This window comes from Myotis yumanensis, unplaced genomic scaffold (genome assembly GCF_028538775.1).
Source record: "Myotis yumanensis isolate MYYU_CA2020_CCGP unplaced genomic scaffold, mMyoYum1.0.hap1 SCAF_1, whole genome shotgun sequence".
NCBI classification, from domain to species: Eukaryota; Metazoa; Chordata; class Mammalia; order Chiroptera; family Vespertilionidae; genus Myotis; species Myotis yumanensis.
In genome coordinates, this window is record NW_027223752.1 from 237,647,294 (window position 1) to 237,785,457 (window position 138,164).

The 138,164-nt window shown below is 55.6% G+C and overlaps 5 protein-coding genes across 8 annotated transcripts in view; 3 read left to right on the forward strand and 2 right to left on the reverse strand.

The window, feature by feature from the left end:
• Window positions 1–5,597: 5,597 nt before the first annotated feature.
• On the forward strand, window positions 5,598–78,275 carry TBC1D14 (TBC1 domain family member 14). 3 transcript variants are annotated; one of them, XM_070399752.1, is made up of 15 exons: window positions 6,093–6,191; window positions 14,255–14,990; window positions 39,685–39,805; window positions 58,990–59,108; window positions 60,847–60,929; window positions 62,605–62,722; window positions 64,497–64,603; window positions 65,684–65,764; window positions 66,974–67,068; window positions 68,311–68,352; window positions 69,459–69,530; window positions 70,556–70,684; window positions 73,409–73,518; window positions 76,247–76,505; window positions 78,083–78,275. In XM_070399752.1, the coding sequence occupies exons 2-15, from the start codon at window positions 14,272–14,274 to the stop codon at window positions 78,146–78,148; spliced, it is 2,121 nt and encodes a 706-aa protein (XP_070255853.1). In that variant the 5' UTR covers window positions 6,093–6,191; window positions 14,255–14,271; the 3' UTR covers window positions 78,149–78,275. The 3 variants fall into 3 exon arrangements, with proteins under 3 accessions (XP_070255844.1, XP_070255853.1, XP_070255859.1); XM_070399743.1 differs by lacking the exons at window positions 6,093–6,191; window positions 68,311–68,352 and adding an exon at window positions 5,598–5,634; XM_070399758.1 differs by lacking the exons at window positions 6,093–6,191; window positions 14,255–14,990; window positions 68,311–68,352 and adding an exon at window positions 35,136–35,314.
• A 5,072-nt stretch (window positions 78,276–83,347) lies between these two features.
• On the reverse strand, window positions 83,348–87,434 carry CFAP184 (cilia and flagella associated protein 184). Its single transcript, XM_070399768.1, has one exon. It carries the CDS (start codon window positions 87,389–87,391, stop codon window positions 85,724–85,726), a length of 1,668 nt encoding a protein of 555 aa, XP_070255869.1. The 5' UTR covers window positions 87,392–87,434; the 3' UTR covers window positions 83,348–85,723.
• Window positions 87,435–87,988: 554 nt separating this feature from the next.
• TADA2B (transcriptional adaptor 2B) lies at window positions 87,989–102,760 on the forward strand. 2 transcript variants are annotated; one of them, XM_070399778.1, is made up of 2 exons: window positions 87,989–88,261; window positions 99,629–102,760. In XM_070399778.1, exons 1-2 carry the CDS (start codon window positions 87,992–87,994, stop codon window positions 100,619–100,621), a joined length of 1,263 nt encoding a protein of 420 aa, XP_070255879.1. In that variant the 5' UTR covers window positions 87,989–87,991; the 3' UTR covers window positions 100,622–102,760. The 2 variants fall into 2 exon arrangements, with proteins under 2 accessions (XP_070255879.1, XP_070255889.1); XM_070399788.1 differs by lacking the exon at window positions 87,989–88,261 and adding an exon at window positions 89,101–89,570.
• Window positions 102,761–103,938: 1,178 nt separating this feature from the next.
• On the reverse strand, window positions 103,939–109,707 carry GRPEL1 (GrpE like 1, mitochondrial). Its single transcript, XM_070399801.1, has 4 exons — window positions 109,628–109,707; window positions 107,366–107,525; window positions 106,139–106,220; window positions 103,939–105,079 (listed from the first exon to the last, which is right to left on the reverse strand). Exons 1-4 carry the CDS (start codon window positions 109,687–109,689, stop codon window positions 104,733–104,735), a joined length of 651 nt encoding a protein of 216 aa, XP_070255902.1. The 5' UTR covers window positions 109,690–109,707; the 3' UTR covers window positions 103,939–104,732.
• Window positions 109,708–127,204: 17,497 nt separating this feature from the next.
• SORCS2 (sortilin related VPS10 domain containing receptor 2) overlaps window positions 127,205–138,164 on the forward strand; it is a 216,281-nt gene continuing 205,321 nt past the window's right edge. The window contains 2 exon segments of the mRNA XM_070399733.1: window positions 127,205–127,328; window positions 127,330–127,719. Of these exon segments, the coding sequence (XP_070255834.1) occupies window positions 127,236–127,328; window positions 127,330–127,719 (483 nt within the window). The 5' untranslated portion in view covers window positions 127,205–127,235.

A 138,164-nucleotide genomic window follows, 5' to 3' on the forward strand; every position in this document is an offset into this window, starting at 1 on the left:
GGGTGCAGGCACCGAGCTGGCCCAGCCCTCCTCCCAGCAGGAGCAGAACAGTGTGGGGGGAAGCCTGAACCACTTGCCATGAACCCCAGGCTTATGGGGGCCTCTAGCAAGTCCTGGTCCCCTTCATCCAGGGGGGGACTTGACTCAGCTGCTCTCCTCCAGCACAGGCCTGAGCACTGGCTGTGTCTCTGCTCAGGACAGTTCCTGCTGGTCAGTGTCAGACATGACCATGCGCCCTGCAAACTACGAGCTGGGAGCCAGCGATAACGGAGCTGCCCCCTCAGCGGCTCAGGCCCGGCCTCCTGGCGTGGGGGTGGGGTTGGGGGAGCCTGTGCACAGCCCTGGGAGCTGCTCATAGAGGTCAGGAACCCCCTTGGTGCCGCTCATAGTGGCAAACCCTGGCTCTTAGCTCTAGCTCTGCACTGTGCTGGTCTTGGCCCCGCATACCTGCCCTAGTCACTCCCACACACAAAGCAGCCTGTGCCGTCTCAGTGCCCCATCCCTGGGAGCCTGCAGTCTGGCCTATTGGCAGCACCCACCTCCCCCAAAGCTGCACCAGGGATGCCCACCGAGCCAGCCTCCACGTGGTCAGGTGATCCTCTGGGCCAGTGGTCCGTGAGGTCCGAAAGGTTGGCGACTGCTGGTTTAAGGGAATCTTTGGAGCAGTGGTTGCCATCCTGGGGTCCACGGTTGGGCTCCTCACTTCCCCGCCTCCTACTTCCCAGACCAAGCCCCACCGGTGCCTCCCCTTCCCAGGCTGGGGAGGAAGAGGGAGACTTGGGCCTCTGGGTGACTTTCTCACACTGAACTGACGTCACCGCCCCTTCTCCCCCGCCCCCCCAATGCTTCTCCCAGACTTGGTGTTGCACCTGGCAGGTTGGGGGTCTTTTGAGGCTCCGGGATTCTTCATGTTGGCATTAAACTGCTAGTTAGGAGGAAAAGGGGCCGTGGTTGCAAACAGAGTTTGTCAACATTCATTTATTCATTCAGCAAACACGTGTCGAGAGCCTGCTATGTGCTGGGTCCTAAACCTGGTCCTGGAAATCTTTACTTTTCTAAACCAGTAAACCTTCCCGGCCCTGGTTTTCAGGTAAGACAGACATCGTAGTCCCCTCGTAGATAAGCTTTGGGGGCTCCCCGAGCCGAGCCTGCGGGAGCTGCGACCATCTCAGGACTTTGAAGGGAAGGCGTGAGGCCCCTGTGGCCCCTTCATTGGAAGGCTCTGCCTTGTCTTGCCCCAAATGTCCCTGCCTGGCAGCCCCTCAGCCCCTCCCACTCTGGGACCCTGGGGGTCGGCAGGCTGTGGTGCAGGGTGCAGCCTTCGGGGTGCGGCTCTGCCCTGACCAGGGCCCGCAGGGGGCAGAAGGAGGTGGATCACACACACTCGAAGTGGGTCGCCCTCCGGCAGCATGAGCCGCACCCTTCCTGGGAAGAGGCCGGGGTCCCAACCAGCCCCTGGCTCCAAGGCGTTTCCTCCTCCACAGCGGCAGGTCACAGCGACCGGGGATGGGGAGGCCGCCACCTCCCTTGCAGGGCCTCCAGCTCCCAGCCTGTGAGGAGGCACCTCAACTGTCCGGAGTATCCCGTGTGCCATTGTCAAGCTCACAGTCTCAGAGGCAGATAATCTTAGAGGCTGCTGACCCAGACCCAAGGAGGCTATGTCCAGGGGGGTGAGGTGGGGTGGGGAGGGGAGAGACGCTATGGGATAAAACCAGGCTGACTTGCCCTAGCTGGTGTGGCTCAGTGGATAGAACGTCAGCCTGTGGACTGAAGGATCCCGGGTTTGATTCCAGTCAAGGGCACACGCCTGGGTTGCAGGCTCCATCCCCGGTAGGGGGCGTGCAGGAGGCAGCCAATCAGTGATTCTCTCTCATCATTGATGTTTCCCTCTCCCTCTCCCTTCCTCTCTGACACAACAACAACAAAAGCAGCCTGGCTCAAATCCTGCCTGTGGACTCGGAAGCTGTGGGGCTGTGGGTGGGAAGGTTCCCCTATGGGAGCCTCAGTTTCCCCCGCCACGAGAGCAGGGATGTAGGGAGCACACACATGCAGGGCTGGGAGGCTCTGCTGTCATCCCTCCTGTGTGGGCCCGGGCTGCCTGCTACGGACCTGGGGGCCTCACAGAGACCCGATGAGACAATAGGTGGCCGGAGCCCAGTGGCAGCCTGGGGGTGGGGATGTGGGTAAGAATGAGGAGGATGTTCTGGGGTAATATTTTGAGCCACCACGGAGGGAACTAGGAATTAGAGGAGGAAGGGGGAGCCAGGTAGAGGCAGAGCAGGTGCGGTGACGGGGATGTGGGAGTTCAGGGTGCTCTGGGCGCAGCAGGGAGTTCTGTGGGGCCGGAGACACCTCAGGCCCAGTGACAGAGCCTCACGCACGGACAGGTTCAGTGGGTAGTGGGTCATGCGGTGTTGGAGCTGCGTACCCCTGCTCACTCCACCCTCCGCACCCTCTGTCCTCTGCCCCCACCTCCCAGGACTTCCTCGTGAAACCTGATTCCTGTTCTGATGGTGGCAGCAGCAGGCAGCTGGGAGATGCCTTAAAAAAAATGCTATTGGGAAAATTCCACTGTGGTGCGCTGTTCACGGGAGCCCCACCCCAAGAGCTTTCTGTTCCTTTATACCTAGAGCCGTGAGGCCTCCAGCACTGGGCACCTCTTAGCAATCAGTGAGCCACGGGCCACAGGAGTCCCCGCCCTCCCCATGCCCTGGGCTCGAATCTGTCCGTTTCCGTGTAACTTACTTCTTCCAGTCAGTGGCTTGGATGCTCTGGGAATGAGTGACCCTTGGCTTTGGGCCAGACCCACCTGGATCCCAGCGTTCCCAGTAAAATGGGGCAACGATGCAGCACATGGGGTCCCTGGGGCAGTCAGAGGCGCTGTTAGTCTCAGGGCTCTGCGGTCAGCACTCCTGTAACAGCAGGTGTTAGGCCCTGCGTTGGTTACCTAACCTCTTGGAGCTTGCGTTTCCCCATTCGCCAAGTGGGAACAGCTCTAGGCTCATCTCGGGGCTCTGGTGAGAAGGGCCAGGGACTCGGAGCCCTCATCCCCTCCTACCTGGGCATAAGCAACCTGACAAACGACATCTCTGCTGGTTACGCAAACGACCATCCTATACTGTATTTGGGTGCATTGTACTCATTTTTATCCCGATTACCGAGCGTTTAAGGGGATAAAGTAACCCGTTTCACCCTCCCTCATCTAAATTTCACTGGTGTCTCTGCAAGTAGGCCTTACTCGTGGCAAGTTTAACGAACTCCGTCCTGCAGAAGAGACCCTTGTCGGCAGCTCTCCCTGCCCCCCCCCCCCCCCCCCCCCCCCCCCGCCCCAACCTGCAGGCCCAGCACAGCTTGGGTCAGGGAGAGGAATTCCACACTCTTTGGCTTTATACTTCATTTAAAAGTCAGTATCACTCTTATAACTTAAGCATTTCCTCTGTGCTACTAGTATACGATAAACTCTAAAGTTTTTTAAAATGGCTCCATTCCGTTAACCTTCCCTCACGGTTGAACTACATTCTGTCCATTTCACTGTTGTCAATAACCCCGTGGTAATGTCCTCCCTTACACGCAGTCTCCCGGGATGTGGGTGGTGATAGGAGCGCTTGGACCACAGGGATTCTGAGTGCTATAGTTTTCTCTTCTGCTTCCTTCTTTGCTGGGGCCACGCCTTCTCCCTGTCATGAATGTGCTACTTCAGGAGTCCCGCCTCCCCGAGTTCACTGATTTAACCTAGTGCAGGTGGGAGACAGTAGCTGTGCCTGTTCAAACTGAGAATACAAGTTGATGGCCCTGGTGTGAGGGTCTGTGCTGCTTCTTGCAACCAAGTGCGGAGGCTCCCTCCTGGCGGCTGCTCCCTCCTGGAGGCTCCTTCCTGGCGGCTGCTCCCTCCTGGTGGCTGCTCTGGCTGTTGGGACACTTTTCTGTCTGTGTCCCCGTCTGTGTCTCCGGCTCTCTCCCAGGCTGGCCACCCTGATAGCTGTCTCCCTATCAGAGAGGGGGCCGGAGGGCGCTGAGGCTCTGAGAAGTGGTGAGTGCGGGTGTGCACGACCACACAGCTGAACCTGTTCACTGTGTTTTTAATTTTGTGACAAGGATGTACCTAGAACACTTCTGGGTGCTGGTGACAAATCACACGCTGAGGGCTCCAGGGAGGACTCCGGGCCCAGTGAAGCCGGGACAGGACGGGTGGGGCAGCAGGGTGGGGAGAGGGTGAGAAAAAGGCAGAGGGCGCCAAATGCAAATCTGGGGACCACAAGTTGTTTTTTGTGTGTGGTTTTTTTTTTGGTTCTGGATTCAGGACAATGGTTCCTTGTCATTGTGGGGTTTTAAAACCCTAAGACTCAGAATGAGGGCCGGGAGGGATTTGTGGAGTCACAAGGAACACGGCAAAAGCAGATTTATTCATCGGATGCACTGCATTGCTAGCGAAGTCAGGCCAGGAGCAAGCCTGTACTTTCCTGTATTTCCTTAAACCCTGGTTTTATTTTCACTTAAAACCGCTGAGAAATAGGAGCATTTACAAAGCTTCTATTATGCACCAAGCCCCGTCAGGGTGTTAATGGATTCGCTTGCCTTTTGCAAGTTCTCACCCCTCCTGCCATCTTAATAGGTGCCAAGCGTTCCTAGAGCCCTGACAGCCCATCCGGCATGACCGTGGCCGTGGCGTGGCCGACAAGGTAATCTCCTGCGGCAGCTTCCGGATGGTCTGTGGTGGGGGTTCTCTTCCGGTCCCCCCTGCACTCCGCGTGGTAGCTGAGGTTTCCTCCCGGGTAATTCTGCCGGTGGCAGCGCTCGGGGCTCCTGATTGGTGCGACCCGAGGCGGTCGGGCTCCGAGCACTGGGGGTTTTCCTCCATCCCTGACGCCCCCAGAGTACGATGATAATTTAACAAGCAGTTAAGTGCCTGCCATTTGCCGGATGCAGGGGACGTAACAGTGAACAAGACGAGCCGGGTGGGCCTCAGGAAGCCTCCATTCTAGGACAGGGCGGGCCAGGTCCCACCCGACAGAAGCCTTCTCTCCGGGCCGGGCACGGCTTTGGCAGGCGGTCTGGGCGGGGCACCGGGCTCGACCCCTCGCGGCTCCTGGCGGGTCCTGGGACCTGGGCCAGCGGCTCTCCCGTGTGCACGCGGCTTTGACCGCACTGTCCACTTGTTTCCGCGATGCTGAGCGGAGTAATGCTCGGGCTCCAGGCCAGCGGTTCCCAAATTGTCTGCACTTTATGCAACTTCCAAAGCGGTATCTCGCTTCCAGATCCACTGGCCCGGGCAGTGGCCTCGGCTTTGGCATCAAAGACCCCCAGGCGCTGGCCCTGGGCTCACGGGCTCAATGAAGGGCCACCGCCCGAAAAGCGTTTTACAGATGGAGAGACTAAGGCCGGCCAGGGAGGACCCCACAGCGACGTTCCGAGGCCGCGGGTCCCGGGCCGAAGTCGGGCGCGGGGTTCGCCCACAGAGGCCCCGCCTCCAGCCAGGTGGGGGCGGGGCCTCTCCCCGCACACCTGCCCGGGGGCGGGGGCGCCCATCGATGCGCTCCGCCGCTCGGCTCCCCACGCCTGGTCCCCGCCGCTCGAGCCCCTTCCCCCTCCCGGCCGCTTCCCACTTCCAAGATGGCCGCGGGTGGAGCCGACCAGGTGAGGAGGCCCCAGGCGGGTGTCCCCGGTGGCCCCGCGGCCACGAAGATGCTCTCAGACACCCCTCGCGGCTCCGCCCGGCCCTCGGGAGGGACAGGGGCCGGAGACGCCGGTCGGGCCCTAGGCGGACGGGCGAGCGGGCCTGAGGAAGGGCTGCGGAGCGAGCGCCCATCTCCAGGAGCAGCGGCGGCAGCTTGGGCGGAAGAGCGGCCGAAGCCGGCAGGGGGCGGGGCGAGGGCGCGCGGGGAGGGGCGAGGCGCGGGGGCGGGGCTAGGGTGCGCGGGGCGAGGCGCGGGGGCGGGGCGAGGGCGCGCGGGGCGGGGCGAGGCGCGGGGGCGGGGCTAGGGTGCGCGGGGCGAGGCGAGGGGGCGGGGTGAGGGCGCGCGGGGCGGGGCGAGGGCGCGCTCCGCTGTTCCCCCCGGGCGGCTCGCGCGCACCTGCTCTCGGGCCGCCGCCTGCCGGCTCCTGGCGTCCTCGCCGCGCAAGTTGCGGGTCCCACGGGACTAGGGGTGCCGGCTCCCCGGCCCCGGGATGGCGTCGCGGCCGAGCTAATTCGGGTACTGAGGGCTGTGGCGGGGGCGGGGCTGGAGGGAGAGGGAGGGACCCGGCGCGCGGGGCGCTGCCACCTGCTGCCGCGCGGGCCGGAGCGGCAGGCGGCCTGAGGCGGACGCGAGGGCAGCGCGGGGCCGGGTCCTGCCCGGGCGCCCCCTCCGGCGCCGGGGAGCGCGAGGGGCCCCGGGGACATCGCGGCGCCCGGCGGCGCTTGGCGGTGAGACGCGCCCCGACACGCTGCTTTCCCGGAACTTGACGAAAAGTTTCCCCCTCAGATGCGCGGGGCTCGCGGGCCCGGAGCGGACCCGGCTGGGCGCGCGGACCCGCCCCTCCCGCCGCCGCGACCTGTCCTCCTCGGGGCCCCCGGGACCCTCCCACCCTCCGCCGTGGAGCCCCCGACCCCCTTCCTTCCTGGAACCCCTGCCCCTCGCGCGACCCCCTCCTCCTCGGATGCCTTCCCTCGGCCCGGGAGCCCCTGCGCCTCGGGGACCCAGCCCAGAGGCCCCTCGGTGTGTGTCCGGGCGCTGCCGGCCGGCCCGCGGGGCCGGGAGCTGCGGGGGGAGGGACTGGACGGCCGGCAGCCGTGGGCGCGAGGCCGGGTCGAGGAGGCTCCTCGGGAAGCGGAGCTCGGCCCTGCGCACCCGCACCTGGCGTTTCGGGGCAGGCCCCGGGCCGGGCCTCGGGAAGCCATTTCTGCCTCCAAACTGCCCGGGCACCGTCTCCACCCGCGGCGTCGGCGTCGGCGTCGGCGTCGGAAGCGTTGCTCTGGAAGGTGTCTGTGCGGAGGCTCCGCCCGGACCGCAGCCCGCTGGCGCCTCACCCCTGCCTGAGCGGCCCCGGGGGTCCGAGCGCTGCGGGTGCTGCTCCCCGTGGGCGCTGCTCCCCGCGGGCGCGCGTGGCCCTCCTCCCAGCAGTGGACACTTCCTCTTGTCCTGCTCAGCGGCGGCGGTCAGCCCGCTCTCAAGTCTGGACGTGGCGTCTTCCCACCCTCTCACCTGCCCAGGGGCTGACCCTCCCTCCCCTCCGGGCCGAGCTGCCATAGTGTCCTGTGTGCTTGACCCCTGGAGACCCTGGCTCCACTGGGCCCCCCGCCCTGATGAGAACCTCGGGGGACAGTAGGAGGTGCAGAGGCACCAGCCGGAAAGGCAGAGGGGGGGCCCAGCAGGTGGGGAGGTGGCGGCCGGCAGGTCCCACTCAGCGCTTCGCTCTGCACTGAGCTGGGTTTGTGGACAGTGTTCCCAGTGGGGCCCAGCCTCCTGGCGGCGCTGCTGATGGCCCGCAGTTCTCTCCTTAGGGCCCTCCAGCCTCCACCCCTGCACCCACTGCCCCACTCCCCTGCCCAGTGGGCGAATGACTGTCCCTCACGCCCCCACTTCCTCTTGCGGGTGCTCTGCGGAAGGCCTAACGGTGAGCACCCAGCTTATCAGAGCAACTGGCCTGGAGTCTGTCTCTCCCCTGTTGGTCAGCACATCTGACCTTCCTGTCCCAGCCTCAGCCCAGGGGATGCCTGCCCAGCGCGTTGTGCTTGCGGGTGGACCTTGGAGACCTCGGAGAAGATGTGTCATCAAAACAGACATTCACTCGCGTAAAAGGGTTTTAGGGAAATGGTTGTGTTGTTAAGGTTTGTTTCAGGGCGGGCACGAACTGTCTAGGGCCCGGCTGTTTAGAATTCTAGGTTGTCAAGCTGAAGGACCCCAGGTAGACCTCATTTTACAGATGGGGAAGTGGAGGCCCAGGTCAGGGGTGCTGCCGAGCAAGTGTGAGGAGCAGGAGCGGTGAGTGGCAGGAAGGAGCTGCACCGGGAGGCAGTGCGGACGGGTGGCTTGCTGATGCAAATGAGTTGCTAAAATAGTGGGCTGAGCTGGCTGGCCCTCCCCGGCTCCCAGGAAAGAACACAGCCGCTCTTCTGAGGCTTAACTCGAGCCTGGCACAGTTCTGAAGGCTTCCGTGGATTTCTCCCCTAATCCCGTCAGCTGCCGGAGGAGATAGGGTCTATTGTTGGCCCCATTTCACTACATAGAAAGTGAGGCGTAGGAAAATTAAGAAACGAGTTTAAGGTCATACAAAATGGAGGAGCTGGGATTTCAACCCAATCTATCTTCAGACCCTGCTGCGCCCACCCCCTCCCTTCTTTTATTTTATTTTTAAAACTTTTCTGTTGAAGCTAACATACATACAGAAGAAATTATTAACCATTTAGCTTACTGATTGTCACAAAATTTAGGGCCTGTGTTCTTAAGCACTGCAGCAAGCCATATATGTGGGCCTTGATGTCAGGCCTGGTTTGTGAACTTGGGTGAGCTCCTTAGCCTCTCTGAATCTCAGTTCTTCACTGTGCTTGTCAGGCGTGTGATGCTTGGAGCATGGGATCGTAGCTAGCATGCTTGCTCATGGTAAATGTTTGGTAAATGATTTATCTTTTAAAAAATATGTATTTTTATTGATTTCAGAGAGGAAGGGAGAGGGGGAGAGAGCTAGAAATATCAATGATGAGAGAGAATCATGGATCAGCTGCCTCCTGCACACCCCACACTGGGGATCGAGCCTGCAACCCAGGCATGTGCCCTGACTGTGAATCGAACCGTGACCTCCTGGTTCATAGGTTGATGCTCAACCACAGAGCCACGCAGGCTGGGCTAAATGATTTCTCTTATAAATAATTGAGGTTACACGTTATGTTGGCTTTGTTCTGTGGTCTGAATGTCTTCCTAACCCAGCCGTGGGCAAACTACGGCCCGCGGGCCAGTTCCGTCCCGTTTGAAATGAATAAAACTAAAAAAAAAAAAAATGACCGTACCCTTTTATGTAATGATGTTTACTTTGAATTTATATTAGTTCACACAAACACTCCATCCATGCTTTTGTTCCGGCCCTCCGGTCCAGTTTAAGAACCCATTGTGGCCCTTGAGTCAAAAAGTTTGCCCACCCCTGTCCTAACCTGTCAGTTGCCTCTTAATCACATGGGTACTTGTATAATGGCTGGTTTTGGTAAATCACTAAATGTAGCTGAAACATTTTGGGACGTGCAGAATCCCCCATGCATTGAGAGTCCTTGATTTAAAACGTCCCCACCTGTGCCTTTTAAACGTAACCACCTTTGGGCAGTATAGCTTCAATGTCTGCTCCCTAGGGTTGTAAAGGAGCCTTTGGGGCCCTCAGCAGTTTAACCCCAGTTTCTCCCTGGTTTGTGATGGACCAGAACTTATTTACACATTGTGTTAAGTGTCAGATTCCTAAAAGTTGCCATTCACCCTCCAGAGGAATATATTGAGCTTCTAAGAAATTATTTATTTTAGTATTTTTTTAAAAATCCTAAAGAATAACACACTTAAAAACACATTTACAAAGTCAGCTATAAAAGTTGACTTTTATAGTTGACTTTTCCATTCTACGTATGATTCCAGCACAGCCACTTTATTACATATTACATATGCCTTCCACGCCTCTGTCTTGTCTGTAGATGGTAATGACAGGGTTGTTGTGGGGATTATGCCGATGGCGGGTGTGAACACGGAACACGGCCCAACGTGTAACGCACACTTACTGAGCAGAGGCAGCTGCTCTTGTTAATTGTTAATGCCGAGGCACCTGAGACCTAGAACACCCTGTGCCTTTCTTCCCAGGAACCTTCCTGCCTGAGCCAGGACCTGGATGAACAGGAGGGAGATGGTGGCTGGTGCTTGTGCAGCCCTCTGGGAAGCAGGCTCTCCCACGCGGGAGATGCCACACAGATAGCGGTGCGCTTGATCTGAAGAGTAAAGTAGGGAGCCGGTGGCAGAGCTGGGTTGATGGGAGGCTTGGCAGCGAAGGTGAGTGCACACAACCTCCTTGGAGGGCAGCAGTGTCCCCGTGCTGAGCAGGTGGCTGTCCTCTGCAGGACCCAGAGAGGAGCCTGGACAAGGAGGGCTGCGTCGTGGACAGGGAGGAGCCAGAGGACGTCTGGGTGGACGGGCAGCATCGCTTCTCCCCAAAGCCACCAACAAGGCACCCCCTGCCGAGGGCATAACTAAGTCATTTGGTTTTAGCTTCCTAAGCTCTTTCTTTTGTTTCTGAAGAGCTGGCCGAGACTTAGACCTGCTCTTTAAGGAGGAGACAATGGAACTGTGGCTTCAAGATGGAACTGCTTTCGAAAGCCTTGCTCGAAATCGCTGGCAGAGCCACTGCCCGCTTTCTGACTTGTATTAAACCTGAGACGCAGCCCCCACGGTGTGCAGGGTGTTCCAGTCTCTCAGGGCACTGATTTTATTTGCAACCTGTGGAACTCAGTTTGTGGCAGGCGGATAAAATTCAGATGGTCTTGCTGCCTGAATTTAATCCTCCTCTTACCCTTGACATCTTGGTGTTTCCTCTTGTCCGGGAGGTGAGGGCTAGTCATTATTGTCTCCAGCATTTCCCTGGCTGGTGCCGGCTGTGCCAAAACACACCGAGAGCCTGGGGGTGCGCACCCGCTGTGGTGGCCCCTGCTGCCGGGCTTGTGTGCTCGGCCATAGCGGCTTGGACTTGGGGAAACCCCTGTGGAGGGAGGAATTGTGCTTTACTTTCCAACACCATGGACTGCTGACAGGGTTCCTCGCCGGCTAGTCTGGCAGCAGCCGTGATGCTCAGGGTGGTCCCCGCTTCCTTGCTGTGTCTGTCGTCCGCTCACATGCCAAGAGCTCCAGGGGACGGATTTTCTTCCTCTTGTTACCTCCACTGCTTACCTTGTTTTTGGGACATAACCCAGCTCTCAGCAGATGTTTCTTGGATGGACTGTTCCTGAAACCTGCCCACTAAGAACATAGCTGTTAGTCCTAATTAATTCAGCAGATAGATTTTTGAATCCTTAATCCATGCCAGGCCTTTGGCCAGGCCGCGTGTCCAGAGGCTGTGAGTGCTGTGCCTGCCTGACGCTTAGAAGCCTGTGCGGCGAGACGTGGGGACAGCTGTAGATACAGTTGTTTCAGGAGGGGTGCAGCCAAAGGGGCCTGGGAGGGAGGAGGGCCTGCGGCTTCCAGGCAGAGTGAGGAAGCCTTCTCAGAGGAGGTGGCCTTGGAATGTTCCGGGTGTGTCTCCTGGTGGCACCTGTTACCAGCTCCCCGGGCGCTGAAGGCAGAGAGGACCTCGGGCACGGCGCAGCGGTCCTGGGTGTTGAGAGAACTGAGAGTGGCAGTGCGAGGCTGGGGAGGCTGGCAGGGACGGATCGGGAGGGCCCTGTGCCAGCTCAGGGAATTCAGGCTTATTCTGTCTTCAGAGAACCTGTGACTTGGAGGCAGGCCATCGGCAGCTGGCCTCCTGGCGGCTCCCACAGTTCCCCCTGCAGCCTGTCTTGGAAGCACGCACTCTGCAGCCACCCCTTCATGGTGCCCTCGAAAGGCAGGTGCTCTGGAGGGCGGCGCCAGCTTTCTGGCACTGGTGGCACCAGGTGGCAGGGTGTGAGGACAGGCGGCCTGGGCCCTTGCAGATTTGGGTTTTAGAGTGTGTTGCAAGCGGAAGTACTTCTTTCCTTTTAGGTTTATTTCCCCGAAGGCTAACACCCTGTTCCTGAGGTTTAAGGAACTTACTAGTAAACTGGACTTGGAACCAGCGGAGGCCTCAAAGGTGGCTCGGCGTCTCCCTTAGAAGAGGCCCTCTGGCTGCTGTCCGAGCCCACGGTGGCCGAGGGGAGAACGGAGCACGAGGCGTTCCTGCCATTCTGGTGTCAACATTTCAGTTCATGTTGTGGCCGGGACTGGAGCTTTTAATGTGGCTGAAGTAGAGGAAACCCACGTTTACTGGGCACCTACTGTGTGTCGGGTGCAGGGTGTGGTGTGCTGGCGCTTTCACCAAACCCAGGCCTACCTGGGGTTTCTGTGGTACGGCCCCGTTTTCCTGCTGGGGAGGAGGGAAGTTGAGGCTCAGAAAGGTTGAGCATCTCCCCCGAGGTCAGCCTCTGCTCCCCTGAGGACTTCCTCTTGACTGTTGGAGTGTTGATGTTCTGATAACCCTAATTACCTTTGACATTGCCAGAGATGCGCTCTTAACGACGTGCTGACGATGTTCCTCACCCTATTTCCCTTTTAATTAGAAAAACCCAGTAGCACTTTCAGGTTTGTGTGCGTTGGACTCTCCCTGCGTCTTCGTGGCGTGAACGCCGCTCTTGTTTCAGGGTTTCCCCAGAGCAGCGTCTCAGAGATGGTTTGCTGTGGCCTCCCCTGGAGGGGCTCCAGCCCAGGAAGTCCAGGCCGTGTGAGCCGCAGCGCCTTTAGAATGTGCTCCCAGGTGGGGCGGAGTGCTCTCACCCTTGCGGAGGACGCACTGAGTTTTTGCTCTGTGGGTTGGAGGACACTTTATTTTGTGCCACATCTTTATAATTTCATTTTTGTATTAAACTCTAATTTTGTCTGTAGCACAGTGTGGTTCTGCCTTCCAAGAGAAGTTGATACCCAGTTGGTATAACATCATGGTTAGACATTCCTTCCTTCCTCGCTGGGTCACAGTTCTGGCTTTTATGTGCAGTGTAGTCTATATCTGAATTCTGCATTTCGATTTATTCCTTCATATTTCTACTTTTTGTTCCAGTGCTGTACTGACTGGTTCCTTCATTCTCTGGGAGGGAGAGTAATCTCTCCTCCCTTTTCTGCTCCAAATGACTTTGCTTTTGCTGTGTTGACATTGAGGGGAGGGCCAGGCTTCTGGAAGGAGAGCAGGAAGGCTCGACACCCGAAAGAGAGTGGTTACCTTGTTACTGCCAGCTCCAGAACCTTCAGCTACTCGCTGTTTGCTGATGGCAGCTGCCAACAGAGTGCCTGCTGGGGGCCGGGGCCTAGTGAATGCTTTTCTCCGGGTGCTTTATTTCATTCTCCCAAGGCAGGATGGTAGAGCCGGGAGTAGAACCCAGGCAAAGTCCCGTTCTCTGTGGTGTTCTGCTCCATAGGTCAGATTTATTTTTATTAAAAATATATTGATTTCAGAGAGAAAGAGAGAGAGAAACATGAACGATGAGAGAATCATTGATCGGCTGCCTCCTGCATGCCCCCTACTGGGGATCAATCCCACAACCCAGGCATGTGCCCTTGACCAGGAATCAAACTGTGACCTCCTGGTTCATAGCTCAACGCTCAACCACACCAGCCGAGCCATAGGTCAGATTAAAATGCAGCACCAGGTCTCTTTAGTTTTGAAATTTTAAAGGACAGTACATAACATATGCCAGGTCCTCAGTCCTCTGGGGACTGTGCTGTCCAGGCTGGTGCATCTCTCACCCCCTCTTCCCACCCCCATCTTAAGCAGAGAACTGTCGGCAGGGCCCTGGGTGTGTGTGTCAGTGGCGGCTTTGACTCTTCCCACTCAGGGTTATCATAGGGTTATGGTATTTATTTTTCCTTTACTGTTTATCCATCTTCACTGAGCCAGCCTTCTGACCTGGGTTTTTATAACTGCAAACTAAGCCATTCATCCAGTAGGAATGGCCTACTTGGGGGTTAGTCCCATAGATCCCAGCCCTGCTGTTAAGTAACAGTGTGATCTTGGGCCTGTTTCTTAACCTCTCTGAGCCTCAGTTTTCACATGCCCTACCGCGAAGTCCTGAGTGAGCTGGCTGAGACTTGGTGGAGGGCATGCTAAAGTGGGGGTGGTTGGGGTAATCTCACTGCACGTGGCATATACAGCTTACCCTCTTCAGAACAAGTAGAACCTTGACCTATATGTGGGTTATGAATTCACACACTTCCAACAGAGGCAGCCTGTTCATCGAGAAATACACACGAAAAAACAGAAACCTGCCCTTGCCTGGCACAGTCCTCATGCTGCCGCCCGGGTTCTCCTGGGGCTGGCAGTGTGGCTGGTGGGTGGTGATGAGGATGGCAGAGATGATATTTTACATATTTTACCCTACGCAGATCCTTTGTCTGTGTATCTTCCTGTTATTTTACATCACGATAGTTTATGTTAAAACTAGCATGTGGCCCTGAATGGAAAGGTGTGTCTGTAGGACTTCTTCCAAGGGTCTCTACTTTAAAGGGTGTCAGGACATTCGTGCTGTGCAGAGGAGGAGTGGCGTCTTTGGCTTTTACAGCCACTGCCTAAATTTCCATGTTGATGTTTTTTCTAGTTTCTCCTTGGACCAAGATGACTGATGGAAACCTTTCCAGCTCTACAAATGGCGTGGCCTTGATGGGCATCCTGGATGGTCGGCCAGGAAACCACATTCAGAACCTGCAACACTTGAATCTCAAGGCGCCCAGATCCCTCTTGCTGCCGGAGTATGGGTCCAAGCTGAAACACGGGGCTCTAGACCAGCACAGCCTGCAGTCCGTGGACTCAGGCATTCCTACCCTAGAGATCGGCAACCCGGAGCCTGTCCCCTGCAGCGTGGTCCATGTGAAGAGGAAACAGTCTGAGTCGGAGATAGTCCCTGAGCGGGCCTGCCAGAGCGCATGCCCGCTGCCGTCCTACGCACCACCAGCTCCCACCAGCGCCGAGCGGGAGCAGAGTGTGCGCAAGTCCTCCACTTTCCCCAGGACGGGCTATGACTCGGTGAAGCTCTACAGCCCCACCTCCAAAGCCCTGAACCGCAGTGATGACGTCTCCGTCTGCAGCGTGTCCAGTCTCGGCACAGAGCTGTCCACCACCCTGTCCGTCAGTAATGAGGACATCCTGGATCTCATGGTCACGAGCAGCTCCAGTGCCATCGTGACCCTGGAGAATGACGATGACCCACAGTTTACTGATGTCACCTTGAGCTCCATCAAGGAAACCCATGACCTACACCAGCAGGACTGTGTTGATGAAATTGCAGAGGGAAGTAAATTGAAAAAATTGGGACCATTTAGTAACTTCTTTACAAGGTAATGCCATCTTTGTTTCTCCAGAGGATCGGGGTTGTTGCATTCAGACCAGTTGAACTGTTCTTGTCTGAAACGTGTGCGCGTTAGGACACCCTGTTGAGCAGGCCCTGTGTCAGGCAGGTGATCAGGCCTTTCCCCAGTAGCCCAGAGTCCTGTGGGGAGTTGTTAGGACTGGTCTGTGGTGGTGCTGCTTTTTGATTCCTCACTGCTAGCTGTCACTTCTGTGTCCCTGGCTCTCACACAGTCTGTTGTCACTTCCCGCCCCTGACCTGCTATGGCTGAGGGTGACCCACAAGTGGTCCAGAGTTACCAAATCAGCAGCCTTTGTCAGCCTGATTCTCTGAAGGGCCCTTTATGCTAATACCTTGCGTCTCCTGGGCCAACCACAGGGTGCTGATGTGGCTGATGTCAGAGTCAGTAACTCACATTTCTCACTCCAGCCCCCATTTGCATAACCCAGGCCTGGTATTTCTGGGTGTCTGTCACTGCTGAGATGTGTGCTGTCACCTGTGTTGGGACTAGGCCAGTGATGGCGAACCTTTTGAGCTCAGCGTGTCAGCATTTTGAAAAACCCTAACTTAACTCTGGTGCCGTGTCACATATAGAAATTTTTTGATATTTGCAACCATAGTAAAACAAAGACTTATATTTTTGATATTTATTTTATATATTTAAATGCCATTTAACAAAGAAAAATCAACCAAAAAAATGAGTTCGCGTGTCACCTCTGACACGCGTGTCATAGGTTCGCCATCACTGGACTAGGCCATGCACCCCACACCCCATGGTGCCCTGTCACCCAGGAGCCAAACCAGGGCTGGCTGCTGGGGTCCCTGTGTCTCACCGCAAGCCCCGTGGGGACAGCTCCTACTGCTTTGGCCTATTCTCTGTGCTTTCCTGTTTTCATTCAACACTGTTTGTGTCCCAGGCTCTGCTCTTGGCAGGTAATACAGGAGAATTGTGGTGGTAGGAATAGTAATAAGGAATGACTGTCGATGGGCTTACAGGCGGTGGAAGCAGGCACAACAGTCAATCTCACAAGCAAATGGGAGCTCCTAAACCGTGGCGTGCTGTGAGGAGGGCACAGGCTGTGGAGAGGGTGTGTGCAGAGAGGCTATTTGCTCTTAGCTGCTCTTCAGAGGGCCCTGGCCCAGGGCTTGGCAGGTGGGAGCATTCCTGCGTCGACCCTGGCTGCCCCATGTGTGTGCTCCCAGCAAAACCCATGCTGGGCACTGCACACAGGGTGTTCCTTCAGATGGTGTGATGCGCTGGCATCAGGCATCTGTGACTGGGCACGCACACTAACCTGCCGCTGCCTCAGTTGCTTCATCAGCTGAATGTGGGGGTCCTCGCAGATGTGTCCCAGACCTGTCCTGAGTGAGCCCTCTGACCAGGGCTGTGTCTTGTCGGCACCTTTTCTCTGATGTGCTGGCAAACAGGTATGGGGCTCCCAGGAGTAGCGTGCCTGGTCTCAGAGTGCATCACTCAACCATGGCCCTCATTGCGGGGAGGACCCGGGAAGTTTAGGGGAGACTCACTTTCCCTGCCAAGGCCATGGCCTAAGGTCGTGTAGTGGCAGTTCAGGTTTGTGTGACTGCACTGACCCCTTTACGCAGGTCAGTGTTTCAGCGTTTCCTGTTTATGGTACCACCTGGGTGCCTGTTCAGGCTCCTCAGGATCCATCCCTGAGCTCCAGAATCAGGATCTCAGCGAAGGACCCAGGGAATAGGCTTTCAGAATCCCTGGGGGTTCTTGGCCAATTTGGGAAACCTTGCTCATGAGGGTGGCTGGGAGCTACATAGAGGAAAGAGCTTAGCTTTGGAATTCAAGAGACCTGTACCCATGTCCTAGCTGTGTGACCTTGCAGAAGTTACTTCACCTCTCTGAACTAGTTTTCTCATCTCTAAAATAACATTAGTAAGTGCCTAGCAGGTGGTGCTGCTTTGTTCACGTACAGTGTGCTCTTACCTTTGTCGTCCTTGACACCCTTGTGCTTTCTGTCTCGGCTTCCTCATCTGCAAAATGAGGGTTCTACCCCTTGTAGTCCATGGGGCAGAAGTGGTTCACACATGTGAAGCAGTACAGACCCAGACAAGTGTGAACAGTACAGAACCAGGCAAGTGTGAGCAGTACACACCCAGACAAGTGTGAACAGTACAGACCCAGACAAGTGTGAGCAGTACACACCCAGACAAGTGTGAACAGCACAGACCCAGATAAGTGTGAGCAGTACACACCCAAAATGTGAACAGTACAGACCCAGACAAAGTGTGAACAGTACACACCCAGACAAGTGTGAGCAGTACACACCCAGACAAAATGTGAACAGTACAGACCCAGACAGGTGTGAACAGTACAGACCCAGACAAAGTGTGAACAGTACACACCCAGACAAGTGTGAACAGTACAGACTCAGACGAGTGTGAACAGTACACACCCAGACAAGTGTGAGCAGTACACACCCAGACAAGTGTGAAGTAGTGCAGACGGAGCAAGCCTTGAAGTCTCAGTTGCTTGTTGCGATTCTCCTGACTGCCTTGTCTCTCTCTGTTTCGGAGCCTCTTCTGTGAGATCATTTCTAAAGCTGCTGGTGCTTGAAAATCCTTTTCAGCTGTTTGCCACAGAAATCAGATGTCTCCTCTTTGCTTTACTCCTTGGTTCTTGTCTCCTTATCCTTGTTCTGATGGCTGAACCATTATTGTGAGCCATCATTAAGTACCTTTGGGAAGCTAGTGGAATATTAATGACAAATGAATCAAATATGATATCATGGGCCACGTCTAGTGAGTTTTGTCCTAGAATCTTCAAGTCTTAGAGGAGAGTGCCAATCTAGATTTCCTTTGAAGGGGGAAGTGCTCTGGGCCCAAAATGTTTGGAACCTACTAAACATTTTACAGGTGAGTAAATTTACAGGGGACTTACAGCGAGGGCCTGGCACACAGTAGGTACTCAGAGGACTGCAGGCTGTGTGAGTTTCTGTTGAGGGCAGGTCCTTTGGGGTTCTCAGCCCAGGCTTCTGAGTCATCCTGTTTCTTCACTTGATCCCCTGTGCCCAAGCGACTCTCTTTACCCTAGTGCCTGTCTGTTCTCCTTATCCTCACTGAGTCAAGTTCTAGGTTGTAGAAGGAAGTGTAGGCAGGACTGTGGGAGGCTAGTCTAGGACAAAGGGGCTTGGGGGGAGGAAGGGGTGGAGATGGTTGGGAACCTGTGGCCTGAGAAGCAGGCCTGTCGGTGACTCCGGCTGCTTGAGGAAGGTGGCCTGGAGGAGAGGGAGCTGACGAGTAGCAGGAAGGCTGGCTTGGGCCTGGCCACTGCCAAGTGGAAGCTGCAGGCCCAGCTCTTGCTCTTATTTTTTCTTTCATCCAGGCTGTGATAAGCACCCCTGTGGCAGACTCCACTCTGAGCTTAGAGATAGTCCCTGCCCTCAGGAGCTTACTGCTGAGGGGAAGACAGACCAGACCTTGTGGGGCAGCGGGAGGTCCAGCGGTCCAGAGCACGGGCTCAGGAGTCAGGCGGGCTGGCTTCCATGTGCGCTCTCCTACTTACTAGCTGTGTGACCTTTGGCAAGTTACTTCACCTCTCTGAGCCTTAAATGGAGCATAAAACTACGGCACAAGGTTAGAGATCAAATAGGTAAAGCATCCAGCACCCTTCTTGACAATATCTAAGTAGTAGCCACCTATGATTCCAATAGAAATCATGATCATTTCTAAAAAACGTGTCCTAAAGCCTTTTCTGGTTCTTGTCCCAACATTGTGCTTCTCCAGTCAGTCACTAGTGAAAGAGTTGCCTCAAGGTTTCTCCACTTTGGCACTGTTGACATTTGGGATGGATGAATTTTTGTGCACTAAAGGCCGTTGGGCAGCCTCCCTGGTCTCTACCCACTAGATGCCTGTCACAGCCCCAGTTTTGACAGTGAAAAATGCCCTTAGGCATTGCTAAATGTCCCAGGAGGGTGGGGTGTGGGGGGGCGGGGTCAGAATCACCCAGCCTTTGAGAACCACTGCGTTAGCAGGTTGTAAAATGTTGGGATTCCATTGCTTCCTTGAAGGAAATTTACTGCTGTCATGCAGTTCGAGCAGGGCCCTCACCTTGTATGGAGGGACCTGTAAGCCCAGTGCAGTTGTCGGTATTTCTGCGGAAGCCCCGGCAGTGGCTGTGAGAGGAACTCAGTAGCACGCTTGTATTGCACAGGAGACGGCTGTTTCTGAGAAGCCCAGGGTTTGGGCTGCTAATCTGCACTGGTCTGGAGGGTAGTGATTAGCTCTGACAACTTACGTCTTCTTTTGTGTAACCGTTTATTAAGCTCTCAGAAGAGATGCTCCAAGTGTCCTTTGCTGATGAGAGACAGCAAGATGCAAAGGAGAAGCTTGCCAGGGGAAGACAGGCAGAGGGAACAGCTTGCGGAGGCTGAGCCGGGTGCACCTGGCTGTGTTTAAAGAGCTGTAATGATGCGTTTTTCTGGTCTGCTTCCTGGCTGGCTGAGGGCCCCTGTGGGGCACGGTCTATGTCTGGTTCACCCTGGCATCGAACTGTAATCCAAAGATAGAGACGAGGCGTGTGGTGGTCGAGAGCCGATGCTGCTCAGACCCAGGTTTGAACCCCAGTTCTGCTATTTTTGACCTGTGACATCAAGAAACTCACTTAACCCCTGTGATCCCCAGGGGTACAGGATGACATGGGTTAAATGTACCTCTTGGAACGAGTTGGTGTGAGGGTCAAACGAGATAATACAGTGAAGCTTTGGGCACAGACCAGGAATGCAGGTTGGATTTCTGGCCCGACGTTCTGCCTTTGTTGGTTGGGGTTCCACATAAGAGTTCACTTTTTAAAAAGGTCCTGCTATATGAGAAAGTTAGAAACCACTGGCTTAAAAGTAAGTCTCGGGCTTTTAGAGCCCTTGCTGTGAAAGCGCTCAAGCAGAATCTCAGTTCCTGTGCTGACCTGGGCTGTGGGGTGTGATTATTTGGGAGGTGACATGAGTGGTGCTAAGGGAGAAATGTGCTCGGTGCTTTCTTTGGCCCGGGGGGAGGGGGGGTGAGTTAGCTTATGAGCAGGTGGGTGCCCTTCAGAGGTGTGCGGCAGCCAGAGCCACCGGGTGCTCGCCAGGTGCCGTTCTCAGACCTCCATGTGGTCGCCTTGTCCCACTGCCAGCAGCATGTGAGAGAGTGTGTGGCCGATCTGTGGGCTGGCTTCTTCGTGCTCCGGACCACTTTCCTCCGGGGTGCCTCCTGCACTCTGCAAGCCGGAGCCTTCAACACGTACATTTCCCAACGTCTCTTGCCGTGGGGTTCTGGGTGTGAATTGGGTGCCTTGTGTGAGAGATTTGAAGTTTGGTGGAGACCACTTTCCTTCCCCTTCAGGCTGGTTCCTGCTATCTAGTGATGCCATGGAGGCGTGAGGCTCTCCTGCAGCAGCATCCTGTGTGACGCTGGGGTGGGTGAGGTGGCTGCAAGCTGTGGTGGCTTCCTGACCTGCTGCACCCTGGAGGGCCTTAGTCCAGGGGCAGCTCAGATGCGGCAGCTCCCCGCTGCGCGAGTTCTCTACCCAGGGAGCCATTCCTGGGCGTCCCATTTAGAGCTGATGACTTCAGCCCTTACAGTGATTTCCAAGTCATCTAACTCCTTGAGTTCAGTCCCTTCCTGCTTGAAGTTACCGGAGTGACTCTGTATCTGCACTGAGAGCTGGTGGGTTCAGGTAGGCACTGCAGTTAATTCTCATTTAGGTGAGAAAACCGAGGCAGGGGTGGCCAAGTAGCTTGCAAGGGATACAAAGATGATACAGGGTTTGGCTCTTTGAGCTTGTTTCTTACCTAGAAAATAGAAATAAGTTCATTTTCAAAGTGTTGTTGGAATTAAACAGGGAGGAAATGTACATGGATGTAAAAAGCACTGGGCATATGACAGGCATTTAATATTTTTTCTATTATTGTTATTAGTTATTATTCTGCCTGACTAGTTTTCTGCTACTTTGACCATTTTAGAATTGTCACTGCATTGAGGTGTAACATTGTAACTGTGACTTTTCTACAAAATCTGCTTGCTGATGTTCTTGGTGACTTTGACCTGGCATCAGGGATATTCAGAAAACCTGCTGAATATCTGAGCTGCTGGGTGGTGTGTGTGCACGTGTGTACGCACCACTGTGCACCTGGGAAGGAGCACGGGCTGCTATTCTCTCGACCTAGCGTTTCCTGGCGTGTGGTCTTGGGTGAGGCAGGCACTCAGCTCGCTGGGAAGTGTCCTCATCTGCAAAATGAGCTGAGGATACCCCCTCACAGAGCCGTGAAAATGGAAGGAGATTGAGCTCCACGTGCACAAGATGAAGGTCTGCGCAGGAGCTGAGGAACTGTCTCGAGGAGAGGGGGTTTAAACCTCGCTGCTGCAGGGGCTCCGAGCTGCCTCTGAGCAGCTCCCCCCGAGGAGGCAGCAGCCACCTGTTGGAGCCGGCCCTGCACCTTCTCCCCCTGGAGCACTCACAGTGCTTCCGTAGAAATTGTCTCTGCGCTGGAGATAGCTGAGCGGCCAGCTGCATGGGCTCCAGATGGCCGAGCGGTGACTGGAACATGCACTTGTCCAGCTCCAAATCCCTGCCCTTACAGAAGCCTCTCCACCGCCTCTTGTAAGTTGTGCCAGGAGCAGCCTTGGGGAACAGGGGCTGGAGAGCAGGGGGAGAGGAGCTGCAGCCGGCGCAGTGCAGGTCTGCAGGCCAGTGTCGGAGCTAAGGGGCCTCTGCACCGGTGGGCGGAGATGTCTCACCTTTCCTCCCTCGGCCTGGGTGACCCCTTTCTGGAATAGGTTCCATTTCTGCCCCTCACTGCCATGCACACTTTAAATGGGGAGAGCCCACCCAAGATCCCAGCATGCGTGGAGGGCTCTCCTCCTGTGGTTCCCTGGCTCCCCGCCTGTGCCCTAGTGCAGTGTCATCTGTGGGTCCCCCAGCCTGGTGCCCCTTGCGGGACCGCGTCTCACTCATCCCATGCTGGCACCTAGCCAGAACTCAGTAATGCTTCTCAAATACTGAATTCATTTCCTCCGTGGTACGTACCCAGGACCTGGTGCAGCAGCCAGCGAGCCCCTTCCCCCAAATAAAAGCACCGGATGGCACTGGGATCTGCTGCAGGCACACAGCTATAAGAGAGGCCCCCTGTCAGGCTCTGAGTGCTGGAGGAGTAAAAAGTAGGGTACCTGGGGAGGGAAGAGTGAGGGTGGGAGGTGCATTTTAAGTAGGGTGGTCAGGGAGAGTGTCACTGAGCAAGTGACATTTGAGCAGAGATGTGAACGAGATGGGGGAAAAGAGTGTTCTGGTCGAAGGAGCCGGCAGGAACGGAGGCTGTGGGGCTGGCAGAGGCTTGCTTTGTGTTTCACATGTCTGTCCTGTGGCCTCCACCCTCCTGTACCCATGTCCCTGGTCCCACAGCAGGTCATGCAGGCTTCAGCAGCCACCCTGTTTGGTCATTTCGGGTCTTAGGTTGGGGCAAGTTGGTGCTTATGCTAGAGTCTACTGTGCTGTCCAGTGTGTTAGCCACTAGGCACATGTAGCTGTTTAAATCTACACCAGTGGTTCTCAACCTTCCTAATGCTGCGACCCTTTAATACAGTTCCTCATGTTGTGGTGACCCCCAATTTCATTGTTACAAATTGAACATAATTAAAGCATAGTGATTAATCACAAAAACAATATGTAATTATACATGTGTTTTCCGATGGTCTTAGGTGACCCCTGTGAAAGGGTCGTTCGGCCCCCAAAGGGTCGAGACCCATAGGTTGAGAACCGCTGATCTACACTAATAATAGACAAATATGTAAATTGACTATATCTCCATGACGCCTCCAGCCAATCAGGAGGGAATATGCAAATTAGTGGGACAAAGATGGCAGTGGCCATGGAGCCTGCTGGAGCAGGCAGGAGGCTTGGGTCGGGTGGGAGGCTTGGGTCGCCCCGGCGACAGAGGAAGCCAAGCTTCCTGCCTGCCCTGGCTGGCTGCTGAAGGAAGGGCCTGTGGGCATTGGCCATGGAGCCGGTCTGAACGCGCGGGAGGCTTGGGTCGCCTGGGCCGGCCACCGAGGGAAGAGCCTGCAAACGGTCCTCAGCCCCTCACCCAGGCTGGCCACGCCCCCATGGGGTGAGGGTCCCCGCTGGGGGGCGTGGGCAGCCTGCAAACAGCCATCAGCCCCTCACCCAGGCTGGCCAGGCACCCCAGCAGGGACCCCCACCCTGAAGGGGGTGTGGCCAGCCTGAAAACAGTCCTCAACCCCTCACCCAGGCTGACCTGCAAACTGCCCCAGCTCCTCACCCAGGCCGGTACTGTCCCCAGTGGGGACTCCCACCTCAATGGGGGCGTGGCTGGTCTGTAAACCACCATAGGCCCCTTGCCCAGGCCGCCCCGCCCCCCCAAGAGAACCCCCACCCTGATCCGGGACACCGTTCAGGCAAACCAGCTGGCCCCCACCCATGCACCAGGCCTCTGTCTATATTAATAAAAGGGTAATATGCTAATTAGATTGGGAGACCTCCCAGGAGACCTTCCAGACATTCTTCTGGACAAAGCCATGGTGGCGGGGCTGAGGAAGAGGCAGGTAGGGGCCAAGAGGGGTGGGCAGTTGTGGGTGATCAGGCCAGGATGGGACGGCAGTTGTGTGTGATCAGGCCGGTGGGGGGGGGCGGGGGGGTTGGGGGTGAGCAGGCCATCAGGGGGCGCCAGTTGGGGGCATGCAGGCCATCAGTGGAGGTCAGTTGGCGGTGATCAGGCCGGTGGCGGGGGCAGTTGGGGGCAAGCAGGCCGTCAATGGAGGTCACTAGTGGGCGAGCAGGCCGGCGGGGAGGGCAGTTGAGGGCGATCCGGCTGGCGGAGGGTGGGGGGCAGTTGGGGGTGAGAAGGCCGGCAGGCAGAGTAGTTAGGGGCAGTCAGGCAGGCAGGCAGGTGAGCGGTTAGGAGCCAACAATCCTGGATTGCGAGAGGGATGTCTGCTAAACCGGCAGTCGGACATTCTCTGAAGGGTCCCAGATTGGAGAGGGTGCAGGTTGAGCTGAGGGACACCCCCCCGCCTTGCACAAATTTCATGCACCAGGCCACTAGTTTCATATAAATGAAAAACTCGGTTCCTCAGTCACACTGACCACATCCCAGTGCTCAGCAGCCACACGTGGCCACTGCCTGCCTCGTAGCACAGCACGGGTTTGTACTTTCCCATCACTGTGGGGAGCTCTGCTGCTCAGCGCTCATCTGCTTAGTTTAGGTGACAATCTGTGACTTTATTTTTAACCTTTGTTCTCGTTGATGTAACAAAGCTGCACAGGGTGGTTGAGAAGCAACCAAATCACTATGAGGCACGTGAAGCCAAGGGAAGCTGCAGAGGGAACTGTCCACAGGCCTGGGGGAGGGGGCGGAGGAGCCAAGGTGGCCTTTAGTAAGGCCGGTGTGGTGGACAGGCTGACCCGCTTCCTCCTGGGGCTGGGGCATTGGCTGCCTGGCATGAGTCCTGTGTGACATGCTTGTGCACTCCAGCGCGTGTTTAAATGTTCTGGATGTTTAATGTGGTGGAGGCGGAGGGGCCTGCCCCTCTCAGAGCTGGGTTCTGGAGGAGTCTGCTGTGCCTCCAGCGTGGGGCCAGAGGACTTGGTGGGCATTCAGAGAGTGTGCCTGTAGCACCAGGAGGTGACTGCTCTGCCCTTCTGGCTGAAGGCTGCTTAAGCTGCCTCATTTTCTTGAACCTTGGTCTCCTTATCTCCGAATGGGCGGTACCAGGGCGATGCATGTCCAGTGTTGGGCACAGAGGCTGGTGCTGCTCGCTCACTGGAATCTGTTAGGATCGCTTCCCTGCTTGCTGCTGTAAAGAATGAGTGAGTGAGTGAATGAATGAATGAATGAATGCTAGTAAATGCCAGCGCAGTCAAGATGAGCAGCAGAAAAGGGCAAACAGAAACAAGGGACTTAACCCGTCCTAAGGGCGAACACCAGCAGTTTCTCTTGTGTTCTAATGCCTTGATTAAAAGCAGGCCCCGCTTGGTTTTCCTGTGATCCAGCCAGTTCTCCAGCAGGAGTTGAACTTAAGGGAACAGGAATAGTTCTGTCTCCCAGCTGGGCTTGATCTGTTTCCTTCCCTTGGGTGGAAGGAAAGTTCTTTGATCAGAGCAAAGAAACCTTTTAAGTTCAGCCGCCCTGCCCGTTGGGGGCTGACATTGAGATTCCTGTTCACCTCGGGTGGGGAGCAGCGACTCTCACTGTGGAGGCAGGAGCCTGCAGGAGTGGCGGGAACTGAACCAAGAAAGAACCGCGTGTCTATGTACTATGTAGCGTATGCCCTGCTCACCAGCCAGACGGTGCTCCGGTAACCTGAGGCCTCACGGAGTTCTCTGCCGCGCCTCTGTCCCTGTCCTTAGAGATGTTACAGCTGTGAAAAAGGTCATCTTGGGGAGGGGGGGAGAGGGAGAATGTGTGCTCTTCGTAGGATTCACGTGGCCTCCTGAGTTTTGGAGCACCCCCGTGTGCAGGGGCTGTCGGGAAATCACACTGACTTTATAGGGACTCCCAGGCATCTGTGCTCAGGTGCCTTGCCAGCCTGCCTTGGTTCTGCCCTTGGGAGAGGGGTTCAGGGTGACGTGCAGGTGCTGTGTGGCACACAGGAGTTGGTGGGGTCTTGAGAAACCCACAGGCAACCCCATTCCTGCCAAGCAGCTCTTCAGCCACCAGCTACTTCCTACTAGTAAATTAACTTCTCTTGGTGCAAGTGGGTATTAAATCTGTTTTACTGAAAAAAATGTTGGTGGAATAACACAGTTTAAACTCTTACCCCGTTTTCTGCCTTGAATAGTGCCTGTTCTAAGCTGCTTGCCTGTTCTGTTTGTAGAACACTGAATCTCTGAGGTAGCTGACGTTACATTCTTCATGGCCCGTATTGTTCATGTGCACACACATCTGACTGGATTGCCACACAGCTAGTTCCTGTTGATGCTCAGTGAGCTGGGTGTGTAATGAGAGTTGGTTTCTCAGTTCCAGTTTGCTGATGCTTTGTTGTGAATAGTTGTGGTTTGTCACAGGGTTTCTGTCAGGTTCTGTATGTGGAGGGGTGAGTCATCCAGGTTTGCCTAGTCGCCGCTTTGGGCCCATAACAGTCCCGCTTTCCTGTTAATTCCCCTTTGCTTCCAGCCAGAGGCTTTCCAGTCCCAGGCTCCGTGTACAGGGTGTTTCAGGGAAGAGTAATCAGGATTGAAGTCCTAATAGCCTCTAGGCTTCAGATTTGGGTGTTAGACACATTTCCTACCAGAAGGGGGGATACAGGGAAAGCGGTTAAGAGGGCGTGGGCTCAGTCCCCCAGTCTACGTCCTACAGGTTGGGAGGGAGCCCCACAGGAGGAAGAAGAAAAGGGTGAGGGGCCAGTTAGACGGGGAAAAACACCTCGTGGATCAGCTTGGCCTTAGCACCTGACTGCTCACTCACTTTAAGCGTATACCCTGGAATGAGCAGAGTTCATTCCTTTAAAATTCCTTTGAGAGCAGTGATTTTTAAAGCAGAAGAAATCTTGGGTCACACAGCTGTGCAGGTTTCAGTCTGATTGCACGTGTGGTGTCCACACCTGTGGTGGTCAGTTTGTGGGGAAAACACATGAATATGTATTTCCGTGGGTGAGCACTAGCTGCGGTAACAAACTTGAATTGGCTAATGGCTGAGACACAAAGGACATTTACTAGTATTTCCAGCTCATGCTCTCCCACGTTCTCCCCACCTCCTGGCTCCGGCGATTCCAACAGGAGGCCTCTGGGCGGCTCTGTGCCAAGCCAAGAAAGGGAAAGGGCCGAAGGTAACCAGTGCATCTGCAGTTCACCCGCTGGGACTTAGTCATGTGGCCTCGCCCACCTGGAAGGCAGGCTGGGAAACTGGACTAGTGAGTGTCCGGACTAGTGAGGGAATGGGTTTGGAGAATATTTGGGAGCATTGGCCATTTTGGGGGGTCATTTTTCTCCATCCCCCTTCCCTGTTCAGCTTCATGAGAATTGAATGCCTAGAGTCGATGAGTTGAATACTTTGTCATTCTGTTGCCTAAATGATAGTTCTCATCACCTGCAGAATACTCTCCAAACTCCCTGGCGTGGTGTCAGGAGCATTCTGGATCCACCTGCCCACCTCAGGACTCCGGCTCCCGTTCTGTGCTGCGGCCACAAAAGCCAAGCTCGTCACTTAGGGTTCTCTGAACCAGCCGTCTCACATAGTCACTTTGCCCCTTCTGCTCCTCTGCCTGGCAAGCTCCTGTGGTCCTTCAGGAGTCCTTGTTTGGATCCACATTCCTAGACTACTTTTCAAACAGCGCGGCACCGTCCCCACCACTGTGGACCGTGAGCTTCCTGGGGCAGGGGTTGCATCTTAATCCAGTATTTGTTTTCCTAGCCAGTGCAGGCACTTAGTAGATGTTCAGTAAACAGTCTTAAGTGAATGAGGGATAGACTGTAAACCTGAAAAAGTAATAAAGAGATGTTACCTTAACTGTTAAAATCTAAATATTTCCCCTTTTGATTATGTTGTTATTCTGTGTATTGAGAGGAGACTTTCCCTAGCGATCTGGGTCACACAGCTGTGCAGGTTTTTGTTTGATTGCACATGTGGCATCCATACCTGTGCTGTCTATGACTTTTTTTTTAAAGGAACCTATTTTTACATGTTTTCTTAAGGGTTCTTTTTGTTTAAACTATCATTCTATTTTTGCCCTTTCCACTTTTACACCTACTACCAATTTTTCCTTTTTACTGTATTTTCTTACACTTTTTTGAATTTAAAACATAAAGTTGCATAATGTTTCTACAGTTCGGTATCCTACTATTTTACTTATAGAAAACATTTTCCCACAAAATTAAAAATTTATACACTTACGAATGTCTTTGTGGTATTCCGCCCTGTGAATCATTTACTTGTCTAACAGTAAGGAAGTGGCTTTCCTTCTGCTTTTTGATGATAAAATGACCTGTGGGCGCATGTACTGGTGCGTGGTGTACATTTCAGGATTTCCTGGGGCCAAATCCCAGAAGTGCTGCCTGCTTGGTGACCACAGTCCTGACCCTGGTCAGCTGACCTGCCCTCTCCCAAGAGGGTGTCTGTGAGCCCCCAGGAGCCCATTGTCCTTGGTGCAAGTTTACTGGCAGTGAAAGTCCAATCTCTGCTTTATGAATGAGGACACGCTCCACGGGGGCCGGTGGACTGTCGAAATCTGTCACAGCTCTGGCCCCACATGACTGTAGCTTGAGGTCTGGCAGGACTGGTCCTCCTGCTCCTGCAGACCCAGAATGCAGAGATGCCTTTGGTTTGCTTCTCTCCCTCTCCTGGGCCCTGGCTTCGGCTCAGAGGACTGAGGCACGCTTTCCTGCCTTTGCCTGAGATGCTCCCTTCTCTCGCCTGCATGCCTCTGTCCGATGTCTGCGCATCTTTAAGGCCCAGCTCAGCTCCTCCGGGACGCCCACCTGGCTCCCAGGGCAGAGGCGGCCTCCTCCAAGCATGCTGCTCTCTGTGCCTGTTCTCACGTTAGTCCAGTTTTGTTTTGTATGTCTTGTTCTTAGAATGAGGCCTTCAAGTCAGAGCCTGGATCTTAGTCATCCCTGACCCCCAGCGAATGCCTGGCGAATATTCTTGGTTGGCCCTGGGACATGAACAGAACGTGGCTTGGCCCTGCCCGCTTGCACAGTGTAGACCCTTGCTCGTGGAGCCGCATGCAAGAGTGGTTCCTTCTCATGCACAGGGGCAGGCCACTTTGTGCCACGCTCTGGGCTGGGCGTTTTCCGTACCAGAGAAGACAGGGACCTGCTGGATTCCGGGGGTGCAGCCCAGTGGAGGGAGAGGGCACACAGATGAGCTCTAGAAGCCACCTGGGTTAGGAATCAGCACACCATCTGGATCAATGGAAACCAGAGATTGGAAGATACTAGAAAAGGTTACATTATCAGGCAGTTGTTCCCAGTTTTATTTTGCTTTTGTTCGTAGAATTTTTAGAGTAGTTTAAAGCAAAATCTAAAAGAGTGTATTCACTGTTCATGGAAACTGCTGGCACAGAGCTAATCTTCAATTCATATAGATTAAAGCATCAATTAAAGAAACGAGAGAACACGTTACAGGAAGCATTTATTAGTTCAGGACAAAGTTCTCAGCTCTAGTTGCACAGAATTCTCTGGGAAACTAAAAAAATCAGTTGATGTGTAGGCCCCACCTTCAGCAATCAGTATTCGTTGGTTTGGGGTGAGGCCATGGCGTTAGGATTATTAAAAAGTTCTCTAGTGGATTCTCGCTGCAGCCAGGATTGAGAACCACCCGTGGGAGGTATGAACTTAAATCCAAATCCAAGCCCTTCAGTTGACTGTGTGTCCTTGGGCAAGGTTATATCTCTGAGTTTCCTCATCTGTCAGAGGGAGAATCATACATACATAGACACCTTGAGGGTGGGGGCCTGTGTCTCTGGGGGCCTCTGCCTCTGGCTGGCATGTTGGCACAGCGCCTATGTAGGACACAGTCGGAGCGCAGTACAGTGGGGCCTTGACTTACGAGTTTAATTTGTTCCAAGACCGAGCTCGTTAAGGAGCTCGTTAACTCAAATTACTCTATCAACTCAATGCAAAAAATTGGCCGAGAGACAGCTGGTATCTCAAAATACTCGTTAGTCGGGACACTCGTAAGTCAAGGCCTCACTGTATTCTGCTTGTTGAATGAAAGCAGTAACGGGTGAATAGCGTTAGGATGAGATGAGATGAGCTGCTTGGCCTGTCATGCATAAGCCGCCCTCAGTGTTACTGATGAGCACAGGTAAGTCACCCATCTGGTGGCTGAGGCTGGTACCGCTATTGCAGAGGAGAAAACTGAGGTTTGTTTCTCACACAGAGTCAGGCAGCTGGTCCTGAAGCTGGGATATGAGCCCCGACCTGCCTGACGCTGAGTCCCACGAGGAGTCTTTGCGCCACAGCCAGATCTCATCCCTTCAGGTCTAAGTCCTGCATCCCTCCTCAGTGTGGTCGTGAGCCCAGACCCCTCACCATGTGTGATGCTTATAGCCTATGAGCTCGCAACTCCTTTTTTCCTCCTCTCAGGATTCAGTTGGAGATTAAGAATAAATTTGTGTTTTTCCCCAGTAAAGTAACGTTCAATACTAAACCACATGGGCGCTTTCGCCCTGCCTCCTTTCTCCTTGTGAAAACCTCTGCAGATGTTAGGGAATCCTCCCTGTTTAACTTCTCCTTCCTGTGTTTACATGTTGGGAAGGGTTGAAGGGGAGGGACTTCAAGGAGGCTGTGACCCGGCCACTGGGGCCTGTTTTGGACTCTGACTTATCAGTCGAGATATACAGGCCTGAGTGGGTTTCAGGGTTAGTTAATGAATGACCCGTGAGTGCAGGCTCTACAGCAGGTTTCCTGCCAGCCCTCGGGGATCCAGAGAGCAAGTAGGGCACCCTCCCTCCCCCATGTAGTTAAGGAGATGCGGAAATAGCTAAAATACAAGTCCCAGCTCTTGGTCAATGATGCGTGTAAGGTGCTCTGGGAGGACAGCAGAGCCACTGGGTACAGAGGGGTGTTCATCCTGGAAGACTCCAGAGAGCGTGGGAGCTGAGCTAGCACTTCCTGAAGTGTAGCATATACTGTCATGTACACAGTGAGCCCTGCACGTGGGCCCTTGGAGTGTCACTGAGCCCTGAAGTCTCTGTCCTATCCCTTCCCTGTCAGGACCTTGCTCCCCCAGGGCAGTTGCTGTTTTGCTTGTTTTGGAGTTTCGGATAAATGGATTCATACAGCATATACTTCAGTGTCTGGCTTTCTTTGCTCAGCTTTGCCTGAGGTTCACCCAGGATGTTACTGAATGGCGGCCGTATTCGTTTTCTCTTGCTCTGTATAGTTTTCAGTCGCACAAACATACTTCTGTGTGTTGCCCGTGCATGGAGGCTTGATTCTTAAGTCTGTGACACTTACTAATTAGGGGGTGCTCATCGTAATAGTCTCACGCATGTCTTTAGGCGCGCGCATGCTGGGGCAGCCCTGCCGAGTGTGCTTGGTAGACATGCTAAGCGCTTTTCCTAGGCGCTTGCTCACACTCTGCTCGGTAGGCATGCTAAGTGCTTTTCCTAGGTCAGTGGTCAGCAAACTGTGGCTCGCGAGCCACATGCGGCTCTTTGGCCTCTTGAGTGTGGCCACGAAGTTTCAATTGCACTGTACGTGCGCGCCCGCACGTGGTATTTTGTGGAAGAGCCACATTCAAGGGGCCGCAGTTTGCCGACCACTGTCCTCGGTGCTTGCTCATACTGCTGCAGCAGCGCAAGCACTCGGGTGCTCTGCGCCCTCTCGGAATGCCGCACTGTCACTTGTTGGCCTCTATGTTTGTTCTTTTCCGCCACCCTGGTGACGGGTGAGGGGATTTGGGTTTACTTTGCCTACCTTTCCATATTTTATTGGCCTCTGTTCTGAGGTGCCTGTGTGGGCCTGTCTCACTGATCTGTAGGCCCACTTTTAGATTCAGGGTGAGAGCCTTTGTGGAATGTAGATCTCCTCTGCACGGTGGTTACCTTCTCATTCTCTGCAGATTTTTTGTTTTGTGTTCTTAATGAACAGAACTTCTTTTTAAAAAATATATATTTTATTGATTTTTTACAGAGAGGAAGGGAGAGGGATAGAGAGTTAGAAACATCGATGAGAGAGAAACATCGATTCAGCTGCCTCCTGCACACCCCCTACTGGGGTTGTGCCCGCCACCAAGGTACATGCCCTTGACCGGAATCGAACCTGGGACCCTTGAGTCCGCAGGCCGACGCTCTATCCATTGAGTCAAACCGGTTAGGGCCAGAACTTCTTAACCATAATGAATTCTACTTTATAGAATCTTCTTTTTTATGGTTAGTGCCTTTTTTGTTCTATTTAAGAAATTCTGTTATCTTCTAGAATCTTTGTTTTGACATTACCTGCTAGATCCATGATCCATCAGAATTAACTTTCAGTATGATGTGAGGCAGTGGTTAATGTTCCTTAGCTATAGAGATCACCCTTCCCGTGAATCTTGAAATACATCAGGTGACCTATAGCTGCTGTCATCTATTTGTCCTTTTACTATCATTAATTTCAATACTTTTTAAATTACTGTAGCTACTATATAATGGGTCTTGATATTTGATAGAGTAAACCCTCCTACTTTGTTCTTTAAGATTATTTTGACTATTCTAGGTTCTTTTTCATTTCCATATAAATTTTAAAATCAGTTTGGCAATTACCACAATAAATCTGTGGTTTTGTTTGGGATTGCATTGAATTTATTGATCTTTATTGATCATTTTTTACTATATGAAGACTTTTGGTGTCTGAGTATGGTGTGTCTTTCTATTTATTTAGTTTTTCTTTAAATTTTTCACAGTATTTTATAGGTGTTTCTTGTTTTTTTAAATGTAAAGGTCTTGTGTTTCTTTCATTAAATTTATTCCAGGATATTTGTTATTTTTGGATGGTTTTACAGATGGCATTTTAGAAATGTTTATTGGAAATGCCGCTCATTTCTGTGTGTAGTCCTTGCATCCTGTGATCTTGTTAAATTCGGTTCTCGCTGTTGATGTGTGGATTCTTTTGTGTTTTCTGTGTAGAAAGCCCCCTGTCTGTGAGTGGGTTGTTTCCAGACCTCGCCCCTCTCCCGCAGTGTTCTGGCCTCACGGAAGGCCTAGAGCTCCATGCGTGTGGAAGTGGCCTGGCCTCTGAAAGCTTCCCTGCTTCCCCACTCAGTGTGACGCTTGCCGGCGGGTGTCTTTTCACCAGGTACCTCATGCTTTATTAAATACCTTTTATCCGATTCAGGAAGTTCTCTTTTATTCCTAGTTTTATAATTTTAAAAGATCACACATGTTACGTTTTGTCAAATGCCTTTTTTCCTGCATTTCTCGGTTGTATGTGTTTTCTCCTTTATGTGCTTATGTGGCAAATAACATTGCACTTTTCTAATGTTAAGTAAGCTAACTGCATTTGCATTCTCAGGATAATCCCAAATTATTCATGATACACCATCCTTTATGTTCCATGATTGGATTGGATTTGCTAATATTTTGGTTATGACTTTCTGTCTGTAATTTGTCCGTTCTTATACTGCCCCTGACAGGTTTTGGTGTCAAGGTTATGCTGGCCTTATAGAATGGGCTCAGAAGTATTCTGCTTCGTGTGTTCTCAGTGAGATTTTTCTCTGGTGGTTAAATGAACCTACCATGTGTTAAAACTTATAGAAAGTCAGTTTTATTGCACATGAATTTTAAAAAAGCCTACACACACACTCCGTGTCAAATGATTCTCGAAAGGGTACCAAACAGTCCTGGCTGAATAGTTTTTTCTTGGGGAATAATGCCCATAAACGTGCTCATTGAATGACTTCTGAATTCCTTCTGGGGTGGAGAGAGGGTAGGAGTGAAAGCTTTGGCCTCTGAAAGGCTTTGTGTATTTCTTCCTTAAATGCTTGGAAGAGTTCACCAGTGAGGCCCCCTGGGCCTGAGTTTTCTTTGTGAGTTTCTCATGGTAGATATTTTTGGAGATTGTTTTGCTGAGGTATAATTATGACACATGACTGTTGCAGGTTAAGAGAGGATTTGGAGAAGTGTGGGAACATGGGGGTGTAGATTTGTAGGGAGGGAGGACACAGGGTCCTGAGAGAGACTTCGGGTGTGGCGCTTCCTGAGTGATGCCTGTGCCAGACCAGGTGTGGATTTGACTCCTGGGGGTGAGGGGTTTGACAAGTTCAAGTAAGATCGCAGGTTTGTAAGTGTGTCAGTAGTCAGAACAGTGCTCCTTAAACTGGAGCGAGCGAGCGAGCGAACATCAGAGCTTCTCAACTAGAGGGAGGCTCATACAAACAGATTGCTCTCCCCCCTCCCCCCCCGCCCAGGTTCTGATTACGGAGGTCTGGGTGGGGGGCACAGGATTTTGTGTTTCCAGCTAGTTCCCAGGGGGCTGCCTCCAGTCCAGACACCAAACTTTGGAATGCAAGGAATTAGCATCCTCGCTAGTCACCCCCCCACGCCCCCCCACCCCCACCCCCAACACACACAATTCAGCTGCACTGGGCCTGGGATTTTGAGGGTGGTCTTTTTTAAAATACATTTTTATTTATTTCAGAAAGGAAGGGGGAGAGAGAGAGAGAACATCAAGAATGAGAGAGAATCATGGATCGGCTGCCTCCTGCACGCCCCCTATTGGGGATCGAGCCTGCAACCAGGCATGTGCCCTTGACCAGGAATCGAACCTGGGACCTTCCAGTCTGCAGGCGGACACTCTATCCACTGAGCCAAACCGGCTAGGGCTGTGGGTGTTGTTCTTTAGTCTTGGCCTGGCACAGACCAGGTGCTCAGTATCACTCCTGTGCCCTGTTGTCTCCCACACTTGACTTATTTTTTGTACTTGCAAGAAGGAATACATGCTGATTTAGTTCGTGTTTTATAGCAGTATGGAAATTTGTAAAGTAAAATTAAAATTTCCATCTTCATCCCTGCCACCTGGTACTGACTCTCCATTCGCAGGTGGTCTCCTTTATTTAAGGGGCGTGGACTGGATATTAGAGGGCCCTTGCCGGGGTGCAGCGTCGCCTCCCCATGGGCTCATTGCAGACCCAGGAGTGAGCAGTGCCTGTGGGAAGGGCGGCAAGCCAGCCTAGACTAACTTCTTGTGGGTTTAGAGTGGCTCAGGTTTGTTGACCTCGAAGTGGTTAGTTAGGTCTGGTCCTTGAAAAGGTTTTAATGGTGTTTCAAATCAGGAACAGGGAGAATCCCTTGGTGATGGTTCTGAGGCAGGGATTGGGTCAGGACTTTCCATGACCCTTTCTGTGACTCACCTGCATACCTGTTCTCTTTTTCACAAAGCTCAGTGTCTGACACACAGGACATGCTCTAAGTCGTTGCAAATGTGACTTCACCTTGCTTCCCAGAAAGGAGTGCCCTGGGTTTCGTGGCTCGTTGGCCTCTCTGGCGCTGTGTGTGGCTCTGGGTCTCTGCATGGTGCCGAGATGTGGAGTGGAGCTGTGCTGAGTCCCCGGAACCGGTCACTCATGCCCAGACTGCCCGCCCTCCTCCCTCCTCCCTCCTCCCTCCTCCCTCCCTGTGACTAGTTAGGAGTCAGAGCCCTGCCTGCCCCGCCCCCGCCTTTCCAGAGGCTGCTCTGTCCTGGTGCCTTAACCTTCCAGACTGTGGAGCTGGGCTCCGAAGGCGTCCATGGTGCTTTCCCGGGACTCTGGCTCCAGCTGCCAGGAATGCGGCGAGGGGAGAGTCCGCCCGTCTGCGGCTGGCCTTGCAGAGCCGTGTGGCCACAGTAGACGCGATGTCCGTCTCCTCTGCGCTCCTGCTCATGGACAGGTTTGTGGTCCCAGTGCTGCCTTTCTTGTTTTTAAACTGGAGACGTAACTGGAGCTGGGTTATTTCCCTGTGTGGAGGTGTAGGCCCCCGCTGCCCATTGGGCAGAGTTGCCTCCTTGCGTGTTTCTTAGATGAAGTGGGTGTGTCCTGTAGCTCCAGCAGGGTCTGCTGTGCGCCAGGAGCTCTCGGCAGGTGCTCACTACCCTCCCTTGAGTTGACTGCTACCTCTGTTTTTAGGGATCCACTCTTTAGCCTCAGATACTACTGGGGTCACATTTTCTAAAGGAGGAGAGGCTCCAAGTGTTTCTAGCTCTGAGCGCTTTTAGTTGTGGAACTAGGAGTTTGGGGCACAGTGACTGGTCTTTCCCCGGGGCAGCGAGAATTCTGTCACACGGGAGGCTTGCTCTGCAGAGTGTGTTTTGTTTTTCACCTGAGATGGCTGAAGTGGCTGGCCCCTCCCTCTTCCCTGTCCAGAGCAGAGTGAGGGCCAGTGTGGGGTCTGAGGGAGGGAAGCCTGCCGCTGCTGCGGGGTGGAGAGCGGGAAAAGCACACAAGCTATGCAAGGGCTTTGGAAGCATCACTCAGGATTTCTGTCTTCTCTACCCCAGGGGGTGCCAGGGTGTGTATATCCCGTCAGGAGTGAAGTCCTTAACCTCCCCACGCCTGTTTCCTGTCTGTACCATGGCGACTCTGTGCCTTCCTGGTGGGGCTGTTTCACACATGTGGTCCCTGATAGGTGATCTGTGAAGGAAATGGTAGAGGAGATAGCCATCGGGGCGCGTGGGACCGAACGCTGGGTGTTCCTGGTTACCCCTGGCTAACTTGTTACAGCTCCTGTTAGTGAGCTGAACGAGGGAGAGAGCACGAGGCCCAGACAGTCACTGAATTGCAGCAGAGTTCGCTTGCACAGTGTTGAAGGAGGAGGACTTTGGAGTTTTATTTCTCAAGACTGAGAGGTTTTGAGAAATCCCTGCTGAGAGTTGGTGGCTTGTGGAACCTGCTCCGCAGGGTGGGGAGGATTGCTTCATGCACCCTGGGACGGCGCTGACTCCAGATTTCCAGGTAGCAGCTCGGACACGTCCCCCTGCCTCGGCCCTGTGCCCATTAGCTGTCTCTCTGCCAGGACTCCCCGAGTTGTTCGGATCCTAGCTTCCTCTACTTTAAATGGGCAGGAACCATTCTTGTGTCATGTTTGTGAAGAGGCCCTGAAAAGCATGCATGGAATAATTTTGAATGCTTTCCTACATGCCAGGAACTGTTCTAGACTGGAGTCACCACAGTGAATAGGAGGCAGTATATAATACATCCTCATTTAACGTGTCGATAGGTTCTGTGACTTTCAGTGAAATGACCCATAACAAAAACTATTTATTTTATTTATTATTATTTTAATAGGTTTTTACTGATTTTAGAGAGAGGGGAAGGGAGAAGGATAGAGAGATAGAAACATCAATGAGGGAGGAACATTGATCAGCTGCCTCCTGCACGCCCCCTAATGGAGATCTGGCCTACAACCCAGGCCTGTGCCCTGACCAGGAATCAAACTGGTGACCTCTTGGTTTGTGGGTCAATGCTCAACCACTGAGTCACCCCAGCTGGGCAAAAACCAATTTTATAACATCTGCAAGAGTTAAGTTTCTACAGCACCTCATCAACGGTGTAACAAACTGACGTCATGATTTGAGGACCTGCTATATCCACCCTCAAGGACTTAGATTCTGGTGATGAAAACCGAAAAACAAGTGGATAAATCTAGGCTGAGAAGAGGAAAGCTTCGTGGGGACAGGATTCTAATGGTCCATGTTGTCCCCGTGAGATGTGTCACTGACCCATCTTGCTCCTAACTGTGATGACACTGTTTCCTTGTGACATGCACTCCCAGTGTGCCCGTGAGCTGCTGGCTTCCCGGGGCCGGCAGGCAGAAACCAGCACTATTTTTACATGACTCTGTCATTGGTGTCAACATAAGGACGTTCAGACCTGTAGAGAATTTTTACGAGTTTACTTGAACCAAACTGACTACATGCTGGGGAGCAAGAGCTCAGATGCCCTGTAGAATGACAGTTTTGCAGCTTTTTTATACTTTTGGAATTAAGGAAGGAATGGAAGGAAGAGTACTTAGAGGTGGGAGAAACCAAGGTGCGGGGTATTTAAGGGTTTGTGCTCTGCTCCCTGAGGTGGTCATGCGCCCGGGAATCTGAAAAAGGCATTTCAAAGGTCTTCACCTCGAGGCACAGAACCAAGGGCATCTCCTATCTTTTCCTCTGCATTGTGACCTAGTGAGATGAAAATAATTATTTTGCAAGCCCTGGGATACACGCAGGGGTGAAACCCTGACTCCTTTTTCCTGCCCAAGTTCCCTGCCTCCCTCAGTCTGTTAGTTGGCAGTGGCTTAACCGCCTCTTCAGCATTATTATCCAGGGAATCGGGATAGGCATTGTCAACAGATGGGGGGGCGGGGTCCAGCACCTTTCTTGTAAACCCAGCTGGTCCCTCGGTCCCTCGGATCTCTCTGTCACCGCCCTCCCTCCTGCAGAGCAGAGTGCTGGCCCAGCTGGGGGCTCGAGCTTGAGGCAGAAGCTCCTGCTCCTCCTGTGCTCTGCTCCCTAGTGGAGGAATGCCCCGGGGTGACGGCTGCTGCTGGCCAGTGGCTGAGTATGTGTGACAGGCTCGAGGTGGGCCTGGAAGGGTCCTTGGTGCATTGGGTAGCTGCCAACAACATGGCGGTGTGTGCTGTCGCTCCTGACGTTAGCGATGCCAGCTGTGATCACTTCCTCAAGGAAGTTTCTCCACTGGAGAGAGAACTGGTTTTGCCTTTGTGATCACCCTGGTATGAAGACCCTGGTCCTCATCCAGCTTTCACCTGCAAGGGTTAGCACCCAGTGGCCCGTTCTAACTCCACCCACCTTTCTGTACTTGCTAGGTGGCGTCCTGTAGCTCTCTTTCCTCCTCCGTGCATTAATGTTTGTTTATTTGTACCCATGTAGGCTTGTGCCTTTCTGTCTTATTCAGTGGATTATAATCCCTGTTCTCATTATTTATGTTGATGATTAAATTGTTAGCCAATGGGAGCCCTTTCAAACTGGCAGCTGTTTCCGTTAGCTGCGTCCCCTTCTTCCTTTGACACTTGCCTACCTGCTGGCACACAAGACGCTGCACATCGGATACTTTGCTGTGGGCCTGGAAGCCACCTGTTTGTAGTGAGTACACCAAAGCGGTGCATCCCAAACAGAGCTTACTTTGCACCACCATTTGGGATTTGTTTTGTTACTTGGGTCTTGCGTTTATGTGTCGTTGGGAGAGGAGACCTCATGACAGACTCCTGGGTGGCTTTCTTTCTGTGAAATGTGGAGACTCTGTGAATAGGTATATAGGTTTACCTGATAGATAACTTAAACTAAACTAAAGGTTAAGTACTAAAGCAGCTGTTCTTTTTTTTAAAATCCTCACCTGAGAATTTTTCCATTGATTTTTTTTTTTTTTAGAGAAAGTGTAAGGGAAAGGGGGAGAGAGAGAAAGAAAGAAATATCCATGTAAAAGAGACACATCGATTGGTTGTTTCCTGCTCACACTCCAACCGAGGCCAGGGTTCGAACTGTCAATCCACGTACGTGCCCTTGACTAGAAATTGAACCTGTGACCCTTTAGTCCGAGGGTTGATGCTCTAACCACTGACCAACACTGGCCAGGGCTAAAGCAGCTGTTCTTTGAGCACTGATTGTGTAGCTGTAACTTTTAAAAAAAGATATATTTTTATTGATTTCAGAGAGGAAGGGAGAGAGGAAGAGAGATAGAAACATCAGTGATGAGAGAGAATGATTGATCAGCTGCCTCCTGCACACTCCCCACTGGGGATTGAGCCTGCAACCCGGGCACGATACCTGACTGGGAATCGAACCTCCTGTCATAGGTCAACCCTCAACCACTGAGCCATACCAGCTGGGCTATAGCTATCATTTTAATTCCTACAAAGACCCATGTTGAACAAGGGAACTGAGGCTCAGACAGGTTAACATACAGGCCAGAGTCACACAGCGAGTGAATGGCTGAGCCAGAGTTTTCGTTCCCTTTGGTCTGACTTCAAAGTTCATTTTTTCTGATATCCTGTGTCATGATGTAATACATTCCTTACTCTAAATTATAGAATTTGTACACCTAACAATGAATGACAAAAATCTTACTTGAGGTTCAAGGTCTTTCACCTACTGCATAATTTCATGTCTGTTTGGAAATCAAGTCTGAAAACCTGGAGTGAGTGGCTCACCACATTGACCTGTCACAGGAAGTCTGCTGGTTTTCTTTAGAGTGACTCGGCTGTCCTGATGTTCTAACCACCGAGGAATTCCCTAACCTTTTATTCTCTCCCTATAGGAACTTGCTTACTAGAAAACAAAATGCAAGACTTGACAAACAAAATGACTTGGGATGGAAGTTATTTGGAAAAATACCACTCCGAGAGAATGCTCAGAAAGAGTCAAAGAAAGTACAAAAGGTATACAAGATACACGCAACGTGTGCTGTGCAGCATATACTTATGAACCTTGCAAAAGTGACTATTTTGGAGGTTTGGGGACGGGGAAACTTTGTATTAATTTGCATGCCAAGTTCCTAACACTCCAGCCTGTCTTCAGCATGTCAGTGACTGTACTTTATCATTTCTGACAGTTTGTAACAGGCACATCAGAGTGTTCAGGTGAGAGAGCTGGGCTTTAGATATTTATAACTTGATTTAATGTAGTCACTTTTTCCTGGTAATAGTTGCAAATGTGTTTGTGGTTGATTTGTATTGACTGTGTTTGCTAGTAAAGCGCCCTCTCTGATCCCCTGGGCTTCCTGGGACTGAATCCTTCCGGTGCTGCGTTGTTCACCCGGCTGTAGTGACCCTCCCTTGCTGGCCTTGGAGCTGCCCACATGTCTGCCGGGCTTCGGGGTCAGGCCCGTCGGGGGCAGCTGGAGGCACATGCTCACCTTTCACAGAGGGGCTCCTGCAGGGACAGCAGGCCGGGGGGCTGACCCACCACCTGCATCTTCTAGGCTGTGAGCCCAGAGCTGCGACACTGCCCCCAGCAGCCGCACCCCTCCCGCCTGCTTTGTGTTCATTGATGATTGTTGTGAACACTCGAGGGTCTACTGGTACAGGCCCTCGCTCTGCACTGGGGTTGGGGAAACAGCACACACCTGTGCTCAGGAGAGGCCTCCGGAGGAAGTGCTTGCAGCGCAGGGGTTGGAAGAGCAGCACAGGTGCATGGGGAGGGCGGCAGGGCCTGCGGGCCAGGCCGTCCAGGGGGTTGAGTGTAAAGGTGTGATGGAGAAGTCCTAATAATGGGGATGGATCATGTACTGAGTGGTTACTTCTGCTAACTTTAAGTGAGTCATCGCTTAGATTTCTAGTTCATTTAAAACTCGCAACAACCTTATGAAGAAGATACTATTATTGTCCCCATTGTACCAAAGAAGCATCTAGACCAGCTGTGGGCAAACTACGGCCCGTTTGAAATGAATAAAACTAAAAAAAAAAAAGACCGTACCCTTTTATGTAATGATGTTTACTTTGAATTTATATTAGTTCACACAAATACTCCATCCATGCTTTTGTTCCGGCCCTCCGGTCCAGTTTAAGAACCCGTTGTGGCCCTCGAGTCAAAAAGTTTGCCCACCCCTGATCTAGACACAGGCAGAGGAGCAGCGGGGCTGACTGTTGGGAAGGGGCAGCGTGAGCAGGAGGTGGGGGCGCTGTCCAGGGGGCCTCTGTGATGTGATGTGATGTGATGGCGATGTAATGTGGCATGATGACCCTGGTCCCTGGCTCTGGCCTGCAGGCTCAGAATGATGTGGTCACCCTGGCAAGAGTGTGGCTCTTAGGCTAGTCCAGGTGAGAGAAAGGGGTGTCTGGCTCAGGGCTGTGGCAGTAGTGGTGGCCGAGGTTGGCCCCTCTGAGCATGAAACATGGTGGATACGGGCAGGCGGTGTGTGAGGGAGGCAGTGTGCACACATTGGGGTCTGGCCGGGGCCACAAGGTGGATGTGCGCCTATTTTATGCCTTATCAAATTAAGTTTGTTCTGAATGTGGCCTAACATTCCCCAGAGCTGGTGTCTGGAGCCAGGAGATTCACAAAATAAGTCAGTGTTGGAGTTTGTATTTTAAATTTGGATCACTTCTTGTATAGGCTTATTAAAATAGCATAAAATTAAAATATGAGTTTGTTTGTAAAACTCAGCAAAATATTTCTTAGAAGACTAAGTAGCCAAGCAGTTAAAATATTTTAAAAGAAATCCACACTTTCAAAAAAGTAGCTATCGTACTAAATAGATTTATTCTTAATATACTTGCATCGTGCTTAAGTGTCTCTGCCATCTTGGTCATTCGTTTTCTGAAGGTGAGTGTGGGCATGTTCTTTGACCTAAAGGGTGTTTGTGAGCTGAAATGAACAGGTCAGCTAACTGTGTGGTGACATAACACTGCCGAGAAGAGCGCCGTCTGGCTGCAGCCATCAATAACAAAGGATGTGCTTGCACCTGCGCGAGCCATGCAGTCCTGCCGTGTTGTTTGCTGGTGCTTTGTGTCTCTCGCCCTCTCATCTCTCATCCCTCCCGTCCCCACTCTCACCCCCACCCCACCCCCAAGCTGCACGGCCTGAGAGGGATCCAGAGCCAGGGACCTGCCCCCGTGGGGAGGCTCCTGGGCACCCGGCTCTCGCTGGCTGTTGTCGCAGACGTCAGCTCACACACTCACAGAGCCCCGTGCTGGGCCTGCGTGCTAACTGTGGTCCTGGGTGGTGATGATGCTCCATCAGAGCCAAAGCCCGGCAGGTGTTGGGGAGACGAACTCCTTGCCCTTCTTTCGCAGCTTGTAGTACTTAGAGCATCACATGGTGACTTAATGCGGGTGGGGGCCAGGCACCAGCGCTGTGTCCCAGCCCTGCCACAGCCTGGCTGCGTGGCTTTGGGCACGTTACCTCACCTTGTTGCACCCCATCTTCCTCCTCTCTGGAACTTGGAGAACAGGAGTCCCTGCCTCTGAGGTGCAGGTTAAAAGAGTGAATATTCACCATGTGCTCCGAGCAGCGCTGAATGTCTCTAGTGCTGGGGGTGTTTGCTGTTCTGGTTTCTGTCCTGTGACAAGTCTGCCCTGGACAACAGGAAGTGAAACTGCATGTGAGAATGAACCTGGCCCTGCCTCTCCCTTCATTTGCTTCAACACATACTGCCGTGCTGGGGCCAGGCCGTGCTGGCTCTGAGTGCTTCTCTGTCTGTGGTCACCCTCTGGGAGCTCTCAGCTGGACTCGAGGCTTCGCATGTCCCCCTCCGCTGACAGCCCCCACGTATGTCTCCAGCCGGGACTGCATCTCTGATCCAATGTGGGCCTGCAGCTGCCTACTGGACAGCTTCACGTGGACGTGTATAGGCATTTCCTGTTTAACAAGTAGAGGCCTAAACTTTATTTACTTTCTTTCCACCCTTTTGAACCTGTTCCCTTGCATCTTTCCTCATTTTGGTAAATGACAGACTTGACCCTTTTATTCAGGTCTAAAACATGTATTGAATTGAAATACTTTTTAAAAAATATATTTTTATTGTATTTTCTTGTTTAGTTCAGTATGCATCATTTTATTTTATTTTTAAAATCTTTATTGTGAAAGTATTACATATGTCCTCTCTTTTCCCCCATCGGCCCCTCCAGCCCCACCCCAGGCCCTCACCACCCCACTGTCTGTGTCCATGGGTCATGCATATATGCACACAAGGTCTTTGGTTGATTACCTCCCACCCACCCACCCTCCCCCACCTTCCTTCCGAGATTCTGCACTCTGTGCCAAGCTTTCAGGTCTAAAACTTTATAATTGTTCTTCTCTTCTCACATGCCCGTCCCGCTGAACAGGTGTGTTGTTTATACTTAAGCTCTGCAGGTGAATCCGATGTGCAGTCTTGTTTGAGAAGCAGTGGCTGGGAAATTGGATGTTCCGGTGAAGTTGTGTAGGTGAAGCCATGTTATCGAGTCCTACTGCTGTAGCCTGGCATGAGATGGCCACGGCTTAATGGTCCCCCAATTGCTCAAGTTTTGGGATATGGGGAGTGGATTTCTTAAAGATAAATTAGCAATACATACTTCCTCATTATATTAACTTGTAGAAGATGTATAAGATGCTAGCAAATTAAGAAATTTGGAGTCTTGCTACCCCAAATAACTACTGTTTGCATTTTGGTACTTTTCCTTTCAGTAATTTTTCCATGCATGTTCTTTTAATTTTTTTAAAAGAAAAGACCACTAAAGGTGGATATCAGAAAGGCACGTGGCTGCAAACATTTAGGACAGAGGTTTTTTGTTGGTGTTGGTTTATGTTGTTTTTTTTGTTAATCCTCACTCGAGGATATTTTTCCCATTGATTTTTAGAGAGAGTAGAAGGGAAGGAGGGAGGAAGGGAGAGACAGACAGACAGATATTGATTGGTTGCCTCCAGCACGTGCCCCAACCCGGGCTGGGGATTGAACCTGTGCCCTTGACTGGGAATCTAACCCTTGACCCTTTGGTGCTCAGGCCAATGTTCTAACCACCTTGCTACACCAGCTGGGGCAAGGACAGAGTTTGTGAGTCTTTTAAACATAACATGTTGTACACAAACTTGAGGAATTGGCACTATTGTCAGGAAACGAGGTTGAGCAGATAGTTTGGGTCCTGGGTGGGCTCTGAGGCAGCGGCTGAGGGTGGCCAGCAGAGCAGCAGGAAAGGACAGGCTTGTGGAGGGCAGTGTCCTAGGAAAAACGCTGCCAGTGAGCAAAGGTGAGCGCCGGTGTTTGGCTTTTTATAACCTGGAATGTCTTGGACGGCCTTCTGAAATCTCAAGTCAGCGGTGAGATGTTAAAGAGAGAATCCCGAAGAGGGCAAAACCAGGACCTCTCAGAGTAACAGTCATTCTTCTCACCTCTGGGTTCTGAGAAGTCTGGGTGCTTGGGAAACCATCCATCATCACACATTGCAGGAGGGATAAGCCTTGTGGTCAGTGCAGGTAACGGGGGTGGGCCTGTGGGTAGATTCTAAAACAGAAAACTTCCTTCATTGCCATCATCCCGTGTATCCTTGGAGAATGGGTTTAACCAGTTCACAAGAAGAGCAGCCCCATTCTGGGCAAGTACACTCGGCTCCATCTCTCCCAGTGGATGCAGCTGTACAACTTGCACATCGCGCATGGCATAGGGTTAGGGGCCCGGAAAAGTAATAGTCGGGGAGGAAAACCAGAACTTGAAGTACCACTGAATTGACTGAGTTTACCATTTCCCCCGTCTGGTATTTCACAGCCAGAATTCAAGGTAGCCCCAACCCATGGGGGGTGTTAACATGGACAGACAGTGCTTGGAGACACTCTCTGGTTCTGGGTGAGAAAGGGGTCTCCTAGCACTCAGAGAGAATGCACAGGCCCCACACTTGATTGTTGCCTTTTCTCTGTTCTCGCGCACCCAGCCCCCAAGCAGTCTCCTGGCAGCAGAGCAAGGGCTGGCAGGAGCCTAAAACTGATTACAGGAGCTTCGTTCCCAAGGTGGGACAAACGCCTGATGCTGTATTCTCTCTTCCCACCATTTGGCCCCAAGACAGACATAGTTGTGGGAAGAGTGGCTAGAGAACCAGAAAAAGGGAGACTGAGGAACCAGCAAGTACTGGGGGCCGTGTCGGGAGGAAGAGCTCAGGAAAGTGACTGTTTAAGGTTGTATGAACAGCAGGGCTTACTCCCAAGTTGTGGATACATGGATCCGACCCAAATAGCACACATAGACTTCGAGAACTGACCTTGGGGATAGGCCACCACACAAATCCCAGACACCTGGGTGGGGCGCACGTGGGATAGATTCACCAAGTACTGCAAAGCCTTTGAAATCTCAACTGATTTTGGAACCACAACTCACAGAAACCTGATTAGAACTTGGATCTGGGATCCAGCCAGATCAATTGCCTGCTGAAACAAAAGTATCAACATTCTCCAAGGGGTTTTGATAAGACCCAGAGTCTCGTGACAATATTCAAAATATCTAGAATGCAATTAAAAATCACTTGGCATATGAAAAACTAAGAAAATCTCAACTCACAAGGGAAAGACAACAGACACCAGTGCCAAGATAACACAGTTGTCAGCATTAACTAGTAAAGCAGACGTTACAAAAATGTTCCAACAAGTAAGGGCAAACACTCTTGAAGTGGAAGATAGATTGTGTCAGTACGGATACAGAAAATACAAAGAAGAATTACATAGTAATTTTATAACTGAGAAATACAGTAACTGAAATAAAAACTGGACAGGCTCAGTGTAGGATGGAGATGACAGAGGAAAGAGAGAGTGAACTTTTAGATCAATAGGAATGATCCTATCTGAATAATACAGAGAAAAAAAGATTGGGGGAAATGAGCAGAGCCTTGGGGACATGTGGGACAACATTAAAAAGTCTAACACTTGCCCTAACCGGTTTGGCTCAGTGGATAGAGCATTGGCCTATGGACTGAAAGGTCCCGGGTTCGATTCTGGTCAAGGGGCATGTACCTTGGTTGTGGGCACATCCCCAGTAGGAGGTGTGCAGGAGGCAGCTGATCGATGTTTCTCTCTCATCGATGTTTCTAACTCTCTATCCCTCTCCCTTCCTCTCTGTAAAAAATCAATTTAAAAAAAAAAAAGTCTAACACTTTGTTACTGGAGTTCCAGTAGGAGAGTAGAAAAATGTGATGCAGAAAACAATGTTGGAATAAATGAATGTGTTTTAAGTCTGGGAAAAGACATAAATCTACAGACTTGGGAGAGGGGCCTCCATGAACTCCAAACAGGATAAAGACTAAGAAGCCCATGCCCAGACACATCATAACCAAATTGCTGAAAATAAAGACAAAAATTTTACAAGCAGCCAGAAAACAACAATTTGAATGACTGATTTTTGTCATCAGAAACTATGGAGGCCAGAAGGAAATGAAAGAAAGGAGCTACCAACCCAAAATTCTGTATCTAGCAAAAATGCCTAGAAATGACAGTGAAATGAAGGTATTCTCAGATGAAGGAAAGCGAAGAGAATGTGTGGCCAGCAGTTCTAAAAGAATTGCCAAAGGAAGCTGTTCAGACAGCAGGGACACTGTCAGAAGGAAGCCTGAAACTTAGGCAGGAAGAGGAGCAGAAATGGTACATGCTAGATAAATACAGTAGACCGTTGTTCTCTTAATGAGTTCTTTAAAATATATTTGGTTGGGAGAAAAAAGTCACGCCTGGGGTTTCGGTGTGTGTAGATGTAATATAGAAGACGGAGAGAAGGTACAGGGGAGGTACTCACCTGGCAGGGGAGATGCTGTGCTCCTGAAGGTGGTTTTCTCCAGCAGGGCTTACCCTCGGCGCTCCGGGTGTGCGGGCCCTGCGACTTCCCCAGTTGTGGGAGACTCGACTGCATCATTTGTGGTGATGGGGGATTAGAAAGTTAAAGTTTAAATAAAATACAGGGGGAGGTGATATGATGGTAAAGTTTGTACATTCCACAATGAAGTGGTAAAATATTGGTTCTAAATAGATTGTGAAACATTAAATATATTTTAGTCCCTAGATCAACTACTAAAGAGAGACAAAAAGCCAATAAATTAAAATGGAATTCTAAAATAACTTAAACACACAAAACCAAGGCAGGAAAGAAGAGTTAGAGGAAGGAAAAACAGAAAACAAACAATTACAATCCATGTAGATGGTTTGAACATACCAGCAGTGTCTGGATACCCCACAGAATGGGTTAAAAAAAATGGCCCAGATCTATGCTTTCTAAAAGAAACTTACTCTAAATATATAAAATGTGTGGATTAAAATGAGAGGATGGGTAAGATTTACCATGAAAATACTGAGCAAGAGGAAGATGGAGCAGATATACTAACATATAAAAGGATTGCAGAGCAGTGGAAACTCCCAGAAGGTGGGACACTTGCTAATGGAGACAGACTGGTTCTCAGTGTGTGTGCACCTGGTACCAGCTGCAGAGCACAGGGCACACTGACAGGTGTGAGACAAGCGGGCAAGTCCAGCTATAGCTGGAGGGCCAGCTCTCCTCTCTGGATAGCACCTGGTAGACCTGTGGACAGAATCAGCCAGGACAGAAGGCTGACTGTCAGCCGCTGGATGGTCTGCCGCCTAGAGAGCACGCCACCCTCTAGCAAGCGTACAACACATTCTTTCCAAGGACGCTCAGGTAGACCTCAGGTGACCGGCATTGCAACAGAAACTATGAACTTGAAAGGTTAAAATTATGCAAACCAGGTTCTCTAACCACAGGAGAGTCACACTAGAGTGCAGTGACAGAGGACAAGAGCATCTCCCCAACGTGGGCATTAAACAAGTAACCCCCTTCTGAATAAATCATGGGGCCACGTGGAAGCCACAGGAAAACTAGAAAATGTTTGGACCAGAATAAAAATACAAGCTATCAAAATTTATGGGATGCGGTGCTGAGAGGGACATTTAGAGTAAAAAGTTCTCAAATCAATCATCATGTTTTCTATCTTAAGAAACTGTATAAGGGCCCTCACTAGTTTGGCTCAGTGGCTAGAGTGTTGGCCTGCAGACTACAGGGTCCCAGGTTCGATTCCAGTCAAGGGCACATGGCTGGGTTGTGGGCTAGGTCCAACGTGCAGAAGGCAGCCAATCAATGATTCCCTCTCATCTTTGATGTTTCTCTCTCTCTCTCTTCCTCTCCCTTCTTCTCTGAAATCAATAAAAATATATTTCGCCGAAACAGGTTTGGCTCAATGGATGGAGCGTCGGCCTGCGGACTGAAAGGTCCCAGGTTCGATTCCGGTCAAGGGCATGTACCTTGGTTGCGGGCACATCCCCAGTGGGAGATGTGCAGGAGGCAGCTGATCGATGTTTCTCTATCATCGATGTTTCTAACTCTCTATCTCTCTCTCTTCCTCTGTAAAAAATCAATAAAATATATATAAAAATAAAAAATAAATAAATAAATAAATATTTTAAAAAGAAACTGTATAAGGAGCAAATAAAGTAACAAACCTCTATCATTAAATAAATATTATAATATACGGATTAGCCAGTTGGCACCCTTCATTCTTGCCATGGTGACAGGGCTCTGCATCGGCACCACTGCTGTTGCTCACCTCACCACAGGCATCTTAGATGCATGTTTCTGGAAAGACTCCGACTTAGGGATCCGAGGCCTTGAGTCCGTGTCTGGTTCTGTCATTCGCAGTTGGTTGTGTGGCCTGAGGCCAGCACTTTGCTTCTCTGAACACTGGTCTCTTCTGAGAGGCAATGCCCATCCTGCCCCTGCTTGTGAGATGTGAGTGAGGAAAGTGGGAGCAGCGGGCGGTGTCCAGTGGGAGCTCATGAGGGTCAGTGGTCTCTCTCGCTCCGCCCCCTTCATGGCTACACCTTCCCTCTCAGGGGCGGATGAAATTTAAAAAATGAGAAACTGCTGCCGGCATGGTCAGAGTGGTTTGGAAATGGCGGTTGGCATAATCAGTGTTGGATTCCATCTGAAATGGCTTAAAAATTGTGTTGTTGTTTTTTTCAAATGATAAAAACAGTGCATGAACACATACCTGTGAAATACCCATATGATAGAGGTAAGCAGGTACCAGGAAAGCCCTCTGCACCTGGAGGCCGCACAGCCCCTTCCTGGCTGGAGTCTCCCAGGCCCGTCTCATACAGACACACTCCCTCCCTCAGTATCTGGGATATGTGCTGATGAGACTTGTATTAGTTTCTTGTTGCTGCTCTAACAAATTACCACAAACTTGGTGGTGGCTTAAAACAATACAGATTTATTCTCCTGTAGTTTTCAAGGTCAGAAGTCCAAAATGGGTCTTCCAGATGAAGATGAAGGTGTTGGCTGGGCTTTGCAGAAGCTCCAGAGAGAATCTGTCTTTCTCCAGCTTTCAGAAGCTGCTGGCATTCCTTGGCTTGTGGCTGCATCATGCGTCTCTGTTTCCATTGACACGTTGCTTTCCCTCTCTGTAGGCACATCTCCATCTGCTTCCCTCTTTTAAGGACAGCTGTGGTATTTTGGGCCGACCCAGATAATCCAGGATACTCTCCCTGGTTCAGGCCCATTATGTTCATCACATCTGTGAAGTCCTTTCTGCCACGTACGGTGACAGTCACACCCCGGGGATTACTACATGGCATATTGGGGTCCATCATTCACTTTCAGTAAAAGTTACACTGTCATCACATGGTATCATGTAGAGTTAAAACTTGGTAAATGGTGCTCAATTCTGAAATACATGGCAGTAGCTTGCAGGTGACAGCCTGCCAGAAGAGATGAGCAGTGTGCTTGGTAAGTGTACCTTAATGCACATTCAGCATGTGCTTGACACATCTCGTATTTAAGTTGAGTGAGCCTGTGGGCTCAGGTAGGTGAGGTCTAAAGTGTGTGTGGCACTAGTGGTGGGAGGAGGCTTGGAAGGCCGAGAACCCTTGCCTCTCTGTGAGCTTCACATGTTAGCCCTCTTCCCCCACAGGGACTGTCTCCTAAAAGTCACCAGTAACCCCAGCCTGGGTCAGCCACCTCCTGGGCCCCTTGGAAGCCTCAGGGGTTTTCCTTGGTCCCAGGATGGAGCACCTGTGCAGGCCAGTAATTTGAGTGTTGGCCTGTGAGTGACTCAGGGCAGTGACCTTGTTCATCGTTATCCTAGGGCCAAGCACCATAAGTGCAGGAAGGAACCATGGGAGGGAGGGGAAGGGAGGGAAGGAGGGGACATTATTGAGTCCACAAGTCCTAAGTGGCTGCAGGGTACCGTGTTCTTAACAAAGCCTTTAGTTGTGAAAATGCCACTGAAGCCCCCGCTCTCAGAGGTTTTAGGGTCTCTTGAGGGAAAGAACTATTAATCAGATAGCCGTGTAATTTCAAGTCGTAAGTGCTCTGAGAGCACACCCTAATGCCTGGTCAGAAGCACAGGGCCCTGCTTCGCTGGGCAGGGGTTCCTGTGGGGGTGGTATTTGAGATGAGATCCAAAGGCTAGCCACCTTCCAGCTTCTCCTTGCGAAGAAAAACCTCAAACCCACAGAAGGGTTCAAAAATGACTTACTGGACACCACAGAGGTGCCACTCATCAGATTGTTGACATTTTGCCTTATTCATTTCATTGCGCCTCTTTCTACTTAAAAAAAAATGGAACCATTGGAAAGTGAATTGCAGATACCATGACATCTTACCCCTAAATATGGCAGCATACAGCTCTTCAAAGTAAGGACGTTCCCCTACATAACCATGAAGCTGTTAACGCACCTGAGAAAATGCTCAGTGAGTCCACAGTAGCCTCTGACCGTGACATGTTCAGACCACTTTCCCAGTTGCCCTTAGTTACTTGTCCCTTTAGTCTCTTAATAGAAAACAGTTATTTTACCATTTTTAAACTGACATTTACCTTTTTTGAAAAATTACCACAGGTCAAGGATTCATTTCACACATCCAGGAGAAGAGTACGATGGTAACAGTGAGAAAGTAGGTGTTTATAGGCATAAAGACAAAGAAGAATTGGAATAAGATCGCTAGGCTAGATTTAAATCAACAAACACACCAGTGGGGATAAGAAAACATGATCTTTGGAGTTTTCTGTGGGGCATAAACCCACAAGTAACAGGCCACTTCACAGTTCCTGGCGCACATTCTCCTGGAGGATTAAGTGAGCTGTAGGCAGGATGTTAAGCATGCCCAGGTATGAGCTGAAAGGTCTCTACCCTCCCGCTCTCCTTTTGTCTTATTTCCAAATTGTGAATAATTTTTCTTCACGAGGTTTTCTTTAATCTTTCCAGCCAGAATCAACCTCTCCACTTGCATCCCATTACTTTTTTTTTTCATCCCATTACTTTTTAAAAAGGGCTTTATTGAAGGATTACTGCACCAGAGAATCCATTCACTGTATGTGTTCAGTGATTTTTCATGTGTTGATGCAGTTACGCCAACGTCTGCAGGCCAGTTTTAGAATACTTTCATCTCAAAAATGTTCCCTCATGGCTGTCTGCAGTGGCTCTCCGCTCCCACCTCCAGCTTCAGGCAACACTAATGTGCTGTATCGCTAGAGATCTGCCTTGTTAAGAAATTCCGTTGTCTGTGCCTGGCATCTCTGACTGAGCGTGTCTGTGGCCCCCCAGCCAGCGGTGTGAGGCGTAGCGCTCCATCCTCTCATGTCAGTGCCACTTACCCCTTCTCCTGGCGGCGCTGGATTGCTCTGGTGGTGGCCTGTTATGGATAGTGCTTCTGTGGTTACTTGCACGCTAGCCTGTCTGTGGATGCGTATCTTACTTCTCTCGGGTAGGAGGGAGTGTGGCAGGTTCATACTGAATATACAAGGAAATGCCAGCCTTTTCCAAAATGGCTCCAACTGCCAGTGATGTGGGACAATTCGTTTCTCCGCGTAGGTGCCACCACCGGTCATTGTCTGTCTCTTAGAGCCTGGTGCACATCGCAGGCTTCATCTGGCTGAAGAGGTTCCTGGTGGTGGTTTGGTGATGCTACTTATCCAGAAACCAGCTGGGGTGGCCTGGCGCCATGGTCCCAGCTGGTCATTTCCATCCCAGGAGGGTCTCGTGTCTCTAGGACCCAGTGTGTCCAGTTCTGGGACAGTGGACCCACAGGCGGACCAGAAATAACTTTGAGCCTACGCAGATTTTAAACAGTTTAAATATATATATATATATATATATATATATGTATGTATATATATTTATATATTGATGTCAGAGAGGAAGGGAGAGGGAGAGAGATAGAAACATCAATGATGAGAGAGAATCATTGATCGGCTGCTTCCCCGCACGCCCCCTACGGGGGGTGGAGCCCTCAACCCAGGCATATGACCTAAAATCCTAAATCAGACCTGTGACCCTTCAGTCCACAGACCGACGCTCTATCCACTGAGCCAAGCTGGCTAGGGCAAGTTTTTTTTAATCGAGGTATAATTGACAAACAGTGGGAAGCTCTGGTCTGAAGTGTACTGTTTAATTAGTGTTGACGAGCAATCACGGGCCATGTTTCTATCAGTATGTGTTTTTGTGTTTTGTCCCTGGCGTTTTGAACTAATCTTACTGTGGAAAACATGAACCACGGAACAAAAATTGCTCAGAATCACCGCACTACGCAGTGGGTCCAGTGTTAATATTTTCTGTGCAGTTCCCCTTGGTTATATACAGTCCTCATTTTAAAAAGTCCTACGAGACAGGGCTGCGCTGTGTGGGGTTGGGTGCTGGCTGGTTCTCCTTGACAACGTACATTCTCCTGCGATGTCTCTGCTGAGGGTGCAGCTGAAGGCGCGGATGTGAGCAGCGAGGCCGGGTCGGACGGGCTGAGCGTGCCCTGCATCCGCATGCCGGGTGCCCTGAGGGCTCCGTGCCACCTTCCCCAGCTGGCGGGACCTGGGGGAACCCGGGGTCTACCCGTCTGCGCGCCGCCCCCCAGCGCCCAGGGTCCCCACCAGCCAGGCCTGACGCGCCGAAACGGAGCGCGCGGATCAGCTGCGCCGCATCTGCGTGCGATTGATCGGCCTGCCGCCCCCGCCCGCTGCGCCGGAGCCGCCGCCCGAGGTCCCGCCCGAGCCCCGCTCGCTCTCGGGCATGGAGCCGCCGGCCGCGCGCCTCTGAGCCCCGCGGCGTTCATGGTGAGTGGGGCCGGGCGCCCGCGCCCCTCCGAGGCCTGCCCGCCTGTCCTCGGCCGGAGGCTCCGACGTGGGTGCGCCGTGTGCATGTGTCACATTCATCTGTCCCACCCATGAAGCCTGCATGGGCCGGCGCTGCGCCTCCCTCCTCCCTCCATGCTTTGTGTCTGTGCTTCCATATGATTTCCGAGCAGGGCTCGGCTTCCGTGGGTGTAGTGAGAGGCTCCAAGAGAGAGAACCGTGATGTGTCCTAATTCTTGCCACCCCAAATGGGATTGCGTCCTGCTCTCAGATTCAGGTCAATCACGGCCAGGCATCTCTTAGAGGCCAGGACGGCCTTGCCTGCCATCCTGGGGAGGCCTTTGTGTGGCCATCAGCCTGCGCCCTGTGTGCTCTGGGTCCGAGTAAGGTGGTCACATCGCAACAGCAGCCAGGCTTGTGAAAGCCCACAGATCAGGTTGAGTACATGCTCTCCACTAGCCCACAGTCACTTTGTGTTCTAGATGTTTTGTAAGGAAATGACAGTTTACAAAGGTCTCCTGTGATTTCCCAAATGCCAGCATTCCCAGTAACTTAGAGAATGCTTTCTGGGAAAATAGTGCGTGGTAAGTAGATAAAAGAATTAAAGTATGAGGAAGCCTTGGGTTCCTTCTTAGTGCGAGATCAAGCCTCGGTGGTCACCAGGTCTGCCTTGGAAAGCTAAGCATTTGTAAGACTGCACAAGCCACTCTTCCCCACCCAAAATGGCAAAACAAAACAGGTCTCATGTCAGATTCTAAAACAGTGCACCCCTCCCCCCTCCCCACCCCCAATTGCTTGTTACAAATGGCAGTGAGATCAGCTGCTGTGTTCCGGGACTTCACCACAATCTGTTAAGTATCTTAATGGGAATACTGTGAAAAGTAATTTTGGCCCAGCAGGTGTGGATCAGTGGTTGGGCGTCAACCTATGAACCAGGAGGTCACAGTTCGATTCCCCATCGGGGCACATGCCCAGGTTGCAGGCTCGATCCCCAGTAGGGGGTATGCAGGAAGCAGCCGATTAATGATTCTCTCTCGTCATTGATGTTTCTGCCTTTCTCTCCCTCTCCTTTCCTCTCTGAAATTAATATATGTATATTTATAAATAATTTTGTAGTAATGCAGTGACAGTAATACTCCTGTCATTGTACATCTGCTGTGGCTATGTGTCTATGTAACTCATTCTCATTTAATCTTCTCATTTAATAAATGAGGAAACAGGGTGAAGGGATGTGCTCAAGGTCAGGCTGCTGGTGGCGCTGATCCCACCCAGGCCTGCTGCTCCTCCACCCACCCACCCACCCAAGCTTCCCCTGCAGGCTGCCTGGGCCCTCGGCCTGTGCAGAGGTGGTGCTGTGCTGTCCCTGGCGTCGGTTCATGTCAGTCTTTTAATAGGTACTGCATGGGGCAACCCGCCATACTTTATTCCAACATACCTCCAGAACCCTCATCATTATACTGGCTACAGTGAGTCAAAGACATAAACACAGGTTTTGACTGATGAGCCTTTCTGCCTCTGGCTAAGGTAGCTTTCCCAGAAGCCAGAGCGCTACTGGCCAGGAGTGTAGCATAAGTGGCCATCTTTACAGCACTCCACAGCTCAGTGAGTAGCACTGACGACCCTCTAGTCATCCTGCCAGGAACACGTTACCTTCATCGTTTGAGAATCTTGATCCTTTGTTCTCTTAAAACAAATGTTGGCTGAGGTAGGCTTTGTGTCTTGTCTTTTTTAACTGGCAAAGTATACACTTCATGCAGGAGCCCAGTGCCCTTGTCCTGCCTTGCGCGCTGCTCGGATCACACGTGCTGTAGACACGGCCCTGTAGACCCCGCCGTGGGTGCAGTGACAGGCTCACCACGCCCACAGGTGACTTCTGGCGCTGTAGCAGCCCAGCTCTCCGCCTGCTCTCCTTGCTCGCCAGCTCTAGGTGGCTTGTGTTGAGCCCTTAAAATTCAGAGCAAAACTGCTTTGACTCAGCACTGTGCTCCGTCTCAGTGCTCGCGCTGCCCATGGGTAAGCCCACCGTGTGCACCTCTAGGCTGCTGCTTGTGCTGTTGGGGCTCCTTGTCCTTTGTCCACTCAGATGGCCCCCTTTATGAGCTGCTTTCCTCTGTTCCCCAGCCATGGGCACCCTGTCCTCGGGGCTCCTGTGGCACGAGACTTACTCTCTCCCGGCCGTTTCCATGGTCTGCCCTGGGTTCCTAGCCTCTGCTGGCGTCTTACCTGCCCTACTAGAGTGAAACATTGCAGGCTGGGCCTGTGGCCCCTCACTACGGAGGCCCTTTCTGCCTTCCCCTGACGGCTAAATCTGTTCCACTCCTGGCCCTGGGTGGAGTGAGGTCCTGCTCATTTACCCCTGCCAGCTGCTTCCCCCACCACCTGGCCCCTGGTTAGATGTAGCACATTTTATTTGCTGTTGTCTCATTGGTGTTGGTCTTGTCTTCCCAGCAGGGTACTTGATGAGCCACTCAGAGCAGGGACTTGACCTACTATGCTTCTAAATTAGTGGCTTGCAAACCTTTCTGATGTGCCACCCTCCACCCCCAACCCTGTTAAACAATCCGACTCAGCACACAGATAAAACTGGGTTTAGAACGGAAGCAAACTGGCCTTACTATGTGCTCTTTATTGTTAGATTTTAAAAAATGCTGGTGTGACCACTTCAGCGGATTTGCTACTAGACTGAAGAGCCCTGCTCTAAATTCCTTCTGAGCAGGCGTTGGAATCCGTTGCCGTTGCTTGAATGGGCGATTTGTACTGATGAGCTCGCAGGGCTGCTGATGAGCACAACAATGAAGGGCATTGTCACTGGGTTAAACCAAGAGACTTCAAAACATGATCCCAGAAGGGTCCCAGGAAGAGAAGAAACTTTGGAAGGATAAGGGGGGCTGAGGCTGGGACTGCCCTGACACTTGCCCGCACACAGAAAGGGCGCATGTGGCATATGCTATCTCATCGTCACGGGAGTGCTCACGGCTGCTCTCGTTTTATAAGAGGAAACAGACGCTGAGACAGAAGCAAAGCCAGATGATTTGCCTAAGGTCAGAGCCAGGGTTTACTCAGGCAGTGGTTCTCAACCTTCCTAATGCCGCGACCCTTTCATACAGTTCCTCATGTGGTGGTGACCCCCAACCATGAAATTATTTTCGTTGCTACTTCATAACTGTAATTTTGCTACTGTTATGAATCATAATGTAAATATCTGATATGCAGGATGGATTTTCATTGTTCGTGACCCACAGGTTGAGAACCGCTGGTAGAGCCAAGTCCTTTTGCTTCCAAAGCCCTAGCTCTCGCCACATCCCGTGCTGACCCCAACATTGATAACCCACAACTGAAAGTTGTTTTCCAGAAACTTCTTACTTGCCACTGCACCCACCCCCAACCCCAACCCCCACCATACACACAAGGACCCGTGGGACCTCCTTGTTGTTGCTGAGGCTGCTTGTCTGGTTTGGAGCAGGAGCTCACTGTTGACCTCCAGGTCGCTGTGGGAGAACTGGGTTTGGAGCAGGACCCGCAGCAACTTCCAGTGCCATTCCTGTTGTGAAGTGCTGCTTCCAGTTCTGGAAAGGCTGTCCCTGGGATTTCCAATGTGGGCAGGGGCCAGGCCTCCTCTGCTTTCTCATCATGTAATGCTCTGTGTGATTACAACGTGAGCTTTGCCCTGCATGTGCACTGAGTTCAGTAGTACAGGTGTCTGTCGTAGTTGCAAAGCTTTTTCAGACTGAGTGTGAATGACTACTACACCTGGACCCTGCCTGTGAGTGGCTGCAGGAGTTCTGGAGTGTGGCCGTCGCTGAGAAACGTGGCTGCAGAGCCAGAAGGCTCGGCAGCTGATCCCAGGTCCCCAGCAGGAGTCGTGGCCGCTGCGGGCCTCCACCCCGATGTGTGACCTGGGGACCATGGCAGCTCCTCCCTCAGAGGGCTCGCGTGAAGGGGAAGTTGAGCTAGCTCAGCGCCCATAAAGCCCTTGACGAACTGCTTAACCTCAGCTGCCATTGCTGCTTCTTAGTAATAGAGCCTCAGAGCTCTAACCTGAGAGACCTAGTTGTGTTGGGCATGAGGCAAGGCCTTTAATTCACTTACTTCTCCTCTTCCCGTGTGTGCTGTTCGCAGGGCTCCTTGCTTGGGGTCTGGCCCCAGAGCATCTTTTCTGCTGCATACAGTTGTCAGGTCTGAGGGGAAGAAGGGTCGTGGCACCCAGCAACCAGGGCAGCACTTCTCTGCACCAGGGGCTGTCTGTGCTCACGGCCTCAGGAGCCTCCCCTGGTCCTTAGTCCTGCAGGCCCTGCCCCCCGCTGGCTGTGTCCTTGAGGGCAGGTTAGCTACCATATCTGTAAAATGGGCTCACACTTGCCATGGAGCTTGTTACGGACATAAAGTGAGACGACGAGTGATGCACACAAGAGCAAATGGAAACAGCGTCCAGGTTCTGGCACGTCCGACTTCCGGGCTAACACCTTTGGGCCTGGCGTAGAGTTCACGAGCCCAGGGTCAGCCCATCAGCAGCACCTTGTGGGGCAGTCGTTACTAATCCTTGTTGAAAGGCGACATGCCTCCCACTCGTTCTCAACACACAGCTTTGGGCGGGTTTCCCATAAGATCCCAGGTTTTGACCCCCAGACGCCAGGTTGGAAGCTTCCTGAAGCTGGTGCTGTTAGGTTGCAGCAGAGCACCTGGGACGCGTAGGTGCTGGGATGTTAGACTTGATGGCCAAGGGCCTCCGTTGTCTCAGTTTTTGGTAAGTGGAGGTCATTTTAGTATTTTAGTGGAACCACTTGAAGTCAGGGTAAGAAGTGTAAAGACGCCCAAACTTGTACATCCAGATGTACAGAAACTCTCCCACCCACCTGCTTCGGGGTGCACACCCTCGCGGAGCCTGCGTATTTGGGGGAGATCACTTTCTCTTTGCACTTTTAGGAGTCTCTGTAGGCTTTTCTGGCTGAGAGTAATTGCTTGCCAGATAATTTTGCCAGCAGCACCCCTCTTGGCAGCTGGTGTCAATAAAATTCATTTAGCAGTTAATCACTTTGCACTCATGATACTGCTTCTGTTGTTGAAATAGTTGTTTTAGTCTTAGGCTAAGTACGCATTTGGGTGTCCTGTTTTCCCAGCTAGATTGTCCTCTCTTTGGGAGGGTCCCAAGAGCCTTGTCCATAACAGGCAGCAAGAGAATAGTGTGGGTTTTTGTATTTCTCTTTTTCTTTTTTTTCAGAGGGCTAAGGGTACACACACACACACACACACACACACAAGGGTACACACACGTGCGTGCACGCACACACACATACATGCACACAGGTTCAGAAGCTGGACTCTGGAGCCAACGTGCTTGGCTCTCCTGAACGCTTCTGGTTGGGTGTGTGGAATGTGGGTCACCAGGTGCAACTGAGCTTTCGTGACCTGGCAGCGTGGGGCCGCTCTCAGATTTCCAGGGCATGGCACAGTTACTCATGTAGCAGCTCGAAGTGACGGCTTCGTACGATGTTAAAGATTTCGTTTTTTGATGTTTCTGGTTTAAGAAAATGAAAGAGTTATGCAAAAGATTTTAACCTGTTCCTCATTTCAGGAAATATTTAAACAGCTAATAAATATGCATCAAATGCCATGGGGTAGAAGGAAGTGGCTTAGAAATTTAGGGTATGAGAGGAGGCCAGAGGTCAGGTGAGTGCTGAAACTGGCCGTTGGTCTGGCTCTGAGATTCCCAATGGCCACTGTAATAACCAGTTAAAATTCACAGGAGAAGCAGAGGAGACGAGACGATGCTTGGGGCCCTCGGGAAGGGGCAGCGGGGTGAGGAGGTCCTGGTGACTTTCTCACCAACATGGGCATCCACTGTCCTGGTGTCACTCAGAAGCACAGGAGCTGCAGAGCTGCAGGCCCCCTGCCGTGGCAGGCTCTCCTTCTGCTCAGCAAGAACGCTTTCAGCACGTCACCCTCAGAGTCAGCCTAAAGGACGGCAGACCAGCACATGCTCTTGCTTCCCAGGGCGTCGTCATGTCAGAGCTGGCAGGCCCGTGGTAACCCTGGTTTCTTTGTCCCAGGAATATGAAGACCAGGCTGGACGAGCTAGCAGGCCACCCTCCCCAAAGCAGAATGTGAGGAAGAATCTGGACTTCGAGCCGCTTTCCACCACCGCACTCATCCTGGAGGACAGACCAGCGTGAGTCCCAAGAAGAGCTTGGGTGTTGGCTTTAGTGGATAAGGACACCTTGCTGATCAGGCACCTTTCCATCAGAAGGGAACTAGGGACACAGAGAGAAGAAGAGTGAGCCACAGCACTCGTTAAAAATGTCCAGTTCCACCCTGACCGGCGTGGCTCAGTGGTTAGAATGTCGGACTGTGCACCGAAGGGTGTCATGGGTTCAGTTCCTGGTCAAGGGCACATACCAGGGTTGCAGGTTCCATCCCCGGCCATGTAGAGCATGTGTGGGAGGCAACCAATTGATGTGTCTCTCTCATATTGATGTTTCTCTCTCTCTCTCTCTCTCTCTCTCTCTCTCTCTCTTTCCCTCTCCCCTGTCTTCCTCCCTCCCCCCTCCTTACCCTCCCTTCCATTCTTTCTAAAAAAAAAAAGGGCAATGGAAAAATATCCTCAGGTGAGGATGAGCAACAAGAAAAAATGGCGAGTTCCTCTTCATTTCCTATATTGATTAACGTGCGTCCTAGGGATAGTCAGGGACTGATTTGGAAAGCCGTCCTTTAACATAGAAGTGTTGCCTAGGATTTTCCATTCAGGTGGTGTTTCATTTAACTTAGCACTTTACAAATACGTAAGTAGCTATTGTAAACTGTAGGCTGGCTGTAACCGCAAGAGAACACCAGCAGGGTCCTGGAAGTGGGTGTTTGGAGGCAGCCGGTCCTGCGGAGCGTTGCGGGGACCAGTGCTGGGTCGTTCAGGACCCGCGGGAGCCGCTGGCCCCAGCACCCTCCTCTGGTGGCCATCTGTTTGAGGACTGTCCATTTCTGAAGGAGAACGTGCATTTTATTTTTTCAAACAGGATTCGTAGCCGCTCACCACATTCAGATGCTCAGAGCTGTGGTGTGCATTTGTGTACACGCCGATGAGCCGCATAGCCAGTGTGAAACTAGCACACTTACAAACCAGCAGGAAATGTGTTCACACATTAGCACACTATATGTTGTTAGGTCCCTCCTTCACGGACAAGTGTCGACAGTTATTAGTGTATTGTGGTCAGATCAAAGTTTCTTTGGAACTAAAGTGAAAAACACCAAAAGATTAAGTGTGTATCTCTTGGAATGATGGGTAATTGTTACTAGTACCTTCTTCTTTCTACTGATCTTTATACTTCAGATTTTTTTACCATGAGCTTATTTTACTTTTGTAAGAAATATTTTTAGTTTATAAATGAGCTGTGTCTTTGTCATCTTAATGTGTTTAGTTTTGTTTTTTGAGCTTTTCTTTTTTATTTACTTTTTACTAGTAATGCTTCAAGTTTTGTTTCTCAAAGAATTTTATTTGATACTAGAGCAGGGGTGGGCAAACTTTTTGACTCGAGGGCCACAATGGGTTCTTAAACTGGACTGGAGGGCCGGAACAAAAGCATGGATGGAGTGTTTGTGTGAACTTATATAAATTCAAAGTAAACATCATTACATAAAACGGTCTTTTTTTTTTTAAGTTTTATTCATTTCAAACGGGCCGGATCCGGCCCGCAGGCCGTAGTTTGCCCACGGCTGTACTAGAGGCCCGATGCACAAAATTCGTGCAAGGGGCTTGGCCCTCATGGCCCGGGCTGCCTTGCATCCCCGCAGCCCTACCCACTGGTTTTTCCAGAAGGTCATTCTGGAAGGTTGTTCTGCTGTCTGGTCTGATTAGCATATTAGCTCTTTATTATATAGGATTCATAATGGTGGAAAATCATTTATTTTCTATCAAGAAATCTCCCGGCGAAGCCAGCTGAAGAAGCTCAGAAGCACAGGCAGCAGTATGAAGAAATGGTGGTCCAGGCCAAAAAGCGAGGTGAGGGTCCACGTGTTCGGGTGCGTAAGGCCGCACAGGACTCTGTCTGTCTGGATATTTCCTTCTTCCTGTCTGGGGCCCTTGAACCTGAACTGTGGTGAAAGCTTTAGTATTTTGACATTTATAATTTTCCACAAAAGTGTGTGCTTCTATCATGTCATTCCTGCTAGCTTTACTCAAGGTCTTAGCACTTTGACACCAGGCGAGAGACTATCTAGGGCAGTGATGGCGAACCTATGACACGCGTGTCAAAGGTGACACACGAACTCAATTTTTTGGTTGATTTTTCTTTGTTAAATGGCATTTAAATATATAAAATAAATATCAAAAATATAAATCTTTGTTTTACTATGGTTGCAAATATCAAAAAATTTCTATATGTGACACGGCACCAGAGTTAAGTCAGGGTTTTTCAAAATGCTGACACGCCGAGCTCAAAAGGTTCGCCATCACTGCTCTAGGGTAAGAGTATGGACTGCGGAAAGCCTCGGCCAGCAGTGATGGGCAAAGCTCTCTCTCTCTCTCTCTGGGCTTAGTTTCCTTTTTTTATTTTATTTTAAATATATTTTTATTGATTTCAGAGAGGAAGGAAGTGGGAGAGAGAGAGAGAAATATCAATGATGAGAGAGAATCATCGATAGGCTGCCTCCTGCACACCCCCCAGTGTGGATCGAGCCCACAACCCGGACTTGTGCCCTGACCGGGAATTGAACCGTGACCTGGTTCATAGGTTGACGCTCAACCACGGAGCCATGCTGGCCGGGCGAGTTTCCTTTTTTTACAAGATGGGATAGGATTTGGTAAAATGCCTTGCAACATCCTATGACAAGGATGTTTTAAAAAATAATGTGGTTAACATAATGTGGTCTATACATACAACGGCATATTACTCAGTCTTAAAAAGTAAGGAAGTTCTGGAACATGCCTCAGCAGGGGTGAGCCTTGAGGATTTATGCTTCGTCAAGAAGACAAACACTGTGATCCCACCTCTATGGGATCCTTAGAGTAGGCAGAATCCCAGAGAGGGAAGAATGGTGATTGCCAGGGGCTGGGCGGGTGCGGGGGGAATGCAGAGGGGTTAGAGTTTGATTGGTGCCGACTTTCAGTTTGGGAAGCTGAGAACATTCTGGAGACGATGTTGGTGATGGTTGGGTAATGATGTGGATGTGCTTAATGCCATTAATTGTATACTTAAAATCGTTAACAGTAAATTTTATGTTTTTGTATTTTACCACAATAAAAACACACAAAAGTATATGTAAATTAACGCACGGTGTTTCCCAGAGCTGCTATTGCACATGAAAGGTTCTGCTGGGGCTGCGAGACGGGAGGCTCCAAGTTGTGCTGGGAGGGGCCTGGCGGGAGCTCACGAGGTGCCTCTGGGTCTGCAGTGCTCTGTCCTTTGATTGCGGGGAAGCTTCCTGAGTTGGCCTATTTTATGATAATTGATCCCGTTTTATTGGTGTGCTTTCCTGTATGTGTGTTACACCTGAAAAGCTTACTAAAAGATGGTAACTCCGCGCCTTCTGAGCTGCCCATGGTGGGAAGTGGGTGGGTCTCATGGCCCTGTCAGTGCCACTCTGGGGTCTTTGCTGCGTGACTGAGAAAAGTCACCCACTTGAAGTGGTGGCTGCCAGTTAACGGAGCTTTTCCTCTTCTCTGTTGCAATTCCCAGAGCTGAAGGAAGCCCAGCGGAGGAAGAAGCAGCTGGAAGAAAGATGCCGGCAGGAAGAAAGCATCGGGAATGCTGTCCTGACTTGGAATAATGAGATTTTGCCTAACTGGGAAACCATGTAAGCTGGGACAGGGTGCAGTGCGCTTTGTCATTTCCGTCTGGGATCCAGGGAGCGGCCGCACTAATATCGGTCAGAGTCCTGCCTTTGGTGGAAGGACGTAGGGTCAGTTGTGCAGCTTCTCCCTTCCCCGCCGAGGCTTAGGCCTGTCATCCCTCATCTGGATCCTGTGACAGTTCCCCCGTCCTCCTTCCAGAGGGATCAGCAGCCAGAGGGACCTGTAAAGCCCATGGCTGTGTCATTCCCCCACTTCAGATTTCAGTGACTCGGAACTCCCTTTCTCGGGAGCCGCACCTTTGATCTCTCCTGCACGTGGATGTAGCGCTCTCATCAGGGAGCCTCAGGGCTTTGCCTGCTCTGTTCCCTCTGCCTAGAGTGCTCTTGCCCTGTGATCCCTCCCACTCTCTGTTGTATGAAGCTCAGTCTTCCGTGGGGAAGCCCTTCCTGGCCAGGGGCTGGAGGAGACGCCCTTGGGTGCACTGCTGTCGTCCTCTGTCTGAGGGTAGGGACTGACTCTTCTCTGATGACAGCCCTCAGGGCAGTCTGGCAGCTGCTGTCATCTCTCCGTCCGTGGGACAGCTGGGGACAGTTCTTCTTGTGGTTCAGGGTGGGGAGGGCCGTGTGCGGCCCTTTGTGGGCCTCCCCTCATCACTAGGAGTTGCCAGGAAGCTTGGGTGCCAGTTTCTCGTCTCTGGTCGCTTCCAGCCTGCACCTGATGTCGGGATGTGGGGGACTCAGTCCTGGCACTTCCCCGAGTGTCACTCCGTCTCATTAGGGGTCAGACAGCCCCGTTGCGGGTGTCCCCTAGGAAAACAAGCATTTCCCAAGCATTTCTAGGCTGTGCCTTTATGAGTCAGGAAACTTTTTTCTCAAATGGGACCCAGCGACAAGAGCGAGGTCCTCAGGACCTGGGCTGTCTCCCTCTGTGGCTGCAGGACCCACCCTGGTCCATCCCGCACTGACGGGGTGTGATGAGGTCCCGAGGCCCGCGCTCGGCACTGCCTGGGGCGCACCAGCGAGGGGCCAGGCACGGGGCCGGGTGTCACTACATCGTCCCGCTCCTCTCCACGCCGCCCTTCACGGAGGCTTTCTGCATTCGGTGCTGGAGAGGAGTCATTTGCTCGGGGTTGCACAGGGAAGCATGGAGTTGGGGTGCAGACCTGTTCTTCAGCCTCGGCCTGTGCTCTCCCACTGGGCTGTGTTGAGGAGCACCAGGGGAGTCTTTGCACTTTGTCCCACTATGGGGGCTGTGAGCCACTGTGAGCAGAGGGCCTCAGTGCCTGAGCAGTGGAGAGCGTGCTGAGGTAGCAGAGTGCTCTGCCATTAGAGCTTGGCAGCTGTGCCCTGCGTGCCACCTGCCCTGCACTTGCAGCTCCGAAGCAGTCCTGTCCCCCCCCCTCCCCCCCGCTCAGCTATCAGCTGTTCCTGCACAGCGAGGTCCGTTCTGGTTGCTGTGCCTTCTGCTCAGAAAGTCCTTCCCACCCTTCGTCTGCTTAAACTGCTACAGGTTACTGAGGATTCAGCTCAGGATAGTGCCGACCCTCTGGTTTGTGTTGCCGCTCCCTCCCGTGCAAGGCCCTGGGCACACCTGCCACAGTATTGCCCAGTGGAGAGCGCACTGATCTGGTCTCTGTGGACACCGGACCTAAGTCCCCTGAGGGCAGCGCTGCGACATCCCTGTGTAGCCCCTGTCCTGTGGTTGGGGGAGGCACCCAGGTGGCAGGTGTTTCTTCACGGAGAACAGCTGCATAAACTGGTTTTCCTCTCCGTCCAGGTGGTGCTCTAGAAAAGTCCGGGACCTGTGGTGGCAGGGGATCCCTCCCAGTGTGAGAGGCAAAGTCTGGAGCTTAGCCATTGGCAATGAGTTAAACATCACCCACGGTGAGTGCTTGCGCTTGAAGGCTCGAGGAATTGCCCCTCCACCCCCACCCCTCCGGCCAGGTCCTGTGGCTTCTCCTGTCCCTCTGCCCTGCTGTCAGGAGAAAGGACACCATTGCGGGAAGCTGTGAGAGGCCAGGTGCCTGTCCTCCAGGAGCTTCAGCCACCTGCAGGGAGCCAGCCTGCTCGCGGCGTGTGGTGGGGGCATGTGGTTGCAATCTGGGGTGCAGGTTGTCTCTGGGCGCTGCTGTTTTTTGTGGCATTTTTTCCCCAGGCAGCTGATATGGAAGCACCTCTAGAAGGACAATACACTGCACCCAACTGGGTGCTTGAGGTTCTGATAGCTTCAGAGTAGAGGGGAGGTGAGATCTGGACTCGCCTTTCCTAGGGCTGTCTGTCTGTCTGGCCATGTGCCTTCATTCAGTGTGCGTGTACCTCTCCTCCACCTGCGCTCCCCCACTCTGTGCCCAGCACAGGTGAGATAGGCCAGGGGCTCGCAGACTCACAGTTAAGCGCCTAATAACTGGTAGTTGTTCCTTTTTCCTTTTTCCTCCCTGTCTCCTCATCTCCTTTATGTTATATGTACCCAGTAAATGCCCGGAGTTGCTGGTAGCGATGGAAGGCCTTTGCGTTTAGGGCAGATTGATTTGTGTCTGCTCTGTGCACTTGGGGTTCCTGTAACTATTGTTCTTACCTTGGGAGACGTCATCCGTCCACGATTGCAGCCTGAGTAATGCCAGCTGGGGGGGTGGGGGTGGGTGTCACTGGCGTTTGTTGGAGGTGACCTCCTCAAGCTCCATTTTTGGCTAATCCATACCTGCCACAGGTTGACCATCTTATGCCAAAGAGCTCACAGATGGTACAAGAGATGGACTCACAAACCAGACAGCCGTGCCTGGCGGCCGTACATAGAAGTAAACACCCACACTGTGGTGTGTGCAGGTCTATCTCTGTGAATGGTGGCTGGGTCTTTAGACAACAGAAGGACCTTCCGTATGTAGTTGAACTTGAGGCAGTGGTGTGCCCCTGGCGTTCTGAGGAGCGTGTGCGTGTGCCCATGCTCAGCCGAGGCCTCTCTTCCAGAGCTCTTCCACATCTGCCTCGCCCGAGCCAAGGAGAGGTGGCGGTGCTTCAGCGCGGGCGGCCCCGACGTGGACAGTGAAGGTACGTGGGGCGCGGTCAGCGGGGCACCGCTCCACCCAACACAGGTCGCTTCTCTGAGGCGGTGCGTGGTGCGAGCTTACAAGCAGCTGCTTGGAAAAGGGCGGTTTGTTTTTAAATCCTCACCCAAGGATACGTTTTCCTTGATTTTGAGAGAGAGAGAGAGAGAGAGAGAGATACATTGATTGGTTGCTTCCCATACGCACCCTGACGGGGGATTGAACCTGAAACTTTTTTTTTTTTTTAATGTATTTTATTGATTTTTCACAGAGGAAAGGAGAGGGATAGAGAGTTAGAAACATCGATCAGCTGCTTCCTGCACGCCCTCCTACTGGGGATGTGCCCGCAACTAAGGTACATGCCCTTGACTGGAATCGAACCCGGGACTCTTCAGTCCGAAGGCCGACATTCTATCCACTGAGCCAAACTGGCCAGGGCGAACCTGAAACTTTTTGGTGTATGGATGATGCTCCAACCAACCGAGCCACAGGGCCAAGGGCTGGAAAAGGGATTTTTCAGGGCAAACAAGTTAAAGAAGAAATTTTCATAAGAAAGAAAACACTCCAGGTCTGGAGAAGTGTTTGTGTCTGGACACGCTGGAGGGCCAGCGGTAACCACTGTGCTTCCCTCGTTCCCATTCACGAGGCTGCAGCAGCCTGGAACCCGGGTCACTTGAGTGTTGGCGTCCAGGGCAGCATCTGAGCTGCTTGAAGACGGAGCCCTGCGTGTTTGCTGGGTCACACTTAGAATCTCCCCCACACAGAATGACACTGCTGTCTGTTCAGTGGTATCTTCTTTACTGACCTTTATACCATCTGGGTGATATTAAAATAAAAGAAACAGAAACCAGGTTATTCCTGAATATTTGTTAGAAATGGTGCACGAGTGTCTCGCTGCCACACCCCCGTGTATTCTGCGTTATACCAGGGCCATGCTAGGTCAGACCGCGATTCCCAGTGCTTTCCGTGCCTGGGGTGTATTTGTTCTCAGCTTCCCCTGATTGTTCCTGGAAGGTGGTGTCACATGAGGCTTCCCATGACGGTCTCTCGTTAGCCGGTGCTGTTGATGTTTGCTCTCCGCCCTGGTGGCTGAGCTGTCACCAGGTCCCGGGACGTCTGCAGCATGTTCCCTGGTCACTCCTGTAAGACTCAGAGCCTCTGAGGTCCCGCACGCTGCCCCTGAGAGCGGTCATGACTCTTGGTCTTTTGGCAGATGCCGGGTTCTCAACAGCCGACAGAGAAGCCAGTCTGGAGCTGATTAAACTGGACATTTCTAGAACATTCCCTAACCTCTGCATTTTCCAGCAGGTAGGTGGTGGTGATTTGTTGCTTTCAAGCATGTTAGTCTGAAATTCACAGATGCTGATCTGCATACATTGTAATCAGGTTGAAAAGTACTTGGGTTTTGGGGTGGAGGGGTGGCCAGAGAGGGACAGCAGGGGGAGGGTGGGCCTCATGTTAATTCAGGCGTCTCTCCCGACCTGTCCACCTCTGGCCAGTCGCCTCACAGCCTCCAGACTAACCCTGCCGTGCCCAGTCTGACTGTCACGCCCATGCCTCTAGCACCAGACCTCACAGCACCAGGACACCAGGAAAGTGAAGCGCTTCAATTAGAACAAGTCAGTTAAGGGACCGGCCCCCTAGAATGCAGCAGGAGGTGTGGACATTTGACACTTGGGCTCTGCAAAAATGTGGGTGTCCCAGGCACTGTGACAGTGTGGAGGAGCGAAGGTCACTTCCCTGGCAGTGCAGCGTGGGGAGGGTCAGGGATGAGGGTCAGATTGGTGTCCCTGGGGAGCGGCTCTAGGGCTGTGTTGGGCGAGGTGTGAATGACAGCCCGCCAGAGAGTGGAGACACTTGGCAGAAGGTCTGGAATGGAAGCATCGGACACTGACGGGCCAGAGGCTCCTTCGGGAGAGAGAACCTCGCTAGAGGGACAGCCAGAGGCGTGCAGTTCAGTGCTGTGGGCCCTCCTTACTGCCTGGCTGCTCTGACTGTTCCTGCTCTGGAGGAGAGGGGGAGGGCAACGCTGCGGCTAAAGGGCGAGCAGGCACCTGGACCCGGTCCTGAGGGGCTGACGCCTGGGCAGCTGAGGTCTGCCTTTCCCACGCCCGGGCCCAGATGTGCTCCGTGGAGCATCGAGCTTCATAGACTTTGGGGGTCATGGGGGATTACCTTGGTGCAGAAAGAGGAGGAGTAGCAGCTTAGGAGTCTCTTTTGGGTGGGATTGGGGCCAGATGGCTTTTCTCCTTCCCTCCGGGTTCCAGTGGGTGTGTCTTTCTCTGCCTGTGGTTCCCAAAGTTCTAGGTGTCATACACGGGCAATCTGAAAGCAACAAAGGGTGGGTGGAGAGCGGGGCCACAGCAAGGCGTCCAGAACTAGTTAGGGCGTTTAAAATAGGGACCTGTCAGCGACTGCACCACCTTGTCACCAAAGAGGGGACATTAGTGCCCTTGAAAAGGACATAATCACACTGGTGGGAATCTGTTGAGGTGAAAGCACTCAGCTTTAAGAAGAGTTCAGTGCAGCGCTCTTGTGCTCCTCATTTAGCCTTGGACCAGATGGGACCTGCTGCCGATGATGTCGCCTCAGGTGGGCCCCTCCCTGTCCCCCTTCTTCCCCCCTCTCGTCCTGGATGGCATCTTTTTTCCTCCCATTGCTGTGTTCTCCTCTTTGCCCCTCTGTGTTCTGGAAGTGTCTTTTCTTTTTATGCCAGATGTGATGGTTTGGGCCATGGCGTTCATTTGTAAGCTATGGTAGTCACCTGTGCATGACTTCCTAGTCATGCACCATGTACGCTTTTTTAAAAATCTTCATCTGAGTATATATATTTTTTCCATTGAAAGAGAGTAGAAGGGAGGGGGAGAGAGACAGAGAGAAACATCAATGTGAGAGAGACACATAGATTGGTTGCCTCCTGCGCGCACCTTGACCGGGGCTGGGAGCTAATCTGGGACCCTTGGGTGCATAGCCCGATGCTCTGACCTCTGAGCCACACTGGCCAGGACCCATGTCCACTTTCCATTCCTCATGTTAACTAGGCACGTGGAAGGTGGGGACAGTAAGTGTGTGATGTGGACTGAGCCAGCCCCTTCACAGCTCAGACACGGGACAGCAGTGAGGCCCCTGCTTTCTTCTGTGCTCAACAGAAGATAAACTGCAACACCTAAATGTTGAGAAGGAGTTACAGGAACGCATGGAGAGCTGGGAGGATGTTCGGGTTAAAATGGAGGCTGATAGGACTTAAGATGGAGAGTGTATTTTCTAAACCTACCGTGTCAGAAAGCCCAGAAGAAACAAAGGCCGTGATGGGCGGGGAGGGGTCAGGATGAGCGGCACGGCCGGGAGCAGTCGGGACAACGTCACTGCCCTGCCTGGTTGAACCCTGGCACCTGGTGGCCCTCGAGCTCGGAAGGGGATGTGATTATACAGCAGGAGCTAAGTGAGGGGTATTTTCCTGGCTCAGGCCTGACCCACCAGCTTTCTCAGAGCAGCTTGGTAAATGGATTGGCTGCAGACTCGCTTCTAACTGGGTTGGTAGCTCATTTGTGAAGTTACGTAATACACGCAGAGCTGCTGGCCTCTGCTTGGCCTCGACTCCCTGCACTCCGGGGGCGGGGCAGGGGCGGGGGTGGCGCCGAGGCCGTCCTGGGCACTAACCAGACTGCATGTGTCCTTTGGTGTGTTGATCCTTTCAGGGCGGCCCGTATCATGACATGTTGCACAGTGTGCTGGGCGCTTATACTTGTTACCGACCGGATGTGGGCTATGTAAGTGAACTTTTCAATATTTTATCGTGTCTTACATTTTCAAAAGAAAGTCGGGATATTGCCAGGACATCTTCGCTGCGGAGGGCAAGGCGAATGTCCTTGTTTCTGTGGGGCAGAAGAAGTCTCACAGCAGCGAGCTGCCTGCTTCTCCCAGCAGTGGTTCTCAACCTTCCTAATGCCATGACCCTTTAATACAGTTCCTCATGTTGTGGTGACCCCCAACCATAAAATTATTTTCGTTGCTACTTCATAACTGTAATTTTGCTACTGTTATGAATCGTAATGTAAATATCTAATATACTATATGTGTTTTCGGATGGTTGCGACCCACAGGTTGAGAACCGCTGTAAGGGACCCGGCAGACACAGCGGCCTGTGGCTTCCTCACATTGTCATTCGATTTGATTTTCGCTTTTCGCATGTGATTTTCTCAGCATTAAATGAAGAAAAGCCTTTAGCAGTAACCATTTTAAAACTGTGCTGCTGTGTATGCGCTAAGCTGATGCCTGTGCATGGTGCCAGGTGTAGCACGTTACGATAGACCAGTGATGGCGAACCTATGACACGCGAACTCATTTTTTTTTTGGTTGACTTTTCTTTGTTAAATGGCATTTAAATATATAAAATAAATATCAAAAATGTAAGTCTTTGTTTTACTATGGTTGCAAATATCAAAAAATTTCTATATGTGACACGGCACCAGAGTTAAGTTAGGGTTTTTCAAAATGCTGACACGCCGAGCTCAAAAGGTTTGCCATCACTGCTAAAGACACACATCTCAGAGTCCCAGGTGGTGGATGCGGAGGGAGGGGCAGGTGTGGTGTTTCACGGGGCGTGGGGCAGGGTGAGAGAGCAGGCAGGCCGCTGATGTGGCCGAGCAGGGCTTCCTGGTGAGAGCAGGTCCAGTCCAGGCTGTCTCTCAGCTTTGGGGGAGGTTGTGGGAGGGCATCTGGGCTCTTTGTCATGAAATGAGAGAGCTCTCTGGCCGTGCAGGCCGTGGCTCGTTTAACCCCCTCCTTCCCACAGGTGCAGGGCATGTCCTTCATCGCCGCAGTGCTGATCCTGAACTTAGATACTGCAGATGCCTTCATTGCGTTTTCTAATCTTTTGAATAAACCCTGTCAAATGGCGTTTTTCCGAGTGGACCACGGCCTTGTGAGTATCCCTGTGTGCCTGGCGCGGTGTCTTCACCCAGCAAGAACCGCCCAGTTAGCCGTCTTTTCAGTGGAAAAGAACCCCTCCCTCCCCCAAAGAGGGAGTTAGAGAAAGCACTGTAGAAGTGGGAGGTATTTGGGGCTTGTGTTGGATTTTAAAAACACGTAGCTAATAGCCATATGTATGACTTTCTGAAGGCAGCTTTTCAGAAAGCGTTTCTGAAAATACATTCTCCACACCAGGGAGGGCAGCTCGTGCACAAACATGCCTGCTTTGTGTGGCACAGTCTCCTTGTGTGGTCTGCGCATGGATGTGGCGGAGCTGAGCCATCGTGCTGCTCCGTGCAGTGCACTCACACACAGACAAGAGAGCATGTAAGGGCAGCTCCTGTGTGGACGGAGGCAGCAGTGCGTTCAGTGCGTGGCTGGGCACTGGGCAGTGCAGGTTTCATTCACTGAGCTGAGTCCGTGCCACACATTATGCACACAGATGGCTGCGTGGCCCGATGGGGCGGGAAGGCTCCCGTTCAGGGCACACAGCTGGTGAGGGAGGAGCCCAGGCCCCGTCCTGCCTCCTCAGCCCTGTTCTTTCTGAGGCCAGAGGATGGCGCCCCCTGACAGACCCATCAGCTTTTACGTTAGTATTGCATTGACTTGCTGAGAGCTGGCTGAGAGTTCTCGCCAGTACTGCTAGACCAGCTGATCTGAGCGTTTCGGTCAGCCAGGGATGCTCCCTCTTTAATATCCTAAAGCCTCCTGAGTATTTCTTGTTCAGGCGGTATATACATTAAACAAAAAGTATTTTAAAACTGTTGCTAAGTGGGTGGCTGATAGGGGAAGTATAAATTGGCAGAATTCTTCTGGAAGAAACTTGGTATTAAGTATCAATAGCGGTAAATGGTGTTGGTATGTAATTCTGCTTGTAGGAATCTAAGAAAGTCCAACCGGGGACCAAGCATTAACAAAGATGGTTGTCACACAAGTATTTATAATTATTTATAATAACAAAGATGGCGTCACACAAGTATTTATAATTATTTAACAATAATTTAAAATTACATTTTGGTGTGAAAGTTGAAGAACTTTAAAAATGGGGTTTAGGGGAATACAGAAGGGTTCGTTGCAATCTGGTGCCAGATCCAGTGCAGTAGCAGTGTTTGCACAGAATCGTGCTCTAAAGAAGTATTTAAGATGAAGTGACACTTTTTTCAAAAGTATATGGAGTGGAACATCTGCCTTAATGGCTCCCATATGTAAGTGTAACAGGACCACAGTTCATAGAGATGATGGAGGATCCTTATTGTTTCTGCTCTTAGGTTTCCTCCAGCGGCACTTACGGTCCTGCCAGGAAGAACTTTTCCTATAGAATAAAATGATTTACATCTAAATAGCTCCTATTTTTGAAGACCCCAGTTTTCTCTTTGGCAACATATGATACAAACTGTACTGAAGAATTTTAGCCTAATTACTAAGGAAGAACCAGAGAATCATAATGCTGACTGGACCTTCATTTACAGCAGGGCCTCTCAGTAGCAGCGCTGTTGACCTTGGGGCTGGCATTGAATGGCTTCTCTGGCCTCTACCCGCTGAGTGCCAGCAGCACCTCCCCTCGCTGTAACAACCAAAAATGTCCTCCGACATAGCCCGATGTCCCCTGGGAGGAGAGTGCCCCATTGGGAACTCTGGTTTACAGAACAACCATTCATTAAGGGGAGCAGGCAGCACCGAGAGCACCCTGCCCACATGCCTCCCCGTAGTACACGGAGCAGCCCGCCTGCCTCTCCGCTGGTGCCCTCCCCATCCAGCAGCAGCTGCAGTTCCACAGGCTCCCTGCGCATTGCATTCCACAGGCCCTGCAGGCAGTCGAAAGCCTGTGCTGGTGAAGTGCCGGCTGTGCCCGCCGCTCCTCCCCGCGTGTTTCTTCCCTCACTGCTTGCCGGAGCTGGAGCCGGAGCTGGAGCCGGAGCTGGAGCCGGAGCTGGAGCCGGAGCGGAGCAGTGCTGCCTGGCCCTGGCGAGGCTGGGGGCTGGGAGCACAGCGTGCATGTGTCAGATTATTCAGCCACGAATTCCTTCCCGGTTCTAGAGGAGCGAGCCCCAAGGCTCTGCCTTGGCAGAGGGACAGACACGGGTCAGGTCCCGGCCACACACTCATGTGACCTTACTGGCAGGCTGTGCACCTTCTCTGGTGTCAGTTTCCTCTCTGCACTTGGAGGAATAATAAGGTGTAGCTCGTGGTGTTACTGTGAGGATGCACTGGGTCCTCACAGGCCAACTTGAGATATCTCGGTTCAGTTTCCGACACCACAGGAAGCAGCATCTCAGCAAGCGGCCTGGGTTTCTGCTTTCCCGGTGCACACACAGTTGTTCACACTGCGCTGCAGCCGGTTCCGGGTGCAGGAGACTGTGTCTGAGACAGTGGGCGCGCCTTGTTACAGGGCACGTTACTGCGGAAAGTTCTCACCAGCATCGGAGCCCGTGGGGTAGGCTTGCTGGACATGGGACGCCGCAGGGCCTGTGGCGCAGTGAGACAGGCGCGGTGAGGCGAGATGCGCTGCTAGAACGGCCTGTGTGCACCTCGCCTTCACCCGTCAGAACGTGTCACTGGCGATTACACAAGGAGGTGACTGTTGGATTCCAATGGTGTAAGCATGTTGGCTTGTTTTGTAGGTTGGAAATGTGTGCTGATAATTAGTTTACTGGTGTATTTCACATTATCTCCCCAGATGTTGACTTATTTTGCTGCGTTTGAGGTATTCTTTGAAGAAAATTTGCCGAAATTATTTACTCATTTCAAGAAAAACAGCTTAACTCCAGACATCTACCTAATCGATTGGTAAGTCCGCATTTTTGTTTTCTCACCTCCTGCCCCATGTTCCACTGTCCTCACGGCCAGCTCCTTTCAGGACCCAGCTGCCCACGCCGCTGCCTCTGTTTTCCCAGCTCCAGCCCCCAGTCCTCTGCTGGCACCATTCGCTCTTTCTTGTTACTCTTATTTTCTGTGACCCTACCTGGTCCCTCTGAACTCCTTCAGGGGAGAAGTGGTGTTTTGGACCTGTTTGCTTTCAAAGCGCCATTTACCCATTAGTAACACGTTAAGCGACCTGTCAGTCACCGGAAGACAAAACAGTGCCACTGAGCACCAGGTCTGGCTATGCCAGGCTCTGCTGGGACCTGGACGGCGGTGGTGTGCAGGACACGGAGCTTGCCTGCAGAGCCTTTCCTAAAGGAAGACATGCCCGTGGATGCTGTGCTGCACATGAAGTGTGTCTCTGAAGCAGGCGGAGGACAGCGACCCTGGACCCAGCTTAACATGAGCCCCAGCCACGGCCTGATAGGGACATGTGGTGGTGCAGAACTAGCAGGGCTCCAGCAGGTGGCCTGGCGACGCTGGGCCTGAGGGAAGGGTGGAGGGTGGCAGGTGAGAGGTCAGGGCCAGTGTGTGCTGGATGCCACGCTGAGGCCTTTGGGCAGCATTGCAGGGGCAAGGGGGTGTGGAAGGCTTTTGATTGGGCGAAGATGAAGGTGGGTTATCCCCAGAAGTGAGTGTTAGGTTACGTGGGAGACAGGGAAGCCTGTAGGCAGAGGCAGGTTAAGGGAGAAAGACCAGGGTTTGAGCCGAGGCTGCAAAGTGGGTGGAGAGGGGAAAGCGGTGGTGCCCAAGAGATTTGTGGGAATGCAAGAGATGGCCAGGCACGGTCGCCTGCTCTCCCGGCCCAGCTGGTGAGGGCTCGCAGTGCCCCCAGCTGAGATCAGAAGCACTGAGAGCCAGGTTTGCTTCACAGATGAGAAATTGGAGGCTCAGCGCCCCTGAGTCCTGCTGCATTTTCTGTGAGGAAAATTCACTGCAGGGTCTGTCCAGATTATCTTGACTTCGGGCCACCCCGCTGCTGCCAGCTGCTCTGACCAGGCCTGGTTTCAGTGGCCGCCGGGACCTGCGTCCTGGACACGCGCCTCCCCGCACAGTGGATGGCCCTCCTCTGGACAGACCTCCACCGGTTCCCTGTCCTGTAGAGTAAAGCCTGGCCGCCCCCCTGCCCCAGCCCAGCCTCAGCTTCTCCGCGTGTTCTCCCCTTCGCTGCTTTCGGCTTCTGCCTGGGGCTTCCTGGCTCTTCCTGGGATTTGCCAGGTCTGCTCCTGCCTCAGAGCTTGGGAACCTGGGTGCTTTCCAACCCTTCTCTTGGCTCCTGGCTTCCTCTTCAGGGCTTTATGCAAATGTCACTTGTCAGTGATGTGTTCTTCCCTGACCATCCTGTTAACAGGTGTGTGTATGTGCACACTCTCACACACATACACATCAGACTGGCCCTCCCTGCCTCCCCCTGCTCGCAGTTAAATCCACACATCCTCCCCGCCGGGGACAGGGAATGGTGTTTGTTCAATGCTACAGTGCATCCTCATCACCAAAGGACAGTGACTAGCAGAAGCAGTCTTCAGCCAGCCTGGCGACAGGCTGGCCCGCCTCCACAGGAGGGCTCAGAGCTCAGGCGCTGGCTCACGGAGAACGGTACCGCCTGGGTGAGGCCTGAGCTCAGGCGCTGGCTCACGGAGAACGGTACCGCCTGGGTGAGGCCTGAGCTCAGGCGCAGGCTCACGGAGAACGGTACCGCCTGGGTGAGGCCTGAGCACAGGCGCAGGCTCTGACCACAGCTTTCTTGATTGTTCGCATGTTGGCTTCATTCTGTAAAGTTCAGAATATCTAAGTCGTTAATGGAGGCCACACGTATCTGAACTCAAGAATGTTCTGTTGAAGAAATATCTGTTGTCACTCTCCCTCTTATCGCTACTCTATTTTCTGATCACTTTTCACTCGAGACTCTGCGTTTAAGATGTGAGGGCTTGATCTCTGAGTGAACAGGCAGGAAGAGGTAGGACTGTGGATTGGGTCCGTTCTGTTTCATTTTCTGAAAAACTATCACGTCCTCCAGGTGGAATTGAGAATGCTCTCCAGCTAGAGACTGGAGACAGGGCACCGAGACCTCTTAGCGGCCTTTGGTGCACAGGCTGCCGCCCGGCCACCAGCCACACTGGCCAGGGCGTGCGATCACAGTTCTTTAAGGGAAGAGATACTCGTATTTAATTTCTTCATCTGATGGTTTGCATTGTTAAGATCAGAATTTGTAATCTGCAAATTTATTTGGAAAAATTTCCTTTGTTCCTTTACTGACCCCTACTGGGAGGAAAGCGTATAGTCCTCTTCACATGCACGTGGACACGGAGTGGTGCATTTCTGTTTGCTGTTCTCAGCCCCTCACCAGACTCTATGCTCTCTCTGCCTTAGTAACCTCATGTCCAGCGCCTGCCAGCAGCGTAGCTCATAGTGCTGGGTAAATATTTGCTGCATGTGGAAGCAACAGTAGCAGTGATGAGGAATTGTGCTTGTTCGAGATTCCGTGTGAAAGCCTTTTCACATTGGCCTTCGGAATGAGCACAGGCCTTGTGCCCCGCACCCGGCCCCGTGTTTGTATCTAAGATGACAGTCATACTGGGGAGCATGGAGCGGAGCCCAGCCGATTCAGGGTTCCTTGTCTGCCAGCCCCCCTGAAGCGCTCCACTCTCTGCAGGATCTTTACCTTGTACAGCAAGTCTCTGCCCCTCGACCTGGCCTGCCGCATCTGGGACGTGTTCTGCCGAGATGGGGAGGAGTTCCTGTTCCGCACGGCCCTGGGCATCCTGAGGCTGTTCGAGGACATCCTGACCAGGATGGACTTCATCCACGTCGCCCAGTTCCTCACCAGGCTGCCCGAGGACCTGCCCGCAGGAGAGGTTTTTGCCTCCATCGCTGCAGTTCAGATGCAGAGTCGCAACAAGAAGTGGGCTCAGGTAAGTGGGCCTTTTGGTCGTTCCTTCCTTGGAGCCCTTGTGTGGAGTCCTCTGAGGAGGCAGCCCTCTCGGTGGTTCCTGCGCTGGAGACCTGACTCTGAGGCCGGCTCTGCCAAGGGGCCTGTCAGATGCAGGGGCCGAGGCACCTCAGCCTCCACCCTCTCTGCGGCCCTGGGAGGTCAGCTGGTTTGTCATCACGGTGCTCCCTGCATGGTAGACAGCATTTGTAACCCCCCCCCCCCCCTTAAAATGCCTGAGACGGAAGCCAAGGGGACTAGCACTCGCCCAGCCCCTCCTCTCGGGGAGGTGCTCCGGGACGAGGTCCTGCCCCCGCTTCCCTGGGCTGCGTTACTCCTTCACCTTCCCACACGTGCAGTCACGGCTGCTGCTCTTCCTTCCAAGTCCCAGGGGCTTCCCTGTGGCCACCCCCCACACCCACCCATACACAGAGCTCATACACACACACACAAACACACACACACACAATCCCCACACACCCATACACACACCTCATACACACACACACCCATACACACACACAACCCCCACACACCTACCCACAGCCACACAGCCACATACACACACACACAGGCACACACACACAGAGGGAAGGATTAAACCCAGATCTGACATTTTGCTTCATATACTTTAGGAACTAAAATTACTGGTTAAAATGAGGTCAGAGTTTATTGGACACCATAGTGGGCTAGTGATAGGAGTTAGCTTGCTGGGGGGTGGGGTGAGCACCATGGAGTTCCACACAGCTCCGACAGGGGGCATTGTGGTCTGAGCACAGTCCTACAGGCTGTGCCCGAGGGAAGACCTGGTGAGCTTTACAAACAGGTGGATATTTGTTTGGGTGGCAGTGCTGTTTGCGCAGAGGTGGGGGCAGCTTGTATCTGTCATCAGTCCTTGATGCCCCCTTTTGAGACCTAAATATTCCTGCTTTCCCTGTGGCTTGTAAGGAAGGTGGTGGATGCCTGGCCGCTGGTGGGTCAGCACCAGTGCTCCCTGGGTCCCTGGGTTTGGAAGTCAGACAGATGTGGGTTTGAGCCGGTGAGCTGTGTAGGAGCAAGTCACATCTGTGGGCGCTGTTGCTCAGGTGCCTTACGGTAGGGGTTACCTTGTTGGGGGTTACCTTCCTGCGCTGCTGGTGCGGAGTAAACAGCTGTGAGCGAGCGCTTGTGGAGTGAGGGCTCTGCTTGGCATCGAGGGATTCAAGAACTATAGCTATTGTCATTGCTGTTATTAAACAATCACAGCGGGAAGTAATATTTACAAAACAAAGGTGTTAACTAAGCACTGAGAGGAGGGAGGAGGGAGCCCAGCCCCTTGGGAAGCTCAGGAAGGAGTGGGCAGCAGCTGGCTTCGTAGTAGGGAGCACAGGGCGGATGTGAGGGAGAGCCCTGCACCCCGTCTTGTGGCTGGTGGGACGGGTGGGAGGGCATTGGTGCAGAGATGGCCTGATGGTCTCCACATCAGAGAGGTGCGCGGGGGGCCGGCGTGGAGCAGCAGAGGGGAGGCAGTCACCAGGTAGCCCCTGGGACCTGTAGTCAGTGTGTGCCCTGTGATTCCAGGTGCTGACGGCATTGCAGAAGGACAGCCGGGAGATGGAGAAAGGAAGCCCGTCGCTCAGACACTGAGGCGGCAGGCGGACTCGCGCTCGGCACCGGGGCAGAACTGCCAGCGCACCCGTGCTGTTTGGGGCGGACATACTGGCAGCTGAGAATGGGGGCTGTTTTCCTGTTTGGTTCCTGATACTGCAGTTGGCCTTAAAACAAACCAAACTTTTAAAGGATTAAACCAAGGCTTAGCCTTAAGAAGCTCGGTGGAATGATGACCTAGTATTGACATGGCAACCACTGCACACTGCATGGTTTAAAAGTAGGGCGGCGGCTCTCTCCCCTTTTCCAGCAAACATAATTAAATTGCGCTGCTTCTATGTCACTACCGCCAGGGCGTAGTCTTTCTTAGCCGAGGTGCACGAGCAGGTGTTTGGGAGACCTCAGAGATGTTATGGCCCTTGGTTACCTACTTTGAAGGGAGAGGGATTGCTGATTTAGTTACTGAGGTAATTGCTCCAGAGACAGGTCCCGTTGTTAAAGCCCACCTACCAAAGATGCATTAAGGCACACGAGCTCTCGTGGACGCCCTGGGACTCACCTGCCCTCGGAGTGACGTCTTACCATGTTGCCTTGACAGTCACAGCGCCAGGGCTGACATGCACGCGTAGGCCCAGCAGGAGCCCTGCGCTCCCAGAGGTCGCCCGGCCCCTGTGGGGCAGTGGAGGGAAGGGGAGCAGGAGGAGCTCTGCACACAGAAGGCCCCAGGCGGCAGAGACAGCCCTGAAGCCGCTGGAAACAGATGGACACCGTCTCCCTGTAAGTCACAGGGTGTTAAGCCTGCCCTGCTCATTAGTGTGCAGGCGCGGACAGCACAGTGAGTGTGAGTGTGTGTGTGTGTGTGGCCCTGCTCTCTTGCTCTGACAGAATGCTCCTCTGTCCTTTGTCACCTGGACGGCAGCGGCAGCCCTGAGTGCCTGTGTTTCCTCCTCGCACATTTGGCTTAAAGGTGGACTCATGAGGACCGAGAAGCGAGCCACGCATATTCAGTGGCCCAGAGAGTCCTGTCACCTTTTCAGTGTCCTTACCGTCAACCTTCCCATTCTAGCTGGTTCCCCAAGTTCATGAGCACCTCTTTTGTTCTAGATTTTCCTTGATGAATTTTGAGAACTTTGTATTAGGGACTTTGGTTATCCAACTTCAAATAAATGAATAGTTTTTGCACAGAGTGGTCCAAAGGATGGCACCTCTCTATGGAAACAGGTTCCCACGGGATAATCCATTGGCGTGTTGATCTCGGGAGTGTGGGCGACCCGGTGGCAGGGCACCGGCAGCCGTGCGGTGCGCACTGGGGTCTGGCTCTGGCCTTGCTCGGCTGGACTCCCAGCCCAGGGAGCATCCCCCGCCCGCCAGGCTGGTCCTGTGTCTGATGTTGGGAGTGCCCTCAGCTTCCAGCGTGTAACCTGCAATGAGGAGCCTTGGGGAGGGTGGAGGGTGAAGCTGGCTGTGCGCTGTTTGATAGGTTTTCTGTGTCTGCCGCGTCCACTGGTGACACTTGCAGTGCAATAGCGAGTTGCCAGCCAGTGGCCGCCCTCGTGCCTCTGTCCTGGCTGCGCTCTGTGCGTCCTTTCCCCGGAATTGCCTTTGTTCCCTGTCTCCCATGCATTCCCCAGGGAGGCTGCAGAGCAGCATGGAAACCACTTTCTGCCTCGGCCTTTAAGTGCTGACTCGCCGACCTCTGGGAGGAGATCTGCCCTGCGGTCTCGGTCTCTGCGCCTTCCAGACAGAGCAGCCAGTCCCGACACCCCGATGCTGAATGTCACCCGACTGAGCCGCTGCGCAGGGGCGCCCGTTTCCTTCCATGGCCCGCTTCCTGTTCCTGAGACCTGCACCTTTTCTTACCGCCCATAGGATGTTCCTTCTGTCGTGACAGGAAGTGGTGCAGCTGGCGGTGGGGCCCTCAGAGCGCATCTGTGCATTCAGACCCAGCCCTGAACGGGTTTCGTCGGCTTGAACCTCTTTGGATAGTAATTTGCATTAAGTTTTTGGGTTGTTTTAATCCTCACCTGAGGATATTTTTTCCGTTGATGTCTAGAGAGGGTGGAAGAGAGTGGAGGGAGGGAGGGAGGGAGGGAGGGAGAGAGCGAGAGAAGCAACCAAGTGAGACACATCGATTGATTGGTTGCCCCCCGCCCCAGGTGCCCGACAGGGGCTGGGGAACCTGCAGCCAAGGTACGTACCCTTGACCGAGAATCGAACCTGCAACCCTTCAGTCCACAGGCCAACACTCTAACCACTGAGCATCGGCCAGAACTGCATTACATTTTTAAACAAGATTCCATGTCATCAGAATACTTACAAGTCTCTAGTTCAGAAGAGGTTTTTGTGACCTGCTCAGGTACCCCGTGAGGGCTGGCTGGCTGGCTCTGTCCCTTTCAGAGCCCAGGAAGTTCTCATCCGCGTCAGAGCACGTGGCCCCTGCACAGAGGGCTGCTTCCGAGCTCAGGGCTGTGCTGCTCCACTTGCCAGTATCCATTAAGAAAACTGGGAACAAACCTGGAGGCCCACCCTCGGAGCCCACACCTCCCGCCCCCGGCCTGGACCGGGCACAGCAGCCCAGGCCTCGGTGCCTCTTCTAGAGCCAGGCTTCCCTGTAGAAGAGCCTTAGCTGCTCAGTGTGACTATTTTAAACAGTTTGCTGGTAGAAAACGTCTGCTAACACTTGCTACATACCATGTTTTAATTGCTGTACAGTTAACCTTTGATCTTATGTAGTAAAGTGTATCAAATTAGGACTTTTTGAATTGTAAATATATGGTTTTATTAAATAAAACTCATGTAAAATTGTTACTTATATTCCCTGTAGTCGGGTTTAAAATTGAAGTTCTCACCGTAAAGTATGGCAAATATTTGACTTGGAGTGTTATGCTGTTCCAGTATTTCAAACATCACTTAAAAGGATCGCTGAGATCAAAAGGATGGTGCTGTTGGGGTAATTTGGTTAAGGGGTTCAGGAGTTTAGTGCGCCCCTTCCAAGCTGAAGGGGAGCCCTGGACTGGCTGCCCCCTCATACTTGACTCTGCCCCCAGCTGTAGCATTTCCCACTCACCTGCCACTCACCTGCCCCCACTCCTGAGCCTGCGCCCCGCCTGCCCGTCAGGTTCCTGCTTCCTCAGAAACTGCTTGGAGCCTGCCAGCCAGGTGCTGACGTCCAGCCCCCGCCCCCTGCCTTCCCCTCCCCCCCAAACCCCCCATCAGCGGGCGCCCTGGGCTCTCCCCCGGGCTAGTGTGGGCCCCTGTTCCTGTCTGTGGAGCGGACATCATTAATACTGCCCTTTAAGGGGTGGCTGAAGCGACCCTCAGGATCACCAGACAGTGGGAGTAATCCTGTGGGTCACACCGGGGTGCCTGGGGGGTGCCTGTCAGGCCAGAACAGGAGGCCCAGGAGGGAGCCCTGAGGGCTGCGCTCTCTTGTGTTTGTCCCCTGTGACTGTTCCAGATGCTGCCACCCCCTGTCCACCCCTCACATCACCTCAGCCTCCATGCCTGTCCTGGGAATATGCCCCCTGGGACCGCCTCCCCACCCATCCTCACGGAGACTGGGACCAGCAGCTCTGGGCATCCACTCCGATGTCTTTGGCCCCACATGGTGCCCAGCAGCCCCACCTTTCCCACCAGTGACCTGCTTTGCTCCCTGGCTGCCGCTGTATCTCTTCTCCACAGGCTGCGTGCGAGGTGAGCGATGGGCAAAAACCATTGAAACCGGTAAAGAATTTTTGTGAGTTTATTTGAGCCAAACTGTGGACATAGGCCGGGAAGCAGAACCTCAACGAATTGAGATAATGCTCCGGAGAATGGCGGGGTTACATCTGTATTTATACATTCCAATCAAAGGAGGGACGTAGGTGGGTTACATGAAATTCATTGGTGATAGATTAAGGAGGAGGGATAAAGCAAAGCAGGGAAACCCCTGGGATTGGATAAAAGGTAAAATAATGGACACACACTTAGGTGGGTGCAGGATCAATTAACATGATAATGAAGGAATCTGTGGTCTCTGTCCTGGCCCCAGCACATTAGGTTGGTTGTGCCCCAGGGGCTCCAGATAAAGGGAAGTCACAAGTTACCCAGACACTTCAAGGGTATGTTATCATAGATGCAAAAAGACAGACAGGCTCAGTGAAGGTAAAGGTTGACCTGGTCAGTGAAGATACTGGCCTAGGACGTAACTGCCCACCATAACTGCTTTCAGTTAAAGTTTAATTTCAGACCATCCTTTGTGGTGACTTTAGGTCTCCGAGTTTGCAAGTCTGCCATGCAGGCCTCCCCTGAGCTGTCAGGTCAGCACGTGGCCCCTTTGGTCCACACGGTGGGGTCACAGCGCTGGCTGTCCACCCCTGTATTAAGTGCTCTGTGATTGTGCCCATTTCACAGGTGTGACTCAAGTGATCTGCCGGGGCTCCCGCAGCCAGTGCGTGGCAGGGCTGGGTTCCCCCTGGTCTGTGGCAGAGAGCCCGCTTGCCCCCAGGCCTGGGCAGCCTGCCTCCTCGGCTCCATGCTCCACAGGCAGGGTTTGGGGTGAGGCCTGGAGTCACTTGCTCCCCAGAGCCCCTCCTGTGTGGGAGGCACCAGGCCTGGAGAAGCAGGCCAGGCTGGCCCCAGGCCAGCTCCTGGGCACCAGCCTCAGGGTCTTGCAGGAGCAGTGGGGTAGAAGTTGGCGAATGTTTTCCTAATTGAAACTGAGGGGAGGAACTGCAAGTTCAAAAGCCAGCACCTGAAGCGTGGGAGCCTGCCATGAAGGCAGGTTGGAGGACACTGCAGCAGGTGGGCGGAGAGGCAAGGTGACACCAAGGTGGACTAGAGATGAGCTGTTGGCCACCAGCTGGACCAGAGGAAGGGTATCTCCGGGTGGACTGGCAGAGGAAGCCTTGATGGGCAGCGTGAAACTCTGGCCCACTCCCGCCCCCCCGGGGCTCGGCATGACCTCAGGTCCCAGGGATCCCGGAGCTGCCCGCTCCTCCCTGCAGCCTGCTTGCTCTAGGACAGCTCCTCCGGCACGGCCATGCCAAGGCCTAGCTTCCCGATGCCTGAGCCCTGGAGGTTCCCTGTGGATGGAGGGGCAGGGCCTCTGCCCCAGTTTCAACAGCCCTTCTTAAACAGCTCAAAAATAAACCCAGGTTTAAGGAGCAGTTAGCCGAAGGTGAGGAACAGCATTGTAATTCTCTAAGCATCGTTTTCCTTTTCTGCAAACAAGGTAAAAAGGGTACCCAGCATCTTTGTTTTGTTAAGTAAAAGTGGGTTTTATAATTTTTTTTTTTTGCTCAATCCTTCCACACTCCCTGCCCCCCAACCCCCTGAGAGCTGTCTGCCTGCTCTCTCTCTCTGAGTCTGTCTTTCTTTTGCTTATTAGTTCAGTTTGTTCATTAGATTCCACATATGAGTGAGATCATATGGTGCTTGTCTTTCTCTGTCTGGCTTATTTCACTTAGCATAATGCTCTCAAAGTCCATCCATGCTGTCGCAAAGGGTAAAATTTTCTTTTTTTTATGGCCGAGTAGTATTCCATTGTGATTAAAAGCTCTTGTATAATCTATTTAGAAACAACCTTGTGAAGTAACCAACATTGTCTCCTAATTAATGGTAACATTGTAGCAGTGACAGAATCTGAGCGGCAGTGGTAACCTGCCCCTAAAGCAGGCCAGCCTTGTCCGAGGCCAGCACAGCGGCTATAGTGTCAGCCCTCGGACCAAACTCTTTCTGAAATTCGATGGAAAAAATACTCTTGGGTGAGGATTGGCAACAAAAGGCAATGCCAGCCTCACGCTTCTTGTATCTTGGCACTCAGACCTGCCTGATGCAGAGGCCACGGCTGATGCGGGTGTTCGGTTCGACCTGGATAATTGCTAACGTGGCAAAGTCAGCTGAGGACACCTCTTCCCCTCTTGTGAGCCTAAGGGATGGGCGCTGACCAAGGCCATTTGCTTGGTGAAGGCACCAGGCATATTGGTAGTTGCACTCGGAAGTCTCCCAACCACAGAGCCACCCAGTGTTGCTTTTTGTATGAGGCTCAAAGAAGAGAATGTTCTGTTGCCAGCGATTTACTCCTTCACTGTGGCGCCAATGAACAGGCAGAGAAGAGACAAAACGTGTAGAGGATGAGGAGAGTGGGAGTAGGAAGTGAAGCTCTTCCCTCCCCTCGGGGTTACGTCTGTGTGGTAGGATTAGTATATATGATAACACGTGTACTCAAGATGTGGGATGTAAAAAGAAATTTCAGTCAACCTTTATTGCCATCAAAGGAAAAACACTTTAAAACAAAATGCATCAAAAGACAAAGCTATTGGGACATTCCCCGGACCAGCGGAGTCATCTGCTTTGAGTGGGGTTTCTGCCATTCTTAAAAGGTATTTAGCACCAAAAAATAGATCACCCTTGAGATGCTCTCAAGGTTAGGGATAAGGGAATACTTTTAATCCCAGATCCCCACATCTCAAAATTTAACCTAAGATTAAGAAGAAATAAAACCGCCCAACCAGTGTGGCTCAGTTGGTTGAGTGTCGTCCCATGAGTCTGGAGTTCATGGTTCAATTCCTGGTGAGGGGCACATGCTGTGTTACAGGCTTGATCCCGGTGAGGGGTATGCAGGAGGCAGCCCATTGATGTTTCTCTCATCAATGTTTCTAGCTCTCTGTCCTTCTCCCTTCCTCTCTCTGAAATCAATAAAACCATATTTTTTTTTAAAAAAAGAATAAAATCAAGCCCCTAGCTCCAAAAGCATTACCCCCACCCCTAAAAATGTTAATCACCAATTCTGAATTAAGGAACTGGGCCCATCAGCTATTTCTTGCATTAACACGAGGAATGATAGGCATTTTAACGTATGATACAGAGTAAAATCACGTGCAGAGAGGGGTCCCGTTGCCTCGCCGGAAACAAAAGGCTTATGGGCAGTTGGCATTCCCCACTCCATACATATTGCACCTGGCAAAACACAGCCCCGGCTGTCTTCACTAGAAAACAAACCTTCATTTATTGGGGGAGATCAATGCTTTCCTTTAGAGGGTCCAAGAAAACAGTTCATTAGACTTGAAGTCTGCCATTGAGCCAGAAACAAACTTCCATTGCTCAGCAGACTGAGCCTCCTTTCACTGAGCAAAGGGAAGATGAACACCAGCCCCTTTCCTCTGTGTCATTTCCCGTTTCCTGGATGTTTTATTACCCCAGAAGCGAGGTTAATCTAAGGGAGTAATGAGGTTTGAATTGAAACTGACTCGGGAGTGCACAGTTTAATAAATGCAGAGATTTAATAATCCTGCCCACTGGCTGCCCCTCCGACATGGGGGAGGGGGCAGTTCTCCTTAGCATCAGGTCGCTGAGATGATGGAGTCGCTCAGATATAAAAGACTATCGACAGTGTTTCATGAGAAGGGGGGCACATCACCTGTTGTTTGTTCCTCTGGACCTGCTTTGCTTGACCCCATAATAAAACCCACTGCTAACCCAATTTTGTGCCCAGCACTCACTCATTTGGAAGCTGAATGAGTATGAGATAAATACAAAATGTAGTTCCATCCTAAATATCACAAGCCTTTTAAAGAATGGCAACACATGGAGAATAAAAGTTAACCGACAATAGCGTCTGCCGAGGTGAGCCCGTCAGGAGGGGAGGAAGGCCCTGGCTTCCCGGATCTTCTGCTTCACCCCCCGGCAGGACAGAACCAGCCCAGCGTGGTGGCGCTGCAGGTTTTCCAAGTGCTGCTGGAGCTGTTCGGTCCTGCCCACCTTCTCCTCCATGTCCCGGAGGAGAGACTCCTTGCCCAGGAGCCCACACCTCTGGTTCAGCTTGATGTTGTCGATCCGCAGGTTGTCTCGAGCTTGCTTCGTCTTGGTCAGGATGTCCCTCCTTAGGGCCACCTGAGCCTCGACCTCCAAAAGCTGCGCCTTTTTGCTCATATTTTCAATATCCACAAAGTGCAACTTTTCCTTCACGTGGGTGATGATTTGCACATTGTTGTTCACCTTGCCCTGCAGTTTCAAAAGCTCCTCGTTTCGCTCCTCCACTTTCTCATTGAAGGTCTGGTTCTCAATCTTCAGCTGCTCAAAGTCGATGAGGAGCAAGCCGTCGGACGTGTCCTCCTGGGTCCGCATCCTGGTTTCAAAATGCACGAGGCTCTGCTTCAGCTGCACGTTCTCCAGCCGCACGGCGCTCATCTCCTTCTCCTTCTTGTCCTCCAGCGCCTGGATCTGCTCCACCTCCCGCAGGGCAGCCTGGCGACCGCCCCTCAGCCGACAGCTGCCCATGGCCTGCAGCACCACCTGCTTCTTGAGTGCCTGGAATCGTCGCCATTCCTTCTCCACCCTGGAGACCTTCTCCTTGCACTGCTGCTTCAGCTGGTCCAGCTCCTGGTGGTACCAGTCCAGGTCGTCGGCCTCCTGCTTCCTGAGCTCCTCCAGCAGGGCCAGATAGTGGAGGTAGGCTTCCTCCTTCTCGGGGGCCTCGGGCTCGGCGCCCTTCTCGGGCACCTCGGCCGCTTCCAGGCCCTTCTTCTTGCGCAGCGCCTCATAGATCTTGTGCTGCAGGTAGATGTTGTAGCGCCGGTAGTGGCTCCGCTCCACCCTCAGGGTGCGGTACTGCTCCAGGAGCTCGGAGCGCAGCTGCTGCTCCTGCTGCCTCTGCACCTCCTCGGTCCACTCCAACTCCGCATCCTTGAGCTCCTCGTCCAGCCCCTTCTCACTTCCTTCCACGCTCTTCCTCGCGCTCACCTCGCTCTCCACCACCTCCTCCTCCTCCTCCTCCAGCTCCTCGCGCTCAGCCTCCTCCTGACTGGTCGCGGACCGCCGCACCGAAGCCTGCGACGAGGCTTTCTTACTCCTCGCCTCCTCGGGTGTCTCCGCCTCTTCCTCCTCGGGCGCCTCTTCTCTCTTCTCGGGTTCCTCGGCCCCGGGCCCGCCTTCGGACCCCGGCTCGGCTGGCTCCTCGGTCGGCTTCTCAGGCTCAGGCTCGACCTCGGCCTCGGCCTCGGCCGGCCGCTCCCGCTCTCCGGGCCCCTCTCGCTCTCCGGGCCCCTCAGCTTCGGTGGCCAACGTCCCTTCCCCGAGCTCGGCGAGCTCGGCCGGCTTGTCCGACTCGGCCGGCTCCGGGGGCTCGGCGGGCTCGACCGCGGTGGAACTTCTCTCCGAAGTCTCTACGGCTACCGGCTCCGCAGGCTCGGCTGGGGACTGGGGGCCAGAGCTGGCCTTGACCCCGGACGGCCGCGGGGCCAGGCTCGCCACATCTCCGTATTCCTTCTCCGAGTCCCTAGGCTGTTCCGAGTGGCCTTCCATCTTTCCCGGACTCGGCCTGCGCAGCTGAGCGCAGCTCCCGGCTGTTCGGTTTCCAGGGGCAACCAGGGGCGCTCGCGGTGGGCCCGGCGATTGGCCAGGCGTCCCACCGACGTCCCGCCCCTTCTCCCCGCCTTCCAGCAGATCAAAACCAATGGGAGGCCGCTGTCGGACGACCGGCGGCGTTGATTGGGAGAGGGCGTAGGCTCGCGCCGAGAAGGGCGTGGCGCGTCCGCCGGGCTTGCTTTCCGCCTGTTTCCCAGCGCCCGGGCAGGGGCGTGGCGTTGGGAGGCGCTGGGCGGGGCGGCCGGCCCGCGCGAGGGGCGCGCAGGCGCAGAGCGGCGGGCCGAGCCCCCGCGCGGTGGCGCGCGCCGGGCGCCTGCGCGATGCGGCGGGGCGACGGCGGCGGTGGCTGCCGGGCCGGGCCCGAGGGCGCCTGCGTGCTAAGGCGGGACGCGGCCCGGCTGGCCTGCTCCGGCGGCGCCTGGGCGGGGCGGCGCGGCGGCGGCGGGCGGCAGTTGCTGGAGCGCGGCGGCGGCCCGGGTGGCGCCGAGGGCGGCGGGCGCGGCGGCGGCGGCGGGCGCGGGCGGCGGGCGGGGGAAGATGGCGGAGCTCGGTAAGAAGTACTGCGTGTACTGCCTGGCCGAGGTGAGCCCGCTGCGCTTCCGCTGCACCGAGTGCCAGGACATCGAGCTGTGCCCCGAGTGCTTCTCGGCCGGCGCCGAGATCGGCCACCACCGGCGCTACCACGGCTACCAGCTGGTGGACGGCGGGCGCTTCACGCTGTGGGGGCCGGAGGCCGAGGGCGGCTGGACCAGCCGCGAAGAGCAGCTGCTGTTGGATGCCATCGAGCAGTTCGGCTTCGGGAACTGGGTGAGCGGCGGGCCTGCGCGGCCCGGGCGGGAGGCCGGGGGCGTCCCCTCCTCGGGACGGCAGACGCGAGGTGCACCTGCTCGCCGGGCCCCGTGCGCCCGGGAAACCGACGCGCAGAGAGGTTAAGCCACCTGCCCAAGGTCACACAGCCAGGAAGTAGCGGGACAGGGGTTGGGACTGTGGCTTTCTGGCAGCAGAGCCGTGTTCCTGGCCTTTAGGAACTTCATCGGTGGCTGCTGAGTGCAGACCGGAGGCCGGAGCGGCGCGGACTTGGGGAGGAGCTGGTGGGCGCAGGCGGCGCCGGCCTGAGGCTGCGGAGCAGCAGGAGCGCCGGGAAGGAGCTGGCTTTGCCGGGGAAAGTGGTGGCGACGGCCAGACCAGCCTCGCACACGCCCTGGGGCCTCGCTCACCGTGTCTGATGACGGAGGTTGCCCTCCTGGCCCCGCTGGTCGTGTGCCGCTCTGGGCATGCAGGTGCCCCGTGTCCCCCGCCTGGCCAGGGGCTTGGTTCTCCTGGGCCCTCACGACACCCAGGACGGTGTGCGGGGAGTGGTCGGGGTGGGGGGGAGCTGCACCAAGCAGCGCGGGCTAAGGAGGCGTTTGTCCGGGTTGGTTTGTCTCGGGTCTCTGGAGGGACAGGTGACAAGAGCAGGTGGTGCCGTAGGCTGGTGTGCCGCCCTGGAGAGAAGCACTCTTGGAGGGGTCTCCCCAGCCCTGTCCGCTTGGCAGGAGGGCGCTGTCTTCTGTGTTTGTGAGGAAAGAGCTGGCTGTGTCCCGGCCCGGAACTGCCAAGGGTGGTTGGTGCCTCCAGGCATTATGAGAAGCCAGGGTGCCCCCAGCCCTTCATCTTTCCAGATCCTCCCACAGGATGGGCCCCTTCCCTGAACCAGCCTCTCCTCTCCTGCCGGGCTCCCACGGAAGACAGAAGCTCCCACGGCTTCTGTTTCTTTTCTGTAAAGTGAGCCGGTCTTTGGGGACCAATACCCATTGTGCACCCTGGATTCTTTACTCTCCTCCCAACAGCTGAGACACCGCTCTACACACTCCCCTACGTGCCGCATCGGGTCCTGAAATGCTGTGAGCGGATGCCCGTGAGCACATACGGGCGGTGAGAGAGGGGAAGGAAGGTCTGTCCTTGTCCTCAGGCTGGTAATCACGTCGCACGACAGGAGCTCTCCCACGTTCCAGCCTTCATGTCAGAGGCCACGGGCCAACGTCCTCACCTGCTCTCTTCTGGACGCCTTGGGCAGATCTCACCTCACTCTGCCACTCGGGCTGCAGGCCCTGAGCACCCTCCGCTCCTCCGCCAGGTCCGCGCGCAGTCCAGGCTGCTGCATCTCTCTTGCCTTGACCATTTCGGGAGCTTCCCATATGGTCTCCCTGCTTCGACCTCGAGCCCTGCGCCCGTTCCACACCAAGCTCAGGGTGCTCTGAGACATGTCACATCACGTCCCTCAGTGGCTTCCAGACCGACTTCGATTACACTTCACAGCCCATGAGGCTGTGGGGTCTGAGCTGCTACCCCTTCATCATCTTTCATTCCTTCTACCTAGAGGTCTCTTCTCCCAAATTATGGTTCGTGACTGGTCTTTCTTCCTCTGTCAGTGCCTCAGACATTCCCTCCCCACGTCATCCTCACAGCACTAGGCTCCACAGCAGCAGCTGAAGTAGCTGGCGTGGCCCCGGGCCTTGCCGAGTGCCTGGCACTGTGCATGCCTCCTGGGACCTTCTCGCAGCCCCATCGGTTTGAATGGGATAGTTTGACTTCAGAGTCTGCTCCTAGCTGCACTGTCTGCACTGCCTCCCGCACAGCATTGTGGGAAATAGACGAAAAACAAGCCCAGGGCCTAAAACATTTATAGTGCTTTGGAGGGAGCCTGGGGCCGAGAGGGGGGCATTGTCTACGCAGTACTTTTCAGGCTTTAATGTGCATACACAGCACCTGGGGAGCTGATTAAAATGCGGATTCCCTCTAAGAGCCCTGTCAGCTATTAGAAGAGACGCAGCCAGAGGAGGGTGCTGGGGGCCAGGGGCCTCCTCCCTGGCGGGTTCCGGAGGAGGCTGGAGCTCTACGTGCCAACCTCGCCTGCACAGGCCTCTGGGGCTCTGGCTGTGCTCCCCTGGGCTCCCTGCTCTACCCTTGACACTTCATGTGCAGCTCTCAGATGTGTGGCTCTCTTCCGAGCAGATCTGTAGATACACGTGCTGTACTCCAGGGGTGCCGTGTTCAGCACGTGCAGTTCTGGGCCAGGCTCCTCCATGCACATCACCACTCTGCACAGCAGCCTGGAGTGGCTTCTTAGTGTGTAGTTAAAGAACAGCGACTCATCTATACGTATAAAAGGCTAATACGCTGTGTCCCTGCTACTGTCCGACCAGTAGCTATGACGCGCACTGACCACCAGGGAGCTGCTGAGCTGCAGTGACTTGGCAGCAGCGGTTCCTGGGTGACGAACCCCAAAACCAGAGAGGTGGGAGCCCGATTCCTCGTGGGCCCACCTGATTCCTCGCGGAGCCGCGCAATTCCACTTTTGGCTCTGGGTTATGTTGTTGCTGGGGCACTGTCGGCCCAGAATTTGATTTATTGCTCACTTGCGTTTGCGTTCCACACCCTGTACTACAGCAACTCTGCAGAGTGCCCTCTCGCACTCCTGGACCCTTGGGGGATGTTGGAGAGCCGTTTCAGCCTGATCCCTGCAGGCCAGGCCGAGGGACCACAGGCGCCATGGGGGGAGGTTGGCTCCAGGGCATGTCCAGCCCATCTCACCCAGTCCCGCCCTGCAGGCCACCTTCTAATTAATTTCAACGTGCACGAATGTGTGCACCAGGTCACTAGTTTTTAATATTTGTCCAGAATGTCCTGGCTTTTCACATGGTAAAGTCAGGGTGTAGACGCAGTCCTGTGGGTTCCAAAGCCTGGACCCTGGCTTCTCGGTGTAAGAGCATTCACTAATGTGGGCCACACGGAGGCTGGAGCTCGGTGGGTAACTGAAGGTGTGGCTGGCCTGGAAGGGCTTTGCAGAGGAAGAAGTTGCCCTGGCTCAGCAGGCGGGCGGGCACTGTGTGGGACAGGGAAGGTCTCAGTGCAGGAGCCAGGCTTGGGCTGAGTCTGGAGAAAGGCAGTGTGCCGATCGGGGACAGTGATGTAGAGGAAGGTGAGGCTGTTCATTCCAGTTTCTCAGACGGCACATGGCCTGTGACCTTGGGGTTGTGCTGCTTCATGTGGAGTTGGGAGGGGTGATTTCAGGAGACCGTAGCGGGAGGGCTGTGGCTGAAGTCTGGCCCCACTTGCTCACACTTCCCGGGAACAGGCGAGGCTGAGGGATGCCCTGTGGCCGCGAGGGTCTGGGAGCAGCGAGGCCAGGCTCTGACTGTGCCTGTGCGTTTGATGACCGGCCGGGAGAGGACAGGGAGTGGGGGGAGGAGGCCTGTGAATTGAGACCAGGGGAGGGTGAGCAGGAGGACAGTGGCTCACAGTCCCTTCACCTGGGGTTTTGAGAACCTTACGCAGCTGTTCAGGGCTGGGTGCTGTGCGGATTCCCAGAAATCCAGGTCCTGGTCACAGGGGCACAGACGTGCACCCCTGCGTGGCTGGGAGATGAGAGTGGGGAGAATGGAAGGATTGAGGGTGGCCTGGTCCTCTGCAGGTGGTGGTCAGGGCGACTTCAGGGGAGGCGGTCAAGCCAGCTTCGAAGCTAGATTTTGAATTTAAAGAGTGTGTGGAGTTTTCTGTAGACTGCGCAGCCGTGGGAGGCAGGGGTGCGCGCTAGCCTGAGCAGGCGGGGCTTCCCCACGGCGGTGAGAGGCTGGGGAGCAGCCCCGGGAAGTCGGGGCCCTCCTGGGGGAGGGGGGCCTGTGAGGTGTCATCACCCAGGACTGATGAGGGCTCCCCAGCATGGATGTCGGCGTCTGAGTGGAGTGAGAAAGGGATGGTGGGGCAGGGTGTCAGGTGGCGGGGAGGGCGGGGAAGGAGGGCATGTGTGTGTGCGGGGGGGAACCCACGCTGGTGAGGAGAGTCAAAGGCCAGGCACTGGGCAGACTAGACATGACGCCGGGTCCTGCACGGGCCCTGTGCCCGGAAGGAGCTTGTTAGGGCGACTGGCGAAGCCAGCGGGAACAGAGGTTTCGGTGCAGCTTTTAAATTTCCTAATTTTGCTCGTGATGTGGTTATGCAGGAGCATGTCCTTGTTGGTAAGAAAACCAGACAAAATCATTTGGAGGTGATGTTGCTTGAGGTTGCAGTGTAGTTTCAAAATGGTAAAAAACATTTTTTTAAGTATGTGAAATTCTCGCCTGCGTCCGTGCATTCAGGCTCCCTGTCGGAGGCCGTGAGTGTCATGAATAAAGCCTTTCACTTTGGTAGATGACAGTGGACATTCAGAGGCCGGGCGAGAGCAGATGCGGAGATAGTGCTGCTCTGTGCACTGAGTCGCTTGCTCATGCATGCAGCCCTCACTCGGGGCCTGTGCTCGGTGGCGGAAACACGATAGAAGTGAGGCAGCTGTGCCCTGTATGGCTGTGTGGTCACGTGAACTCGGCCTCCTTGTGGAAGGAGGAGAAGGCTTACCGGGGAGGGATAGTGTGGACAAGGGCCTTCCCCTGCCCCAGGAGTCTGGTTGGTGTGTTCAGGGGCCAGGACAGGTAGGCAAGGGGGTGTGGGGTCACATGTTGAAAATCCTGAGCACCGGTCCACCCGGCGGAACAGGCTTTGGAGCGGATTCACACTGAGCTACCCCAAGTGCAGGCGTGAGCTGAACCCAGCTCTAAGCTGGGCCTCGGACGTTGGCTCACTCCCAGCCACGGCCCCCTAGTCCCTCGTTTACAAATGAGGACGCAGCTGTAGCGTGAAAGAATTGGAGCCACTCTGACTCTGCACAGCACAGTCACCTGAGGATCCCGATTCCCAGGGACACCCAGCCCTCCTGAGTGCGCATCTCCATGGGGAGGTCTGGAAATGGTCACTGGGGAAGATTCCCAGGGAGTTCTGACAGTTGGTCCCCGGAACCACATTTCACTGCGGGAGACAGCCCCTCTGTGCGCTGGGTGAGCCCCTTCCATGAGCATCGGACGGCCGGTGGGACTTTAGGACGTGCTGTGGGATGGAGGGAGGAGGGAAGAGCCTGGATGGAGAAAGCAGCCGAGTGAAGGGCTGTGCAGAGCAGTGGCTCTGGGCCTGGGCAGGGTGCGCAACACCCGAGGGCTTGTCGTCTGGGCAGCGGTCTGGGCAGGGCCTGAGCATGGGCCTGGGCGTGGGCCTGGGCGTGGGCCTGGGCCTTCTCAGTGCCGGGGCTGCTGCTGCTGAGGGACCCGCTGCAGGAACCACTGAGGCGGACGGCAGCCTGCCGCTTAAACGTTTTAGTTATTTTTTATCTTTATGTTTTTTAAAAATTATTTTATTTTTTCATCACCATTTATCCTTTCTATGCCCTCTTCCATCTCCAGTTCTGTTTTATTTTTAAAAGTTTGTTTTTGTGCTAAAATACACAAACCAGGAAATTCACCTTGTAATCCTTGTTGGGGGCCCAGGTCAGTGGCATTAGGCTCATTCACATTGTCAGGCAGCCGTCGCCACCATCACCTCCTGGATTTGCCATCTTCCCACTGGGACTCTGCCCCCATTCAACCCCTCCCTCCCGCCCCAGCCCTGGCACCAGCACCTGCTTTCTGTCTCTGAGCCTGATTCTCGGGGCCTCGCATCCGTGGCATCACTCAGCGTTGTCCTGCTGTGTCTGGCTCATCCCGCCGCCTCCAGGTTCACCCACGTGCAGTGCGGTCCAAATCCCCTCCTTGCTCAGGGGCACTGACCGTGTGGGTGGACCCCTTTCGCTGACCCACTCCTGCATCGGTGGACACTGGGCGGCTTCCACTGGGGCCGCTGTGAATAATGCTCCGTGAACGTAGGCGCCCAGCAGGGGTGGGGGGCGTCCGGCCCACGGGCTGTATAAAGAAGGCCCTTGAATCATGTGGTCTGGCCCTGCCAAGGCATTGGGGGTGAGTTGATTAAATGTTTGACCAAATACAGCAGGCTGAGTTTTAAGTGGATAATTGTGTATGCCCTGCAGGTGATGTTATAAATATCCAAGCGGCCCTTGGCAGGAAAAGGTTCCCCACCCCTGGCGGACAGTTACTGTTGAGTCCCTGCTTCCAGTCCCGTTGGGCGAACACCTAGAGGTGGGGTTGCGGGTCCTGTGGCAGTTCGGTTGGATTGTTGAGGTCCCAGGTGCTGTTTCCACAGCTCCCTCCCAGGGCAGGACCGGCCTGGCCGGACCCAGTCAGCTGGGGAAGGAGACGGGGAGGTGACTGAGAGGTGTGGCGGCCGTCACAGCACCGCCCTGGGGGGCCCTCCTGGGTCTCCCGCTCACAGCGAGCCTGCCTGCGAGGTGTCAAGGCCAGTGACAGGTCAGTCTGAGCCCCGCTGGCCTTTGCCGCCAGCGTGTGAGAGCAGACACATGCCAAGCACTCTGGACATGAGCCAAGGGCTGAGGGTTATCCTGGCAGTGCCCCCGCCAGGGCTCCCAGTCTGCTGGCCCCGCAGCTGCCCAGGACCACGGACGTCCGGCCTGCCTCACTCCGCCCTTGGAGCTGGACGGGCCCTCCCCATCCATTAGGACACGCCACGTCCCTCGGAGACGGCTCTCTCCTGGCCTTGTGCAGGCCTCCGCTCCCCCTCCGCCACCTCAGTGCTGGTGCCCGGGAGCCCCGGGAGCCACAGCTCCATGCTGTGGGCCTCTGGTCGCTTCCACCCCTTAAAGGAAATCCCCGCTGCTCCTCTCCCCCCCAACCCCCAGGCCTGGCTGCAGAGCAGGGGGGAAGGGGGGGTAAAGCTGCCTCAGAGTGCTTCCCAGCCCAGACCCGCAGGGAGAAGGGTGGGGGTGGGGGGGTTGCTGCGCATTCAGAGTGCTGCGGGGCGGGGGGGCAGGGGGTGGGGGGGGGGGGCGGTCAGAACTGCCCACCTGCACAGCAGGACGGCTGTGGAGCTAAAGATAGCAGCCCTTTGCGTTTGCGGACACTGAACTGCATCCTCCGTCCCGGCCAGAAGTAGGTGCCACAGTCCCTTACCGGACCCAGCGCCTGGAGTTGAGAGGGTGGGCGCCTTTGTCTGGACAGAAGCAGCCCCGTCGGCCTGTCGGCCTCGCTCTGCTGGTTTCAAGCCCCAGGACGCATTTGGTCAGCCCTCCTCCTCTGTGTCATCAGCATCGTGGCACTGGTGTGGGGACAGGCCTCGGGGGCTGCTCAGCCTCAATTTAGTCTCCTGTCCCTCAAAGTGTGTGGCTGGGTTGCTCCTGCCGGTGGGAACTGCTAGGCCAGTGATGGCGAACCTTTTGAGCTCGGCGTGTCAGCATTTTGAAAAACCCTAACTTAACTCTGGTGCCGTGTCACATATAGAAATTTTTTGATATTTACAACCATAGTAAAACAAAGACTTACATTTTTGATAATTTATTTTATATATTTAAATGCCATTTAACAAAGAAAAATCAAAAAAATGAGTTTGCGTGTCACCTCTGACACGCGTGTCATAGGTTCGCCATCACTGTGCTAGGAGGTGAGGTGAGGTGACCTTGGCATGCACTCCCACGGAGACTTCCTGTCATGTGATTTCTCTTCTGTCTGGACAAAGCCCTTCGAGAGGAGGCTTACCGATGGAGGAGCAGAAGCTGATAGGATGAGGCTCTCACAGCCAGGGTCACTGAGCCAGAATCGGAACCCAGCTCTGGGCCCATTGACGGCTTCCTGGAGGAGGTGACTGTGTCCTGTGGAGGAAGCTAACAGCTTCATAGCAGTAACAGGCGCCACCATGGAGGGAACACGGACCCACGCCGGGCACTGGCAGCTGCACAGGCATGACCGCACTTCACCGTCCTCACCGTGCTGTGCAGTAGGTCGTGCAATACCTTCAGAGGAGGCGGCTGAGGCACAGAGGCTAAGCAGTGTGTTCCGTTGTCAGCTCCTAAGGGGTGGAGCCAGGACTGGAAGCCCAAAGGCTGCCCCTAGAGCCCTTGCACCCAGAGAAGGCATTTCCAGCGGGGGAGGGGCGGGGCGGGTCTGCAAGGCCCCTGGACGGCAGGAGGAGTGTGGCTGACGCTGGCAGGTGCGCACTGCCCAGACCTTCAGACTTTGTAGACCGTTCATGTTGAAAGGAAATTGCTGACGTTAGGCTCGCCAAGTAAGGATAGTGAAAAATGTCTAAAGGCCAATTAGCTGTCGCCATTTCACAAAGAGAAAGATGATCTTAAACACACCCAGATGGTAAGGATGAGGGGCCATCCTTTAAATGGCAAAGTTTAGCTTTTAGGAAAGTCCGCGTCGGCCTCCCTGTGTTTTTCCATTTCACCCTAGATGGCGGCCAGCCCCGTGAGAGGCATGGTTCCCTGATGGGAGCCACCAAAGGTTTGGCCCGTTGAGTCCCTGTGTGGGGGTGTCAAGGTCAGGACGGTGGCGGTGGCTCTGGCTGGAACCCGGAGGAGAGAACCCTGAGCCAGCCCCACTGGTGGGAGCCGCCGACCACATTGACGATGATTTCTCTGGACTGTTCGCGTCCTCTTCCTGGGCAGGTGCTGGAGGCCAGCACGGGGAGCCGGGAGGAGGCAGCGGGGAGGCCAGGCCCCAGAGCACTTCTCACTTCCTCTCCTGGAGGGAGCGTCCAGGGATCTTGGAAAGGAGACCTCCTGGGCCTCGTGTCTTAGACACCTTACCCTTTTCCAAGGGCTTTAGAGAAGGAGCACACCCGTCTCTCTCTTTCCGAAGGTGGGAGTCTCTTTTTCTTCTAAGAGAACATGAAGGAAGGAACAAACCTGGAACCCGGCTTCCGTAGGCTTTGGGCTGCGTCCCCGCTGTCACTGTGTGCTGTGTGTGTGAGGGGGAGGGGCACTTCAGGACAGCGTGTTCCCTGTTTTAGTTGTACTTGAGTTGAACTTTCTCCCCAAATCTCATTCCCCAAGTAAAGTTCTGTTGCTTCTGCCTCCCCATCCACCCATCCATCCATCCAGATCAGAGAAACACTTTGGCCTTGGCACACGTGCGGGAGAGCCGCCCCAGGGGTCTGCTGCTGTCCGGAGTGTTGCCGCAGTGCGGTGACAGGACGCGTCTCGCACTCGCAGGAGGCGGCGGTGCTGCGTGACCACCGGCACGTGGAAGGCTGGAGGAGGCACTGGGACTGAGCCGGCAGGTGCCAGCTCGCAGTGGGGTGCGGAAGCCGGCGCTCAGTCAGTCACGTTAGACGCCCTTCCTCAGGTGGAGCTCATGGCATGGACTCCCGTTAGAACCAGAGCAGTGCTGTCCGTGGGCTGGTCCACGAGGACCCTCACTCTCAGTTGCACAGGCCTTGAAGATTAGGGTCTGTGTGTTTTCCTGACTCATTCAGTGGCGTGGTGCCCTGAGGGGCGCTTGCCTTTCAGGAATCGCTGAGCCCTGGCTCCTAGTGAGGCTTAGTTGTCCTGGGCAGTGGCTGAGGCTGTACTCATGGGAGCGCCTGGCTCCTGACCCTCTGATTTGTGGCTTCACATGGAACATCCGAGAGCAAAGTCCCCTCTGTAACCTAAAGACAGCCGAGTGTCAGCACAGTGCCCACACTGGCCCTCTTGCCTGCCCGGCCCAGGAGACCCTGGTGAGCATTGGAGGGGACGGAGCTGCCCCACGTGGCCCACGCATCCGCTGCCCTCGGGCTGCCTTGCTGCCTGAGCTCTGCTCCCAGAGTGCTGACGTTGATGGAGATAAATGAAAACAGGAACAGATCATCTCGGTTTGGTCAGGTACCCCTCGATTAGCCAGAAGCCCTCTGTTCTTTCCGGATTTAAGTTTTACCCGAATGTGGTGCTCTGAGCTGCTGAGGACTTGGAGGCAGATTGCTGATGCTGAGGTTCAGGGGAGCGGCAGGCTCGTTGGGAGGGCAGCTGGCGCTGCATTGCAGGCCTCACTGGACCTGGGAGGGGGCGAGGCCCGGGCCTGAATGCCTGACATGCAGCGGGGTTCGCAGCCTAGCCCCTCTGAGCCGAGCCTCCCGTAAGGGCACCCAGCTTCCTTGCCCGGGAGGCCCCTGCAAACTATCCTTACTCTGTAGTGGCTGCAGCCTCGGAGAAGCTGATGGGCTAGGCTCGACCGTGCCTGTAGCCACCACCCCCGCTGGGCAGTCAGAGGTGGGACATGGCCAGCCTGGGTCACAGAGTGGCAGTAGATGCTGGGGATGCGTGTGGTTTGGTTTTGGTTTTTCTTTTTGGACCAAATGCTTCCTGGGAAAATATAACGGACAGAGTTGAGGCTCTTGACTTTCTAAAGAAGAAAGCATGTAAATTTCATCCCCATGAGACCAGGACGAGTTCTAGCTCTGACCTTCCCTTTGCTCAAGGTAGGTCCCAGCATGGCCTTCTTTGTTCCTGTGTCGTAAGCCCCGCCCTCGAGTGCCTGCAGGGGCGCGGGCCCTGACTGGGGCCTCAGATGTAGGGTCTGGTCACCGCACCACAAACACTTCCCTCTTTGCCATGCCCACCTTGTCATCAGCCCAGCCGCATGGATTGGCTGGTTTCTTGGGTTCCAGTTTGGCCTGTGGGGGTACAGAAACCACCCCAATGTTGCGGGGTGAGGGTTGCTGGGCGGAAGGCAGTGTGTGTGAGGAGAGCAGGTGGAGGGGGGTGGAGGCTGCGGGCGCTGAGTGGCTGCTGGGGCACTTGCTTTCTGAAGTGGCTTTGGCGGTTGAGTTAAGGAAGAGGTCTCTTGGCAGAAGGAAAGGATTGAGGGAGTTGTACAATTTCCTCCCATTAATAACCCTGATGTGCATGGTGACCTCGCAGAGTGAGTGCTCAGCCCCGCAGACTTCAGAGAGGCTGTCGGAAATGAGAGTCCGCCCCTTTCGGAGGCGCTTCCCAGCCAGGGAGTGTCAGCCACAGAGGCGGGGCCCTCTCCGTGCCCAGAGGCGGGCAGCACAGTAGAATGGGGTCCCTCTTGTAGCCAGGGGACCTGGCCATGAACTCTGGACCACTCTGTTCTCTAGTCTGGGAATGAAGAGGTTAGACTGGGAGGAGCAGGGCACCCGGTGCTCTGTGGCCTTGCCCACCTGTGTCCACTCAGACAGACACCCTCCCACCTCAGATGCAGCACTAATGGGCGAAACGCCAGCACCAGGCGGGCCCTGCTAGTCTATTCCCGGAACCAGGAGCCAGTTCGCATCTCAGAGGAGGGCTCCGGTCTCAGCTCTGCCGCCGGGTCCACATCTCTGGATTCACTTTGTCCAGGAGAGGGCGTGGACTGTTTGGGGAGGGGTTATGCTGGGACAGGAGGAGTCCAGGTCGCCTTGGGGAAAGGTTGAGGGGATTTGTCAGACCCTGAGTCTGACCTCTGGCTTTGGGAATGACTCTGACCTTTGTCGTTGTAGGAAGACATGGCTGCTCACGTAGGGGCCTCCCGGACTCCCCAGGAAGTGATGGAGCATTACGTAAGCATGTACATCCACGGCAACCTGGGGAAGGCCTGCATCCCCGACACCATCCCCAACCGGGTGACCGACCACACCTGCCCCAGTGGAGGCCCCCTCTCTCCCAGCCTCACCACCCCCTTGCCTCCCCTAGACATCTCGGTGGCCGAGCAGCAGCAGCTGGGCTACATGCCGCTGCGCGACGACTACGAGATCGAGTACGACCAGGACGCCGAGACGCTCATCAGCGGGCTCTCGGTCAACTACGACGACGACGACGTGGAGATCGAGCTCAAGCGCGCGCACGTGGACATGTACGTGCGGAAGCTCCGGGAGCGGCAGCGGCGCAAGAACATCGCCCGCGACTACAACCTGGTGCCCGCCTTCCTGGGCAAGGACAAGAAGGAGCGCGAGAAGGCGGCCAAGCGCAAGATCACCAAGGAGGAGCGGGAGCTGCGGCTGAAGCTGCGGCCGCTCTACCAGTTCATGTCCTGCAAGGAGTTCGACGACCTGTTCGAGAACATGCACAAGGAGAAGATGCTGCGCGCCAAGATCCGGGAGCTGCAGCGGTACCGGCGCAACGGGATCACCAAGATGGAGGAGTCGGCCGAGTACGAGGCGGCCCGGCACAAGCGGGAGAAGCGGAAGGAGAACCGGAACTCGGCGGGCGCCAAGCGCGGGCGGGAGGACGCCAAGGACGGCGAGTTCGCCGCCATCGAGAACCTGCCGGGCTTCGAGCTGCTGTCGGACCGCGAGAAGGCGCTCTGCAGCTCCCTGAACCTGAGCCCCGCGCGCTACGTGACCGCCAAGACCATCATCATCAAAGACCACCTCCAGAAGCGCCAGGGCATCCCCTCCAAGAGCCGCCTGCCCAGCTACCTGGACAAGGTCCTGAAGAAAAGGATTTTAAACTTCCTCACGGAGAGCGGCTGGATATCCAGGGACGCCTCCTGAAGCGGCGGAGCCTGGGGCGCGTGTGAGCCAAATGACTGGGGTGGGGGGACAGCAGCCGCTTTCCCCTTGGTGGTTTTTTCAGCAAATTGAGTTTCTTTTTTAGGATGTAAGTTGTTCTCGCGGTCCTCTGGAAGAAGCAATAGTAACAGTCTTAGATCGGATCATGAGGGAAGCAGATGCAGGCATGTTGTACCTCAGTGCTAGAAGCAATGCGCTAAGATGACGCTTGCCTTTGTGTTGTGTGGAGAACGTGGAGATGGGAGAGGCCCGGGGAGCCCCTTCCCTTCGGTGCACACCTGTGCTGGCCGCCGGCTGCCAGCCTTGCCTGTGACACCGGCTCAGCGCGGGGCAGGTGGGCAGTGAGGCCAGAGGGCAGGGGTCAAGCTTCCTTGGACCGTGAGGAAGAGGCTGGTAGTGAACAGAGACCAAATGAGCTTCCCCTTAGCTACTGGCAGCGGCAGTTTGAGTTTGCAGTTCCCAGACCCCGAAACTGCCCCTTTTGCGCCCTTTTGCGCCCGCTGGGCAGAGCCCCTACCCCCCCTTCAGTTTGGAAATGGGCAGCGCCCCCTAGTGTAGAGGGTGGCTGTGGGAAGCGTGGCAGCCAGGACCAGTGCAATGGCCAGGACTGAGCCCCTTCCTGGGGGGCAGCTGCTGGCTGCTCTTTGGACTTACGTGCATTTTACTTGCAAGCCCTTGTTTTAGGAAGTTCATGGCTAAGTTGTGTTCTGGTGTTGGTGTCTCACAGCTACAAGTACCTTTTTCAGGGAAACCCTGACCACACCAGCCTGGCCAAGCCTCTGACCTTCAGGTGGCCTTGCACCCTGCAGACTAGCCAGGCGAGGCAGGCCGGCCCATGTGGCCGTTAGTCCCAAGGCCCTTGTGTTGCTGCTGAGTCACTGTCTCACCCAGACTCAGACGTGGCTCTGCCCAGCCCTCTCTAGGTCTTTCCAGGGGCCTCTTCCACGGTACCTTCCGGTGGCACTTGGGTGGCCATTTGTCTTCCGGGCTGCTCAGGGTTCTCTCGTCCGAGACCCGCTTAGAGTCGGTGGTGACTGCAGACCCGGCCGTTTCTGGCCCGCACAGTGATGGAGAGATGACCTCTCAGAATGTTGGGCTTGACGTCACTTTAAAGTGAAGTCTGAAAGAGACCCTCATCGTTTCCAAGGATGACCTCATTACGGTGCCTTTCCCTTTCTTTCTACATCTCTGTCCCCGAGGGTACTTTCTCAGCATTAGCGGAAACATCTCAAGTGGGTTGTGTACGGCTGTCGTAAAGCGCAAGGCCTGCGGGCAGAGGCGCTCCTTGCTGGCTAAGCCAGGACTTCTCGCTGACAAGTGTGAGCGGTGGTGTCACGCGTGAGGGCCACTTCCACCGCCCCTGCGGGTGACTGCCCTCCGTGGGGCTGGTGTTGCCACTGGCTCCGAGGGAGGCAGTGCTGCCTTACCGTTGCTTCGCCGGTGGCCCTCACCCAGGGTTCCTGGACCAGCAGCAGCCCCCAGTCCTGGGCCCACGGAGCCCTTTGTGCCAGCCTCCAGGCGGCCTGGGTGCAAGCTAACCTTTGAGAACCGCTGGCTTTAGCTGACCTGGTGTCATCCTTTGTGGGTTTTCTGTCAGATGCCTGGTCTGGTGAGGTTTAAATGTCGTCTTATTTTTCTATACGGGGGTTGCCAGGCTTCATTAAGCTGGAGAAGCAGGCGCCCCAGTAGCTGTGGCCAGTCGAGAGCTGCCAAGTGAATGCGTGGTGCTGGAGGTTTGAGGGTGCTTATCTTTTGATGGCGTGAAGAACTTATTTAGGTGTGGCTGTTTTAAAACACCACAATGAATGTATAATTTATGTTAAAGTGTTACCTTGGTTACAAGGGGAAGTGATTTTGATTGGTTGCCTTTATCCCGTCCACTCCTGTTGCCAGTCTTTGCCCCTGCTGTTAGCAAAGAGCCTTGACATTTCTGTATTTAATTTTCATAAGTTAAGTTACCACAATCCCAAGAATTAGGTCTTCAAAATTTAAACTCCAACCTTTGAGTCCAGTCCCATAACTCAGCTATTCGGAATCCTCTCTGGATGCAGCGTTCCAGGAATGTATTCAAGCCGACCTGTTTTTACTGCCCTTTACTTATTAAACAAGTTGCGAACAAAAGCTTGTCACTGACTGCTTCTTAGCACCTGCTCCACGAGCCTGAGGCAGCCTTCCAGGGCCAGCTCTCAGACGCGGGTGGGGGACAGCACGGGCACGTTAGCTGGCACTTGTCAAACCAGCTCCTTCACTCAGCCTTGCTTTCTGTTAAGAGGAAACCCTCATGCCAGCCCTTGCGCCCTGTAAGGCACCAGCAAAAGCATGTCCACGGAGCAGGCCGGGCTGCCAAGGGCCGTCAGTGGACGGAGCGCTGCCTGGACTGTCTACACTGTACGTGTCCCCAGGCTGCACTTAAGCCAAACCCAGAAGCGTGGATGGCTAACTGCTCTAAATTCCAGTGTAAAAGCCGTATGCAGGCCCTCAAATGTTTGTTACAATGTTGAGATGCTGTAGGAACCCGACTCATTTGTACCCAGTAGCCTAAGGTAAAATTGCCTTCATTTTATGTGGTTTCCCTCCATCTCAGAACCTGTGGACTCACTGAGGATGTGCTGTGCGTGGTGGTGTCCCCGGTGAATGGGAAGCGATGGCTGAGGCTAGTGAGGAGCTGGGTTCCCCGTGGAGCGGGCTGCCTGCCTGTCTCAGCTGGGCTAGCTCTACACAGGGAGGGCGGGAGGGCTGCACGCGCACAGGAGTGACCTGCAACGACTTCTGTGCAGCCCGCCCTCCCAGTGAGTGCAGGAGGGAAGGGAGGCCCTCACAGCTGAGACTCCCAGTCCCGTCCCTCAGCGTGAGGCGGGGGCCCCCGGCCTTTAGTTCTGGGATGTCTTACAAAAAACTATTTGAAGGAGAAAAGTGTTCGAAATTATACATATTGAAATTTTAATTACAGGAATATTACATCTTTCAAAATGATCAGCCAAGTAAAATTGCCTCATATTTTCTCCGCACCCCTTAGGCCAAGGCAGTAGCAGCTGTTTTTTGTTTGTAACAGATACGGAGGGTCCTATGGCGAGTCACAGGCCAGCTTCCGCAGACTTTCCTGCCGTGGGTCCTGGGTGTGTGGTCCCGTCACGGTCCTTAGGCAGACACGTCCACCCGGAGCAGGCCAGTCCCACGCCAGCCTGCAGGGCACGGATGGAAGCAAACACGTGTCTGCGTGTATGTGTCGGGCACACAGCCAAGTCACGCTCCCCTTAGTAAGGATCGCCACAAAGGTACGCAAAAGACTTACCAGAAAGTAGGAAAATAAACATTGGGGCTTTAATCCTCTTCAATAGATTTAAAAACTAAACATTCACATTTAAAATTTACCAAGCATGCAGCCCTCGGGTGTTGAGAAAGACCATCTTACTAGGGACCTACCTTCAGGTCATTAGTACCTGGCTGAATATAAGACACAAACATTTCTACACGTATTTGAACAAAACAGGACAAGAGTGACTGATTCTGTCACATTCGTCTTATTCTAGAGGAGAATGGTTAAGGTGCCTCCAAAGAAAAGCCAGAGGGCGGTCCCTTAGCAGCCAGATGGCGATTAGATGGACTCGCCTGTCCTCCACCAGGCACATACAAGTGTTCTGAGCAAGAACCAAGTTACACTCCTGCCTTTCCTCCCGACTGAGGTGCAGAGGGCTGAGGACTGCCGAGCTCGCGTGGCAGCGAGAAGCAGAAGGCGCACAGGGCGGATGGCGTGGCCCTAGCCAAACAGCACAGTTCCCAGAGACCTTTTATTTGTTTTAAATACTTTGGTGTCATCAGACTTTGAGCAGATGTAGCATTATTCACGATACCCGAGGGCCCAGTGGCGACCTGTTCTGTAAGCATGTGAACTATTAAACATGTACTGAAAATCAATCAACAGGCTCCCAAATTAGAGTCCAGTAACAGCTGTGCAATGGGCCCACTTTCCTGGTTAGCCGCTGGTTACTGAAGCTTTCCAACAAGGTTTGGGAAAGGTCTGGAGTATTCACGGACGAACCAGCCTTTTAGAGTTACCGCCAGTGATTACCCACAACCCCCAGCCTGAGAAAAGCTACGCTTCCTTCACCACCCCCACCAGGGCGGGCCGCAGGGTGCGCCCGTGCAGCTTGTAGCCCACTTTGTTCACCAGCGCCACCGTGCCCGGCTCCTTCCCCTCCACCGGCGCGTGGAACAAGGCCTCGTGCTCATAGGGGTCAAACTTGGCGCCCACGGGGTCCAGCCTGAGCAGGCCGTGTTTCGTGAACACCTTCTGGATCTGGACCTCGGTCATCACCAGCCCCTCGTAGAGGTTCTTCAGGTGCGGGTTGTCCTCTGTGATCTCCTCTTTGGGGACACACTGTGTGGCCTTCTCCAGGATGTCCGCGACCTCTAACAAGTCCTTGCAGAAGCCCTGAATGCCTGCAGAGTCCAAGAAGAACATTTGCATCCACCCATGTCAACTGAGTGGGCGACTCAAAACTGTAACTTCAATGGCTTGACTGAGAAGGAAATACCACCCCGTCCCCCCCCCCGCCCCCAGCCTTTTCTGGGTTTAGACAAGGGCTAATTAGGTGTGAAGACTGGCAGCTGAAAATGTGCAGAACCACCCCCCTCAGCCCTGCTCCCGCCCAGGAGACCCGCCTGCTCCTGCAGAGCACCCGACCCCTGCCCCCCCAACAGCCAGACTGCACCACATCCCTGGCAGCGACTTAGCTGCTGTGTGGTCCTGGTCAGCCTCGCTGGGTCTCAGCCCCCTCCCAGTGACGGTGGGAGGACCAAAAGGGTCACGCAGGCTTCGAGGGCCTGGGACACTACACGTGTTCCATGTTAGCAACTATTGGGCACTGTGGGGTAAGAGTTACCAAGACTTCGCCTTCACCTGACAGAAGACAGAACGTTAGAAAGGCCACTCAAAATTCAAGGCAGTGTGTTACATAATTTTGTGGTTTCAAAACAAAGGTTCACATGCCGACGGGAAGTCAGGGATGGCGAGAGCTCCCACACTGGCACCTGCTTCCACCAAGGCCCGCCCCGCAGGACCCAACGGCGGCCTCGGGCTAATAAGCACAGCGAGTAGGAGCGCGGGGCCACGGCTAGCTTTGTGATGAGAGGCAGGTCACGAAGCCTCAGTCATCTCAACTGTAAAGTGGGAAGGGCAGGGACAAATACTCAAAGGTGACAACACAGACAGCACCTGAGGAGCTCTCAGTGGTACCAGTGTGGTGCTGGTAATGCCAAGGAAACGACACCAGAGAGGCCGACCGACCTGCCAGGATCACCGCAGGTCCACACCGAGGCTCCATGTGGAGAGCGGAGGCCTCCTGCTTACGATTCTAAGTGCCAGTCACAACTCCAGTTTCTCCTTAAAAGAGGGGACAGGGGAAGACGACAACCGGCAGGCGCCCGCCCTGGCTGATCTTTCTGATACACACACACCCACATTTTTCCAGATCAGCGTCATACAGTGTTAAAAGTTACCATATAATTTTGCCTCCTCCACCAATTTTTGGGTCCTCTGCCGCAAGTTCTCAGTATCTGCCAAAGCTCGCTTATATTTTTCCTAAAAAAAAGAAAAAGGAAACTTACATGAATAAAGCATGGAACAAATTCACAGGAAAGCAAATCTGACACAACAAACCACAAGTCAAAATACAAACACCAACTATTCTTATGCCCGAGACTGGACTATAGACAGTGCAGCTTAACTTAGAAGTGAGTTACGCCCGGTCACTTCCCAGCGAGGGAGGAGGACGTCAAGGCGACAGATGTCTATGTAGCCCCATGGCCATTCTTACTCAGTGACAGCTGGGAAAGAAGAAAAACCACTTTCTCGGGGCCCTGACGGCCTCATCACCGTTCACTTCCTTAACCAAGTTTCCAACGTAAGGGGATCCCAGCAGCCTCAGGGGCTGACCCACCGGTTCCCATAGGCCTGGTGGAGTTTAGGCCGCATCCCAGCGAAGAGATAAAGGCTCATCAATGACCCTTTGTATTTCACTGCTGCCCAGGCATGGCTGAGTTCCAGCACTTACTGTGTATAAGCATCTGAATTATGGGATCGTCCCCATGTCTCACCACTTGACTGTAATCTCACATTTTGCCCCATCAATTCAATTTTAAAGTAGACTGGATTGCTCTGGGGGGTGGGGGAGTGACTCTAACCCCGTTCTCGGTCTGTATTCAGGCAATTCCAGTGCAATGGTCGAGGGCAAGCTCTCCAAGGCTCAAACCCTGGCGCTGGCGCTCAGTAGCCAGGCGACCTTAGGAAGTTAACTTTCCTGTGCCTCAGCTTCCTCGTCTGTAAACAGGGACATTAGCAATGAACTTACTGGAGCCTGTGAGGGTTAACATATATAAAGGTGCTGGAACATGTCAGCACCTACATGTCTGGTGTTGCCCTTAAATCCTGAAGGAACTGACCATGCATCCACATTACTGCCGAGCCCACAAACCGCTGCCTCCCCGCAGGCCCAGCTTCAGCAGCCATGCCGGTATTCCTTGTACGTAAAGACCAATTAAATCTTAGCTCAACGCAATCTACGTAGCACGTAACCATGAGTCTCACAGCAGAGCCAGAGCCGCGCAGGCCTTGGGCTCTAGCCCCTTCCTTAGCAGGAGCACGCTACTGGCCCCAGCCGTAGTCCTTGGGCAAACTAGGAACTCGCCTGGCGCCCAACTGACCATCTCCCCCAGAGCCCGCCTTACCATAGTGTCCTTCAGCTGCTCCTCCAACTTGGCCTTCTCCTCCATGAGCGTCTTCTCTGCACAGGGAGTGTCCGTCTTCTGGTCACTCTGACCCAAGTCCTCTTCCAAGTTCTGGCCACTGTTCTGCTTTGCAGCCGTGCACAGCAGCCGAGGAGTGGGCCTGGGGAAGGGCATGCAAGGCAGAGGTATGACCGTCAATCTGAGGTCACTGAAGACTATTTGCTATGGACTCGCTGGGGGAGAAAGGGTTTATCTTGCATCTGACGTGTAGACACTACCTGCAACTAGGATGTCCGTGTCCCCAGGGACCTGCCAGCCCCTCTCCGTCCCTCCTGAGCTGTGTCCTCAGGCCCCACCGAGGACTGGAGGAGCCGCTATTAGCAGACGTGAGGCCCAGAGCTGATGCTGACCACAAAGGTGAATGGGGCACTTGGTGTCACGCAAAAGCGGTATCTACGCAAAGAACTCTAATTTTGGGTTTAAAAGTGATAAAAGGGGGAGGCTCAGCATAGAATACTTCTTAGCTTTGGAGAATGGAAAAATGAAAGGCTTCATGCAGAGGGGCTTTGAAGGACAGCTAGGCGTTTCACGTAAGGCCCTGGCCGGGCGGCTCAGGTGGCTGGAGCGTCGTTCCCCACACCGAGAGGTGGCAGGTTTGATCCCGATTCCCAGCCTGGTCGGGGCACATATGGGAGGCAACCAATTGATGCTCCTCCCCCCGCCCCCGCCTCTCTAAAATTAAAGGTGACACCTCAGGAGTCGGAGTGGACCGCAGACCCACTTCAGGAAGAGGGAGCTGCCTGGAAAGGCCAGGAGGTAGGAAGGCATGGGGATGCACAGGGAAATACAGAGCTCTAGGACCAATCCTGGAGGCAGAAGTGACTGAACATGACCCAGTCTGGTCCCCACGTCCAAAAGGTTAAGCAATTCGGCCCAAGGTCACAAAGCCACGAATAAAGAACAGAACAGCCTTCAAACCCAGATTTCCTCACCAGGACCCGAGGAGTTTCTTCATTATGCAACGGTCCCATCTGAGAAGGAGCTGCATTCAGTTTTCCTCCCAGAATAGAGGAAACAGCCTCCATGAACAGGAGAGCTACCAGTACACAGGGTGTGCAAGGGCGCACAGGGCAGCGTGGTACACTACCCGCAAAACAATGCTCATCAGGAAGGCAAGGGTGGGATCAGCTGTTTTTCCAGAACCCGGAACAGGGCAAGAAACGCAACCCAAATACATGACCCGAAACCCAGTGCACGTGTGGTCTCAGGCAGAGAGGAATGAAGGATCCATTAGTCTGCTCACGGGGTGGGGAGCAATAACCTTTTTATTGTGTTTTTATGTTTGCGACTTAAGAAGACGAACAGTCCAAGAATGGAGCGTGGTGTTGTGAAACCTGTTTTACTTTCTAGTCGTTCTGTGTTCCGCCCTCTGGGCGTGAGGGTCGCAGCCCACGGCTCCCCTGCCCCGCGGTGCTGCCCGCAGGAGATGCCGAAGGGAAGCTGAGTCCCCGAGAGGTCAGCTGCCCGAGAGACCGGGCTGCAATCCGGCTCCCCGGCTCCCGGGCTGGGCCCCTCTGCACAGACGTTCATGCCGACGGGTCCTGTCCTTCCCGGCAGCTCATTCCAGGAGCAAAGCCACAAACAACGGGCGCTCCGGCTGGGTCCCTGCTCCTGCGCTCCCACGTTTTGTTTATGTAACTTGTTGGGGCCATCACGCCTCGAACCCCTTCCGTTCGCTGCGATCCTCGCCGGGCCCCCGAGCAGGGGGTGCGCTCCGCGAGGGAAGGAAGGGGCCGGCCCCACTGTAAAGTCACTGCCCGTCTACACTCGCCCCGGCGGGTCGGCCCCCGTCGCACTCTGACCTCAGCCTCCGGAAGGCGGAGGTGGAGCAGGAACACGGGCCGAGTGGGAAATGCCCGTGGACCGCTGACCCGAACCTGGTTCCACGAAACGTCCCGCCCATGGGACCCAGCCCTGCGCTGCCAGGGCGCACGCGCCCCGTCCTGCCGGCGGCCCGGCCCGCGGTTCCGGCGGCTCCGAGACTGAGGCTGCCCGTGCCCGGGCGCGCGCACGCGGGGGCTGTACACCGGCCCGGGGACGCGTGCGGGGGTCAGCGGGCCTCGGGCACACGGGGCGCCCCGTCCCTTACGCTCCAGGCCCGCGCGGACGCCGCAGCCCACGACGGCCCGTTCCCGGACCAGACTTGGGCAGGACGGCACCGCGGGCCGCGCCCTTCAGCCGAGGGCAGCCGGCGCCCCTTACCTAAGAGAGAACGCCAGGGCCGGGAGGCTGCGCCGCACCAACCTCACGCACCGAGCCGCCATGACCGCCACCCGCGCCGGCACTGCGCGCGCACCGGGCATGCGCAGAGGCCGCCGGCCCGCCCCCTCGGGGGGGGGCCAAGCAACTCGCGCAGACTCCGTGCCTGCTACTTTCTTCCCGCCAATTCGCGACCGTATTTCTTCTGATGGACGGACAGGAGTCACCAATAACCGTGGGTCACGGTGGGTGGGCGGGGTCTGAGGTCTCCCTAAGCCCCGGGACGAGAGGCGGGGAAAGTTGAAGGAAACAGTGGGAGGAGACCCTCCGTGGGCGGGGCGTGGTCAGGGAAACACCAATGGGGAGGAAGTATGGGGGGGCGGGAAAGGGGCGCCGGAAGTGCGCAGGTTTGGGCGCTCGCGGTCCTTGGGCCCGTTTTCCTTTCTAACACCCCACTTCGCTCTTTGCTCTCGGCCAGCTTGGGGGCGGGGCGGACATTTGGCCTCTTTTCCTACAGCCCAGCGCCTGGCGCGGTGCCGGGCGCAAAGCGCCCAGTGTTGATGGATGCGGGTGGGCGAAGGGCGAAAGCGCCCCAATGCCCCTGCAGGTCCGTGAGGAATAGCGGTTTGGAGGCTCCACCCCCTTAGGCTGTTGCTCCGGTGGTGAAGCAGCGAGTGGCGGTTAGAGCACGCCATCGCTATCTGCGTTTTATTAAAAATCACGGCAGCAGCAACACAATAACAACTAAAACCCAGCAAGCACATGTGACAGAACGTGGGCAGTGTTGATGTTGGGTGATGGGTGTATGTTGGTTTTCTTTGCACTTTTCTATCACCTTCAATTTTATTGGAATAAAACAAAACAGAGCGAAATAGGAAGAGCACCTAGGAAAACTGGAGACACAGCTGAAGCTCACAACCCAGCTGTCATCAGTGTCCGCGGGCCTGGAAGAAGCCGGAGCCGGAAGAGGAGGTGCCGCTGGCTCCGCTGCCCTCAGCGGCTGCCCCTCCAGTGAGGCCCTGGGAGCTGTGGCCTGGCTCCTGCTGCAGGACTGCCGGGCCTGCAGTCCTCTCTGCGAGACCCGGGGGCTGGAGCGGTGGTCTCCCCAAGATCCGAGGGCTGGAGCCGTGGTCTCCCCAAGATCCGAGGGCTAGAGCCGTGATCTCCCCAAGAACTGAGGGCTGGAGCCTGTGGTCTCCCCAAAATCCAAGGGCTGGAGCCTATGGTCTCCCCAAGATCCGAGGGCTGGAGCCTGTGGTCTCCCCAAGAACTGAGGGCTGGAGCCTGTGGTCTCCCCCAAATCTGAGGGCTGGAGCCTATGGTCTCCTCAAGATCCGAGGGCTGGAGCCTGTGGTCTCCCCAAGATCCGGGGGTTGGAGCTGTGGTCTCCCCACGTGTAGTGCTGCTGCTTGTCACATTTTTGAGGACCGAACCTCTATTCCTTCACTTTGCTTCCCCTTCAGTATTCATAACGTTGAATGAACACCTACTGTGTGCCACGCAGGCCCTGTGCCACCTGTAGGAGAAGGAAAAAAGCCAAATCCAGAATTTAGGATGTTCTGTGGGAAAACACCTGGTTGTTCATTAAGGGCATGGAGATAAAAAAGGAATTGGACTGTTTGGGGATGAAAGAGCTTAAAGACATAATCGAGTGGGAGGTGTGGACCTGGTTTGGATCCTGATGGAACAAACCAACTAAAAAAGATACCTGTGAGCCCGTGGGGAAATGTGCCTATAAACAGTGTTAGATAATAACGAGTTACTGCTGCTTTTGTAGGAAGACATAGCTGATTAGGAAAAAGTGTCCTAGTCTTTTAGAGGTAAAATTGGAAGTATTTACAGCGAGTTTCCACAGTGTCTGGAGTTTACTTTAAATCACTAGTAAAAAGCCAAAAATGAGCATAGGAGAAACACAGTGGCAAAATGTTGATAGTGGTTCAGCCGGATGAGGGATACTGTGGAGGTTTGTATATATGAGATTTTCTGTATTAAAACTTCAAGCAACATGCCATGATTTCCATGGGCTGTGACCTTGGGCAAGGCACTTACTTGCTCTGAGCCTTAATATGCCGACCTGCAAGGCCGGGATCATGTTATTTATTGTGAGGTTGAGAAGAGACACAAATCCTCATTTCCTCGCTCTTCTTGGGGCTCAGGGGAAATCAGGTGGCATCCCGCCCTGAGGAGCTCATGCTGGAGCCGGGGAACACCCCGCCCCAGGGGCCTGCCTGTGCTGCCATCTCGTGGCCACATGGGGAACTGCTCCAAGGGGCGGGCTGCAGAGGTCACTCTGCCACTGCTCTTGGGAGCCTGCTCAGCTAGTCCTGAGGTCTAGGACGTGATCACCTCAGTGCAAGCCCTGTCCTCGTGGCGATGAAGCTGCTGCTCTGGGAGTGTCCCCTTCATGGATCCACACGTGGTTCCTCACATGGGCCAGCCAGCGGACCACTCTCCCAGCAAAGGGGACGGGAGGCCTGGCCCAGGGGGCACACGAAGACCAAGCCAGACGGCACGTGGTGGCCCCAGCAAGGACGGGGGTGGCGTCTAGAGGCAAAGCGTGCTCAGGAGGAGGCCGTGCAGATGGCTCGAAGCATGTGGGCCGCGGGTGTGAGGCTCATCCCCGCCGAGCGGCGGGGGCCAGGCTCGGTGCAGACGCCCTCCCGCCCCCGGCCCGCAGTGCGGCTGGCTGGTCGGTCACCAGGTTGGGTGACTTGCTCGGGTCATGCAGGTGGACAAAGGGAGAGCTTTTGTGTGTTCCCGGCCAATCTTAGCTCCCATGTGGCTGTCGGGGCTGAAGCTAGAATCTGTGTCCTTCTACTGCTGCAGGCTGCACCACCACCACCACCACCACCACCACCACCACCATCATCATCATCATCATCATCATCATCATCCCTCAGTGGGGGCATCCTTTTCAACCTTCATCAAACTCCGAAATAAGCAAATTGAAAAGCAAACGAACGCGGGTCCGAGGGGTGTGGTAGACAGAACTCTAAAGCTGGGCCCCGAGGCCCCACTCTCAAACCCTGAGCTGGGTGCGGCTGCGAAGGCCTGGAGATGCAGTGAAGGGCCCTTGGCGCTTGACCTTGGCGGTTACCTGGTGGGCCCGGCTGCGGCGAGCTAAAAGCGAGTTTCCGCCAGGTGGAGTCAGCTGCCCAGCACGAGGGAGACTCGGCTGTGAATGGTTCGCAGGTGGGCAGGCGAGAGGGCCAGGTGGGCGCCGCTTGGGGCAGAGCGCGGCCCCATTCAACCCCCGGCGGGGAAACAGGACTCCACCAGCAACCCAGGAGCCCCCAGGTAAGAGCCCCGCCCGCCAGCACCTCGGTCCTGGAGAGCGCGAGGGAGAGCCCAGCGCGCACGGGCCCATGATCCCCCCCGCGAGGGAGAGCCCAGCGCGCACGGGCCCATGATCCCCCCGCGAGGGGGCGTTGTTGCATCTCCGTTTTATGTCCGCGCGCCTGTGGGTGTCAGGACCCAGGTGGGTTAGCGCTACCTGGTGCCCATTCCCGTCGCCGCGTCTCATTCTTGGCCCACTTTGTTTCTGGGTACAGGGGACACCCCAGAACCCAGCCCCCGAGGAAACCGAGGTGCCCGGGGGGGAGGGGGAGGCCCCCCCCACCCCCAGAAGAGGGACCTGGCAGCCTAGCTCCCTAGGCACGGGCTCCGAAGGGAAAAGGGTGCTCTTGGTAAGAGAACGCCACCCGAGGGACCCTAAGCAGCAGCACCCTCCCTGCTGGCCCTGCATCTGGGGCCGGGAGGGTCACGGCCTCACTGCCAGGGCCTGGGGCAGGGGCGGCCCCGCCTCCGCCGGTGCCCGAGCGAGCGAGCGGGTGGGCAGCAGCTTTCACTGGCGTTTGTGCAGGAATGGCTGCCCATGTGCGCCAGCCTCGCAGTCCCTGGAGCCCCGGCCTGGCTCGGACGTGACTACCGTAGTTTTCCATGTATAAGACCCTATTTTTTTCTAAAATCGTTAGACTGAAAATCGAGGGGCGTCTTACACAGGAAAGTCAGCTGAGGAGGAAGCCAGGAGGGTGCGTGGCTGCCCACACCTTGTCAAACAGGCTTCCTCCAATATGAGCCTTATTGTTACTGACGGCAGCTGATGCTGTAATTGGAGGTGGAGGTGGAGGTGGAGGTGGAGAGTGGCAGATGCAACAGGGACCGGAGTGTTCTGAGCCCAAAAAAGATGTAAAGTAAATAAACAAATAAATAAAAAGATAAATACCGGTAAGCGATTGTCTTACTCTGAAAAATTCAAACTGAATGTAACCACCTGTGCAGAGAGCATGGAAACAGAGCTGCAGAGGGACCATGTGGACCTCCTCCACTGAGCGCATGAGCAGACAGAGGAGGAAACAGGGAGAACGGCTCCTGAGGATGCCAAAAAGGAAGGAGCCTTCAGAGGAGAACCGGCAGTGGGCGGACGTGGAGCAGGGGCTAAGGCTTGGGTCATGGAGCAGCGCCAGGGGGCTCATTCAGCGTCAGACGAGGATGCTTGCAGGCGAAGTGACTTCACAGGAAAGGCAAATGGTGCTTCCATTTCATGAGGAGAGAAGGCTTGGCCGTGAGAACACGCACCGAGTTAGCTGAGGAAATGCCACCAGCTCATGAGGAGGGTCTCACATACACAGACCGTGACTCGGAAGACACAGTAGAAGTCGGAGAGAGCGATACGTCTGGAACCAGCGTGATGAGGCGGAGAGCAGTGAGGCAACAGAGGCCGGACAGAGGCCATGCTGCCTGTCAGAGTGCCGGCATCCGGACATGCCCTGCGGCGATCCCTAGATAAAATGTGTTCTGTCTCATGTTTAAAATACTGATTTCTTAGTTTTGGTTTGGAAAAGTGGGGGGCGTCTTCTACACGGAGAAACACGTGGACTCTAAGCGCCTCTCCGGGCGGTTTGGTAGGAGGTGCTGGGGGGAGGGTGGGGGTGGCCACGAGGTTACGTCTTTCAGTCACTCCTAGAGGCGCTCGGTTCCCTGTCGCTTCATCGGGCTCTCGGCCTCCTCGCCTCTGAGTCGGGGGCCTGGACCCGACGCCCGTGTGCGGGTGAGAAAGGGGCCGCGTGGGGAGGAGCCAGGACGACCTGGGTTCGGGAGCCTGTGATCACCCGTGTATCCTCCGCTGGGACTTGGCCTCTGTGGCCGGACACACAGCGGTGCCTGCACCTGGCCGGTGCTCTGTCGTGGGCGGCCCGGGGTCACAGCCTCACCTGCTCCCAGCAGCCGCCCAGGGCAGGTGGCCGGCACCAAGCACTGGGGTCTTCCTGCCCTTCCCCTGTGCCCGCCTCTCAGGGCCCCTGCCAGGCCTCCCTTCTCCCGCGCCCCTTCTGCCCACCCGGTCGCCCCGTGGGCCCCGCCCCTCCTGGCCTTCCTTCTGCTGCGTCTTCCCTCCGGAGGCAGCCGAAAATGCAGGCTGGAAACCGAATGTTTTTCCAAGAGGAAAGAGAATTTCAATCCTGGCCTAAGGGCGTTGTGCCGAGGAGCCGAGGATGCCAGTCCTTCCCTCCCGCAGCTTCTCTCCTGCTGCCCTGGGAGAGGAGTTGGGGGACTCCGTTTGCCCTGCGGCTTTGCCCTCCGGCTGCTCACTCTGCTGTTAGTTTGCTTTCTCCTCTTCCTGGAAGAGGCCTTTCCTGCTCTAAACCCCTGTCAGTGCTCAGTGAAAATGCCGCCTCCTCCGGGAAGCCTTCCTGGTCAGGCAGCCTTTCCCTGCTCTCTGTGCTCACATGGCGAGGGGCGGGCCGTGGATTGGACTTCCACAGCCCAGGGCTCAAGTCCAGGCCCTGCAGCTGTGGGGGCTGAGCAGGTCCCCCGCACCCAGGGCCTCACTGGGGGGGGCCGGGGGGGGACGAGGGCAGTGGTTACTGAGGGCGACCGAGAATCGAGCAACAGCTGCCCCCGAGCCTGGCCCGAGCAGGAGCAGGAATTGTCGCTTCCCCATCGCCGACCCCGGCTTTCTGCCTAAGCCTCACGATGTCCAGCCCCGTGCGGGCTGCTCACCACCGCCCACCGCCCAGAGCTTCCCTGGCGCCCCTCACTGCGGCGCCCACAGAGCATGCAGCTGCAGGGCGGCCTCCCCACCGGGTCCAAGATCTGACCCGAACCCCAAGACCGGGGCAGAGGTCGCCCTCCCTCCCTCCCTCCCTCCCTCCCTGTTGCCCTTTGTGACAACAGGGTGGGCCTGGATGTCACCTACATGTGGAACCTGAACAGAAGCCAGACGCACAGAAACAGGTGCCAGGGGCTGGGGGGGGGGGGTGGGGGGGGAGGTTGGTCAGAGGGCAAAAACTTTGAGCTGAGATGAATGAGGACCGAGGAGCTCATGGGCACCAGGAGGCTGCAATTGATAACACTGTTGTATAATCGAAATTTGCGGGGAGACTTGAATTGAAGTGTTCTTGGTCAGAGGCTGCGCACCTGCCTCGTTACGCTGGGCTGCCATCCCCCCCCCCCCCCCCCCCAGAAAGCTGCTGGACACCGTGTTGGCTGGTGGACCATGGGGCCAGGCGTTGAGTGACAGGCCCTGGGAGACAGGCTGCAGTCAATCTGAGCCCACACAGGCCTGATTTGAAATTCAAATTCTGACTAAACAGAAAATGAACATGAATTTCCTAATTCTTTATTGTCGCTAACCCGCTGTCTGCCGGGCAGGCGGGCGGGCGGAGCTGCAGGCCTTGCTTTGAGGCGGCCCCCTGTCTCCCTGTCCCCCCTCCCTGCCGGCCCCCCCCTCGGGCATGGGGTTACCTGCAGGTCAACAGCAAATAGAACCTCAAGTGGCTGGGGCCGGCCCCGCCCCTTCCCCCCCCCCCCCCCCCCCGTGAAGGGGAATGGGGACTTCTGAGACCAGGATCCCAGCCGCACCTCCGTGTGGCCTGCCTTGGGACCCGGGGTGGCTCTGGGAGGAAGGGAGGATGTGGGCACCGGAGGCTCTCGGACCCGTCTCAGGGTTGGCACGGCTGTGTCGCCTTCGGAAGCCCCGTGGCCCGGCTCTGCCCTCCGGTGCTGCTGCTTACCACCGAGGGCGCGGGACAGAGAGGACGACTGTCAGGCACATTTTATTGTATCCGGATGTGAATGTAAGTAAAGCGCGCCTAGTTAGGTGCTACTGGTAACACGTTTTGCACGCGAGGAAGCGTTAAGTGACTTGCTCACCGTCACCCAGCCAGCGCGAGGGGCAGGTGCTCTGAGCCCCGCTGCCTCCTGCCTGGGAGACGTCCCGGTCCCGGAGGGGGGGACAGCGGGCGTGGCCGCCACCACGCAGTGGCAGTGCCGGGGTCCCCGGTGCACGGAGGGGCGGCCCTCCCAGCCCTGAGAGCGGAGCGCTGTGCGCGGAGGCCTGAGGGCGCCCGGGCTCCACGGCACTCAGCCTGCGGCGGCACTGCCTCTGCTGCACAGGCTGCTGGGAGAGCTCTTCATTCCAGGGGGGTGTCCCGAGGCCCCCCACGGTCGTCATGGCTGCAGACCGGAAGCCTCAGGGAAAAGGGGGTGTCTTAGCGGGCCGCTCACAAAGCACCACAGAGGGAGGGGCTCAGGCACAGACGGGCTTCGCACAGCTCTGGGCGCCGGGGTCCACCTGGGCGCGGCCTGGGGAGCTCTCTCCCTGGCCTTGGGGGCGGCGCCTTCCCACCGTCCTCCTCCCTCCTCAGGGCACATCCCTGGGGCTGCGCTCAGCTCCTCTGGTCCTGATGCTCCCGAGGGCCCCCTCCGAATGCCACCCAGCGCCAGCGGGGGCTTAGGGTGTGCACCTGGGGACGGAGTCCACGCGGAGGGGAGACCTGGCTCCCAGCTCGTCGGCCTCCAGGTCTCACGGGATCGGCTTTCTCCTCACTCACGTGTGCGATTTCACCCACTGTGGTCGGCCCTGCCGCCGGCTCTCGGCTCCCAGGAGGCCCGGGCGTCCGTGAGGATGAAACACTGCGCAGTGCGCATCCTGCTGTCACAGGGGGAGCGCCCGCTGCCACTTGAGCTGAGCCCTCCCCTCGGGGATGTGCTATTCTGGGCGCAGATGCGAGGATGCCGCTGAAGTGTTTTTAGTATAAAAGCGTTCAAGTGCAGGTCACTCTCAGCATCGGGCCTCCCAGCTCAGCGTGTGGCTGAGACGGGCCCCACCGAGCAGCCCCGCGATCTCTTCTCTCTCAGACCGTCTGTGACTTCACCCTGTGGGCGCGGGAGAACCAGCTGCTCTGACGGCCGGGGGTCTGTCCCTGTGGGTGCCGGGGTCTGTCCTCCGGGTGCCGGGGTCTGTCCTCCGGGTGCGGGGGTCTGTCCCTGCGGGTGCCGGGGTCTGTCCTCCAGGTGCTGGGGTCTGTCCTCCAGGTGCGGGGGTCTGTCCTCCGGGTGCTGGGGGTCTGTCCCTGCAGGTGCCGGGGTCTGTCCTCCGGGTGCCGGGGTCTGTCCTCCGGGTGCCGGGGATCTGTCCCTCTGGGTGCTGGGGGTCTGTCCTCCGGGTGCTGGGGGTCTGTCCCTCTGGGTGCCGGGGTCTGTCCCTCTGGGTGCTGGGGGTCTGTCCCTCTGGGTGTTGGGGTCTGTCCTCCGGGTGCGGGGGTCTGTCCTCCGGGTGCTGGGGGTCTGTCCCTCTGGGTGCTGAGGGTCTGTCCTCTGGGTACTGGGGTCTGTCCCTCTGGGTGCCGGGGTCTGTCCTCCGGGTGCCGGGGGTCTGTCCCTCCGGGTGCCGGGGGTCTGTCCCTCCGGGTGCCGGGGTCTGTCCCTCCGGGTGCCGGGGTCTGTCCCTGCGGGTGCGGGGGGTCTGTCCCTCCGGGTGCCGGGGTCTGTCCCTGCGGGTGCGGGGGGTCTGTCCCTCTGGGTGCCGGGGGTCTGTCCCTCTGGGTGCTGGGGGTCTGTCCCTGCGGGTGCCGGGGTCTGTCCCTGCGGGTGCCGGGGTCTGTCCCTCCGGGTGCCGGGGTCTGTCCCTGCGGGTGCCGGGGTCTGTCCCTGCGGGTGCGGGGGGTCTGTCCCTGCGGGTGCCGGGGTCTGCCCTCCGGGTGCGGGGGTCTGTCCTCCAGGTGCCGGGGGTCTGTCCCTGTGGGTGCTGGGGGTGTGTCCCATGGATGCTTGAGGTTCCGCGGCAGACCCCACCTTGCATGGGACTGGGACCCGCGCTGTGCTGTCCACGGAAGCATGTTTAAGAGTCCGGTTCACGAGCACTAAGTGGTCACAGGTCACAGTTCACACCACTGTGTGCCGGTTTCCACCAGAACCCTTCCTCTGGCAAAGCAAGACCTGCCCCCTCCGACCCCATCCTCCCGCCTGCCCCTGGCACCGCCCTGCAGTGTCCGGCTCTGCATCTCAGTGACTCTGGGCCCTCAGGCCTTTCTGTGACCGGCTCCTCCCCGTCTGCCAGGACGCTGTTTCCAAAGAGGGTCCCGTTCACAGGTCCCGGGGCTGGGCTGGGCTGGGACACATCTTTCTGGGGGACACAGGCCAACTCACTACAGACCTCAGCCCCCTAGACCGGCCTCGGTCCGGTGGGGTGGGGGCCACAGGCCCCCGGGAATCAGGCCAAGGGGAGGTGTGCCCTGTAGGGTGGGCGGCAGTCAGGGTGGCCCCAGGGGGGGCAGGGGCAGTGAGCAAAGCATCAGGAGAGGCAGCCCTGGGGAGGCATCCAGGCTGCTCTGTGGTGCGGAGGCCCTGCCGGCTCCAACGGCCATCCCGTCACCTTGAACGCACACCCACCCCCGGGCCTCACTCTCCCGGCTGTTACGGGGTGACCTTGACGTGCCCACCTCACAGGGCGCTGCCAGGCCGGAGAGGGTGAAGGAAGGAAAGCGGCGACATGGCGACCTCCCGCTCATCGCCAGCTGCTCACAGTCCCTTCGCCAGCCGCCCATGGCCGGAGGGGCCCCGCAGGCAAGCACGCAGGGGCCCGGCTGAAGGGATGACTGTGGGTAGCCAGAGGGCACGGCTTTCTCGTTTAAAACCAGCTTTATGGAGGCACAGCTGACACCCACAATCCCCACGCTCACAGGCGTGTGCACCCAGCCTTCCGTCCTCCGCAGAGCGAGCCCCTCGCCGTTCTTAAATCCCCGGCCAGCAAGCCTCCCGTCCTGGGGCGAAGGCCTGTGTTGGGGGGGGACGACAGTTTTCAGGTCGCCTGGCCGGCCCTTTCCCAGGCTGTTTCCTGTGTGCACGCACGTGGCCTTGGGGGCAGCAGGGAGCCTGTGGCTCGGGCATCCCCAGAGGCCCACGGCCTTTCCACACAACCTCCAGGGAGACCATGTCTACGGACAGAGCTGCGCGCACGGCACGGGCCCCCCACTGTTCTGGTGGTGATTGCCCTTCACCAGGCAGTGCAGCTGTGGTCCTCGTGGCCGCCCCCCAGGGCCCCCAGCCTCCGCGGGACGGGCGGTGGGCTGCCGGGGCTGAGTGCTGGGCGCCCACTGGTGCTGCAGCAGCTCAGCTGGTGCGAGCAGAGACCTCGGGTTGTTGCGTGCTTGGGCGGTTCCCAGTTGTGGAAACGGCTGTTGTTGTCCCTCTGTGCGGGTTCGGGGCTGAGGGTGGAGAAGGCTTGCCAGTGCTTACTGCCATCGTGGAGTTGTTATGGGTTCACTCAGCGAGATAGACCATCAACTCAGAATTTAAAATTTAGGAGCCTTTATTAAGCTGGCCAGCTGACTACAGTCACAGCACCCTGCCAAAGCAGAGGCCGAACTGCAGTGATGACTACAGGATTACAGCATTTTTATTTGCAAAAACCACAAAGTTACAAAGCCTTGTTTACATAATTAGTTCCCGACACAGTATAGCATCATTACCTTCCTATATACATGTTTTAGGAACAGAGAGTACAGAGTGCCGGGAAGGGGCCATGAGACCATATCTCAAGGCCTGGCCTGATGTCAGTACCTTCCTATCTATGTGTTTTAAGAACAGGCAGCACAGCGCGCCCCTTCTGACCAAAGTGCCAGATATGCAGCCCAGTACAGAGTCTGCCTCACTGACATGCGCTGCCACCTGGCAGCGCTGCGGGCAAGTCCGGGCTCCTCGGGGGGACGTGAAGCTGAGAAGGCGGCGGCGGCAGAGACCCCGCAGCAGCGGGGAGCACAGCAGCTCCTGTGGGAAGGGGTTTTCCCAGGTTCTTGAAGCTCGGTCAGTGCAGCGTGGACACGGAACCAGGCTCCCCGACTCTCAGTCAACTGCTCTTTCCCTTCCGCTGAGTAACTGTTCACTTCCGCTGAGTAACTGTTCACTTCAACAGTTATCATTTGGCATCCTGATTTCCGGGAGATTTCTATCCACCTACCCACCCACCCACCCATCCATCCACCCATCCACCCACCCACCCATCCATCCACCCACCCACCCATCCATCTACCCATCCACCCACCCACCCACCCACCCACCTATCCACCCACCCACCCACCCATCCATCCACCCATCCACCCACCCATCCATCCACCATCCACCCACCCATCCATCCAACCACCCCCTCAATACTTGTTAAGTGCTTACTATGTGCCCAGAACTGTACTGGGCCCTGAGACTAAGTGGAGGACAAAAAGTGACATAGCCCCAGTGTCATGACCCATGTAGTCTCAGGGGACACGAGCCTCAGGAAAGGGCCCTGAAGACCCACCCTCAGCCTGGATTACGGGGTGGCCCTTTCCGGGGAAAGCAGTAAGTTTTAATCACCCTCCGAGCTGAAATCCCGAAAGCCATGATTTTCAACCCAAATTTTATTTGTGAAAAAAATGTAAGTGTGCAAAGCATTTACATTAAAAAAATCCGTTTCATATTCAGTGGTTTGGTAGCCAAAAAAATTTGATTTCTGAAATGAATCTTAAGGCAAGAATCCTGTGAGTTCTCTTTCAAGTGTTGATTAGAGTGGAAGGCTTTGAGTGCCTCTCCGACAGATCCATCATCTCATCGCGAGGCCTGGCCTTGCAGAGCGCGGGCGGGCAGCGGGTCCCTGAGCCCTTGCCAACTGCTTTTGGCTGCCTGTGCCACGCGAGGAGCCATCTGGAAACCGAGAAATCAGGAAAGAGTCTGCCTGCCTTGTCTGCATGACAACAAGTAATCTGATATTTGAAAACAAGAGATTTGGACTCAATCTCGAGTCATCCTCCGGGAATTCCGAAACACCTCCTGGGAGGAATGTGTGGTGTGACCGGTTTATCTCTTCCTTCGGCATTTCCCCGAGGGATGGCACTCAACAGCCTCGCCCGTCTCCGTCTCCGGCCCTGGCACTCTCCTGCGCGCCAGTTCCAAAGGCTGCGGAGCCTCCCTGCCAGTGACGGGGGAGGGGGGGGCTGGCCACATGTCTTCATGCCCTGCATTGCCAGCCTCCCGTGCAGGGAGGTGGAGGCCGTGACCCGGGGCGCTGGCCAATGGGCTGTGGGGAGTGGAGTGACCCCGGGCGCGACCCCTGCAGCACATCCTGTGTGGTTCTCCCCTCTCTCCTGCCATGTGACTTTGCAGAGCTGCCAGCGGAGCGGGCACCTGACCTGCAGTGACCTTGTGGACACAGGGTTCCCGGGTTGGGGTGGCTCGTCACTGCGCCCAGCCTAGCCTGGTACTGCGTCCAGGAGGCCCAGACACCTGCAGGCAACACCTGAGCTGAACACCTGCTCTGTCACAGGCGTCCCCTTCCCAGGAAGGGCCTCTGTCCCCAGATACTTCTGTCTCTCTCTCCCCTGCCCAGTCAGCCTGGGGACCCTCCTGTGCTCCTCCTCTGCACCCCTCCCCACTGCTCTTGTCCAGGCCTGGCATTGCTCACATGGACCCCCCCACCCCCTCCCTGCTGGTCTCCTTGTCTCTCCCCCAAACCCGGATTTCAGACGCTGCTAGAGAGAGATTGAAAATGGCGGCAGAGTAGGAGGATGTGCATGGTCATGCTCCCAGGAACAAGCTGAAATTACAACTGAAACACGGAAAGGCTTCCTGAATAATCAACGGAAACCTCGCCGGAGAGAACCCTGGTACCCGAGGACCGAAGGTGGAGACGCATAGAGACTGGTAGGAGGGGCGGAGGGGCGAAAGGGCTGGCTGGGCACCCACAGATGGCACTGAAGTCTCAGAGAGATATCTCAGCTGTGGGGGGTGCCACTGAGAACTCTGGGGTCTAATCCCCAAGCTGGGCCCCCCAGCAGAGAGCACCAGAACTGAGGAGGGTACCCACATAACATCTAGCTGTGAAAAGCAGTGGGGTGCTGTCTGCCAGGGAGTGGCAGCTGAACTTTGGGACACCCTCTTAAAGGGCCAACACACAAAATTCCCTGTGGAGCCACCCACCTGGTGCTCTGGCAGAGGGAGGGTGAGGTGGACTGGAGCTGTGAGAGCAGAACCCAGGACAGGGGACTCAGGGGACTGAGCTCAGAAGGCAGACACCCCAAGTTTTCTGGGCTGAGTCATTCCCTCACACAGAGGAGAACATCTTTCCCACACAGACATCTGCCTTGCCTGGGGGGAAGACAGTCGACATGTGCTGTTGGAAAACACCTTGCCCTGAGGACTCTTAAGAGAATAAAAGTAACAATTAGCCTCCAGGCAGAAGCAATGCCCCACCCTGTTGAAAAAAAACTCTCACCACCCCTGAGGACGATTGCCAGGGGGGCAATTCAAGTCGGAATCCTATCAGTCTGTAGGCAGAAGCGGTCTCTGGAGGCTTTGAGTCTTTGCCTGATCCAATTAGTCAGAAACATCCTTTAACACTGTCCTGCACTAGAGATTGAGAGGTGTAGAGGAGCGGTTCTCAACCTGTGGGTCGAGACCCCTTTGGCGGTCGAACGACCCCTTTCACAGGGGTCACCTAAGACCATCCCGCATATCAGATATTTACATTATGATTCATAACAGTAGCAACATTACAATTACGAAGTAGCAACGAAAATAATTTTATGGTTGGGTCACAACATGAGGAACTGTATTTAAAGGGCCAGAAGGTTGAGAACCACTGGTGTAGAGGATCCATCTAATCCAGCGGTCGCCAACCTTTCGGAACTCACGGACCACCAGTGGACCACGGACCATGGGTCGGCGACCACTGATCTAATACATAGTCACAAACCCAAACAGGTGCTGCTGGATCCACTTTCTGAAACTCCACTCTGACCACGTTGCTCCTTTCCTTGGAAACCCGACCCCCGAAGGGACACACCTGTGGCCTGTGGGCCTCAGAGCCACTGACCGTCCTGCATGTCCCAGCCATTTGCCACCCGGTGCACCTCCCTGCGTGATTCTCTGCTGAGGCTGCCGGCTCAGGCGGAATGAACTCTGCCACCACTCAGCACCTCTCCACAGTCGCCGTGCTCGCCAGGCGTTACCGCTGTTGGCTGCAGGAGGAACCACTGGGTCAGAAAGTTGGGGGAAATGGAATCAATGAAAGGCAACCTGGCTTTTACGTTGCAGAACTTTGCAGTCCTTGATGTGCAACGGCCATGGTCCCTCGGAGAAGGACGGCAGCCTCAGTGGCGCTTCCCAACCCAGACACCTTTCCGGAGGGAGCCCCGGGGGCTCCTGCTCGCTTTACAGACGGGGAAACTGAGGCCTGAGCACACAGCAAGCGAGCGGCCAGGTGACAGCATTGGAAACACAGGACTGTGGGAATGCAGTGTGCTTGCTGGGGGCGGTGGTGACCTGCTGGTGGGGGGGGGGACCTTCCGGCAGGGCCACCCCACCCCACCCAGCATCTGTGGGACTCACAGCTCAGCCTCGGGCCTTGGCACAGCCCAGTGCTCCCCTGGCTGCAGGCCTCGTGGGGTCCCTTGGAGTTTAGGAGGGGCGTGCCTGTGGGGCAGGAGGGGAAGGGAAGGGCGAGGGCGTGCTCCCAGAAGGGAGAGCCCACAGCGGGGTCCCCTGCGCTGAGGGTGCTCATTGCTCAGTTGCAGGTGGGAGTCTGAGGGGAGGTGCCAGGGGAGGGTCTCAATAGAACATCCGTCAGCCCTCCAGGTGCTCTTTCAGGGCCAGGTCTCCACTGATTGGCCGGCGCCAGGGCAGGGGGTCATTAGTCAATGCGGAGGCAGCTGTGGGCGTCACTGGTCTGGTTTTGCTGCTTCCCTGGGCCTGGGGCGGAAATACGCCTGCGGCCTGGATGCTATCCTCGGGAGGGAAGTCGGGCCTAAACCCTGTGACAGCGACATGCCAGGGAGGAAAGGCCCTTCAGAGCCCGTCCTCGCTTCCCCAGTTCTGCCGGACTAGGCCCCGGGCGTGGCTTCTCCCCGGGACTCAGCGCTCTGTGAAGTGAGTCTGTCAGGAGCTGCCGTCCACACGGGGCAGGTGCCTCCCGAGCACGGGGAACCGTCCGTCTCCCCGTCTGTCTCCTTCGTCGCTCTGTCCGTGCCCAGCGGCGTTCGTGAGCTGAGTGGTCTGGGGGTCACCGGTCTCTGAGCTTCGCATTCAGAGAAGGACAAGCAGTCCCGCCCGCTGAGCGCCTGGCACCTCGTTAGGAGGAGCACCTGTGAGGTGTAACCACCTGCATCCCGGGCCTGGCCTCCCGCCTGTCGGGGACCTCAGCCCGGTTACTGATGCTGTGGCCTCGGTCTGAGCCTGGGGTGGTGGCCATGTGTGTGTCTCCTGCAGGGCTGGCCCTGCCCTCAGATGACAAGCACCGGGGTGGGAGGAAAGAGCGCCACCTGGGGGCCAGAAAACAGGGCTGGAATCTGGCCTGGGACGTGCCTGGCGGGTGACTTTGGGCACTCGCCTGCCTGAGTCTGTTTCCGCGTCTGTAGAACGGGGGCAGTCACACCTGCCCCGCAGCCTGTCGTGGGAATTAACGATGAGGACCGGTCCCCTCAGCCCCTCAAGAGCAGAGGCCCGTCTTCTTTTCCAGGACGCACCCAGCCCCTAGGGAAGTGCCCAGCGCACAGTAGGTGCTCAGTAACTGTCACTGTCAAGTTTTCCTGAGCCTTCCTTCATCACCATAAAACCAACGCCCAGAGGAGACCTTAGCGCAGCCGTGGGCAAACTACGGCCCTGAAATGAATAAAACTAAAAAAAAAAAGACCGTACCCTTTTATGTAATGATGTTTACTTCGAATTTATATTAGTTCACACCAACACTCCATCCATGCTTTTGTTCCGGCCTCCGGTCCAGTTTAAGAACCCATTGTGGCCCTCGAGTCAAAAAGTTTGCCCACCCCTGCCCTAGTGGCTTCCCAGCTGGGGAGAGGGCGCGGCCTGTGGCGGATTTGTCTGCTGGGACAGCCTGTCCCGAAAGCCAGCGGAGGTCTGCTTGTCTGCAGCCAGCCCTTCTCTAGCTCCCCTCCCTGCAGCCCTGCCCTGACCCCTTTCTGACCTCTGCTCCAGGTGCCGGCCAGGTGTCCCCACAGCTGCCGCCCCCTCCCCTCTCCTGAGCCGCAGATTTAGAGCCTGCAGGGCAGGAACCTGACTGTGGAGGGTGCATTCCAAGGGAGGCCGCCCTCAGACACACCTGGCCAAACCCCGCCCGCCCTGCCCGCCCCACCACAGCCCTGGGCGCAGCAGGAGCCCTGCCCACTGTTCTTGGATGTGACTTCTGCTGAGGGGGGTTGGAGAGAGGGCCGGGCCTTCAGGTGTTTGTGGGGCTGAGGGAACCCCCACTCTCTCTCTCCCAATGTTCCAGGCCAAGCTCTCCGCCCCCTGCCCCCCCCCCCCCCCCCCCCCCCGCCCCTTAGGCTCCCACTCTCTCTGGAGCAGGGACCCAGCTGGGAGGCTGCTGTGACAGGGACGCTGACCCGGAGGGTTTTTAAAGCTCAAATGCTCCGGAGGCGCTGGGGGTGGGGGGAGGGGATGGGGCAGGGTGGCCCCTGGCGGGGCAGAGGACGCAGAGCTCTGGCTCCTGTGTTTTCCTCTGAGTCCAACAGGGGCACAGGTGGGTGCCTGGGAGATTGCACTGGAATCTGTCTAAAGGCGGGGTGACCATGCGGGGGTGGGGGGGGTGGGGGGGGGGAGGGGGGCTCTGCCCTGGGTGAGACCCCGCTCCCGACCCTCTCCCTCTGGACACTCCCTCTACCCAGTGTCTGTCCTTATGCCCAGGGGCTGCCCCTTGGCCCCTGGAGTTGGGACTTAAAACCACTGCAAGTCCCCAAGCCGAAGCCGAGCCACAGGAGGAGCAGCCGGAGCAGGCTCTGCGGGGCAGCCCCCGGGCCTTTGCAGCGCCTCCCACCGCCGGGAAGGCTGCCTCCACCTGCAGCTCCTCCGAGGCGCAGAATTCCCTCCGCCACCCCACACTGTGCCCCAGTCCGGGGTCCGAGGTTGTTTTGTCTATAACCTGCCCATCTGGGTGTGGTCTGGCTCCCTCCTCTGTCAGCTCCAGGGGCTGGCAACTGCCTGGCTTCCCGCCTGTGCCCCAGCGCCTGGCCCTCAGCGCCCCGGGCGCGCAGGACCTGCAGGAGGAAGGGGAGGAGGAGGGGCAGGGGCGAGAGGACTGGGGCCGGGCTCTGTGGCCTTGCGGGCGGGGCGGCGCCCAGGACCCCGGCGGCCCGGAGCTCCAGGCGCTCGCTCCACGGGCGCGGGGCCGGCCGGCAGGTGGCGGTGCGCCCTCGGCTGCGCGCAGGCGGCGGGGAGCGGCGAGTCCCTCCTCCCGCGCCCTCCCCTCCCCGCTCCTTTCTCTGCTTCTCGCTCGCGCTCCCCCGCGCCTCGGCTCTCGCGGCAGCGGTCTCCCTCGTCCGAGCCGCCCCGCCGCCACCCCTCTGCGCCCATGGCTCCCCGGGGGCCCCCGCGCACCCCGAGGGGCCCCGGCCCGGCCGCCGGAGCTCCAAGACCCGAGGCTCCGCCGCCGCTGCCGCGCTCCCCCGCGCTCCCGGCCGCTCCTGCTGCTGCTGCTGCTGCTGCCGCTGCCGCCGGCCGCCTGCGGGGCGGCGGGGCGCTCCCCCGAGCCCGGGCGCCGGGGTCCCCCCGTCCAGCTGACCCGGTCCCCGCCGAGCCCTCTCGCGGGGCGAGCCCTGCCCGGTGGCGGCGGAGACGGGCAGGAGCGCGGCGCGGAGCCCGGAGACCCGCGTCCCGCTCCAGGTCCCGGCGAGGACCGAGCCCCCGCCGCGGGCCAGGGGCGCTGGGTGCGGGCGGCGCCGGGAACCCGAGCGACTTCGCGGGCGCAAGTCTCGCTCACCAGCTCGTCGTTCGTGCTCAAGGGAGACGCGACGCACAACCAGGCGATGGTGCACTGGACGGGCGAGAACAGCAGCGTAAGTGACCTCTGCGCGCCCGGGGTCCCCGCCCCGACACCTCGGAGCCCCCCCCGCTTCCGGGCCGCCCGGCGGTCACCTGGGCGTTCCTGCTACTTGGGGACGCGATCAGAGGCTCCCCTACTGGCCACCGGTTACTTGGGGAGAGGGGGCGCATTGCCGCAGGTTCCTGGGATCCGGGGCCCCCGCGGGGCGCCCCCGGGCCCGTAGGGTATCCCCCAACTCGGTGTTGCGCCCCCGTCAGCCTCCACCTCCCCGCTCAGCGGCGCGTTCTGGGATTTGGCTCCAGGACCTCCTCCGCCTGGTCAGCCTGGGACCTGCTCAGGGCACCTCTGCGGGCTCCCGGGCTTTCCTGGTCAGCTTGGTCCCCGATTCTGGGGCCACCCCTCTCCCCGGTTACCCTCGTGTGGCCCACGGCTACCTTGAGGTCGGGCCGTGGGATGCATTTGGATGCCCCGGGACCTGGGTACCCACTGAGCTGGTGCCCCCTTGCTCTGTACCTGCGTCTGCAAACTCCCCTCCACCCCGCCCCGCTGTGGGCCCTGCCACGGCGCCCCCTCCGTCTGGAAGTTCAGCAGACACCCCTTCACTCCTTCCAACGGCCACTCCTGCTGGGGTCCCCTGGCCTCCCCCACCAGCGCGGAGGTTCCCCATCCTTTTTGGAGTTGCGCCTCAGGACTTGGGGATCCCCTTGTATTCTTCCTGCCCCCCTGGGAAGCTGACTGATGGTCACTCTGGAGTCCCCTCCAGGTAGCCCTGGGGGTCATTACAGTTTGAAGAGGAGGGTGGTGCTGGGAGGTGGCAGCTGTTTGCGTGTGTGCATGTGCGTGTGCGTGCGTGTGCGTGCGTGGGTGTGTGTGTGTGTGTGTGTGTGTGGCTGGTTGTATGGGGAGGGGACATGGCAATCTCTGCCCACTGCTGTTCACGGGGTCTCCCCAGTGGCTGACTCCCAACTCTCATCCTTGACCACTGCTCCCCAAAGTTCTGAGGAGGCTGCCCAGGGTGGGGCCCCTGCGTGCTCTGGGGGGGCACCTGCCTGGGTGCTTCTCTCTCCAGGAAAGGGCTACAACCCCAGCTCCGTGGCACTTCCCCCTCCCCCTTGGTGAGGGCTCTGCTGGGGGCGGCGGATGAGTATGTTGGGGGCACCTGATGGGCCTGACTGCTCCAGGGCCCCCCCGCCTGCCGGGGCTGCCTGCGCGGACTCCCAGTCTCTGGTGTTTGGCCATTTCTGACATTTCCAGCCAGACTAGAACCCCTGGGAGGGGGTGCAGAGCTGACTTCCTGGGTCCACCAGGCAGCAGGGGCAGCCGGGTGCTGAGGGGGTGCTTCACGGAGGGGAGCAGGCACCCCCTCCCCACCTGCATCTTGAGAGGAGTCACCGGCCGGGGGTGCAGCGGGGCCCAGCCCTTCGCTCCCCAGGGGCTGGAGGACAAGCCGTGCTGCTGCCGAGCTGTAATTTCCCGAGTGAGAGGTAACCAGGCCAGTGACTCAAAAGGACAAATAGACCTGGAGGCCGTGCTGTGAGGCCAGACGCTCAGCCCCCCCCGCCCCCCCCCCCCGTGGGTCAGCGGCTTCCTGCAGTCCCTTCGCCACTTTAGCTTCCTGGAGGGAAGGGGGGTGAAAGAGGGAAGAGAGAGACACCGAGGGGTGCAGACCCAGCCCCATGGTGGGCCCAGTGCCTCAGGACTCCCCGTTACCTAGCGCCCTCCTGCCCCCCCCCCCCCCCCCATTCTGAGCAGGGAGCCTGAGGCCGGTGGCTTCCCTGGAGAGAGTGAGGAGGGGCTGGGACCAGTGGGGCTGGGGGAGCAGGCCATCTGTGGCTCGGGGAGAAGTGATGCTGGGTCTCAGCGGGGCAAACAGCAGGCCGGGAGCTGGAACCCGCACGTGCGACCGTTTTCCTGATCGTTGTTTCTCCGCGCGGTTTCTCGGCCCAGGATGCCCTCTGCCCGCTTCTCCGCCTCAGCCACCGCCCTAGGACCTGGGCTCCCCACTTGGTGTCACCTCGCTCGAAAGCGCCGGCGCCCAAAGCTACAACCCGCAGGAAACGCACTTGAGGCCAATTTGCTGAGCAGAATCTCCTAAATGTTCTTTTTCCGCTTGGTCCAGGCCCTGAGCAGACGGCTCCCGGGAGCCGGGACGGGGTTTGCTTGACCACGTCCGTCCTTTTCCAAAATGTTAAAAAGGCATTGGGTGCGAGGGATAGACTTTCTAAGATGGTGCTTAGAGCACCCGCAAAGGGGGCCCCAGAAAGGCCCGCAAGGCTGCAGCGCGAATCCTGTGCGTTTCCCTCCAAGGCAGCGCCCCCTCCGGCAGGCGTGGAAGGGACTCGCTGGGAAGCGGACGCTGCCTTTGTGCCCGCGTTTAGCTGTAGGAACAGAGTGTTACTGTGAAATGGATGTTTCATGGAAGCCACCAGCCTGGCCTTTGATGGATCGGAGTGGCTGGTGCAGAGGCTCCTGGGCTGTGTCCTGAGCTGCCCTCGGGGCAGAGAGGTGACTGGACGGTGGACAGAGCGAAGGTGGAGAGAGCCTGGTCTCTGCCTCTGGGGTCGTGGCCTCCAGCTACCCCAGTGAGACTGCTGGGCCCGTCCCAATTTAACTGTTTCTGGGAAATCACGTCTTATTATGCTTAGTTTATTTTATTATTTATTTTTAGATACTTTTTATTGATTTCAGAGAGGAAGGGAGAGGTAGAGAGAGTCACTGATCGGCTGCCTCCTGCACGCTCCCCACTGGGGATCGAGCCCGAAACCCGTGCACGTGCCCTGACCGGGAATCGAACCCGGGACCCTTCAGTCTGCTGGCCGACGCTCTGTCTATCCGCCGACCCACACCGGCCAGGGCTGTTATGCTTATTTTAAATACAGCTCACCTGCGGGCATCCCCTGAGGGCACTAGAGCTTTGATGGACTTGAAAGTGAGCGTGCGGCCGTGCAGCCAGGCCCATGGCTCGGCTTCGTGGCTGCTCATCAGGAGACCAGCCTCCCCCCGCCTCACTGCCCGCCTCTGCCCGGCGCTGCGTCCACAGGGCTGGGAGGTCGAGGGGGGTGTGAGCAGAGATGATTCCGAGCTGATTATCCGAGGTCTCTTCGCCGCGGCCTGGGGAACCTGGAGAGCCAGAGCGCCGATCGGGAGCATGGAGCCCTGAAGGTGAGCAGGGGCATGATGCCTGCCGGTGACCAGCCCTGAGGGCCACCAACACCAAGAGCCATAGACCTCGGGCTACAACAGAAGTGCACCCCCCCTCCCCCCCGCGCCGCCCAGAGGCTGGGATCCGGGACCAGGTGCCGGCGGGGCCTCTCCTTGTTGTGCAGACGGCCGTCTCCCCGCCCCGTGTCCTCACGGGTCGTCCCTGTGTGTGTCCGTGTCCTCATCACCTCTACTTACAAGGACACCAGTCCTGTGGGACCAGGGCCCGTCCCTCTGACCTCACCTTGCCTCAGTTCTGTCTCTGAACAGCCCCATTCTGAGGCCTGGGGTTAGGACTGAGCGTATGGCTATCATGGGGGCATCGTTGGCCCATAGCAGCAGGGGAGGCGGCTCAGTTACCTCCGCACCCCTGAGCTTAGCACGCGGAGCTCAGAGGGGTCCGGTGGGGAGGAGGGTGGCCGAGATGGCCAGGCCCTCGAGGTGACGGCAGCTCCTACTGGCTGAACCCGCGGCTGCGAGTGAGGGTGGAGGCGCGGGTGCTGGTGATTGGCGCGTAATGAGGCTCCAGGGCTGCGGCCTGGGTGTGGGCGCCGAGGCCCGGAGAGGCCAGGAGGCATCTGCCCAGGACCCCGGCTGGCGAGGGCGGGGTTGTGGAGTGAGACCTGTGGATGCTCAGAGAGGGGGTGATGCTGGGCCGGGGCCGGGGGTGCGGAGGGAGAGAAGAGAGGGCTGAGTCTGCAGTGAGGACGGGGCAGGTGAGAAGAGGCCTCAAGCTAGCCCTCAAACCAGCTGCTTTCTAGAGGGCGTGAGGTGCTGGGGATACAGTGAGAGCAAAGCCCCTGTCCTGGTGGGACACTGGGGCTAGACCAGCGGTTCTCAACCTGTGGGTCGCGACCCCTTTGGCGGTCGAACGACCCTTTCACAGGGGTCGCCTGAGACCATCCTGCGTATCAGATATTTACATGACGATTCATCACAGTAGCAACATTACAGTTATGACGTAGCAACGAAAATAATTTTATGGTTGGGTCACCACACGAAGAACTGTATTTAAAGGGCCACTGGTCTAGATAGACTATCCGGTGCCCTGCGAATCTGCACCGGGGAAGTCAGGGAGGACTTCCTGGAGGAGGTGACGATCCATGGCTCTGAAGGACAAGTAGAGTCGGCTGAGCAGGAGGTGGGGTGGTGAGAGGACGAAGGCCAAGGGGGAGGGAGAACCTGCAGCACTCTGGGCAGGGAAAGGACCCGGCCATCTGTCAGGAAGCCTGGCTCGGAGGCGTGAAGACAGCCCTGTTAATAAAGTTCCTGCCCACATTGCACAAATCTCCCTTTACTTTAATAAAGCGCCTGTTTAATTTGTGGCTGCGCGAGGGCTCCTGGGAGTGTTTTAAAGAGGCCATGAATTAGCACCGTTCTCCCGCGCGCTCCTTCGGGGTGGAGTGCAGCCGGCGCACGGGCCTTCGAAAGCACGGCCATTATTTAAATTTTACTTTATTATAATTTGTCAGCGGTGCGGAGCCTCCCGAAGCTGACGAAGCTGACGTCAGGGCGTGAAGCGGGGGAGCGACTGGGAGTGAGCTGGGTAGGGCCGAGCGTCCCTGTGCCTGCTCCGTGTAGCCTTCTCCTCTCTCAGCCGCCAGAGAGCCAGTTACTTATAGACCAGTGATGGCGAACCTTCTGAGCTCGGCGTGTCAGCATTTTGAAAAACCCTAACTTAACTCTGGTGCCGTGTCACATATAGAAATTTTTTGATATTTGCAACCATAGTAAAACAAAGACTTATATTTTTCATATTTATTTTATATATTTAAATGCCATTTAACAAAGAAAAATCAACCAAAAAAATGAGTTCGCCATCACTGTTATAGATCCTGACACGCGGCCCGTTTCGCCCTCCCCTCCCCTCCCAGTCCCGGGGCCGCATGGGAGCGTCATGGAGTGCGAGGGGCGCTGGCCACCTGAGGAGCCGTCCAGGGCCACCGCCCCGGGTGTGGCACCCTGGCTGTGCCCTGGGGACAGCAGGGCCTCAGTCGCACATTTGGGATCTGTCCGGCCTGCTCTGGCTTCGGGGGCCCTTTGAAAGCCTCCCGGGGGTGTGAACTTGGCTTCCGGTGTGAATGTGAACCGCCCCAGGGCTTGTAAACCGGGACTCACACACACACGCTCCCGGCCGCAAGGTGGCTGCGAGCCCGTAGCCCGCCCGGGGCAGAAGGAGCATCGCCTCTGGTTAAGCCACGGTCGGGGCGCGCTCTCCTTCTGTGGTCCACTGAGCCCCGTTGCCGTTTGAGACATTTCATGGGGGCCTTGCATGTGAGCGCTCACCGGAGCTGAGGAAATGTCAGCTCCGAGGTTCTTTTGAGGTTAGAGAAGTTCCCTCTATTTTGCATTTCAGTGGCAGCCAGCTCCCGTGTTTGCACAGAAAATGACAATCACTTAATTACTTTCTTCTCACACCAGCTTGAAGATCTCAAAATAACAGCACTCTCCTTCCTCTGTCATTTTCATGCAAAAGCAGATAATTCTTGCAACAGCGCTTGCCCGGCTCCTGCCCGGCTCCAAGCAGGGCCCAGCTTCCGTGGCCACTGTCGGGGTGGGGGTGGGGCGGAGGGGGGCAGAGGGGAGCGCGGGGGGTGGGGTGGGGGGGCGCTGTTTGCATCCATTTAACTCACAGGGTGTTGGCGTGGCGCTGCGCCTGCGTGTTTCTGAAGCGTCCGTCGCAGCGATAGCATCTCCCAGGCCTCGGCCGGAGGTGGCATTTGCCAGGGTCCCCTCGAGGCTCCTGCCTCTGGCTCCACTTTCTCTCACAATAGCAGGTCTCGGCATTTCCACGCGTGGTGCCCCCGACCCCGGCGGTAGCCACGGGGCCGTTCACGCGCCCACTGCTGAGCACGCACGCCACTCGCTACCCCAGTCAGTTCTGGAAACAGCCCTGCAAAGTGGAGGCGGCTCTTGTCTTCCCAGACAAGCACGTCCCTGCACCCGGGGCCACCTGAGCCACAGGCCGAGGTGCCCGCGTGGTGCTGCGGGTTCCTGCGCTCTGAGCCCAGCGCGTGTTTTGTAGCGCAAGAGATTTTTTTATGCTTTTTTCTTTTTTTTAAAATATATTTTTTATTGATCTCAGAGAGGAAGGGAGAGGGAGAGAGAAACATCAGTGATGAGAATCATGGATCGGCTGCCTCCTGCACGCCCGACACGGGATCGAGCCCACCACCCGGGCCTGTGCCCTGACGGGGAATTGAACCGGGACCTCCTGGTTCATAGGTCAGCGCTCAGCCACCCAGCCCCGCCGGCCGGGTTTATACTTTTTCTTTATTGTTCTTAATTGTGGGAAAACACCAAGAACGTGAGTTTCCATAGTTCGGTGCCCAGGTCAGGGGCAGGCACATTCACTGTCGCGCAGCCGTGACCACCACAATCTCCAGAACTTCCCGTCGTCCCAAACTGACACTCTGTCCCCATCACACACCCACTCGCATCCCCTCCGCCAGCCCCCCGCCCCCCGCGCCCACTGTCTACTTTCCGTCTTTACGAAGGTGACTCCTCCTGGGCCCGCAATCAGTGGACCCTCCAGGGCCTGTCCCGTTGTGTCGGCTTACCTCACTGAGCGGAGTGTCCTCAGGGTTCGTCCCAGCTGTGGCACGTGCCAGATGTCCTTCGGGGGGACCAGGTGTTTGTTGTCCGCCCATCCCTCCGTCCGTGGCCACGTGGCCGCCTCTGCCCCTCGGCGTTGTGAGCCGCTGTGGAGCCTCGATGCCCAAGCACCGGCCAGGTCCCTGTGGGCTGTGCCGGAAGCAGGTTGCTGGGCCTGTGACTGCGGCCCGTGTTCATTTTCTGATGGAGCCTGAGGTCTTAGCCACGCAGAATCGCTGTGTCTGCCTTGAGTTTCGCCGCTTGCCGGTGAGCTGCAGGGTTGCCACCCCCAAAGAAACGTCCCGCGTGGGCTCGGAGGAGGAGGATCCAGGCGTGAAAGGTGGTGCTGGCCCCGCGGGGGTGGCTCAGCGGTGGAGCGTTGACCCGGAACCAAGAGGTCACCGGTTCGCTTCCCAGTGAGGGCAGGCACAGGCCTGGGATGGGGGCCCGATCCCCAGCAGCGGTGCGTGTAGGAGGCAGCCGATCCAGGAAGTTTCTCTCTTCGAAGTTTCTGTCTCTCTATTCCTCTCCCTTCCCCTCTCTCTAAAAACCAATAAAAACGTTAAAAGAAAAAGGTGGTTTCCCACCTACCGAGGGGCAGGGTGAGACCGGACGAGGGAGCCGCTTCTGTTTCTGTTTTCTTCTAACACCTGGATTCTGCTGGTGTGACCCAAGGGAGGGGCTGTCGTTCAGAGCCCAGGAGGCCGGGAACCAGAAACAGGCGGGCTGGTTGGGCGCCTGGCCGGTCGGGAGCCTGGAGGGTAGGGAGCCTGGCGGGTCGGGTGCCTGGTCAGTTGGGCGCCTGGCGGGTCAGTTGGGCGCCTGGCGGGTCAGTTGGGCGCCTGGCGGGTCAGTTGGGAGCCTGGCCCAGGGTGGAGCAGGAGGAAGCCCCTGCCCAAGCCCTGCCTTCCCCGAGGTGGGCAGTTTGCCTTTCAAGTCCAAGTGCTTCGCCTCCTCCTGCTCTTGGGCACCTCTCCCCATCAGCTGCCCCGCTGGCCGGGTAAGCCCTTGTTCTCACTACGCGTCCTGCTCTCCGCGGTCTGTTCACTCAGAACCACCTAGGCCATCGGAGCCGCGTTCGGACTCGTCCTCTGACTGTTGGGTGGGTGGGGTATCCCGTGTTGATTTGGTTCCTGTGTTGGTTCTTTGTGATGCGTGGTGGGCCCGGCTCCAAGGACTCCCAGCCTGGCACAGGGGTCCTGCTCTCCCGGTGCCACAGAGCCCCCCACCCAAGGCCGGAGAAGCCCACGGGACTTCGTCAGGATGTAGCTTTCATAATGAGCATAAAATAAAATGTGTAGGATGACAGGGAAGCCAGTCCTATGGCAGTGAAGTTACCCAGACTTTAAGATGAATTTCTTTACTGACGCGCAAGGAGCCAGCAGCAGGCGGAGTCACGTGGGTAGAAATAACGGTAACGCCAGTGGCTGTGGCCGTGGGACAGGAGGGGAGACAGACCCGTGGGGATGGTTTCTCTTTCCCGACACCCCAGCCCCCCATGTCCTGGCTCCCTGAGCACCTCCGTGGTCCCCAAGGCCCCTGAGGGTGTGGAGTCCAGGAGGGTGGGGTGTTTGTCTGTCTGGTCTCTGCTGGCCCCGAGCCTGGTGCTTAGCAAAGTGCCCAGTAAACGTATCGGGAGTCCAGTGGGCGGGCATCCTGGTCCTGAGGGGCTGTGGGAGCTCAGAGGCCCCGCCCACTTCCTTTCCTGCCAGGACGTTGGAAAGACCCCGGTGGACCGGTAGGGGTAGGTCACCGGACGGTGGGTGCCGGCTGGGGCTCCCTGTCCCCCTGCCTGCTGTTCGGGGCCCTAATGATCCCGCCCCATCCGCCAAAGAGACGGACGGCGAGGTCTGCTTTCCCGCCCATTGCGAGGCTGCCCTCCGTTCAGAGGCTGGGGACCCACCGTGATGCCCGGGCAGCCAGGCCTCGGTGTCCCCGCTCCCCTCCCGCAGCCGGGCCTCTGCGGGGGTACGGGGGGTGCCTTCGAGGGCGCTGGGGTGCTCAGCGGTAAGAAACACGTTTCAAGGTGACACAGAGGCTTTTAAAATGCAGCCTGGCCCCGGCCTCACTTATAAAAACAAAACACAACTCGGAGGAGACGGTTCTGCTGAGCTTTTCCACAAAGATAACCGGCTGAGGGCTGAGCTCAGAGAGCAGGGGGGAGGCGGGGTCTGGGGAGCGTCACTCACTCTGTCCCTCCTCCCAGGGGAGTCGCAGGTCTGGCATCGCCCCCCGCCCCGGGGGAGCCCCCAATGTGGCCTGGTCTGTCACCTTTGCTCTGTGTGGCGAATGTCTTCACAGTCACATCAACGCGTTTCCTTTGAGCGACGTGACGGGAGCCGTGCTCTGGAAGCTGTGGCTGGGGGGTTGCAGCCTGCCCTCACCCCGGCACCTCCATGCTCCCTCCCAGGGCCTGGGCTGAGCGCCCGGTCGGGGCCCCGCTCTCGTGCTGGGGTGCTGTGTCCACCGTGGCGAGAGGGCCGGCTCCTGGAGGTTGGGGGGATTCCACTGGGCTGCTCCCCGCCCTGCTGGGCCTCAGTTTCCTCAGCCCTGGAGGCCTCACAGGCCCTGCCCCTCCCCGCCCAGGTCAGGATGGAGCAAGGGAAGGTGTGGCCCCGAGAGCTCAGCCTGTCCCCCAGGCTCTCAAACTCAGGAATTGGGGGGAGGGGGAGGCAGCTTCTCAGTCGGGAAGACCGAAGTCCTTGCCGGTCAGAAGTTGCTTTTCTTTCTTTTTTTCTTAAATACACTTTTATTTACTTCAGAGAGGAAGGGAGAGGGAGAGAGAGACACATCAATGATGAGAGAGAATCATCCATCAGCTGCCTCCTGCACACCCCACACCAGGGACTGAGCCTGCACCCCGGGCCTGTGTCCTGACCGGGAATTGAACTGTGACCTCCTGGTTCCTAGGTCGGTGCTCAACCACGGAGCCACGCCGGCCGGGCCGTGCCCCTGGCTGACAGGCAGGCACCATGCGTGAGTGTGGGAGCGTCTCCAGACGGCTGTTTCCTGCTCCTGAGCGCCCGGTGGTTTCAGGGAGGACCGGGTGCCAGGTGCCCCTCACCCGAGAGCCCCGGAGTTCATGACGCCCACGGGGCTGGGCCCAGGCTTGTCGGCCCCCAGGACGGTTCAGAGAGGGGTGTGGAGTGGGCGTTTGTTTCTTCTGCATCAGATTACCTCCCGGGAGCCTGGGCGGGACCCTCCGCCAGCTGGGAGGGGTGACGGGACTGGCAGGCGTGTGGGGGGAGCCAGGGTTCTCGTGAGCTGGTGGTCAGGGAGGGCGTCCCAGAGGGGCAGGCATTTCCCCCAAGTCGGGGACCTTAGTAGGTGCTGTGTAGGGCTGCCGCAGGGCGCTCAGGGCGAGGACCCAGGCTGGCCTGCAGTCCTCAGTGCTCACCCCCGGGTCCTCGGTGCTCACCCCCTGGGTCCTCGGTGCTCCCCCCCCCCCCAACCCCGGGTCCTCGGTGCTCACCCCCGGGTCCTCGGTGCTCACCCCCCGGGTCCTCGGTGCTCACCCCCCGGGTCCTCGGTGCTCACCCCTGGGTCCTGGTGCTCACCCCCCCAGGCCCTCGGTGCTCACCCCCCGGGTCCTCGGTGCTCACCCCCCGGGTCCTCGGTGCTCACCCCCCATGTCCTCGGTGCTCACCCCCCGGGTCCTCGGTG

Coding starts and splice junctions, on each gene's coding strand:
- TBC1D14 (XM_070399752.1), top strand. CDS start 14,272: ATGACTGATGGAAACCTTTCCAGCTCTACAAATGGCGTGGCCTTGATG. Junction 60,930..62,604: donor GGTCCAGGCCAAAAAGCGAG/GTGAGGGTCCAC, acceptor TGCAATTCCCAG/AGCTGAAGGAAGCCCAGCGG. Junction 73,519..76,246: donor GACATCTACCTAATCGATTG/GTAAGTCCGCAT, acceptor CACTCTCTGCAG/GATCTTTACCTTGTACAGCA.
- CFAP184 (XM_070399768.1), bottom strand. CDS start 87,391: ATGGAAGGCCACTCGGAACAGCCTAGGGACTCGGAGAAGGAATACGGA.
- TADA2B (XM_070399778.1), top strand. CDS start 87,992: ATGGCGGAGCTCGGTAAGAAGTACTGCGTGTACTGCCTGGCCGAGGTG. Junction 88,262..99,628: donor AGTTCGGCTTCGGGAACTGG/GTGAGCGGCGGG, acceptor TTGTCGTTGTAG/GAAGACATGGCTGCTCACGT.
- GRPEL1 (XM_070399801.1), bottom strand. CDS start 109,689: ATGGCGGCTCGGTGCGTGAGGTTGGTGCGGCGCAGCCTCCCGGCCCTG. Junction 107,526..109,627: donor GCCCTGGCGTTCTCTCTTAG/GTAAGGGGCGCC, acceptor GCCCTTCCCCAG/GCCCACTCCTCGGCTGCTGT. Junction 106,221..107,365: donor AGCAGCTGAAGGACACTATG/GTAAGGCGGGCT, acceptor TCTTTTTTTTAG/GAAAAATATAAGCGAGCTTT.